At 40.6% G+C, this 144,179-nt stretch overlaps 9 protein-coding genes, 1 long non-coding RNA gene and 2 pseudogenes across 10 annotated transcripts; 4 read left to right on the forward strand and 8 right to left on the reverse strand.

The window, feature by feature from the left end:
• Positions 1-6,179: 6,179 nt before the first annotated feature.
• LOC121634201 (patched domain-containing protein 1-like) lies at positions 6,180-33,288 on the reverse strand. Its single transcript, XM_041976715.1, has 2 exons — positions 33,219-33,288; positions 6,180-7,906 (listed from the first exon to the last, which is right to left on the reverse strand). Exons 1-2 carry the CDS (start codon positions 33,286-33,288, stop codon positions 6,225-6,227), a joined length of 1,752 nt encoding a protein of 583 aa, XP_041832649.1. The 3' UTR covers positions 6,180-6,224.
• A 4,309-nt stretch (positions 33,289-37,597) lies between these two features.
• On the reverse strand, positions 37,598-38,739 carry LOC121634202 (annotated as a pseudogene).
• A 4,831-nt stretch (positions 38,740-43,570) lies between these two features.
• LOC121634203 (trace amine-associated receptor 1-like) lies at positions 43,571-44,467 on the reverse strand. Its single transcript, XM_041976716.1, has one exon. The coding sequence runs from the start codon at positions 44,465-44,467 to the stop codon at positions 43,571-43,573; it is 897 nt and encodes a 298-aa protein (XP_041832650.1).
• A 6,080-nt stretch (positions 44,468-50,547) lies between these two features.
• Positions 50,548-51,444, reverse strand: LOC121634206 (trace amine-associated receptor 1-like). The gene has a single exon (XM_041976718.1). The coding sequence runs from the start codon at positions 51,442-51,444 to the stop codon at positions 50,548-50,550; it is 897 nt and encodes a 298-aa protein (XP_041832652.1).
• A 6,058-nt stretch (positions 51,445-57,502) lies between these two features.
• LOC121634208 (trace amine-associated receptor 1-like) lies at positions 57,503-58,210 on the reverse strand. Its single transcript, XM_041976721.1, has one exon. It carries the CDS (start codon positions 58,208-58,210, stop codon positions 57,503-57,505), a length of 708 nt encoding a protein of 235 aa, XP_041832655.1.
• Positions 58,211-64,425: 6,215 nt separating this feature from the next.
• LOC121634209 (trace amine-associated receptor 1-like) lies at positions 64,426-65,322 on the reverse strand. Its single transcript, XM_041976722.1, has one exon. The coding sequence runs from the start codon at positions 65,320-65,322 to the stop codon at positions 64,426-64,428; it is 897 nt and encodes a 298-aa protein (XP_041832656.1).
• Positions 65,323-71,475: 6,153 nt separating this feature from the next.
• LOC121634210 (trace amine-associated receptor 1-like) lies at positions 71,476-72,372 on the reverse strand. Its single transcript, XM_041976723.1, has one exon. The coding sequence runs from the start codon at positions 72,370-72,372 to the stop codon at positions 71,476-71,478; it is 897 nt and encodes a 298-aa protein (XP_041832657.1).
• Positions 72,373-76,496: 4,124 nt separating this feature from the next.
• Positions 76,497-77,486, reverse strand: LOC121634211 (trace amine-associated receptor 1-like). The gene has a single exon (XM_041976724.1). The coding sequence runs from the start codon at positions 77,484-77,486 to the stop codon at positions 76,497-76,499; it is 990 nt and encodes a 329-aa protein (XP_041832658.1).
• A 14,656-nt stretch (positions 77,487-92,142) lies between these two features.
• LOC121634212 (trace amine-associated receptor 1-like) lies at positions 92,143-93,132 on the forward strand. Its single transcript, XM_041976725.1, has one exon. It carries the CDS (start codon positions 92,143-92,145, stop codon positions 93,130-93,132), a length of 990 nt encoding a protein of 329 aa, XP_041832659.1.
• A 2,184-nt stretch (positions 93,133-95,316) lies between these two features.
• Positions 95,317-97,519, forward strand: LOC121634213 (annotated as a pseudogene).
• Positions 97,520-122,069: 24,550 nt separating this feature from the next.
• LOC121634044 lies at positions 122,070-134,454 on the forward strand. The gene is made up of 3 exons (XR_006009169.1): positions 122,070-122,169; positions 130,187-130,302; positions 134,365-134,454. It is a non-coding gene; the product is annotated as an uncharacterized LOC121634044 (long non-coding RNA).
• A 27-nt stretch (positions 134,455-134,481) lies between these two features.
• On the forward strand, positions 134,482-137,700 carry LOC121634039 (adhesion G-protein coupled receptor F1). The gene is made up of 6 exons (XM_041976438.1): positions 134,482-134,541; positions 134,623-135,993; positions 136,087-136,128; positions 136,513-136,563; positions 136,670-136,733; positions 137,114-137,700. The coding sequence occupies exons 1-5, from the start codon at positions 134,536-134,538 to the stop codon at positions 136,688-136,690; spliced, it is 1,491 nt and encodes a 496-aa protein (XP_041832372.1). The 5' UTR covers positions 134,482-134,535; the 3' UTR covers positions 136,691-136,733; positions 137,114-137,700.
• The last annotated feature ends 6,479 nt before the right edge of the window (positions 137,701-144,179 follow it).

The raw sequence follows: 144,179 nt of genomic DNA on the forward strand, positions 1-144,179 counted from the left end.
AACTGCTGCGCTATTTAACATTTGCTGCGCAGTTTTGCTCTGGTTATGTTTCTACGATTAGCGCCTGATCTATTAAGACTGCTCCTGTTATCATTTGTGGAGCAAACAGCAGTATTTAAATGAGGATTTAGCGGCGCTGTTTGCTCTGTCATGTAAGGTTCTGGAGAGCAAGGAAACCGCAAACGCAAAATTAACTTTTATCCGATAGAAGTTGAGACAAATAAAGGAGACAAATAAAAATATTGCGGAAGTCGAGGAAAAAAATCTAAATGTCACCAGAAATGCTGCAATATAGTTTCATATTCAAGTTCAATTTATTTATAAGGCACACTAACAACAACCTTTAGGAACCAAGGTATTGTACATATAAAACATGCAAGGAACAAATAAGAAATAATAAAGGTTTAAAAGCTATAAAGAAATAATAATAATAATAATAAAAGACAGGCATGATAAAGTCTTTAAACTTATCCAGCAATTCTAATATTGCAACGCTGGATCGTCTCCACAATCCTCTTCTCTGGCATTCTAAATATATTAATATAATAGAAAAAAATGCATTATCTTAGTCGCCTTTCATGGTGTCTGTGCCTCCTCCTTAAAATTATTACTGCAGCCATTGCGCGTATACTGTTGTGCCAATTAGCACCTGCTTTTCAGAAACGCTATTTTTAGAGCAAACATAAACACCGCAAACTATTTGCGGGCTACATGAATCCCACTGCTGCGCAAACCAGATTTATTTGCATAGTCTCCTCCCACTAATGTGCACTTTCTGGCCGGAACGCCCATAATGTATATATATATAATATGGACTCAACAGTTTGTAAAATGCGTACTGGGAATACTGTAGTAACTCAGAAACTGCAGTGATAATTCTGAAGTGTATTCAAACAGTTCAGTTTGGTCAAAAGTGGTCTTTTTCAAACAGGAATTCAGATATTGTGTTTAAGTATGAAACTTTGAATGTAGAAAAGTTTTATTTGGTTTCTTGAACCATTAATGACCATTTAAGGAACCATTTCAGTCTAATAGTCTGTACATCTTTTGTTTTTTTTTACAGGAAATAGTAGTTAGATTATACTTCCTCATACTTTATATGTTGGCTGATACAACCACTGCTGTGGCACAAGTTTCTAGTGATGTGAAGGAAAGGGAACCATATCAAACTTAACATTTGATGTGATCTCTTGGTGTCCGTAGCTGGGCCACCTTTTCTTTCTTTCTTTCTTTCTTTTTTATTTTTTTACAAAGTGAAATTAGATAATTAGAGTTAGACTGAGCTGCATTAAAATTGATTAAAATGAATGAACAGGCTCAGTATCAAACTGAATTGGACAATGTACAGTATGGTAAATACCATTTACCATACTGTATATTTACCATTTACCATATATAGTATGATTTAACTAGTCACAAATATAACATCTCTTAATGTTAGCTTTAGCTTGATGTAGCTGCAAAAATATAATCTAAATAGCTAGCTACTCTTTCTCTTAACTATGAGCAAGGAATGGTGACTATGGTAATAGATTGACTGGACTGTACTATAACAGATACAGTGTACTTTCTTAAACCAAGGGGTATAGCCTTACAGGACACAGAATAAGGCTCAGACTTTAAGAAACACTAACCAGAATCCTTATAAATATTTACTGTATTCATAACAATCAATTAAGTGTACTCATATGGAGTTAAGTAAAAATTATATTTTACTTTGTATAATCCATTTTGTAGGCAAGATAGCAAGCTAGCTAGCTTGTTAGCAGGTGAGATAGATAATAATCCCAATTGCTAGATATCTAAATAGTCTAATAGACTATTTATATAGCTAGATAGCTAAATGGTAGGTAGATAGCATGCTGAATAGTTAGCTAGCTTGTTTAGATAGATAGATAGATAGATAGATAGATAGATAGATAGATAGATAGATAGATAGATAGATAGATAGATAGATATTTTTGTTTAAATATTACTTTTACCTGTCTTAACCCTGACAACACCAAACATTTGTTCTATTCATTCTCTTTTATGTTTATGATGCAGTATCAGTGCTATACTCAAATTCAGTTGTTTACTGGTGAAGAACGCATTGTAAGGCATCCTTACCTCACATCTCCAGTAATCATTTATATTTTAACTGTAATGTTATTGTATTATGGAGATGAAAGGACACAGTAGCGCGTCTTGAAGCATGAACCTATTGAATGGATCTGTTAAAACTTGTGTGTAACATAAGAAACTGTTTACAGACAAGTTAACTGACTGTTTGAAGGTGGTGAAATTGCATGATAGTAATTAGGAAGGACTAATCTTCCTAAATGAATTGTATTTGTGCATCCATATACGTGCATAAAAGACTATAAAGCAGGTGAACTTCAGCCTCAAGTATCTGTGTTTGTGACTCAGGCGGTACACAAACTAACACATTGTTGTGCTGTCCTTTTTGATGGATGTCTTGACAGCATAGAATCAGACAAGTAATCATACTACGTGTCTCTGAAAAAAAAAACGCCAGACTAATGAAACCTATTTTAAATATATCTCAATCTGTTCAGTTCACCTAATAAACATTGTTATAATTGTTTATGTTGTAGCAAATAATAAATCTCTATTATATCCTATTAAGGTAGCAATTAGTTGCACCAGATGGCATTAAAAAAAAAATTTGCAAACTGGTAGAAATGAAAAGTAGTGAATGTGTCTAGGTTACAACTATAGATCTCTTTTTGGGAATTGTAGGTTTGATTCAATGAGAAAACACCAGTTCTTTTAAGGAAGGCTGTTCCAGATGAGCTCAGAAAAATACTGATGCTACCAAGTTTGGTCTGCTGCATTGTAACACACAATAAATGGTTATCACAACATAATTCTATTTATTTTCTGTAAGTTTCTAGCCTACATTTTTGTTTAAATTTTCTTTTGAGTAAGCTGCTGCCTGCTGCATGATTTCCTTAAATGTGGGCCAAGACGTTATCGTAAAAGAGTCAAAATACACAATAAAGACAAACATAATAGTGGCCACGGTGTTCTATATAAACATAAATCATCCACAAACATTGACATTGCAGTGTGCAAGGAATAGGATCTAGTATACGGGTAACATTCCACTTTTATTACTGGCCTACAGTGTTCAACTTTTTTCTCTTTTTTATTATTTTTTAAGAAAATTCTGTCATTAAAAATCCTTCTATATTATATTTTTCTTAGAAAATATAGAAAAAAAGAGTAATTTACAGTTATTTTACATGTGAAATATCCTCTGTCTTTTGTTTTTGGAACAGATATGACCCATTTTGTTCTTTTGTAGCACATGATGTTACAGAATATGCATCAAAACAACCAAAGTAATAAAATAAAAAATAGTTAAACTACATACAGAAAAAATTAAATACATGCACACATACAATACAGTGCCATGCAAACAGTTTGTTTCTGGGAAAGGAGATTATTTAAGATTTGCATTTTGTTACCATTTTTCAAACATTTCATGCCTTCTCACTATACATACATGACATGGCTTTTACATTAAATGACATTCATTGCAGCTACTACAGGAAGTGACTGCAAAATTTCCTAATTTCTCAGTTAGGGCAATGTCTAGGGGGTGAAATGTACAATATGAGTTCAACACATACAACTACTCTCTAACTCAACACAGGCTGTGTTTCTAGTGGATTAAAAAAATTAAAAAACTTTGTGTATAATTTGTTCACTTTAAGTACACATGAAATAGACTCAGTAGTGTTTAAGTGATTAATAACACAAATTAACTCGCTTCTTTTACTTACAACACATATTTCACACTGACATTTGATTCAGTATGAACATTGTAATCAGTTCACCTGTGAGCTATTCATTTACATGAGGCAGAACAAAGAAATAAGACAGCAGTGTCCCCTTCAATGACATCCTGTAAGACCCAGCCAGTCCTTTATGAAGGCATTGACTGCCTATATCTGCTACATCTGCTCACATATGGGGCGTCTATCATATGCCACCAGCCTGCCAGAGGTCAATGACAGATTTGTATCTGTCAGGGCTGCTGACCTGAGTGTGGTTTTTCCTTGACTGCAACAGAGATTCTTATCGGGCCAAGACAGGCAAAGATAACACTGTTTATCCTCTGGGGAGAAGATCGCCTTTTTGGACTTTCACGTCTGAATATTTAAAGAAGGGTATTTGTAGAGGACACCTCCATTTTTGAGAGAATTTTATTTGAAGTGAGACAAGGAAGAAATTTTATGTCAAGAACAGCTCCAGGCCTGCAGGTGGCAATAATGGTCTTCCTAATGATACAGACAAATGTGTTGACTGCACATCTAGGCTAATTTCTGTTTCACATAGCTTCTGTATTCTAATAGAATGACTCAAGTAGGTTTTCTTTAATGAGACTCCCTTTATAAAAAAAAAAATTCTAACTCAGATCCTAATCTTGGGGGAAAAAAAGCTCTTTTTTGTCCATTTTCAGGAGCAACAGAACATGCTAATATGCTTTAAGACGTAATAATGTACCACATTGAGTCATTTATTCATCCAGCAGAAAATGTAATAGATTTGTTTCCAGCACTCAAGCTTTATGTCTTTGTTTTGGTCTCCAGCAGCTTCAGAAGAGACTACTCTGCTTTTTAGTTAAGAAATTCCATGATAGCTAATTGCTAATTTGTCTGCTGTTACCAAAGCAGTAGCATAACAATATGCAGGTAGCATATTGATTTATACCATACATATGGTCAAAATGCTTAAAATGTTGGTACTGTGACTGCCCTCTTTCACTTTACATTTCCACCAAAGAGATATGAATTACCATAGCCTTCAAAGTAATAAAAACACAAACAATATATAAAAACCCACTGAAAAAGCGTAATCTGGACAAAAAGTACAAGAGTCATGAAGACAAATGAGAGAAGAAACCTCCAATGGAATGGGGAAATTTTGTTAATTTGGATTTTCTAGAGGGGAAAAAAGAGTTTTATCAATTTTGACACTACTTAGTTACATCATACTTCACAATAAGCATCTGGCTGTTTAATTAAAAACCTGCATCATAATCTGTTTTACAGACTTGAACAACATTACAGACCACTTCAGTTAATTTGCACAAATCACTTACGATTTATGGTTCATTTATAGGACTGTATGAGCTCATTCAGATTTTTTGTTTCAATTGAAATCTATCAAGCAAAAGTTTCTGTACACTGTTTGGCACCACTGCAGTGAAATGAATCTCACTCAAACCTTTCAATTATTCATGACAGTAAGCTTTTATAAGGGGCATCACAGAGGCGATCATGCATGCACTGAAAATTTCAGTCATCATCCATCTGTTAGAAAGTTCAATAATTTACGCCTCTGAAACACTCACTACTTTTGGTTTTACTTCTCTAGTGCTGAGAAGTTTAGACTTTACTCTAGAAATCAGGCTTAATGTCTTTTAAACAATGCTGCACAACAGTCACTTATCACCTCATCTTCATACCCTGCAGCCCACTGCAGTTTTTCTGCCGTTGCCTAAGAACTTCTACAATATCTGAAAAAAAGCAGAACATTTGCCTCCCGCTGAGATAAACCTTGACATTTCTGTCCACACAAGGCAATGTGCAAGATAATTCTTCATAATGGACACAGTGTATGTCATCTGCCAGGTCAAGTGTTCGGCCATGTTTACTGTTACAGAAAAGCTTGCAGTGTGCTGTTGGCACACTTTCTCTCTTTCTTTACAATTTTTGCTGATATCACTGACATTTTTTTTACTTTAATTCAGTTCACCTACAACTCTGAAATCTTTGACTCTCACTCATTTCTTTTGAGATGATCATTGCGGGATATGATCACAAATTTTCAAACAATCAAAGAGACAAACACATTTTTAGAACTTTTTTAAAGATTTTGCAGGTTTAAAGTTTGGACCTAAATAGTTTTTCTTTCTTTCTTTTCTATTTTTTGCAAGGGGGGGGGGGGGGGGGGGGGGGGGGGGGGGGCTTTAACACAATGAGCATGTTAGAGTTTGTGCAAATGAGATACACTGTCCACACTGACGAACCGAATGACTGACCAGTGGGGCTGCAGTCGACTCTGGGCAGCTTTGCTGCTGTTGTTTGGGAGTAAAGACTCCACTGGGGACATCTCATACTTCCCTGCACCTTGAGAGGTGGCTCAGCATTAGAGAGTATCTCCAATCCACCAGAGAATGAGGGATACAGACTATTAAAACGAATAACTACTCAGACATTAGTCACATGATCAGGATTCTCCCTGACTTCAATGCACTCTATCTCCTCCCTTTCCCTCTCTCTCTCCCTTTCCCGCTCTCTTTCCCTCTCCCGCTCTTTCCGCTTGGCCCGTTTCTTTTTCTTATGCCTCTTTTTGGATGGTGGGAAGAAGGTGAGGAAGACGGGCAGGATGACGAAGCAGTGCAGCACGGTGCAGCCCGCGGTGAGGAGGGAGCACTTGAACAGTGTGTAGGTCAAATTGGAAGGCACAAACAGCAGGGGCATGATGCCGATCACAAAGCAGGATGTGTTCTGTAGGATGGCTGCCCCGTGCTCCTCCAGTGCCAGCTTGATGCACTGTGTCCTGGTGTGCTCGGTGGCCAGCACAAAAGTGTACAGGTGGGGTGCACAGTGATCCATGGCAAAGTTGAGAGTATAAATAAGGCACAGGATTGAGATGCTGTCCATGCCGACGTTCCAGAGGGTCATCAATCCCAAGATGCCCAGCTCCACGGATGTAACCGTGAAAATGAGCCAAAAGTTTCCCAAGGGGTTGATGACCAGGAAGAAAGTGAGGATGAGGATGGTAAGTACGCTGAAGCCTGAGGTCAGGATGGGTGAGACAACAGAGGAGCTGTAGCGGTCCATGAAAACAAACGTTGGGTTGAAGGCAATGAATTTGATGCTGTTGATCAGCATCAAAGGCCGAAGCTTCTCCAAAAGCTCCACCACCTCCTCCCTCTTCTTCTCTGTGGTCCGTGCTACCAAGTACATCCGTGAGGCAATTATGTCATATTCATCAGTCTCGCGGTTCTTGGAGAAAATGATGTCCTCAGTGAAGTGCTGGTACTCTGGGCTGCGCAGGAAGGAACCCTTTAGAATAGTAATGAAGTCACTCTTGGTTGATGCACTCACATTTACTACCCGCAGGTAGTGGAAAAAGTTGTCCATCCAGGAGATCTTGTTGAAGCCATGACTCAGAGTCTTTAGGTGCTCCTGCACAGTGGAATTCCAGTACTCAATGGGCTCATAAATATAAAACCCATTCACAGGACTATAATTACTGAAGTATTTCTGCTGGGTCAGTGCATACGAAACACTTGGAGAGTTACTAGCCAGCAAGTTCACAATATTTGATCCATCACTTATTTGTAAACATCCCATGAATGAGAAAGAAGCATAGATGAGATAAAGAATTACCACAAAGGGTTTGACATAGGTGTTGGTAATCCACTCCGTGTAGTGCTCTCGCAGGAAGTGCTGGATGAAATGATTCTGGTATGGCACACTGTCGTGGTGTGTGGAGAGGTCATGTCCGTCACTCATCATTGTTTTGAACCATGTGGGCTGGCGGTCCAGATACTCCACTGAGGGTATCTTACAACAGAAAACACTGTGGTAGCGGTTCTGCTCAAGTTGTCCGGCAAACACCAGGCAGGAGCCGTAGAAAGAGAAAACATAGAAGTAGTTGACCAGGATGGCAACACACATGCTCTGGCAGAAGATTTTCACCGACTCGATGTTGGTAAAAGGACTGGCGCCCATGCCAAAGGTGATGATGTAGAGCGAGCTGGTCATGGTGTAGCACACCATCACATCAGCAAATGCATCTGCAACACGCTCCTTGAAGGGCAGGTTTTCTCTCGTTCTCCTCCAGCCAGCCAGCAGTTCAAATACCCCTTTGGTTCCATGGCCTGAAAGAACAGAGGGAGAGATGTGTTAAAAAAGTAATGTTTTCAATAAAACTGCTTTGTTAGCTTGATGGATGTTAAAGCGATAATTGACACTTCTTTGAATTTGCTGGCTTAAACTGAACTGTCCGGCCAAAGATACTTAATTTCTTACAGAGCAACTAAAAGTTTAAATACATTTTAATGGACAAAAATTAATTGCAGGGAACCAAAATTTTTTTTAAGAACAATTTTCCAAAATTGTTCCACAACATTTAAATGCAATTTTCCCAGATTGGTAAACATCTGTCCATATTTACATTGGACTCTGAAACACTCCTTTTAGAACAAGTCATGTTGCTGACCTGTTGCCAGTTAACCTAATTAGTTGTCAAAAGCTCTTCCAGTTGGTTTTGATTTGTGCCAAATACATTTCCAGCTTTTAAATACTCCTGTTCCAATTTAGAAATGTGTTGCTGCCATCAGCTAATATTTTTTGTGAAACGGTGAATGTCTCATTCTCAACATCTGATATGTTTTTATGTTCCATTAGGAAAGAAAAAAGAGATTTGCAGATCATTGCATTCTGTTTGTAGGGTTCAAACCACTGCATTAAAGTGGTTTGAATCCTACCTCTTGGACAGATCCTTCTCTGTTCAAATGGAGCTGTTTTCTTCCTCAGTGGCCTCTCTGACCTACGGGGTCCCCTAGAGATCGGTTTTGTTCTGGTTTTGTTCTCTCTTTTTATGCTACCCATATGCAGGTGTATCTGCCACTGAAGGGTCCATCCAAAGATTCCCTTCAGGCTGTGCTAAATTGCATGACTGACATGAAAACATTGATGGACTTAAATTTCTTAAAATTAAATGAGAAAAAAACAGAGGTTGTCTTGTTTGGTTGCCCTGAGCTGGTTCAGGTCCTTGCTAATTTCCTTGGACCACTAGCACCTCACAGAGGATCCCATGCTAGGAATCTTGGTGTAATTATGGGTGGTGCTTTTAAGCTGGACCAACAGATCAGCTCGGTGGTTAAGTCTAGCTTCATTCAGCTAAGGCTTATTATCAAAGTCAAGCCTTATCTAAGCAAAAGAGACCTTGAAAAAGTCATCCTTGTTTTACTCTTTCTCACTTAAACTATTGTAACTCCCTGTGTGTGGGAACTGAAAAGTCGGAGCTTCACCGCCTGCAGCTTGTTCAAAATATAGCTGCCTGTCTCCGTACTGGGACAAGGAGATGTGAGTACATAACTCTAGTGGTCTCTTCACTTCACTGGCTTCCAGTCAAGTACAGGATTGATTTTAAGATTCTTTCATTTGTTTTTAAGTGTCTGAATGGGCTGACCTCATTTTACTGCATCGGCATGCATACTTTGTTCAGCCAGTCAGATGGTCTTGGAGGTTCCCCGATCTAACTTAAAATCTAGAGGAGATCAAGCCTTTGCAGTTGTGGCTCCCACTCTGTGGAACACTGCTTTGCCTTAAACTGCACAGTCTGCAGTCTGTCTGCTTTTAAATCTATGCTTAGGATTCACTTGTTTGCCTTGACCTTCGGCTGAGGACAGGCATCCTGTTGGGAGTTTTTACGTTGTGTTTTAATACTTTTATTCTTTTGTGTGAAGGACTTTGGAGACTTTGGCTGTATAAATGTGCTATAGAAATAAACTTGACATTGACATTCATTTGCATTTCACATAGCGTCCAACTTTTTTGGAATTTGGGTTGTAGTGTATCCTGGAAAAAAAAAAATTAAAAGTGCTGCAGTATATTCTAAAATATAACGTTTTAACTATTTCTGTTGATTTGTATTATGATTTATATTTTGATTTCAATATAAATTTACAAAGAAATAAACTATGTGAACAACAGTTTATTTTATAAGTGAAAAAGGTCCCAGGTTTTACTCTGAATATTATAAGTTTGAGCATTCCTTGAAGCAATCTTCAAATCAAATCAAATCAAATTTTATTTATAAAGCGCTTTTCATGCAAAGGCAACACAAAGTGCTTTACATAGTATAAATGCATATTAAAATGAAAAAAAAAGAAAATCACAGAACAAAAACAATAAGCCCTTTACACACCCAGTTATGTGACAGATTAAACACCTCCCACCCCCCCCTCCCCTCACCCATCCACACACACACACACACACACACACACAAACTCTTAATATCTTCCTATTTTTCTTCATAGATCTCTTAAAGTTTTATAGGTTGTCATCATACGTGTAAAATCTGTGGGATTTGCACTCTTCAAAATTATAGATGTGAAGCCACATTCCACAAACAGTGCAAAACCACCCACACTGCAACACCTGCTCGTTCACAGGCTGCCAACATTTGCCAAATGCTCAAGGCACGCGTTGGTGAGTACATGTGTTACTGAGAAAACTTGAAGACTGAATCAGTATGAAGTTTCTTCATCATGAATATATCTCAGTTCCATAGAATGCTGTATGTGGCCCATCCATGTGTTTTCAGCTTTAAGATATTCCCTACAATTCAAGCAGGTGGACACAGTAGTGAGGGAGATTACTACCATTGACAGAATAATAAATTTCCCCTTGTTTGACACAGGGAAAAGTTAATTAACTATAAAGGATTAAGCCTATGTAATGAGTCAGCTAGATGGCTCTTCCTGCTTTTAGTTTTATTAAGCTGTACTGCAAGTCAATTAGTTAGTGTCAGTTGGTTTAAAGAGAGTGCAGAGAGAGAGGAAATTCACACTCCTGGTTTTTGTAGCATTACACCAGGGGCATCTGCATGCGTTCCCTCTCAACGATTACCAAATAGGATGTAAGGCAGCGTGTCATTTTGTCAACTTTATTGGAAAGGCTCTGGGATTCATTACAGTGATTAATCGATGGCAGGTGGAGAATGATAATAACAATGAGCCCATCTGGTGAAGTGTCTCAGGTTAATATCACTTTTAAACACCACTGAAAAAGATCTTAACAAAGATATTATTGTGGGTGCAGAATCATAATCTTTATCTTCATATACAGGCAAATTCATTGTCACCATAAAGGCAAGGTTTTCACATGTTTGTTTACAGTTATCCTGCAATCCTTCACTTTTGAGGCATTTGAGGAACTGTACCTGTAATGTTTCAACAGTGATTGTGAAATAGAAATGTTTGTTTTCCAGGCGTAGAACATATGAGACAACATTTTGATGTGGAGCTGTTATTTTATTTGGTCTGGTAGAGTCACATCATGTGATGGAAGCCACAACCAATAAGTTTAAAACTGTGACAACATATTGGTTTCTAACTCCAACAAAGTAGTTTTGAACATCTAAACCTATAAGCTTTCCAACCGTCCATCTATTTTCTATACCCACATAGTCTAATTAAGGGTCATGGGGTGGGGCTGGAGTCTATCCTAGCTGCATTTGGGTGAGAAGTAGGACCTTGGACTAGTTAAAAGAGGTAAAACCTAAGTTGACCAATGCCACCCACCAATCCTATCATTTCCCTGATATAGATTAATTTATTCTACTTGAGAGTGGCAACTTTCAACATCAGTAAATCCCAAGCATCAGTGTTGACACATTGCAACATCATCATTAGTCCAACAGGAGCTGTATCACATCTATCTGTCCGTCCATTGGAGTACGGTGACCTCATTGTCATGTTCAACAAACCTGTTGGAGATGATCTGAGCTTTGTGATATGGTGCATTATGGAAGTAGCATCACACTACACTGTGGTCATAAAGGATGGACATGGTCAGCAACAATACTCAGGGCTGCAGCCTTTAAATTATCTTCAGCTGGTGCTAAGGGCCCAAAGTCTCCCAAGAAAATATCTCCCACACCTTTACACCACCAGAAGCCACCAAGTAGGATGTATCCATCCGTTCCTGTTGTTTATGCCAAATTCTGACCCTACCATCTGAATGTGGCAGTAAACAAGGAAACTCATTAGACCGGGTCATCTGCTGGCCTTTTGCTGCTGTAGTGTAGCCCATCTGCTTCAAGGATGGACATGTTGTGTATTCAGAGATTGTATTCTGTATACCTTGGTTGGAAACAATGGTTATTTGACTTTCTGTTGCCTTCCTATCATCTCCAACTATCCTGCCCATTCTCCTCTGGCCTCTGTATTTTTTGTAGTTAGATGATTAGATGTTAAAGTATCTACTCATCCACTGCTTTTGGAAATGTGCCCTTCAATTAAATAAGTGTAAATTTTCACAAATTCCTTTTATTCATATTAAATGTCAATCACATTTTTCATTTAGTCCTTAACCAACATGATTTAAAAATAACCGTCTCTTAGAAATAAATGCCTGTCTAAAAGCATATTATATAAAAAGGTAAAATACATTAATGTAATCCTTCAAAACGACCAAATTTAGAGCCATTAAGCTGGATACTCTGCCACTGCTATGATCAAGTATGCTTTCTAGTAAGAGGACTCATTTTTATCACAGAGAAACCTTCAGAGACTTCATATCTGTCTAGTTCTTTCTGTAAAACTACCTTCAGTCCACACTGAGAGGAATCCCAATTAGAAAGGAAGAGACAGAACTGAAGGAGTATACAAACAAGGATCAGATAATAACACACAATGTTATTCACAGCCATGCTAAACTAAACCAGATGCTCTAGCTGCCTTAAATTTGATCCTAGTGTGTTTATGAGAACAAATTCTAACATAAAAAAGTTTCTAACTTTTAAAGAATTATTCTTAAACATCAAGTGATTGTTAGCCGAGTGAGCCAAGCACAAATAACAAAACCAAACCGATCAAAATGTTTGCTAACTGTTAGAAAAGTCAGAGTCGCAAAGTCTTCAGATTAGAAAATGTCATTGCTGAATTGCCATCATGTTAATTTATTTACATTTTTTGTTAACAGAGCAAGCTGTAAGGTTACAGACATTTTTTTATTACTGTGTCTGGTACTATATGTAACTAACTGCACTCATGTTGTTTGTTGTGTTTCCTTTTCTGCCCCGACTGCTGAATGTAATCACCTTTTGCAATCATATCTCATTATTTATTGGCCCTGTGCATGGTGCATCAGCTGTGTACAGTTCCAATATTTTGAGTTGTTAACAAGCAGGTTTGGTAAAACAATGTATTGTGGGCAGGTTTAAGACCAATATACAAAAGCCAGTGGCCCCACAATCGGCTCTGACCTGCAATGGCCTGATAATAAACAGCAAGACAAAATCATCAGCCCACCACCACCAGTTAGTTTTAAGGGGTTTGTGCTGATTTGCTGTGGTTCACTTTTTGTCAAACATTATATATCATGTGGAAACAACTTAAACATTGGTCTGTACTAGAAATCTGGTAGTTTCAACACAACTTTTAAACTAAAGCTGTGCTGCCAGGGAGAGGAGGATTTTGGTTGTAGGATCATAAAGTTTAACATGCTAACTGAAGCTTTGGTCTGCATCTCACTGGGATGTCCACTCCGTGAAAGGACTGGCAGATGTTTTGAGTGTTTTCCACCTTTGAATAGTCTTTCTCACTGTGGACTGGTAGACTTCAATTTATTTGGAAATTGCGTTATAACCCTTTGGAGAATAACAGGCAGAAACATTTGCTTTTCTGAGATTATTGCTGATGTATTTCCTCCTTGGCATGAACACATACTTGAATGCAGCATATCAACACAATGCTAAAACATCTGCTTTTAAGAAATATTCACATTCACTTGCAAGTACCTACTAATGTTGTCAAAAGAAGCGATTCTGTGATATTTGATTCTAAAATTTTGTATCTAGTTATCTGGTTAACAAAAAAAAAACAGCCATTGTTCTAACATTTCATCCTACCTATCGAGTGCTACAACACGAAACGTCCTTTCAATGTGCAGTAATGACATGCCGATAAATGCATGCTACCCTCAAGGTCCGTCTCTTAACAGCTGTACCTTTGTGTTGTGAGGCTTTCGTCAGCTGTACCTTATAAAAATAAACTAATAACTTTTATTTCATCTATGTATTTTATGTATTTTTAATAGAAATTGTAGGCATATAAAGTATTTGGAGTTTTTCATTATTATAAAAGCCTAATAAAAAAAGTTTGAATTAATATACTGTGCCTTGAAATAGTATTCATAGCCCTTGAACTTTTTTACATTTTACAACCACAAACTTAAATGTTTTATTTTTATTGAGATTTTATGCAATCGACCAACACAAAGTAGCACATAATTGTAAAGTAGAACGGGAATTATAAATAGATTTAAATTTGAAATTTGTATTCAGCACCCCTGCGTCAATACCATGTAGAGCCACCTTTCACTGAAATTACAGCTGCAAGTCTTTGGGGTATTTTTCCACCAGCTTTGCACATCAAGATACTGACACTTTTGCCCATTCTTCTTTGCAAAATAGCTCAAGCTCAGCCAGATTGGATGGAGAGCGTCTGTGAACAACAATTTCTTTCTTTCTTTCTTTCTTTCTTTCAAAAATGGCTTCATCTTGCCACTCTTCCATACAGGCCAGATTTGTGGAGTGCAAAGAGAGAGAGAGAGCTGCAGTCCTGCAGATTTTAGATGTTTCCCTCTTCCAACACACCCTAAACTCCAGCAAGAGACACATTAAACTCCAATCTCAAAAAACAAGCAGTAGTAGTTTTTACAAGGTTAAAAATCAACTTTAGACCAAGAGGTCATAATAAATACTTTTACATGTTCTTTGGGTCTTTGCAGGCTTTTAGAATTATGACCACAGTGTCTACAGCACATACTGTTCCAAGGTCATTCTCCAACAGTAAATATTAGTATGAGATGGGATGACCTTTGATAATTTTTCTCAACTATACCAATAGCCTGCACAGATAAAGCAGCTTCAGAGCACCTAAATGTTCTCTCTGTAACCTTCTGACTCACATTTTCCCCTTCTGTCTAACAGGAAGCTGGTTTCAGCACTAGAACTGTGAGTTGGAAATAAGGGATGTATAAAGAAAGAGAAAACATAAAAAGCTATGATTTATAATTAAAGGATGAGTGGACAGGAGGTGTATCTCAAACCACTCCCTGTTGCAGGTACAACACTCAATGGTTTGTAAGAGGGCAGTTTGTCACCACCTGTCCAGCAGGCCATTTTCTGCTGTGATGGGAGACGGACTGTAAAAAGAGAAAAAAAAAGGGAGGAAAAATTCACAACAAGCCTCCTGTAATGGAGGTCCCAGCTGCATTTGCCCTTTTCTCCTTCCCTGGGCCACAACAAAACACCACCAGGTCATTAAACTAAATTACTGCTCTAAAACTTGTGGGGCAAACACACCCCCTACACACATCCATCACATGGTAAGAGAGCATGTTAGCAGCTTCTGCCCACTGTGGGTGCTCCCATTCAGGACAACAGTTAACAGTGCCGGCATGTCACACAGGTGGGGGGATGACAGATGAGCCAATATCGCAAGGAGGAGGTCTTGCTGCACAAGACCTATTTCAACTCAATAAAAACAGATGAGGGAAAAGAAAGTAAGGATGAGCAGTGGGGAACCCACAGGCATCACATTCAAATCAATATATCGGTGATTTTGCATCATAAAAACTGCAGTGTATTATTCATCTGGCAAGAAATAGCTTTTTTTTTTTTCCTAATTTAAGTTTTTATAACCGAGGTGCTGCCCAAATGTACCTACCTTGTTGTTAGGTGAGCTTTAACTGCTCCTGCTTTGGATAGATTTTGTTATAAGAAACATATCCTGGCTTTCCTGGACTAAATCTCCAGCTCTCTGTCTTTCCAGAGCAGAGAAAATCATAAAGGACAGCTCCCACCCAGGCTCTGGTCTGCTCTCCCTCTCGCCATCAGGCAACAGGTACAGATGCCTGAAGTCATAGTCGAACAGTAACAAGAACAGTTTTTATTCGTAGGCCATCAGGCTTCTGAGCTCTGGGCAGTTGGTTTACAAGTGCAACAGTGCTTCCCCAAGGTTTTTGGTATAGGATTCTTATATTTTATTTCTCTTACATTTGTAATAACTATTTATTTATTTATGATTCAGTTTAATTATTATTTTATTGTAAGTTTTGCTATTTATTGTTGTGTCTAACTATTTACTGCTTTCTTTGCACCACCAAGTTTCCTCCTAAAAGAAAGCCACATTACTTTCAGTGAAAACCTTTGGTTTATCCACTCAATTCATCTAAGAATTAGTGTCATAGGAAGGGTGAATACTTCACTATAATCTCATGCCCCCCTTCATCTCCATGGAAACCAGAACATTCATGATACATTTCACATAAAGGCAGAGTCGTAGGAGAAGACATTAGCACAGTTTTTCAGGGGTGGAAAAAACTTTTTACCACAAATCAGCAAAATGTGTGATATGTTTGTTTGCTGCTCCAGCATTTTTGTCCCACAGTGATGAAACGGGCATCTTTGTAACCAGCAGAGTCTCTGCTGTCATGACACCTTGTTTGTGTGGTTTGCTTGAAGTGGAGCGATTAGCAGAAGCTGTAAAGTGGACAGTGCTGTTCTCATGTTTTTGTTACATTTGCTGTAGTTTAACTGGGTTTCATTAGGAGCGCCAATGCTTGTTTCTCCCCGTCATTCATGCTATGCTTTATGTTGCTGCAACGATCTTTTGTACTCCACATAGCTCTCATCAAGAAGAGGCTAAGGGAGAGGTGGTGCTATGGCATAACTTGTTCATGAAAGATGCATATGGATTGGAAGCATATTAATGAAATGGTGCTGTTTTCTGATTTATTCACTTTGGAACCCCTTTTTGTGCTCCCGATTTGGACAAAACTTCCAACCAATGATAAACCCTTGCAGATACGCCTAACTCTTCTTCATGTGAACTTGAACTACTTGTTGAAAAGTAACAGAATTTAGTCATGACAGTGATAGCAACATGGTGTTAGCCAACACCAAACCCCTGCAAGGGAGGGGTGGGGGTATTTGAAGAATAGTTGAATAATTCTCAAACATTTTTTTCTTTAAAATCCAGTCCAGATAAGGTGTCAGGTCAGACACTAAAACCGGCACCAACTGGCAGACGTTTTTCTGGACATCTTTAACCTGTCCGTGCAGCTTTCCATGGTCCTGTCTCCCTAAAGTCCCCCATCACTGTGCCCAAAAAAGTGATTAATGATTAATGATTACCGCCGTTCTCACCCCAGTCATCATGAAGTGTTTTTAGCAGATCCGCCTAAAGCACGTCAAGGACACCATCCCTGCCGGCCTGGACAGCCTGCAATTCGCCTACAGGGAGAACCGTTCTATGGAGGGTGCTGTCTTGATAGCACTTCACAAAGCCCTGACTCCCCTGCAGCATCCCAACACCTATGTTAAGATGCCGTTTGTGGGCTTCAGCTCAGCCTTTACCACCGTTCTCATGGATGTGCTGGCCCCTTGTGGTTGCTACACAACATGAGTCTGTCAGCATCACTGGATCTGGATTCTTAGCTAACAAGCTGCAGTATATCTCCAAATGGCTTAAACCTAGCAGTCTGGATGAAACATGGTTAGATGTAGAGCAAGCATTGTGTGAGAATGTGTTTATCTCTGACCTGCCATTCATCAGCTCAACCGTCAAAACACATAAGTGTTTTAAAAGCATCAATATCAGTTCCTCCTTAGTGGCTTGGTGGGATTTTCTAAAAATAACCAAATCCTCACTTTTTCCATGTAAGTTTACACCCCTCTGGAACAACCCTGACATCCTGCAAAACAAAAAGCTTATCAATTTTACTCAATGGAAAAATAAAGGAATAAAACAGTTAGAACATATAATAGAAAATGGAAACTTCTTATCATTTAATATTCTCACTTCACAATATGGAATCAGTAGCAAAACATTTTTAGAATATCACCAGCTTAAATCTATTATATGTAAAAAATATACCATTAATCAATTAAACTTACAGCTACCTATTAGGGTGGCAGAATTCATGAATCTCAATGCCCCAAAGCTATTATCAAAAACATATAGACTATTATCTAAACTAGAAGACTCAATCTGTCTTCCTACTTCAAAATGGGAGGGTGACTTATCCAGTAACTTTAATAAAGATAAATGGTCACAAATATGTTTAAACACCTTTAAAATGACTAAAAATTCAAATATGCAACTAATACAATTCAAAATTCTGCATAGAACTCATTATACAGGACAAAGGATGTTCAGGATGGGTCTGTCACAATCAAACATCTGCACACACTGCAATGAAAACACACCAGACAACTACCTCCATGCCTTGTGGTCCTGCACACCTGTCCGCAGGTTCTGGCTTCAGGTATGTGTGGACATGTCAACATGGTTTAAATGTAATATTCCTACAATCCCCGCACTATGTCTACTAGGTGACTTGGGTGACATTAATATGGCAATTAACTCTGCACACATGATACGCACAGCATTATGCATCGCAAAGAAAACTATCCTTGTGAACTGGAAAAACAAAAATAATCTGTGTATTCAGCAGTTTAGGAATCTCTTAGTTGACCACATCAGTAATGAGACAATGTCTGCCTCCTTAAAGAACTATTCGTCTGAATCTCATTCCTTCTGGTCCCCTGTGCTTAGTTCCATCACTTAGTGTAGGTGGAGGACTGTGACCTCGTTGCTATGGGGGTTTGAGAAATGGCCGGGAGTGACTGGTGGTTGCGGGTTTTTTGTGGTTGCCCGTGATGCGGGACTGGGCTGCTCTGTGGTGGGGGTGGCTCTGAGTCTGGCCCCGTCGGGGGCTGAGGGGGCCAGCGGTTGGAGTCGCCTCGTGGCGGGGGGTGAGGCCACTGGTGGTGCCTGGGTTGGTGGGCGTCGGTCCTGAGCCGGGTGGCCGGGCTATTCTGGGGCGGGCTGGGCGGGGGATCTGGGCTCTGGTGCCCGGGGGGTGGTCCTCCTCCCTCCGGGGTGGTGGGCTCCGTATGTGCCTGGGGTCTGGGCCTGCCCGGATGTGCTGCCGTGGTGTGGGTTGGTGCATGCCCTGGTGTCTGGTTGACACCCTGGGACCCAGGGTATGGCCCGGGGGCAGGGGGGGTGTAGGGGTTTGAAGGAGGGCTGAGTGGGATTCCGGGGATTATAGGGGGAGGTGCTGGGGTGTGAGACAGGGATACTTGTGTGTTGTGTGTGTGTGTCTATACTTTGGATGTTTGTGTGAATGGGGGGGTATGTTTGTGTGCGTGCGTATGCATGTGTTAGGATGAGTGGGGGTGTGTCTGGGGAGTGAGAGTGGGAGGGTTGGATGCTGTGCGAGTGTTTACATTTTTTTGGGTGGGGCTGAGAGGGCATATGTGAGTTATGATGAGTGGGAGTGTGCAAGGAAATAGGTGTGTGCATGTGTTTCTGTGTGTGGTTGGGGTGGGGTTAAGTGCACTGGTGGGGGGGGTTGCTGGGCGGGCCTGGGGAGGGGGGGCCATGGGTCTGCCGCTGTCCCCACCCTCTCATTCCCCTTTAGGGATGTGGGAGGGTGGGAACTTTCTGGGGTGGGTGGCGGCTCACTGGCTGCGGTCCCTGAATGGCCCGGTCGTGGGGGGCGGCCTCTCCTGGCCTGTCTTGCCCTGGGGGGGCCTCCTGGGGAGCAGGGGTGCCTAATGCCACTAAAGGCTCATCATCCAGAGGGAAGTTTGCTTCCCTCTGGACGTACATCCCCGGACCCCTCTTACTTCCCACTCTCTCTGTCTCACACACACACACACGTAGGGAGTTGGGAGGCGTGGAGCCATGCGGGGTGGAACGGAGGAGACCATTCAGTGGTCTCCTTGGATGCACCCCGTGGCTGCTCACCTCTCAGTTTTAATTGCACCGAGACACCAAAACACAAGAAACACAACACACAAACAAACACCTGGGGGGCATGGCATGCAGTGCATGGCGGGCGGGGCCACTTAGGTGGCCCGGCTCGCGGCTCATTGCAGTCCCTGCCCCTCAATTTTAATTGCACACAACACACACTACATAAACAGTCAGGAGCGGGGAGGGAGAGGGTATTGGGGACCTCTTACACCCCTGCTCCTCCTGTGTGTGGCTGTGGGCGGGCAGGGGGGGGTGGTTGCCCCGGGGCCGGGTCCCGGGGTGGCTGCGCTGGTGGGCTGCTGGCTCTATGGGGGTTGGGGCTCGCTGTCTGCTGGTCCGCCTGGGGTGTCCCCCACGGGGCATGGTGGGAGGGTTGTGTGTGGCGTGATTGTGTGGTGGTGAGTGATTGTGGGTGCGGCACGGGGGAGGGTGTGAGTGTGGGGTTATATGGGGTGCAGGTTGAAGTAGATGGGGAGTGGGGGGAGGGGGCCGATAGCACCCTGGTTCCTGAGGTGTGCGGCTGGAACATCGGGGTGTGTGCTGGCCTACGCCGGGTGGCTGTCTGGGGGGGCCTGGTCCTCCTAGGCATGTTGCGGGCCCTCTGCCTTTGGGGGGTGGGGCGGCCGCCTCTGGGCTCCTGGGGCCCTGGGCCCTTCGCTTGGGCTGCCCTGGGTGGGCCGGTCCCTGGCGGGGCCAGCGGCTGCTGATCTTGGCCCACTGGGGCCTGTGCCCCGGGACCGTGGGGGGCTCTTGCTGGGGCTCTCCTCTGCCGCCCTTCGGGTGGGGCTGGAGTCGTCTTTGTGGTGGGGTGGCATGGGTTGGTGCTCTGGGTCTGCTGCTGAGGGCCCAGTCCAGGCCCTGGTCTGCCTCTGGCCTCCGTGGAGGCGAGGTCGCATTTGCATGATCTCACTCACCACTCTTCATCACTGATCACTCCTTGTTTCTCATGCTCTGCATGCTGACACAGTCACTGAGTTGTCTAGTGGGTTTTTAATATTAAGCGATAATTATAAAAAATAAAAAAAAATAAAAATTTTTGCATTTTTCCTTTTTGATTTGATTTGGTTATTATTTAAAAACTCTTAATGACTGGCAGCCCTGTTTTTTTTGTTTTTTTTTTTTTTGTTTGTTTTGTTGTTTGTTTGTTTTTTTCTGTGTGTGTGTTTCTGCTTTTGTAAATGTTGTAGGAAATTTTCTGATGTGTTCATGTACAGGTGTAACAGTTTGTTGTCTGGTGATGGTGTGGATTGAAGGGTCGTTTTCCTTCTGTCTGTGATCTTTTTGTCTCCTTTCTTCTTTCCCTTTTGCTCTTTTTTGCTATTTTCCATCTTTTTCTGTCCCCTCCGGTCAGGTCCAGCAAGATTACATAGATTCCGTGATTCAAAGTAAATAAATAAATAAATTAATCACATTATCAAGAGGAGCCTTACCCATAGGCCTCCCCTTGGCAGAGCAAATTTGTTCAGCACGATATAGCAACCAGATTATCATTTTGCTTGCTATGATGCTGGACAGGACAAGTTAAAAAAAAAAAAAAAAAAAAAAGCATCACTGGATCTGGATCAATAACTTCCTCACCAACAGGCCTCGGGTGGTGAGGAAAGGGAAGTCAACATCTTAACCACTGATCATCAATATGGAGCGCTCCAGGGTTAGGGTTGTGTTCTCAGCCCTGCCCTACAGGGTCAATATAAAGTCATAAAGATTTTGCAGCTGTAAAGGAAAGTTTGCAAATAATTTCAGTTTGAACTTGTAAATCAAGTTTGTCAACCTGCAAAATAAATCTGCCTGAAAAATTCAAGTTTGCGAATGTGCAGAAAAATATTTGCATGATTGTAAAAAAGTATTTGTGGAAAATAATAAGTTCTTTTGCAAACATCTAGTCCACAGATGCGAAGCAGAAAACTGCGTACAAGATTCTGAAGTTGCAGTTGCAAATGTTATCCTTGTCTTTTTACGTCGATCTGATTGGATGGTGACTAATCAATCACTGAAGTTCTTGAGCATCTACATTTCCTTCACTTCACACCTGGTGAAGAAGACCCAACAACGGCTCTTCTTTCTCAGGAAGTTGAAGCGATGGGATCAGGGCTGGGTATCGTCACTAATTTCCTTTATCGATTCGATTATCAACAGCCTATTTTGATTCGATTTCAATTAAATCTGATTTAATTCAGTATGGATATTGATATTCATTTACAGCTAATTAAACACCTATTTTTCTTGATTATTAAAGACATTCTCAGATAACTTAAAAAAAACAAAAAAACAAACAAACAAAAAATACTTGAGTACATTTACTTGACAATCAAAACCAGTTATCTGGGAGTAATCAGATTACTGTAATAATGTGATCTGACACATCTACATGTATTTCTGAAGCACCATAACAATATAGTGCTTCCCCAGATTCACAGCCAGAAATGCTGTTATAAAAATAACAAACAAACAAACAAACAAACAAAGTTACTTTAAATGACCATGTTGAATTTATTACATACATCCGTGGTGACATCACTCATCCTGTTGTGGAACGTGAAAGCGCCAATTAGCATTAGCTGCTAATGTGAGCGCCGCTGTCTTAGAATGTCATCCACACTGGTGAATGAAAACATCTGAGTTTGGCATCATCTTGGTAAGAGAAGCTGATTTTGGACAGAGACAACACAGGAAGCCAGTTGTTTGTATATATGCCAAGATTTCGCTGAGACTCGGTAAGTCACGTGAGATGATGGTCACGTTACTGGAAATGATGTAAAAAAATAGTTTTATAAATTGATATTGGATTTATTAATTTAAATCGATTCAAATGAATAAATCGATTTTTTAAACCCAGCCCTAGACAGGTCTCTCTTCTCAGCTGCTGGTGAACTTAACAGAGCCAGCATTGACAGCATCCTGTCTCTCAGTGTGATTGTGTGTGTGGCAGCTACACAGCAAAGGACAAGAGGAACTTAGCCCAGGTGGTGAGGACAGCTCAGGGGATTGTGGGCCGCTGTTTACCACATCTGGACTCTATCTACATCGCCCGAGGGCCAGACGCATTGCAGCCGACCCTACCCACCTGGGCAATGCGCTGTTTGTACCGTTTCCATCAGGAAAGCAGTACAGGACCATTAAAACCACCACAGAAAGACTCAGAGACAGCTTCTTCCCCAGAGCTATGAAAGCAATAGTCCCCCCCTCCAACACGGTACTCGCACACATGCACCCAACCCTCTACAGTCACACACATTGAAGATTCACACCTTCTCAGACACACACACACATACACACACACACACACATGCACTTTATCCACCCTGTAACTATTTCGCTGTCTGGTGTGAATTCTCTCATTTTATGTAAATATAGAGGTGTTTTTATATATTTTATATCTTTATTGTTTGTTTATGTATGCCTGTTATATTTCTTTTTCTTATCTATGTGTGCTTAAGCCGAGAGACTTCTCAAAATTCGATTGTTTGCATAGTGACATTGAAGATCTTGAATCTTTAATCTTGAAGTTGCATTTATAAACTGTGTGTATTTGCTGCCTATTATCAAAACAACAGTTAAATTCCTTACAGTGGAACTTTATTTCTTACATTTTATGTATTTTATTTTATTTGTTTTTATTTGTTATTTATTTCTTTTAAAGTATGTTTTTAATGCACTTGTTATTGCTTCCTGTACCCTGCTGTACTGCTTTTAATGTTTTTAATTGTCTTGTACATGAAATGTGCTATACAAATAAATTTGCCTTGCCTTAAACTAGCCAAAGAGTAGGGATCTCCAAGCCTGGAACTAGAGAATGTCTGTCCTGCAGGTTTTAGATATTTCCTTGCTTTAACATGCTTGACTTAAATTAATGGGACATTGTTTAGAACTCAACAGCAAGCTTTTGGATCCAATTTATTTGAATCAGGTGTGTTTGAGCAGGGAAACATCTACAACCTGCAGAACAGTGGCCCTCAAGGACTTAAGTTTAAGATCCCTGCTGTGAAGTGCCAGTAAAGGATAGAAAATGGGGCCCCAGGTATTCACACTGGTTGAGCAGGTGCCCCCGTATACAGAGAGTAAAGCTCCTAGATGTCCTTCCTTATCCATCCAATAGCTGCTGGCCTTCACCCCTGTAAATCTCAACACAAAGACCATGCTGCATCTTCTACTAAAGCATAACCAGATACCAACCAGTGCACAACTGCACCTGCACCTCTTGTAACATAAAATTAAATACTGAACGCCAGAGTAATTTAACTTGAGACGTAAACATCTGAAACCCACTGGCCTGAAATGGGGTGAAATGAAAATCCTGCCATTATCTTAAAATATTCTAAATGAACCCATTCCATCTTAAATACGATTAATTTTTTAAAGCCAAATGCCTTACGGTTCAAATGGTAAAAAACAATTTGAGATTTCCATATTGTCCACCTGCTCTCTACAACAGAGCGAGAAACTTCCAGCTTCAAGACACGGAATTAACCCTGAAAAAGCTTCAATAATATCACTAAAACCACAGCAAAATTCATTTTTCTTACATTTTACAATTTCTACATTTGTTGCTGTATATTATTTTTAGAGCCTAGCAGACAAAATTCATTTTCTTTTACCCCTTAGGTAAAACAAAGAAAGGTGGGGGTGTAGAGGGGTGCTGGGGGGGTTTAACAGCTACAGTATAGCAGCAACAATATTTCGGGATTTGAGTGGGAGTCTGGCAAGGGTTAAAGCACATTTGCTGGAACTGCCCTGAGGTATGAAACATCAAACATGGCCATATGCATTTTTAAGCCATATTGCATGCAAAGTATGTTGTTGTTGAATTTCTGCTGCAATATGTGCAAATCCGTCTTTTTACTCTTTGATTTTGTTTCTGTGTTTCCAGTAGCCTGGTTGTATTGATAAAGCTCTTTTACTGCCTGCAGCAGAGGTGCTCTGATTAAAACTTTGCTGCCAAATTATATTTTCTTCGCAATACTTTAAAGTGAGACATTTATTTCTGCTTGGGTTTAAATGAAAGAAACAGTTATGTGAAAGAATATTTCAGCAAGCATTTGATTTGGCTTTGTGCCTATCAGTGCAGATGAGATGCAAGAAATATAGACAGACTGGCCACTTTGTTACATCAACCTAACTTCTTGTTTGCATTTAATCAGCCAATCATACTGCAGCAAATCAATACATTTAGTCATGTAGACATGGTGAAGACGATTTGAAGTTCAAAATGAACATTAGAATGAAGAAGAAAGAGGATTTAAGTGACTTTGAACATGGAAAGGTTTTTGGTCCAAGTATATCAGAAACTGCTAATCTACTGAGATTTTCACACACAACCATCTCCAGGGTTTCCAGAAAATGGGCTGAAGAAGAGAAAATATCCAGCGAGCAGCAGTTGTCTGGACCAGAATGTTTTCATATCAGAAGAGAATGGACAGACTGGTTGGAGATGACAGAAAGACAACCAGAAGTCCAGTCAGCACTGGTTCCAACCAAGGTCTGCAGAACAGCATCTCTGAACACAACACGTCCAGCCTTGAAGCAGATGGGCTACAGCAGCAGAAGACACACCGGGTGCCTCCTGTCAGCTAAGAACAGGAAACTGAGGCTACAATTCACACACACTCACCAACACTGGACAATAGAAGATGGAGAAACGTTGCTGGTCTGATGAGTCTCCATTTCAGCTCCACATTCAGATGCTAGACTCAGAATCTGCTGGAAACATCATGAAAACATGGATCTATCCTGCCTTGGATCAACGCTTCAGGCTGCTGCTGGTGTAATGGTGGGGCAAATATTCTCTTGGCCCACTTTGGGCCCCTTAGTACCAACATGTCCTGGTTTAACCACCACAGCCTACCTGAGTATTGTTGCTGACCATGTCCATCCCTTTATGACCACAGTGGAGCATCTTCTGATGCTACTTCCAGCAGGATAATGCACCATGTCACAAAGCTCAGATCATCACCACCTGCTTTCTAGAACATGACGATGAGTTCACTGGACTCCAACGGCCTCCACAGCCACCAGATCTCAGTCCAGTAGAGCAGCTTTGGGATGTGGTGGAACGGGAGATTCTCATCATGGATGCAGCCGACAAACCTGCAGCAACTGTGTGATGCTGTCATGTTAATATGGAGAAAACCTCTGAGGAAGGTTTCCAACATTTTCAATCTATCACACCAATAATTAAGACAGTTCTATAGAAAAAAAGGGTCCACCCACTAGTAGCAAGGTGGAACTGGAAGGAGTCGGTTTATATGTAATTTACATTCATAGCTTTGTTAAAATTTTTTAAATGTCTGATAAAAAAACAGAAAGAAAAAGAAAAAGAAAATGAAAATCAGTTCCATAGTAGATGTGAACACATATTTATCACACTTCCAGATCAGTGGGTTATGATTATGGGTTTCCAGATAAAGTCCGAAGATTAAAACCTTCTTGAGGACAAATGAAGCCCGTCTTATTCAATCCTTCGACACTGATATTCTGATATACTCTGCTAATAAAGTGTGTATTGTCATCTTTCCAAGATTAACAGAGCTCTTTAAAGCTTTTAAGAATCCTGCTTGTGGATACTTTATTAGTCTGGCACAGGATTTATAAAGTACTTCAAAAGACAACTGTACCTCACAGGAATCCATCACTAGAGCACGTCATTGTAATAAATAAATATTAAAAACTTCTAAATTCATTGGAGGACTTGCAGATAACTATATGTAAAAAGAAAAATTCCAACATATGGCAGAGGAAAAGGGCTTAAGAAAAATAAAATAAATACTCAAAAGTCAGTTTTAACTGTACCAATAGAACAATAAATGTGGGAGAGGATTAAATCACAAATGAATTATTTTACCAAGTTTCAGATACCTGTCTAAAAACGGCAATCCAAACAACAATCCCCAAAATCCAAAAAGATCAATAATTAAAGAACAATATTCAAAACCAGTGGTTTTACTTTCACATTCAACATATAATTATTTCAAAATGTACTTGAAATAAATGTTAATATTAGTCTAGGTCAGGGGTCTGCAACCTGCAGCTCCAGAGCTGCAAGTGAGTCTTTTACATATAAATATAATAACAAATGCAGGTTTTTCTCCATTTATTTTGTGATATTAAAAGTAAAGATAATATATATATATATATATATATATATATATATATATATATATATATATATATATATTTTTTTTTCCCCCCAAAAGTCTCCTAACATTTGCGTCTCTAAACAAGTTTAATTTAGCTGGGCTGAAAATGGCCCTTTAGATTCTAACTGTTGCAGACTAGGTGGTAAAATAAAACCTGTCTAAGAAACAGAAGTTTTAGATAATAATGGTAACAATTATTCCCTATCAAGTTATTCATGTATTATTTCTCCACAACTGTATCCACATCTTTAAGTAAGTAGCTCAAGAGGTTTACATGAAATAGGCCAAATGATATACTGTCTTTCTTTTGTTAGAAGGTATAAAGGAAAGGCTAAAAAAAAAAAAAAAAAAATGCTACTGGTTTTTTTTCTTTCACATGGTGTCTTGTCCAAAGGGTGCTTCCATGAGTGTTCTTTGGAAGCTGGGTATCAAACCACGAACCTTCTGACTGACAGATATTTACTCTTCCTCCTTAGCTTCAACTGGCCCTGAGCTACACAACCATTAGCCCATGGAGTCACGTATATAAGGAAGTAACAGAATTTATTCATTAGAAAACTTTACAACATTTCTGGACTTTGTACAGAAGGGGAAATGGTTTTTAGGTCAAGATTCTATCAAATGCCTTTAAAGGCGCTAAAATTTCCCCAGCTGATTAAAGTTTGACACAACTGTCAAAGAGGACCCACATCTGTCAGAACGGCCCTTGAAATAGCATCAGAGAAAACATTGCTGTCACTCTCATCTTTGACGTTAAACAGCTTAAGGTGCAATTTCTGACACACATACTCCAGAAGAGGAAAATAGAGTCGTGGGAAGTCGGATGCACAGTGATGAAAAGTTAAGCTACTTTCTGGATGCATAAAAAATGCAAAACCTCACGTCTCTTTCATGCTAAATTTAGACTTGTTAAGCAGGGAACTTCACATTAAAAATGAATTTACCTCCCTCCCTCCTTACTGCACACACACACACACACACACACACACACACACACACACACAACGATCCCACCTCTCATTGACTCAACAGTAAAAGTGGCATTCAGGTCAATATTCACACACTAATGGAAAGATGAATGCAAAGGGCAATGATAATGTAACCTCCTCTAAAGGTTCTTCTGTATTCTTATATATTTTAATAGAGTCCACAATCAAAAATCCATTGGAAAGGGTTAATAAGTGCTGACACCTGATTTGGACTAATTTATGTCTTATGTTAAACTTATTTAAACTTTCGCGCGCGGACAGGAGTGCGGCGGAGAGTGGTAAGAGGAAAGGCGGGGGACTCGCGGTGTATGTCAACGAGAGATGGTGCAACCCGGCGCACGTCTGTGTAAAGGAACAGCTCTGCACCAGGGACATTGAGTTACTCGCTGTGGGCATGCGGCCGTATTACCTCCCGAGGGAGTTTTCACACGTTATACTGTTTAATGTGTACATCCCTCCCTCGGCCGATGCAGCAGCTGCTTGTGAGCTGCTCCACAGCGCAGTGACTCGGATGCAGACTCGCCACCCGCAGTCCCTCCTGCTGATCAGCGGGGATTTCAATCACACCTTGCTCTCTGCCACTCTCCCTACTTTCGTCCAGTACGTGAAGTGCCACACCAGGGAGAACAAGACGCTGGACCTACTGTATGCTAATGTGAAGGACGCATACACCTCCGCCCCCCTCCCCCCGCTTGGACGCTCTGATCACAACCTCGTACATCTGCTCCCTGAATACACACCCAGGGTGAGAAGACAGCTGGCACAGAAGAAGTCTGTGAAAGTGTGGACCGATGAGGCCAATGAGAGACTGAGAGACTGTTTCCAATCCACAGACTGGGAGACACTCTGCAGCTCTCATGGAGAGGACATTGATGGCCTGACCCACTGCATCACAGACTACATCAGCTTCTGTGTGGAGAACACTGTGCCAACCCGGAGGGTGCGGTGTTTCTCCAACAACAAACCCTGGGTGACCCCTGAGCTTAAAGTCCTGCTGAACCAGAAGAAGAGGGCTTTCATTTCAGGGGACAGAGAGGAGCAGAGGAGAGTTCAGCATGAACTCCAGTACAAGATCAGGCGAGCCAAGGACAGCTACAGGAAGAAGCTGGAGGAGCGGCTGGAGCAGAAGAACACACGGGACGTGTGGAGAGGGCTGAAGGAGATCTCTGGATTTGGACAGAGCGGTGCCAGAGGGACAGCTGATGGAGACCAGCGCTGGGCCAATGATTTAAATCTGTTTTTTAACAGATTTGATTCAAACCCCACTCTCCCTGCCCCCCCTCCCCCCTCTTCACACATCCCCAGTCCAGCGTCTACCATCACCCCCCCCGACCACCTTCATCTTCACCTCCACTTTCACCTACCCCCCATCTCCACTCCACACCAATGGACTCCACCACCAGCCCCCCACTGCCCTCCACCTCCCCCCTCTCCTTTACATCGGCCCAGGTGAGGAGAGAACTGATGCGGCTGAAGAACAGAAAAGCTGCAGGACCCGACGGCATCAGCCCCAGGCTGCTCAGGACCTGTGCAGACCAGCTCTGTGAGGTGCTCAGGTACATCTTTAACCTGAGCCTCAGCCTGGAGAAGGTCCCTGTCCTGTGGAAGACCTCCTGTGTGGTTCCGGTTCCTAAGATATCACACGCGAAGGAACCGAACCATTACAGACCCGTCGCCTTGACCTCCCACCTGATGAAGACCATGGAGAGGCTCATCCTCGGTCACCTCCGCTCCGTGGTGTGCACCGCGATGGACCCGCTGCAGTTTGCCTACAGGCCAAACATCGGGGTGGATGATGCTGTCATCTACCTACTGCACAGGGCGCTGGCTCACCTGGAGACCGCTGGGAGTGTCGTGAGAGTCATGTTTTTTGACTTCTCCAGTGCGTTTAACACCATCCAGCCGGTGCTGCTGCGGGGGAAGCTGGAAGGAGCTGGTGTGGATGGAAAGCTAGCCGCGTGGACCATCGACTACCTCACCAACCGGCCACAGTACGTGCGTCTGCAGAACTGTGTGTCTGAGGTGGTAGTCTGCAGCACGGGGGCCCCTCAGGGAACAGTGCTCTCACCGTTCCTCTTCACCCTCTACACCTCGGACTTCACCTATAACACCAGCAGCTGTCATCTCCAGAAGTTCTCTGACGACTCAGCCATTGTGGGCTGTGTGTCTGAGGGGGACGAGCTGGAGTACCGGTCAGTCATCAGGGACTTTGTGGACTGGTGTGAGCGCAACCACCTGTGCTTAAACACCAGTAAGACCATGGAGATGGTGATTGACTTCCGGAGAAGGACACTACCCCACACACCGGTGAACATCCAGGGGAAGGAGATTGACCGGGTGGACAGTTTCAAGTACCTGGGTGTTCACCTCAACAGTAAACTGGACTGGTCACACCACACAGACGCCTTGTACAAGAAGGGCCAGAGTCGCCTCCACCTCCTGAGGAGACTGAGGTCCTTTGGAGTATGCAGGCCTCTGCTAAGGACATTTTATGACTCTGTGGTAGCCTCTGCTGTCCTCTACGCCGTTGTCTGCTGGGGAGCGAGCAGCACCGACCGGGACAGGAAGAGACTGAACAAGCTGGTCAGGAGGGCCAGCTCTGTCCTGGGCTGCGGGCTGGACTCTGTGGAAGAGGTGGGTGAGAGGAGGATGTTGGCCAAGCTCACATCCATCATGGACAACACCTCTCACCCGCTGCACCAGACTGTGGGGGGGCTGAGCAGCTCCTTCAGCAGCAGACTGAGACACCCTCAGTGTAGGAGGGAGCGCTACCGCAGGTCCTTCATCCCCACTGCTGTCAGACTGTACAACTTGTCTGTATAGTCATAATACTGTGTAATATTTATTTATATTTTACTGTGCAATACCCCCCATTATCAATGTCAATATTCTTCATATCCCACCATCACCATGTAAATATGTATATAGTCTGTGAGGTTGTTGTTATATTTTATTTTATTTTATTTTATGTATGGATGTAGTGTGTGTGTGTGTATGTATGTATGTATGTATGTGTGTATGTATATATGTATATGTGTATTATTATAACGGTACATATTTTTGCTTTTCTTAGACTTGTAAATAATTTCTATTGCACTTTCTTGCTGTGATGCATGTTCACCTTATTTTGCCTCTCTGTACTTTATTCTATAACAAGAGCTGCTGTAACAAGTGAATTTCTCCACTGTGAGATAATAAAGTCTAATCTAATCTAATCTAATCTAAACAATGTTTTGGAAAACATAAAGTACTGATTACTCCAGGTGCCACCAAGAGCATAGGCAATCAGTTTAACCAGACCTCTAACTGGGTAAACTTCAGATGTCCAAATGAATGCATCAGGTAATGTTCTTTTTTATGTCGTTCTATATCACCACTACTCTGTTCTTGATTATAACGCAGGATTATTTTAGCATCATCTCACCAACTAGCTGCTTGGGTGATCATATTTCTGTCCAAACTACACTTAATGCAGGTGATGTAAAAGTCATTAAACAACATCATGCTATCACTGTGCAAAGTCAAATGACTGCATGAAGCTGTGTAAACTTCTATATATTCACTTCAATTCAACTTTATTTGTATAGCACCAATTCACAACAACATCATCTCGGGGAACTTTACCGTACATAAAACCACTTCAAGCCAGATTCATTTTCATCCAGTCAGTATTCATACAAGTCGGTTCATAACAAATACTAGCCTAATTAAGGAATGTGTATCCAGAGTCAGTGAGAAACAAAGAGTGAACAGAAACTGCATTAAAGCACAACAAAATAATTGTCATTAATTAATTAACCTAGCCCAGGGATCTCCAACATTTACGAATAAAAGAGACATTTTTACCACTTGTACCAATAAGTAAACATATTTAAAGAAGCAAAAGCTTTTAACTCTCAATAGTAACAATCAGTAAACAAAGCTGTTACCATTTCATTACTTTTTATGTGTCATGACAAAAGAAAAGCAAACCTACACCATTACGGTTCACACACCAGCGCTGTGATGTCAAGATGGCTTGACTTACCGCAGCGGCCGAGTCTGCTGGAGCTCAATCTGTGTGTGAATCGAGATGCTTGTTGTCATTTTAATGGTCCTGTTGATGATGATCTTTGTAAAAAGAGACATGTTATTATTTTTCTGAACTATTTTACATGTGTTCCCTACCTGCAGATATGCAATATTTCAATAGAGGATTCTTTTGTACATTCTCTGTACCATCTCTTCTGTTGACACAAAACCTGCAGCAGTTGCATTTAGGGACTTGATCTACTTCTTTTAATACACTGCCTAGCTCTTCACAGAAGCTTTAAATCCCTCTTGAGCTTTTTTTTTTCTTTTCTATTTAGAATGGTCCACATCTGCATCACAATTCTCTCTGAGACTTTTCTGAAACCTGAACTAAACAGAGCTGATTCATCATGATACAGACCTGAAGCCTCCAGCTGTGGCCTCAGATCCTCATTAGTGCTCATCACATACATGAATGAGGAACATTGCCTACAGCTGCCCAATTAACGGCATGTAGCATGCTGCTCATAAAGACATCTGTGATAGGAAACAAGTCAGTGTTGACCTGAATTCTGCCTTATTTAAATCCAGGTTGGTAAATATAAGAATAAGCTAAACCATTATCAATAAGCAGGAACAGCGTTAGCTTGGAGAAGGGTTTGTAGAAAGTATAGCCCCGGCTATGTTACATGTAACATGGCAAAATGTCTCTACCGGACAAATAACAGATTGGTGACTATATGTATGTGATTGTGTGCAGGTTAGCTACTAAACTGCAGAGCTCTGACAGTAATGTGAAGATCAATCCTTTCAATATAGAAATGAGGAGCTGCTGCAGGATTGCAAAACATCTCTACATACTCATATGGCATGCTTATAAAGCTGCATATACATATTTTATATACTGTTATTTTAGACACACAGGACCCCTATTTTAGCTAATGTTCTTTTGACATTCAGTATTTCCTTCAACATATCAAACTACTTCCCATAATGATGCTTTTTATGAATATAACTTCCCTTTAAGGATCAATAAAAGATGATTTAGTTTAGGTCTATAAAGATGGCTGTATGGGGGTGTGGTAGTCCAAGTTACTAACAGCCCTCCAGGGATGGAAAACAGCTGACACATGAGACTGTAAATCAAGTCATTCAGGTCTCTCTTTACAGTATTTGAGCAGCAAATAACGAATTACTTCTGATGGCATCTGCAGCGGATCCATATTTCTTTCTTCTTCTTCTTCTTTTTGTTTACAGGAAGCAAGGAGAGCACTACCAAAGAACACTTTTGGAGCTGAGAAAGAAACAGCTGCATTGGAGTTCAATTTGAGGAATAAATTTTTTATTTTTGTAATAATTAAACCACTTGTGACTTGATTGGATGTTCAACATGTCTCATGGTTTAGTATCTCTGGGGTTTGAGGAGCAAGTTTTGAAGGGTAAAGTATAAAAAAAACAAATATCCAGATCTTTTTTTCCCTAAAAGGGACAAACCTTTGCCCGGCTGACTGCACCAATCCAGGTTGTTCACTTGTGTTTCTTCACAGGACACCAGTAAAACCATATTCCCTGTGCGGGGCCTGCTTGCCTTAATGGAGTGGCTCTCAGTAATTTTCTACCATGAACCCCCCCATGGAAGAATAAACATTTCCAGGTTCCTCTGCATTTATATACACAAACACACACACACACACATATATATATATATATATATATATATATATACATACATACATAGAGAGAGAGAGAGAGAGAGAGAGAGAGGATGAGCTCATGGAGATGGAGGCAGTTTTTTTTTTAAATGTGAAAGATGCAAAAAACAAAAACAAACAAACAAAAAAAAAAAACAACATAATCTGAATATAAAGGCTGCAGGTTGATCATAGATGAGAATAGTATTTTTTTTCTTTAAATATAGGTATTAAATAACCTTCTTGTATCTTGGAAAATTAAATAACAGTATTCAGTATTAGATGCCAGAGGTTCTTGGAGCTGGATTTGTGATTCAGGAACAAAGAACACGGTTCAAACTGGGACTGGGAATGTTTTGTTTTTGCAAAGCAGTCTGGTTAAAAAAATGTGTCTGTGAGCGGCAACATGTCAGAGAGATAATATGACTCAGAGCAATATGATGTATGTTCAGTTCAGTACTGTGTTATATATACATCACAGTTCAGGTCGCAGGTCATATTTCAATGGGTTGGGAGAAAACCGTGGGTAATGGGTTGTTTGCTAATTATCATAATGGTATGCATGGCCAGCGTTTGGTTTGAAGAAACTGGATCCATGCAGGACTCAGCTTAAAGTTAGAGATTTATTTAATTCCACTTTCCAACTATGTGACTGAGATGGGCCGGTTTAACTTCATTCATAATCTCCTCTAGTTTAGGGCTAATCTTTTAATTTAGCTGCATTTCCTGCTTGTGGGAACCAGATATCTTTCATCTTAAAGGTTTTATGTGGAAAACTGGAGCATCTTACTGATGCTCCCTGATTTTGTGCCGGTCTTCTTTAGGTTTTTGGTGGTTTGCAAACATGAATTGGCGCATTACTGCCACCAACTGGTCTGGACCAGAATGTGTCTTTGTGCTGCCATGGCAACACTTATTTTTCTTCTCCAATTGAGGGAAGCGGGCTACCCATTCCTACCCATCTTATTTATACCCTCCCCCTCCAATTAAAGTGCCACAGCTGTGAGTTTGACTTTATTGAGAGTGACACTCTGTAGTGAAGGGGTAGTGTGTACGGGGTGGTTTGGGATTGAGCCGCCATCTAGTCAGTTTAAACTGTCTGCAGGGCCTACTTTGTGGGCCTACTTAACATTTAGAAAATAAATGAATAAATTGTCTTTGGGGAGCAGTTTCCTTTCCAAAATTTACAACCTTTTGCCCATTTGCATTTTTGACTTTACATGAGAGACAAAGAAAGAGCCAGACAGAAAGTATCTCTTCATTTAATAAACCCGCTCTCTCTTGTTTACATGACATGCACCTTTGCAGCAGGACCAGACATGGAGGAACAGGCATTGCATTGGACTACAAGCCTCTGCACGTGGTTTCTCTGTGCTCAGAGCCAGTGAAAAAGAACTGTGAACAAAAATAATAATAATAATCTGTATTAATGCACTACAATAAAATATAACAGCGTTGATTAATTAATGTGGTTTTGTCACCCACCATATAATTAGCCCAAGTCTTTGAATCTAAACTGGGTAGTCAAGGTCTTTAGAAAAAAAAACCCCAAAAACTCAACAACCCTTTGTGTGTTAACTATTTTGTCCCATTACAACCTGTAATTCAATAAAGAACATTCTGGATTTCATGGCATGGATCACTAAATTGGTGAAGTGAATTGAAAAGAAAAAAACAATGTTTAAAAACCAAAAAAAGAGGAAAAGGCCAGAACTGGGACACAGCTTATATCTAGCTAGCATCTCAGAACCTTGTGCTCAAGTTCAGGATCTATCCCCACCACAGAGGTGAAAATTAATATTCTTAAAAGCTGTTTTGATAGGATCGAAAGCATCCTAACAAACTGTGTCACAGTCTGGTATGGAACCTGCTCGATCCTTACCTGTCCTTACTGAATTCTTGCTGACCCCGACACACAACTTCACTGCCCACCCCCCATTCGTCCTTGGACCATAAACTGCACTCTGCCACCACTGTACCACTTTACCAATTATCCTGCACTCACGCATATCACTAGGTTTTAGCAATCCTAGGTAGCTACTGCCTATACTATTGCAATATTTCATGTCATTCTACCTGTAGTTTTGTATAGAATAATTTATCATCTGCATATTTCATCCTGTAAATTATGTTCATAGTTTGTTTATAGTTGACTATATTTAAAGCCCATATTAATCTGGATAATATGTTCATAGTCCATTTTATAAATCACTAAGATATTCTCATAACATACCGTCTACATATTTAATTTATTATATCTGCACTTGCTGCTTTTGTACTTCGGGTTAGATGTTAAACTGCATTTCGTTGCCATGTACCTGTACATATGTGATGACAATGGAGTTGAATTTAATCTAATCTAATAATCTAATCTAATCTAATCTAATCTAATCTAACGACAGATCAGCTCTGTTTTCTCCCACTTCATAATGAATAGAAGAAACAGACTCGTAGTAAATCTGAAAGTAGTGTTATTTATTTTTTTTTTAATGCAATTTAATTTTAAACCAATTCAGTAGCAGGTCCACAGTATAATCATATTCGAAGTATTTAAGGGTTTAAATAATCTTTTGCAAAACCCTTTCACATTACATGGAAAAAATGTATATAAAAATCCACCACATGTAAAATAAAAGTGTTGCTGAGTTTTGAACTCAGGAAAAAAAAAAAACATTTATTGGTGAAGCTTGTTTTAATTTCAGCTAATTATTTAGTCCCACAAATTAAATCTAAAATAATCTAAAATGTGATTATTTGAAGTGCCATCATTTTACATTTACTATTATTTTAAATTTTTTTGTGATATATTTTAAAAGTATGTCTATCCAGCCATTATTTAACATTATTATTAAATAATTATTATTTATCAAATCAGTTAAAGGTACAGTATGGGAAATGCTTTCACCCAAAAAGAGGGGGAATAGATAAATAAATGGATAAAAAACAAATAAACCCTTGTAATGATACATATTTTTTACTTTGATTTTTATTTACTTGCTAACAGTGTGAAACCTGGATGTTTTTTATTTCCTTTTGTTAATATACACCCATTGTTCCTTTTCAGGCCTACAATACATTCCAAAGTAAGTCAGAATAGCTTAACAGATATTCAGGGTTACTAAATGGATTTGAGAAACATTTACTTCAGAGATGTGTTGCCTTAAAGACACATTTTCCAAGGATGTTTGTGCAATTTTCAACAACACAATGCATCACAACACTCTGCACACATTACAATGGCATAGCTGAGGAAGAAGAGGGTTGTGAAAACCAGCGATGGGTAAAGCTGGACCTGAAGAACTGCAGTCCGACAGGTTGTGGATGTTTCCTGCTGCACCACATCTTAATTAAATTAATGGGTCTGCATACTTAGAGAGAATCTGACAACAAGCTGTTGAGGAGAGCCATTTAACTTGCATCAGGTCTCCATTGAAACATCTAAAACCTGCTGGAGAACAGCCCTTGCCCATCCCTGCGCTAGACTGTAGCCCTGACCTGTCCTGGTTAGAGAATATGTGCAGGATAAAAGTGAACAACAAGACAACGGCCAAATGAGTTGTTGCAACATGTAAAATGTTTCTTTGAAGGGAATAAATTAAATGAAATAGTTCAGTACCCTCAGTTTCAGAATATGTTTCGAGTGTTGTGAGAAGGAACAACTTAGTGAAACACAGCTTTACTGTCCAAATGTTTTTATGATTAAGTTGCAAGAAGGAAATGCACAAACTAATATAAAGTAACAAATGCACGTTGCACCTTATAGTCATTTTTAAGCCACTGGTGCTCTTTTATATTTAACGTATGTCAAACATAATATCCCACCTTCCGTTTTCTGATTTGGGATTGTAATACAGTATCACAACAAGTATCTGATCATGGTTATCTTCATGCAAACACTCCAGAAAATCATCTCTCAGCTTCTCATTTTTGCACAAAAAACTGTCCCTTTTCTGACAACACGTCAATTGCAATGTGAAAACATTTTTCAGGCTTTATGTTTTCACTGATGCAAGTAACTAACTTATGGTTTTCATGAAATAATATGTTGTGGACCAAAAGCCTGAATCCAGCTGGGAGTATGAGGGATGTTTTATATTTAATATCTTCTCATCAAAAAGAAGAATCATGTGGCTTTCAAGAGCATTATGTTTTATTTAGTTATCTGGAATTTCAACACCTCCATTAGTCCTAAAACAGAGAATGCAGTAAGGAGATTACTGCACTTGTTGCAGTGTGACAAGCTCAGGTTAAATCTCTGCAGGATAAACTGCTCATGTCCATTTTTGTGTCTGTGATGCTGTTGTTATCAGAGTGGAAATAGCCATAGTAATCTACAGAATAATAAATCAGAGAAGTTTGGAGTTAGTAAAATCACCCAAAATGATCTTTCCTGTAATAATCATTCTGAAAGCTAAACCAGCTGTAGAAGAAAGCATAAATGAATGGATTGAGCATTGAATTTGATAATGCAAGCCAGTTAAACATTTCCACCAACAAACCTGGCTCTGAAACATTACTGAAAGAAAAAATGGTGGTGCAGAGAAAGGAAGGCAGCCAACACATGAGAAAAACTCCCATGATGATAGTCAGAGTTTTGGTTGCTTTCCTTTCCATCTTAGTTACAGTTGCTCCAGAATTTTCTTTGCTCTGGATGCTGTGTGCCTGTCTCTGTGCAACTTGGAAAATCTTCAGGTAGATACACAGCAGTATAATCAATGGCACATAACATGTGATTAAAATTAACAAAACTTTTCCTAGAAGACCCGCAAAGAAACACTTTTCCCCACATTTTACTCTGTTGAGTCCTACAAGGCAAACTGCAACCACACCTGGACCTCCCCAGCTCACCAGCTCACCAGGATCATGACCATGATAACACACCTATTTATTTTACTTTTATAAGTCAGTGGCTGACATACTGCATAGTATCTATCAACAGCAATACAGCACAGATTCAGAACCGAGCATGTGCTAAGTGATATATCAAAACCACTACGTACTTTACAAAATAAAACATTGTGATACAGACATGAGCTTATAGAGAACTTCATGGTGAGAGGGAAGACAACAGCCCCTACCAGCAGGTCAACCACAGCCAGAGAGAGGATGAGACCATTGGTAGGAGTGTGGAGCTGTTTGAAGTAAATGATGGAGATTATTACCAGAAGGTTTCCACAAACAGTTACAGCAGATAAAGTAACAAGAAAAATTTCAAATAATTGACATATTATATAAGAAGTTTCTATATGTGTGTATGATACTATTTTATAACAAAGATTTATATTAAAAACCTCAGTCTTGTTAACACCAATCTTCAGTTCCATGTTAATACATATCTGTTGCTCATTAACCCCCCTGATATGGACACAATTCAAATACAAGTTTTCTTTACAATAAAAAATAACCTGTTTTTACTGTCCTATCCACCACATACAGCTGTCACAGACATCTAAGCATTAGCACTGTTACATGCTTTAGCCAGTTTGTCTGTGTGTGTCTAAGCCTTTCTGTGTACAACAGCCTGTCTAATATATGTTAAATTGCCATGGGCTAGGGAGATGCACAGAAGAGATGCTTGCTTTGCTTGGCTGCAAACACGATAACAAAGTACTTTGTCTCTGCCACTGAACTTGTCTTGCTTACATCATCACCAGCTGGCAAAGATGAAAATGTAATCTGCAATCATAAAATCTAAAGATGCTATATAATTTGTTTATGTTTACTTTGTCATCATGCAGTTATTTGACAGTGATCATAATAAGCCATCCATTCATTTTCTATATAAATAAATGAAAGAATTTGTGTTTTATATTTTATTTAATCAAAAAATGGTTTGAGTTTGACATTGGTAGGGACATAAAAGTGGTCTACTGAGGCTTCTGGAGGGAAAGTGGTTTTCTTGAGGTGTATTAGATGTTTATTTGCAATTTCAAGCAACTGAGTGGATGGAGTATTGAGCCTGTGAGGGAACACAAGGCGCAAAAAAAAAAAAAAAAAAGATCAACACTGATTTCTCGTACGTACAAGAAAGTATGTCATGCTCATGAGTAAGTGAATGTCCTATGCTTGAAGCAGATTATTCCATTCATTACTGTCATGCATAGAAATGACAATACATGATTTAACCGAGCTCTATTTTAACCTTGGACTCACCTACAAAGATTTTACAGCTTTGCTTGCCCAGTGTCACCATTACATTATTTCCCAAAGACAATTAAAACAAGTTCTGAAGTTATGTGGTCTGTTTCAGCACAGGGAAAACACCAGCCTTGATCAGGTTACAACTTTCATTCAGGAACAGATGTAAACATCTGGCCAACTCCATGAGCATCGGTGGATGCATACAGTGTCTCAAAAATGGATTACATGTAAAAATACTCATAGCTGGATGAAGGAGGTTTGGCACTGATCTTTGGAATTAAAAAGTCCCACAAAAACCTCAATGTCCAAAACTTTACAGTTGTAACTGACCACAAGCCTCTGATATCCCAGTTCAATGAGACTAAACCTGTTCCTCAGATGGTTTCTTCATGTGTTCAGCGTTGGTCTGTATGACTAAGAGCTTATGAGTACAAGATTGTTTGCAGGCCTGGAAGACAGCATATACATGTGGATGCTCTCAGGAGGTTGCCCCTGACAGAGACATTGCATGCTGGGGAAGAAGAGGATCTGATACTGATGTGGGATGGGACAGATGATGCACCAGTCACCACAGACCAGTTAAGATATTGGAGCACTAAAGATGTCACATTGTCACGTGTGCATGAGTATGTGATGAAAGGATGGCCTGCGTCAGTGGAGTCTGAATTTATGCCTTACTTCCCTCGACACAGAAAGTTAGTGAGGAAGTTAATTAGGCCTATATCCTCTGCTGCAGCCATCCTCTAAACAACTGCCCTTCATCCGTAAACACCAGATACTTTCTCATGCCCCTGGGGAGACACTGAGGTGTTCCTAGACCAGGCCAAGGCCTGGACTAGGCCAAGAGATGTAGTCCGTCCAGCATGTCCTGGGTCTTCCCTAATGTCTCCTCCATGTGGGACATGCCCGGAACATCTGACCAGGCAGGGGTTCAGGAGACATCCTGACCAGATGCCCAAGCCACCTCATTTGGCTCTTCTAGATGTGGAGGAGCAGTGACTCTACTCTACTCTACTCTACTCTACTCTACTCTACTCTACTCTACACTGAGCCCCTCCTAGATCAGAAAGCTTCTCACCCTATCTCTAAGGGAGAACTCAGCCGCCCTGCAGAGAAAACTCAATTCAGCTGCTTGTATTAGAAATCATATTGTTTCAGTCACCACCCAGAGCTTATGACCACAGGTGATGGTAGGAACGTAGATTGAAAGGTAAATCGAGAGCATTGCCTTTTGGCTCAGCTCCTTTTCACCATGACAGACTGGTGCAGAATGCACATCACTGGAGACGCCGCATTAACCCACCTGTTGATCTCCCGCTCCATCCTCCCCTCATTCATGAACAAGACCTCAAAATACTTCAACTCCTCCACTTGGGACACGACTTCATTCCTGATCCAGGGAAAACACTCCACCCTTTTCCTAGCGAGGACCATGATCTTGGATTTGGATGTGCTGATTCTCATCCTGGTCACTTCACACTCAGCTGTGAATTGCTCCAGTGAGAGCTGAAGATCACAGCCTGATGAAATCAACAGAACCACATGATCTGCAAAAAGCAGAGACCCAATCCTGAGGCCACCAAATTAAAAAATTATGAACATTATTCATAATTATTATAAAAATTATGAACAGAATCGGTGACAAAGGACAGCCTTGGTGAAGTCCAACCCTCACTGGAAACTAATCTGATTTATTGCCAGCAATGTGGACCAAGCTCTGGCACCGGTTATATATGGACCGGACAATTCATACGAGGGGGACCGGCACTCTATACTCCCGAAACACCCCCCACGAGAGTCCTTTTGAAGAGAGGAACCACCACCCCGGTCTGCCAGACCCAGGTAAACTCTCCTTGATGTCCATATAATGCTGCAGAGGCATGTCAACTGGTACAAACATAAAGATTATCAAGCTGTTTTTGTCACGATTTTGCCCTTTCCCAACCAAGTACAGCAAACACCAGATTATCTTGAGTCTTATAAGATTTTCTTTTAAAAAGATCATTTCATCTGAAGTGTATTACAAGTGAATTCGTCCAGAGAATTGGCTGAGAAACAGGTCATGGCCGACGATCAGAATTATTGATCATGTTCAATATTTACAACCAAAAAGCTGGACATGTGTGAGGAAAGCCAACGACTACTGAGTTGTGACTGTGGATTGTGACATTGAACAGAATGTAACCAATCAGAGCGTGAGCTGACTGGGGAGCAAGGAAGAATATAAAGTCTGTATTGTGTCCAAGTGGCAACCTCCGCCTGTAAAATGTGAAGCCTATGCGGAAGTGCAAAAAAACTGCAGTTCATCCCTCATCCGCTAGGGGCTGGCTCCAAAACAGAGCAAATCCCCACAGACTCCCATGTTAAAAAGGCCAACTTCACAGAAATAAACATGTTTGTAACCTGGTACAAAAATCCATTTAATCTTGAAATTCAGTATAATTTGGGGTGTATCCTTCTGATAGTGTCAGTCAGGGCTAGGACCCAAGGAAGAGAGCACACGAGAAGCTTCAGTGAGTGATTTATTATGAAATGATGATAGGTCATTGAGTCCGGTGAGGGTCAGGGCGAGGAGCAGGCTGGCAGGCGCGGCGAGGAGCGGGCAGACAGGATCTCGAAGGGGAGGTAAATCTCCAGGACAGGGAGCTTGGAAGAAATGACAACAGGTTAGAATGCTGTTTAGACTACTCATAGTTCAGACGTGTGCACGGCTGGTTACCACAAGAAGTAATACGATCCAGCGAAGACTAGAGAAGATCCTGGAGTCTTTACACCGTCTTCTGATGAGCCTGATGCACCTCAGTGCGGTCCTGATGGGAGAAGCCGCCCTTCTTCCAAATAAGGAAGAAGGCGGAAGCCTCACCGGCAAGTGAAGACCATGACAGATAGACATTATTGTTTTTGTTTACAAGGCACATCACTCATTTGTAAAATACAGCTAAACTTAAGTTTAGCCTACATATGAATTGAGGAAACCTATTTTTTATGTCAACATTTCTTTTAACTAAATCTATGATCATAATACGTCTGTGTTTTGATATATCTATTGCCTTCAGGGGTTAAAAACTAAATCATGTGTCAAACTCAAGGTCTGCGGGGCACATCCGGCTCATGAACTGCCAGCGCATTGGTGTCTCAATCACTGTACCTCTCTCATTCTCTTGTAGCCTGACTGAACTGCTCACCTTTGTCAACAACCCATCTTTCCAAAAAGTGTCTAAATGAAAAGTGGACTTTGAAAGCAAAATGTTTGTGGATGTAAAGCTGTGTGTCTTCTGTGTGGAGACAGTGAGGCTGTAATGGAATATATATATATATATATATATATATATATATGTATATATATATATATATATATATATATATATACATGCCCTATATATTTTAAGGCAATTTTATTTTTAATATTTTTGCATGACTTTTAGACATGAAACAATAAGATGAGAGATTGAATTGAAAAGTAAAACGACAAAAGTGTTTATTATTTACAAAATGTGCAATAATTTATGCAGTTTTTTATTGTGCATTATGTTTTTTATCTAATGGGAGCATTGCTTGTTGTACAATCTACTGCAGGAAGGAAGGATCTGCGATGGCACTCCCTCACACATTTGGAATGAAAGAGTCTGCATTGCTGTCAAAGTGTTCTGCTGGGGGTGGGAGGTGTTTTCCAACTTGGATGACAGCTTATGCATCCTCCTCCTTTCTCCAACCACCTCTACTGGGTCCACAGGGCATCCCAATGCACAGCTGGCCTTCTTGATCAGTTTGTTCAGTTCTTCTCCACAGCAGACATGCTGCTGCACCAAGAGACAGCTCCACAAAAATGGCTGATGCCACCAATTGTCTGCTTCACTATACTGTATCATTAATATATTGACCTAAAACAATTTGTATTTTATGTTATGCATAGCTTGTAATCTTTATTTACAAAGCCCTATAATACATTATTATGTAATAAGTTTTACAACCTGTTCAGTGTACAGGTGGTTTAATCTCTCCATACTAAACATGTCAAAGAAGTTTAGAGTTAGAAAAGTCTCCTTGAAAAATGTTTCCAGAAATGATCATTCTGAAAGCTGACCTGAACCGGCTGTAAAAGAAAGCATAAATGAATGGGTTGAGCATTGAATTAGACAGAGTAAACCAGTTAAGTGTTTCATACACCTGCATTGTCACACGACCTGTTAGCTGCAGCGAAAAGCAAAGAAAAAACGGCAGCCAACAGATGAGAAAAACTCCCATGACAATAGCCAGAGTCCTGGTGGCCTTCCTTTCCCCATTGCTGACAGTGACTCCAGAATTCATTATGTTCTGGATGCTGCGAGCCTGTCTCTGTGCAACAAGGAAAATCCTCAGGTAGATGTACAGCATTATGATGATGGGCAGATAAAAAGAAAAAACAGGTGCCATAATCTTTTCAAGCACATCATCTAAATAACAGTTTTGTTCACATTTTTTCTGATTTAACTCTGTAATAACAAAGCCAACAGCAATAAAAATAGAAACACCCCAGCTCATCAGGATCATGACTGAAACAACTTGAAAGCTTATCTTAGTCCTGTATGTCAGCGGCTGACACACTGCATAGTATCTGTCAACAGAAATACAACATAAAGTAAAAATGGAAGTTGTGCTCAGTACAACATCAAAACTGTCCCGTATTTTGCAGAATAAGTCTCTGTAATACAGACAAGAGCTGAGAGGATATGACATGCTGAACGGAAAGACTACAATTCCCACAAGCAGGTCAACCACAGCCAGTGAGAAAATAAGGTAGTTAGAAGGTGTGTGGAGTTGCCTGAAGTAGATGATGGAGATTATTACAAGAATATTTCCACATGCTGTGACAACAGATAAAGAGCCCAGGAAAATGTACAATAAAACACATATTGTTGAGTGTGTTCTCATCAGTGTTTTAGAGACATTATTTATTTCATAACAAGGATGGATACTATAACTAACAGAAAGAGTAGATTCTGCTTCCATTGCTTGTATAACTTAAAATGAGATTAATATTTGCTTGAGTAAATGTAATGAAAGCATCCATTTGTTAGTAATGATTGCATAATACAAACAATAATGCATTTCCAAAGTCAATAACATTTTACAATTAAGAAGTCAAAGAGATTCTCACCACCCTCAGACTATCAGGTCACTGTTCCACCACACGACTGAGTATCGAAACTTATCATCCCTCATCTCATTACATCATCAGAATCATGTCCAATAAGAAGTGGCGGAACTGGAGATGAAAGATGAATATGTTATGGTGTACCAGTGTTCATTTTGACAGAAATTTTCTTTTTAGTTTTCTCAAACTAATATAGATAATTTGTAATTATTAAGTTATTTGAATCATGTGAGGAGACTATTACAAAATGTATAAGAATAATGCATTAATTTTTAAAGTTTCTGAAATCATTACTCGTGGTAAAGTGACACATCTATTAACTTGTGTTAGGCACACATATTGCTTTTGCATTTTCATGATTTTCAGCATCTAACTCCACCTGCAGCTTCAACTCTACCCCCACAAAAATATATATCAAAATGTGTCTTGATAGTGTGCTCTGACTTACTCTGTCTAAAAAACTTTGACTTTTCAAAAAATGTAAGAGTCTTCAGAATCAGAATACTTTATTAATCCCTGAGGAAACAGTGGGGTATTATAAAGTTCTTGACCTTATTGAATCTCTTAAAAAGACACTTGTCCAGTACTGTAGTCAAGACTCTTTGAGGAAATGTGGAGTGAAACACTCAGTTTATGTGAACAAAGTAACATTGAGGTCAAGGCAAACAACAAAAGTGCTTCAGGATAGTCTCATTCCCTCCACTTTGAGGCAGCATGTAGTTCCAGATAGCAAACACACTTTTTGTGTGTCAGTGTGTTATCCAGTTCTGGATAACATGATTGGAGAAAATTTAAAAAAGAAAGATTTTGTAGCACAAATTGTAACATCATGATAGGTGTACTCAATCCATCAAGTCTAACATTTATAAATGAAGAGACCATTCTTCTTGTGGCTGAAGCTTATGGATGTACATGCAGAGGAACATACTGTTAACTTTCTCTTCAGTTGTCTCACTAAGCGAAATGTTCACACTTACCAGAATGAAAATGCCTTCAGCACACTTTCAACCAGCTTGGGATATCAGAAAAATTTCTATTTGTGCTTCTCATGATGAATATCCACATCATCTGCCTCCTCCTTCTTCCTTCAGACACATGAATTCCTTGATTTTTTTTTTTCCATGTAGGAAAAAAATAAAAAGACAGTCCATTTTAAATTTTTTCCCATCAATTGTGTGCATAGCAGCCGGCTATGCACCAAGTTTCTGTGTGTTGATCAGGGCACTCGCACAAGTGGCCTCCAATGATGGCTATTTTTCCCATCAGCCACCACGGGGCTAGTGTCATTCCCATGTTCCCACGTTCCCACTTTCCCATGCCCTACACGATCCAGCCTTACATCTTAGCCGATAAACTGGTTTACTCTTTTGGTGGACAGTAGCCTTGTGTACAGATTAGTTTAACCTCCTCCCTGAGCCGCCACCTTATCGTGGTAGAGGAGTTTGTGCGTCCTGACAATCCTAGCTGCTATGTTATCGGGGGCTTCATTCCCCTGTTAGGGTCACCCATGGAAAACAGGTGTCTAGGTGAGGGACCAGATGAAATGCGGCTCAAATCACCATCAATGATGATGACAAAGCAAGGACCAGGGTTTCCCTTGCCCGGACGTGGGTAACCGGGGCCCCCCTCTGGAGCCAGGCCTGGAGGTGGGGCATGGAGGCAAGCGCTTGGTGGCCGGGCCTCCCCTCCCATGGGATCACCACCTGGAAGGGCCATAGGGGTTGGTGCAATGTGACCTGGGCGGCTGCCAGAGGCGGGGACCCTGGCGGTCTGATCTTCGGCTGAAAAAGCTAGCTCTAGGGACGTGGAATGTAACCTCTCTGGCAGAGAAGGAGCCTGAGCTGGTGCGTGAGGTTGAATGGTTCCGTCTCGATATAGTTGGACTCACCTCGACGCTTGGGCTCTGGAACCACTGTCCTTGAGAGGGTCTGGACCCTCTTCCACTCTGGAGTTGCTCCCAGTAAGGAAACCGAGCAGGTGTTGGCATGCTCATTTCCCCTTGACTTGGTGCCTGTAAAGGGTAGCCTCCCTCTGCCTTCAGGTGGGGGGACTGGTTCTGACTGTCGTTTTTGCTTATGCACCAAATAGCAGTTCAGAGTACCCACCCTTTTTGGAGTCCTTGGAGGGGGTGTTGGAGAGCACTCTTTCAGGGGACTCCGTCGTTCTGCTGGGGGACTTCAATGCTCACGTGGGCAATGACAGCGAGACTTGGAGGGGCGTGATTGAGAAGAATAACCCCTCTGATCTGAATCCAAGTGGTGTTTTGTTGCTGGACTTCTGTGTTCATCATGGATTGTCCATAACGAACACCTTGTTCAGGCATAAGAGTGCCCACATGTGCACTTGGCACCAGGACACTCTAGGCCGCATTTCGATGATCGACTTTGTAGTCATATCATCGGACTTGCGGCCGCATGTTCTGGACACTCGGGTGAAGAGAGGGGCGGAGCTGTCAAGTGATCACCACCTGGTGGTGAGTTGGCTCAGATGATGGGGGAGGATGCCGGTCAGGCCTGGCAGACACAAGTGTGTTGTGAGGGTCTGCTGGGAACGTCTGGCGGTGTCCCCTGTCAGAAAGAGTTTCAACTCCCATCTCCGGCAGAGCTTCAACCACGTCCTGGGTGAGGCGGGGGACATTGAGTCCAAGTGGGCTGTGTTCTGTGCCTCTATTATCAATACGGCCAGCTGCAGCTGTGGCCGTACTCCCCGAACTCGTTGGTGGACACCAGCAGTTAGGGATGCCCTCAAGCTGAAGGAGGAGTCCTATCGGGCCTTTTTGGCCTGTGGGACTCCAGAGGCAGCTGATGGGTATCGGCGGGCTAAGCGGAGCACAGCTTCAGTGGTCACTAAGGCAAAAACACGGGCATGGCAGGAGTTTGGAGAGGCCATGGAAAATGACTGCCAGACAGCTTTAAAGAAGATCCTAGTCCACCATCCGGCGGCGCAGGAGGGGAAAGCAGTGCTCCATCAACACTGTGTACAGTGGGGATGGGGGGCTTCTGGTCTTGACTCGGGACGTTGTGACGCGGTGGAGGGAATACTTCAAAGATCTTCTCAATCCACCAACACGTCTTCCGATGAGGAAGCAGAGTCTGGGGTATGGCCCTCCAATCTCTGGGGCTGAGGTCACTGAGGTGGTTAAAAAGCTCCTCGGTGGCAGGGCCCCGGGGGTGGATGATGTCTGCCTAGAGTTCCTTAAGGCTCTAGATGCTGTAGGGCTGTCTTGGCTGACACGCCTATGCAACATCGCGTGGACATTGGGGACAGTTCCCCTAGACTGGCAGACTGGGGTGGTGGTCCCCCTCTTCAGAAAGGGGAACCAGAGGGTGTGCTCTAGCTACAGGAGGATCATATTCCTCAGCCTCCCTGGTAAGGTCTATTCAGGGGTGCTGGAGAGGAGGGTCCATCAGATAGTCGAACCTCGGATTGAAGAAAAGCAGTGTGGTTTTCTTCCCAGTCATGGAACAGTGGACCAGCTCTACACCCTCTTCAGGGTCTTTGAGGGGGCATGGGAGTTTGCTCAACTAATCTACATGTGCTTTGTGGACTTGGGGAAGGTATTCAACTGTGTCCCCCAGGGACTCCTGTGGGTGGTACTCCGGGAGTATGGAGTGCCGGACCCACTTGTACGAGAATCGTTTCCAGTGTGTGTTGGACTCTGCCAAGGCTGCCCTTTGTCACTGACTGTTCGTAACTTTTATGGACAGAATATCTAGGTGCAGCCGAGGTGTTGAGGAGATCCGTTGTGGTGGCCTCGGGACTGGGTCTCTGCTCTTTGCGGATGATGTGATTCTGTTGGCTTCATTGGGCCGTGATCTTCAGCTCTCATTGGAGCGATTCACAGCCGAGTGTGAAGCGGCTGTGATGAGAATCAGTGCCTCCAAATCCGAGTCCATGGTCCTCAGCCAAAAAAGGTTGGAGTGCTCTCTCCAGGTCTGCAATAGGGTCCTGCCCCAAGTGGAGGAGTTCACATATCTCAGGGTCTTGTGCACAAGTGAGGGGAGGATGGAGCAGGAGATCTACAGGCAGATCGGTACGGACACTGCATCGGTCTGTCGTGGTGAAGAGGGAGCTGAGCCAAAAGGCAAAGCTCTCCATTTACCAGTCGATCTACGTTCCCACCCTCACCTATGATCACAAGCTGTCAGTAGAGACCGAAAGAACAAGATCGCGAATACAAGTAGCTGAAATGAGTTTTCTCCGCAGGGTGGCGGGGCTCTCCCTTAGAGATAAGGTGAGAAGCTTGGTGATCCCGGAGGGGCTCAGAGTAGAGTCGCTGTTCCTCCGCATCGAGAAGAACCAAATGAGGTGACTCGGGCAGGATGCCTCCTGGATGCCTCCCTGGTGAGGTGTTCCAGGCACGTCCCACCGGAGAGAGGCCCGGGGAAGACCCAGGACACACTGGACAGACTACATCTCTCGGTTGGCCTGGGAACGCCTCGGGATCCCTCCGGATGAGCTGGTGAATGTGGCCGGGTAGAGGGAAGTCTGGGTTTCCCTGCTTAGGCAGCTGCCCCCGCAACCCAACTCTGGATAAGCGGCAGAAAATGGATGGATGGATATCTTTTTTTCAAGTTTAGGTGATTGTTTCAGCACCATCTGACAAACTGACTGACCAGTTCCCTGTACTCAGCTTGGTCCATCACTAGTACAACAACTGCAGCGTAATCAGAGTATTTCTGCAGATGACAGGACAGAGTTGTATTAGAAGTCTGAGTTGTACAGTGTGAAGACAAATTGTGAGAGTACATTCCCTTGTGGTGCTCCTGTGCTGCTTGCCACCATCTCACATTCAACATTTCATTCTAACAAACTGTGTTCTGCTTGTTGAGTAGTCATAAATCCAAGGGGGTCTTGGGGGTGTCCACCTGAATTTTCCAAAGCTTCTCAAACAACAGTGTAAGCTTAATTGTTTAAAGCACTTGAGAAATCAAAGAGCATGATCCTCAAAGTGCTGCCTGATTTGTCCAGATGAGAAGCAGACAGATGATGGCATCTTCAAGTCCAAGACGATTACAAAAAACAAACTGTTCTGGGTCCCAGCAGGTACTGGAACAATGCAGGATGTCTTCCATAGCACAGACACAGCAAAGCATTTTTACTAGTTTCCTTCATCAGTTCATATTCACAAAAAATTACCTGACATATTTTACTAAGAAAAAATTAAAATTTTGTAGAAGATTAAGATTAATTTTCTAATATAAAACATGCTTGACGAAATTTATTTTCCTTTGCTAAAATAAATTACTTGTTTCCTTGAAACAAGGGTCGTTTCACTTGCTTGAAATGATTTTTCTGTTGTGTATATACAAAAACATGTGACGATATAGCTAATGACAACCTGTCATTTAGGGCCCCAATGTAATACAGAAGGGGAAAAAAATCCCGGGATCATCCTTAACAGAACTAGACAGTTTAGACCCTCGGTCTTAGAAGTATAATTATTGCCCTGGTTTCAAAGGGTTTCAAAATATATGTTTCTTCAGAACAACCCTACTTACTGTACTGAAGTTGGTGCACATGTTTTTTTTTTTTTTTTTTTTTTTTTTTGTTGCAATATGCTTCACTGTTTGAAGGACATTACCTACATGTAATATGGAAACATCATATTATATGTCAGTAAGTATAATAAGAACATGAGACTGACGCTTCTGTTCTCAGTAACACAACTTTATTGAACATTTTCATAATTATCTTTACTTCACCATACTGTAACATTAATATATTAACTTATTAACAATGAATCCATATTCAAAGACTGCAAACTTTATTTATTAAGCTCTGTATTACATTTTCTATATAAGCTTTACAGCCTGTTAAGTGTGCAAACTGTTTAGTTTCTTTATCCGGAAAAATGTCAAAGAAGTTTAGAGTTAGAAAAGTCTCCTTGAAAAATGTTTCCAGAAATGATCATTCTGAAAGCTGACCTGAACCGGCTGTAAAAGAAAGCATAAATGAATGGGTTGAGCATTGAATTAGACAGAGTAAACCAATTAAGTGTTTCATACACCTGTATTGTCACACGACCTGTTAGCTGCAGCGAAAAGCAAAGAAAAAACGGCAGCCAACAGATGAGAAAAACTCCCATGACAATAGCCAGAGTCCTAGTGGCCTTCTTTTCCCCATTGCTGACAGTGACTCCAGAATTCATTATGTTCTGGATGCTGCGAGCCTGTCTCTGTGCTACAGAATATATTCTTAGGTAGAAATATAACATTATGATGACAGGCAGGTAAAATGCCATAATAGGTAAACACGTTTTTTCAAGCACATCATCTAAATAACAGTTTGGTTCACATTTTTTTTGTTGTACTTCTGTAATAACAAAGACAATGGCAATAAATATAGAAACACCCCAGCTCATCAGGATCATGACTGAAACAACACAGATGTTTATCTTAGTCCTGTATGTCAGCGGCTGACACACTGCATAGTATCTGTCAACAGAAATACAACATAAATTTAAAATGGAGGTGTTGCTCAGTACAACATCAAAACTGTCCCGTATTTTGCAGAATAACTCTCTGTAATACAGACAAGAGCTGAGAGGATATGACATGCTGAACGGAAAGACTACAATTCCCACAAGCAGGTCAACCACAGCCAGTGAGAAAATAAGGCAGTTAGAAGGTGTGTGGAGTTGCTTGAAGTAGATGATGGAGATTATTACAAGGAGATTTCCACATGCTGTGACAACAGATAAAGAGCCCAGGAAAATGTACAATAAAACACATATTGTTGAGTGTGTTCTCATCAGTGTTTTAGAGACATTATTTATTTCATAACAAGGATGGATACTATAACTAAGAGAAGGAGTGGATGCTGCTTCCATTGCTTCTAAAATTACTTCAATTGAAACTGATATTAATTGGGTTTAATGTATTAAAAACATGTTTTAAGATATTTAGTAATTATACAAACAATAATGCATTTCTCAAGATAAAAACATTTTCATTTTACAAGTCAAAACCAGTTCTCACCATCCACCAAGCATCGGTCATTGTGCTTCCACATCACTTCCTCTATGATACTTATCATCCCCCATCTCATTACATCATCAAAACATGTCCAATAAGGAGTGGGGAGAAACAAACATTAATACATTTTATTATCCTCTGGTGTGTACAAGCAAAGATGTCACTTAAACCAAACCATGGTTTTATTGAGGCTGGTCACTCTGTTCACTTTGTGTAAAAGGAAATAGTGACTTTAACTGCAGTAATTCTATTAAGCTGCATTATGAACTTGAGTAACTAGTTTCCTGTGTAAGGACAGCAAAGTTAAAAAGTAAATTATGCATTAAATGAGATGCACTGTAAATCACTGATTTTAACATCATCTTTTTGACCCTCGGGTCGGGAAAACAACACCCCAGACAAACAATAGATTGGTTTTATTACCATGATAGTTCAGAGAAAACCTTATTTCTCTCAAAAACTGGGTTTTGTGTCCCTAAAACTGTTTAATGTGTTGATTTACCCTTAACAGCTTGTTAAGTTTTTTTCTATTCCTTCGAAAATAAAAATAGGAGTTTAATTCACGATTTATGACAGAGTTGCAAAGAGAGTAAATTCTGACATGGAGTCAGAGTGCCTTCAAGTGGATAAGTCCTCCAGATGCTTTGGTTTTATAAAAATACTTCACACTTGCAGCAGAAATAATTGTACATTTTTCAGTCATCACGAAATATCCTAACCATGGAGTAAAGTATTTTGGTTTAAGTTTGTGGTTCTTTTCAGGTCCCTCGATGACAGAACACTTCTACATGTACATAAGCATTAAAAAACTTTATAATGAATTGATCTTTAGCTTTCACTGTTTGCTGTTAACCATGTTCTTTTACAGCTTAAGTCAAGAACTGTTAATCCAGTACATGTGTGGTATATTATATTCTTAAAAGTTGAAAGAATGAGAAAAGTTTGAAATCAGACTTAGGGGCGACATCTTATAATCCTCTGTGGCAAAATACGCTCTAAACACAACTAAACTAAGAAACTTGAAGTAAGAACAAGGAGAGAACAAAGAAAACCATGATGAAGTAAGATTGTAAAAGTTCAAACCAAAGAAAACCATGTTTTTGTCTTTATCCGTTGGCGCCTTGTGTTTGTTAATCATGTTAATCATTTTTTGTCTTAGTCTTTGTGATTTTTTTTTATTTTTGCTCATTTCCTAAACAAGGAAATCCTGTAGCCAAGGGATGAGTGTAAACTTTTCCAGTCAGAGATACATTTTGACTTTTTATTCTCTTTCTTGTTTTTGGGTTAACTTTGGAAGCCCGTTCAAGTTTATGTCTTCCCAGAGCCAGTAAAAGTTTAGAAGCGCCCGACAACAAACACCAGAATTGTACGTGACTTACCCATCTTTTATACCGCATGTATGACACATTATGGCTGTGCCTTGGTTTTGTTCCGACCTGTGTGGCGCGACATTTTATACCGGGAGCATTTCAGGTGTGGAGCGCCCATAAGGTACACCTGGTACACCTGGATTCAAGGTACCCCTGGTACCTTGAATTCATGAGATCACAAAATCACAGGAGAGGTGGAGAATCACAAGATACTCCACTTCCAGGATAAACGTCTCGTCGTCTATGATGACGACAACAAACAAAAAAAAGCACTTTGACCCCTTGACCGGTTAAACACATTATGTTTTCATGGTTCAGCAGTGCAAATCTGCGCCGGTGCTTTCATTTTGAAAAATACCGGAAGCTTTTACACTGCTCTCATGTCTGATTTCCTGTCTGCCCCTATCTGAACTATGGAACTGACGCATTCTGGGTGAGTGAACTGTCAAAAACAGGCTTGGCGCGTAAATTTAGCAATGCTCCGTGACAACATGCTTCAGCGCATCCAGTATAAAACAAACTACTGACTAAAATGGCTGCGAATAGCAGCGGAGGCCGCGGTGCAGCTGTAACGTGCCACGCACACACCCGTATAAAACAGGGTAAGTCAACCAGCATACAAGGTGCTCCGGATAGAATTACCAGCTGCATTTGAAGCCCTTCTTTGCCAGTAAAAGGAAGAGAGAAAGGGACGTTCCGCTCGTCACACTCATGTTCCTCTCCCAGAATAGCTGATGTCGTCCCATAATCCAGTAAAACCTTTTTCATTTAGAATACAATCATATCTAAACTAGTGTCCAATTCTTTAACTACTAATTGGTTTAATCTAAATTTGTAGGATAAATTTTGTTTTGTGTCAAATTAGTTAGTTAATTCGTAATGAACTTTACAAAAGTTAGTCAAACTTTTCTCATCTTTTCAACCTTATTGGCTTAATGGTAACCATTTGCAAACAATCCTTTATTTGTTGTCTCATGATCTTCTTGTTACACCCACAACAGGTTCTGCGATGGATCACTAATCATCTACACTATTTCCAGCCAGTCATCATCAGCATACTAATCATCCACACCTGTATCCAATCTCCTCACCCGGCTCCATATACCCCAGCACCACACTCATTCCCTGTCGGACCTAGTTTAAAGATTCTTGGACTTCTGCTCATTCCCTTCCCTGCTTCGTGGCTCCAGGAAGATCTGTCTACTCCTCCATGTCTACCAGTAGTAAGACCATCCTCCTGTCATGCTTTCTTCAATAAAGCTTGTTAATCCTTCTCCTATCTCCAAATGGTCCTAAGAGTAACACAAGGTCCAACCCTAATACAGAATGCACCCAACACATAAGGACCTGAAAGACTGGCAACACTTTGGAGTGTCTACACCTGGCTAAGAAATCCTATCTGGATAGTTCTGTGGGGCCTTATCCACTCTTTGTGCGTGTAGCAACCGCCATCAGTTTGGTGAATCTGTGGACTGAGAGGTTTGAGTACCCTGACTTTCTCGGGGCAACCGATTAACGGTTAGAGGTGGCAGTCTGGAAGGCTATGACTGAAATCCGTCAATCAGCTCCACGGCCCACATCTTCAGTGTTGCTTCCCTCTCCATGGCCAATGCCTCCAGTGTGGCCTCCAGCTCTGCAGCATCCCACAGTGGTGCAGTGTCCCATGCCGGTGCCCAGGTCCTGCCCAGCTCTGCAGCATTTCATGCCAGTACCCGGGCAGCCTTTGGTCTCCTGAAGAGGTCGGTCCTCCTCCACCGCCTGTGATTCCTAATGCTGAGGGGGTCGCTCCTCCTCTGCCACTGATGCCAGGGCTCGTCATAATTTGGATGCTACTGAGTCCCCCAGAGATCCTACACCTGTCTGTGTGGCCTCCCGGCTACTCTTCAGAGATCTAGTTCCTGTATGCGCAGCCTCTCAGCCACCCTACGAACATCCAGTTCTTGTTTGCGCAGCCTCCTGGCCTCTCTTCAGGGCTCCATCTCCTGCCAGCACGGCCTCCCAACTGCCCTCCAAAGATCCAGCTCCTGTCTGTGCGGCCTCCCAGCCACTCCCCAGATATCCAGCTCTGGTCTGTGCAGCCTCCTGGCCGCCCTCCAGAAAATTAGACTCCTGTCTCTGCGGCATTTTGGCTGTCCACCCGAGATCAAGATCTTGCCGTTGCGGCATTCTGGCTGAACCCCAAAGGCCAGTCCGTTTTCATCTTGACCTTTCGGCCGGCCAACAGAGATCTATCTCCTGCATTCTGTTACACTCGTACTAGGTTCTGCCATGGATTACTAATCGTCTACACTGTTTCCAGCCAGTCATCACCAGCATATTAATCATCCACACCTGTATCGAATCTCCTCACCCAGCTACATATACCCCAGCACCACACTCATTCCCTGTCGAACCTTATTTACAGATGCTTGGACTTGTCCTTTTTCTCTTCCCTGGTCCTTGGCTCCAGAAAGATCTGTTTACTGCTCCATGTCTACAAGTAGTAACACCATCCTCCTGTCATGCCTTCTTCAATAAAGCTTGTAAATCCTTCTCCTATCTCCAAGGGGTCCTAAGCTTAACACATCCCTTTTCTGCCTGAATTCTGCTCTGCTTTTTAAATGATCTCCTTTCAGCCTATTTTTGCTGGTTACCATAAAGTTCTGCTTGACTGTTGCTATATTTCTTTGGTTGATTTCTTGCTGTATTGATCACAACAACTTAATAAATCATGTGCAAATTTCAGTTCATCGTCATTTGCGTGGTGACTTTGAAAGAGACATTTCCATCCATATCAATGGTAGCACAGAAGTCATCTCAGTTTTAAAAATCACTTAACATGAGGATTAGAGAAAACTTCTAGGGCACACTGCTTGTCTACAATGAAAGACAAACTCACTTTTGTTGTCTGCTTTTAATTAGACTTTAAGCTTAGTAACAAGGTCTCTTTGTTTTAACTTGTTTTTTTTATCAGTTGAACTGAATTTATTTATATATTGTTTCATTCTCATTTAAAGCGAACTTTAAACTTTTTTCTAAGTTGGCTAGAGAAATAAATTAATATACACATTAATGCTTCAAAAGGGTTATTAAGATATCTGATTTAATATGAACCTTTTAAAATCTACAGCATATAAAACTTTTGGAATGAATCCCAGTGGAGGAATAACCTTATCTCTTTCATATTAAGAATAAAATCATGCATTCAACCTCTAAATTCAACATAGAAACAATATTTATTTTCAGGCTATCTGTTGTACACTGCTTTTGACAGAAATGTGGTTCATTTAATTTACAACATTATACAACTGACCATGTGGGTCCAAATCAGAGATTGAGATGAAAATAAATTGACTCTTGACCTAAATTCATCACAGTGTAGCATTGTTTGTGCCTTGAATAAGAGGAGCAACATAATCATGTCTGACAAACTCCTGACATATCTGCAGTTTTAGCTTCCTTTCAGATCTAAGTTAATTTGATATATGAAAGTTAATTATTATAAACAACTAATAAACAATACTCACACATTACATCACACAGTTTTCCAATAAGAAGCAAAGGTCTGAACCTCTTCTCTTTTACAATTTATCAGATGAATTTCTCACAATTTTAACAATAGGGCATCCCGCTATGTTCAAATGTTCAGTAATTATTTAATTATGAAATAAGTAAATGCTACAATAAATAACAGCATGAGTTCAGCTTGAAGCAAAATATGTGTCCCTGAGATCACCCCATATCCATTCACCATGCCCCGATAGAGTCAGGGAAGGCTGACTACATGTTAAAGTGTACTTGGGCAAGACACTGAACCCAACATTGCCTCCCGATGTGCTTATTGAGGTATAAATATGTGTGTGAATGTAAAATGTCCTGTAAAGCGTTTTGAGTGTTCAACATGACTGGGAAAAGTGCTACATTATTACAGCCCATTTCCCATATATTTTCCTTTCCCCTTCACGTCAGATATTTTAAAGGTTGATTTTCCAAAACATTAAGTTTCATACAAAGTATCATTGAAACCAGACTGAATTTTGGTACCAGATCCCAAAAAAGATCTGTTGGTTTGCATATCACTAAAACTACTTGTAAAGGAAGCATGTTTTTTTCTAAACTCAGTCTTATTTAACTTTATCTTATTATTTATAAATATTTCAGTCACCATACTGCATCATGTATATGTTATTTTAAATCAGTAATTATATATCTACAAAGCCAAATGACACATTTTTCAAAAAAGCCTTACAACCTGTTCTGAGTACAGATGCATTAATGTTTTCATGATCATAAACTATCAAAGAAGTTTAGCGTTAGAAAAGCCTCTTCGAAAAATGTTTCCAGAAATGATCATTCTGAAAGCTGACCTGAACCGGCTGTAAAAGAAAGCATAAATGAATGGGTTGAGCATTGAATTAGACAGAGCAAACCAGTTAAGTGTTTCAAACACCTGCATTGTCACACGACCTGTTAGCTGCAGCGAAAATCAAAGAAAAAACGGCAGCCAACAGATGAGAAAAACTCCCATGACAATAGCCAGAGTCCTGGTGGCCTTCCTTTCCCCATTGCTGACAGTAACTCCAGACTTTGTTGTGATCTGGATGCTGCGAGCCTGTCTCTGTGCAACAAGATAAATCCTCAGATAGATGTACAGCATTATGATGATGGGCAGATAAAAAGAAAAAACAGGTGCTAAAATCGTTTCAAGCACATCATCTAAATAACAGTTTTGTTCACATTTTTTCTGATTTAACTCTGTAATAACAAAGCCAACAGCAATAAAAATAGAAACACCCCAGCTCATCAGGATCATGACTGAAACAACTTGAAAGCTTATCTTAGTCCTGTATGTCAGCGGCTGACACACTGCATAGTATCTGTCAACAGAAATACAACATAAAGTAAAAATGGAAGTTGTGCTCAGTACAACATCAAAACTGTCCCGTATTTTGCATAATAACTCTCTGTAATACAGACAAGAGCTGAGAGGATATGACATGCTGAACGGAAAGACTACAATTCCCACAAGCAGGTCAACCACAGCCAGTGAGAAAATAAGGTAGTTAGAAGGTGTGTGGAGTTGCTTGAAGTAGATGATGGAGATTATTACAAGAATATTTCCACATGCTGTGACAACAGATAAAGAGCCCAGGAAAATGTATAATAAAACACATATTGTTGAGTGTGTTCTCATCAGTGTTTTAGAGACATTATTTATTTCATAACAAGGATGGATACTATAACTAACAGAAAGAGTAGATTCTGCTTCCATTGCTTGTATAACTTAAAATGAGATTAATATTTGCTTGAGTAAATGTAATGAAAGCATCCATTTGTTAGTAATGATTGCATAATACAAACAATAATGCATTTCCAAAGTCAATAACATTTTACAATTATGAAGTCAAAGAGATTCTCACCACCCTCAGACTATCAGGTCACTGTTCCACCACATGACTGAGTATCGAAACTCATCATCCCTCATCTCATTACATCATCAGAATCATGTCCAATAAGAAGTGGCGAAACTGGAGATGAAAGATGAATATGTGGTGGTTCACCAGTGTTCATTTTGACAAAAACATTCTATTTAGTTTTTCTCAAACTAATACAGATAATTTGTAATTATTAACTTATTTGAATCATGTGAGGAGACTATTACAAAATGTATAAGAATAATGCATTAATTTTTAAAGTTTCTGAAATCATTACTCGTGGTAAAGTGACACATCTATTAACTTGTGTTAGGCACACATATTGCTTTTGCATTTTCATGATTTTCAGCATCTAACTCCACCTGCAGCTTCAACTCTACCCCCACAAAAATATATATTAAAATATGTCTTGATAGTGTGCTCTGACTTATTCTGTCTACAAAACTTTGACTTTTCATCCCATAACTGCCATTCTTGTAAGCAAACAGCAGCAAAATGCAAGAGTCTTCAGAATCAGAATACTTTATTAATCCCTGAGGAAACAGTGGACTATTCTAAAGTTGTTGACCTTACTGAATCTCTTAAAGAGACACTGGTCCAGTACTGTAGTCAAGACTCTTTTGAGGAAATGTGGAGTGAAACACTCAGTTTATGTGAACAAAGTAACATTGAGGTGAAGGCAAACAACAAAAGTGCTTCAGGATAGTGTCATTCTCTCCACTTTAAGGCAACATGTAGTCCCAGATAGCAAACACACTTTTTGTGTGTCAGTGTGTTATCCAGTTCTGGATAACATGATTGGAGAAAATTTAAAAAAGAAATATTTTGTAGCACAAATTGTAACATCATGATAGGTGTACTCAATCCATCAAGTCTAACATTTATAAATGAAGAGACCATTCTTCTTGTGGCTGAAGCTTATGGATGTACATGCAGAGGAACATATGTTAATTTTCTCTTTAGTCGTCTGACTAAGCAAAATGTTCACACTTACCAGCATAAAAATGCCTTCAGCACACTTTCAACCAGCTTGGGTTATCAGAAAAATTTCTATCTGTGCTTCTCATGACGAATATCCACACCATCTGCCTCCTCCTTCTTACTTGGGAGACAAGAATTCCTTGATTTATTTTCCATGTAGGAAAAAAATAAAAGTCCATCTGCAATTTTTTCCCATCCTTTGTGTGCATAGCAGCCGGCTGCACCAAGTTTTCTGTGTGTCGATCACGGCACTCGCACGAGTGGCCTCCAACGATAGCTTTTTTTCCCATCAGCCACCATGGGGCTAGTGTCGTTCCCATGTTCCCACGTTTCCACTTTTCCACGTTCCCACGTTCCCATGCCCTACACGATCTAGCCTTACATCTTAGCCTTACATAAACTGGTTTACTCTTTTGGTGGACAGTAGCCTTGTGTAAAGATTAGTTTAACCTCCTCACTGAGCCGCCACCTTATCGTGGTGGAGGAATTTGTGCATCCTGACAATCCTAGTGGCTATGTTATTGGGGGCTTCATTCCCCTGGTAGGGTCACCCATGGAAAACAGGTGTCTAGGTGAGGGACCAAACGAAGTGCGGCTCAAATCACCCCTATGATGATGACAAAGCAAGGACCAGGGTTTCCCTTGCCCGGACGTGGGTAACCGAGGCCCCCCTCTGGAGCCAGGCCTGGAGGTGGGGCACGGAGGCGAGCGCTTGGTGGCCGGACCTTTGCCCATGGTTCCGGCTAGATATAGTTATACTCACCTCAACGCTTGGGCTCTGGAACCACTGTCCTTGAGAGGGTCTGGACCCTCTTCCACTCTGGAGTTGCTCCCGGTGAGAGGCACCTAGCAGGAGTGGGCATGCTCATTGCCCCCCCGACTTGGCGCCTGTATGTTGGGGTTTACCCCGGTGGACGAAAGGGTAGCCTCCCTCCGCCTTCAGGTGGGGGGACTGGTCCTGACTGTCGTTTTTGCTTATGCACCAAATAGCAGTTCAGAGGACCCACCCTTGGAGTCCTTGGACAGGATGTTGGACAGCACTCCTTCCGGGGACTCCCTCGTTCTGCTGGGGGACTTCAATGCTCATGTGGGCAATGACAGCGACACTTTGAGGGGCATGATTGAGAGGAATAGCCCCCCCTGATCTGAATTGAAGTGGTGTTTTGTTGCTGGACTTCTTTGTTCATCATGGATTGCCCATAACGAACACCTTGTTCAGGCATAAGAGTGCCCACATGTGCACTTGGCACCAGGAGACTCTAGGCCACAGTTTGATGATCGACTTTGTAGTCGTATCATCGGACTTGCAGCCGCACGTTCTGGACACTCGGGTGAAGAGAGTGGCGGAGCTGTCAAGTGATCACCACCTGGTGGTGAGTTGACTCAGATGGTAGAGGAGGATGCCGGCCAGGCCTGGCCGACCCAAGTGTGTTGTGAGAGTCTGCTGGGAATGTCTGGTGGAGCCCCCTGTCAGAAAGAGTTTCAACTCCCATCTCCGACAGAGCCTTAACCATGTCCAGGGTGAGGCGGAGGACATTGAGTCCGAGTGGGCTGTGTTCCGTGCCTCTATTGTCGAGGCGGCCAGCCGCAGCTGTGGCCATAAGATTGTCGGTGCCTGTCGTGGCGGTAACCCCTGAACTCATTGGTGGACACCACCAGTAAGGGATGCTGTCAAGCTGAAGAAGGAGTTCTATCTAGCCTTCTTGGCCTGTGGGACTCCAGAGGCAGCTGATGGGTATCGGTGGGCTAAGCGGAGCACAGCTTCGGCGGTCACTAAGGCAAAAACTTGGGCATGGGAGGAGTTTGGAGAGGCTGTGGAGAATGACTTCCGGACAGCTTCGAGGAGATTCTGGTCCACCATCCGGTGGCTCAGGAGGGGAAAGCAGTGCTCCGTCAACACTGTGTACAGTGGGAATGGGGGCCTGCTGACCTCGACTGGGCGGTGGGTTGTGAGGCGGTGGAAAAATACTTCAAAGACCTTCTCAATCCCACCAACATGTCTTCCAATGATGAAGCAGAGTCTGGGGTATGGCTCTCCCATATCTGGGCCTGAGGTCACTGAGGTGGTTAAAAAGCTCCTCGGTGGCAGGGCCCCGGGGTTGGATGAGGTACACCCAGAGTTTCTTAAGGCTCTGCATGCTGTAGGGTTGTCTTGGCTGACACGCCTCTGCAGCATCACGTGGCCATCGGGAACAGTTCCCCTGGACTGGCAGACTGGGGTGGTGGTCCCCCTCTTCAAAAAGGGGGACCGGAGGGTGTGTTCCAACTACAACAGGTCGAACCTCGGATTGAGGAGGAGCAGGGTGGTTTTCGTCCCGGTCATGGAACGGTGGACCAGCTCTACACTCTCTTTAGGGTCTTTGAGGGGACATGGGAGTTTGCTCAACCAATCTACATGTGCTTTGTGGACTTGGAGAAGGCATTCGACAGTGTCCCCCAGGGACGCAAGTGGTGGGGTACTCTGGGAGTATGGAGTGCTAGACCCGCTTGTATGAGCTGTCCTGTCCCTGTATGACCGGTGTCTTGCAGGGACCGGCCGGCAGTAAATCAGAATCGTTTCCAGTGCAGGTTGGACTCCGCCAAGGCTGCCCTTTTTCTTCGACTCTGTTCATAACTTTTATGGACAGAATTTCTAGGTGAAGCCGAGGTGTTGAGGAGATCCGATTTGGTGGCCTCAGGACTGGGTCTCTGCTCTTTGCGGCTGATGTGGTTCTGTTGGCTTCTTCAGGCCATGATCTTCAGCTCTCACTGGAGCGATTCGCAGCAGAGTGTGAAGTGGCTGGGATGAGAATCAGCACATCCAAATCCTAGTCCATGGTCCTCAGCCAGAAAAGGGTAGATTGCTCTCTCCGGGTCTGCAATAGGCTCCTGGCCCAAGTGAAGGAGTTCACGTATTTCAGGGTCTTGTTCACGAGAGAGGGAAGGATGGAGTGGGAGATCAACAGGCAGATCGGTGCCACGTCTGCAGTCATGCGGACGCTGTATCGGTCTGTCGTGGTGAAGAAGGAGCTGAGCCAAAAGGCAAAGCTCTCCATTTACCGGTTGATCTACGTTCCCACACTCACCTATGGTCACGAGGTGTGGGTAGTGACCAACAGAACAAGATCGTGAATACAAGCGGCTGAAATGAGTTTTCTCCGCAGGGTGGCAGGGCTCTCCCTTAGAGATAGGGTAAGAAGCTCGGTGATCAGGGAGGGTCTCAGAGTAGAGTCGCTGCTCCTCCGCATCGAGAAGAGCCAAATGAGGTGACTCAGGCATTTGGTTAGGATGCCTCCACGACACCTCCCTGGTGAGATGTTCCGGGCATGTCTCACCGGAAAGAGGCCCCGGGGAAGACCCAGGACACACTGGACAGACTACATCTCTCTGCTGGCCTGGGAACGTCTCAGGATCCCTCCGGATGAGCTGGTGAATGTGGCCGGGGGGGAGGTCAGTCTGGGTTTCTCTGCTTAGGCAGCTGCCCCATGACCCGACTCCGGATAAGCGGCAGAAAATGGAAGGATGGATGGATATCTTTTTTTCAAGTTTAGGTGATTGTTTCAGCACCATCTGAAAAACTGACTGACCAGTTCCCTGTACTCAGCTTCTGGTTCATCACCAGTAGAACAACTGCAGAGTAATCAGAGTATTTCTGCAGATGACAGGACAGAGTTTGTATTGGATGTCTGAGTTGTACAGTGTGAAGAGAAATTGTGAGAGTGCATTCCCTTGTGGTGCTCCTGTGCTGCTTGCTACCATCTCACACTCAACATTTCAGTCTACCAAACTGTGTTCTGTTTGTTGAGAAGTCATAAATCCAAGGGGTCTTGGGGGTGTCCACCTGAATTTTCTGAAGCTTCCTAAACAACAGTGTAATCTTAATTGTGTTAAAAGTACTTGAGAAATCAAAGAGGATGATCCTGCCTGATTTGTCCAGATGAGGAGCAGACAGATGATGGCATCTCCAAGTCCAAGCCGATTACGCTTATCAAACTGTAATGGGTCCCAACAGGTACTGGAACAATGCAGGATGTCTTCCATAGCACAGGCAAATGTTGACTCAGGCAAATGTTGAAGAGGTGCTGGAGAATTAAGATATTGTGTTTATAGCCTAGTAATACCTGGGCTGATGACATCACAGGCTGCATCTGTAGCAGTACCAGTTATAAAACAATTGCTACCAGAATATTATCTTATATATTTTACAATATTTTAATTAAATTAATCTTGTTCCTCCAATGGTGGTTTGTTGCAATGCATTTTTATTGGTTCACTTCATCAGTTCATTCACAAAAAATTAACTGGCATATTTCACTAAGGAAAAAATAAAATTTAGTAGATTAAGAAACATGCTTGATGAACTTTATTTTCCTTTGCTAAAAGAAATTACTTGTTTCCTTGAAACAAGAGTCTTTTTACTTGCTTGAAATGATTTTTTTTGCTGTGTATACACAAAAACATGTGAAGATGTAGCTAATGACAACCTGTCATTTAGGGCCGTAATGTAATACAAAAGGGGAAAAAAAATCCTGTGCAAATATTTTGAAGGAAAAACAACATTAACATTTCTTTAACAGAACTAGACGGTTTAGACACTCAGTCTAATTCCTGCCTTGTCAAGGGTTTGAACATATATGTTTCATGAGATCAACCCTACACACTGAAGTTGGTGCATATGTTTTTTTTGCAATATACTTTACTTTTTGAAGGACATACTTACTGACATAATATGCAAGCATCATATTATATGTCAGTAACTATAATAAGAACATGAGACTAATGTTTCTGTTTTTGTAAAAACAATTTTATTGAACATTTTCATAATTTTCTAATCATTACTTCACCATACTGTAAGATTAATATATTGCCTTATTAACAATTAATCTATATCCAAAGGCTGCAAACTTTATTTTTATATATTTATTTTATTTTAAGCTCTGTATTACATTTTCTATATAAGCTTTTACAGCCTGTTAAGTGTGCAAACTGTTTAGTTTCTTTATCCGGAAAAATGTCAAAGAAGTTTAGAGTTAGAAAAGTCTCCTTGAAAAATGTTTCCAGAAATGATCATTCTGAAAGCTGACCTGAACCGGCTGTAAAAGAAAGCATAAATGAATGGGTTGAGCATTGAATTAGACAGAGTAAACCAATTAAGTGTTTCATACACCTGTATTGTCACACGACCTGTTAGCTGCAGCGAAAAGCAAAGAAAAAACGGCAGCCAACAGATGAGAAAAACTCCCATGACAATAGCCAGAGTCCTGGTGGCCTTCCTTTCCCCACTGCTGACAGTAACTCCAGAATTTGTTACATTGTGGATGCTGCGAGCCTGTCTCTGTGCTACAGCATATATTCTTAGGTAAATATAGAGCATTATGATGACGGGCAGGTAAAAGGAGAAAACAGGGGCACAAATCTTTTCAATTACAACATTTGTGAAGCAGTTTTGTTGACATTTTGCCTCTTTTATTTCTGTAATAACAAAGCCAACAGCAATAAATATAGAAACACCCCAGCTCATCAGGATCATGACTGAAACAACACAGATGTTTATCTTAGTCCGGTATGTCAGCGGCTGACACACTGCATAGTATCTGTCAACAGAAATACAACATAAATTTAAAATGGAGGTGTTGCTCAGTACAACATCAAAACTGTCCCGTATTTTGCAGAATAAGTCTCTGTAATACAGACAAGAGCTGAGAGGATATGACATGCTGAACGGAAAGACTACAATTCCCACAAGCAGGTCAACCACAGCCAGTGAGAAAATAAGGCAGTTAGAAGGTGTGTGGAGTTGCTTGAAGTAGATGATGGAGATTATTACAAGGAGATTTCCACATGCTGTGACAACAGATAGAGAGCCCAGGAAAATGTACAATAAAACACATATTGTTGAGTGTGTTCTCATCAGTGTTTTAGAGACATTATTTATCTCATAACAAGGATGGATACTATAACTAAGAGAAAGAGTAGATTCTGCTTCCATTGCTTCTAAAATTACTTCAATTGAAACTGATATTAATTGGGCACAATGTATTAAAAACATGTTTTAAGATATTTAGTAATTATACAAACAATAATGCATTTCTCAAGATAAAAACATTTTCATTTTACAAGTCAAAAGCAGTTCTCACCATCCACCAAGCATCAATCATTGTGCTTCCACATCACTTCCTCTATGATACTTATCATCCCTCATCTCATTACATCATCGAAACATGTCCAATAAGGAGTGGGGAGAAACAAACATGAATATTATCCTCTGGTGTGTACAAGCAAAGATGCCACTTTAACCAAATCATGCTTTTATTGAGGCTCTTCACTCTGTTCACTTTGTGTAAAAGGAAATAATGACTTTAACTGCAATAATTCTGTTGAGCTGCATTATGAACTTGAGTAACTAGTTTCCTGTGTAAGGACAGCAAAGTTAAAAAGTAAATTATGCATTAAATGAGATGCAGTGTACTTTATCATCAAACTTGACAGATTTTCAAAACCTAACCAATAACCTTTATTGTCTAACCAAGTTTGTATAACTCAGTCCTGTGACTCCAGGTTGGCTCCACTTTCTTTTAAACAACTTAACTATGTTTTTAAATTCATTAATTTTTCTTCTATCTGATTAAAATCAGTTTGATCAGAGATTCCAACTGGGATGTTTACATGGACGCTAGAGAAGCGATCTGATCAGTTGTGTGTTAGGAAAAAGACTTTGTGGTGGCAGGGCACCAGGGGTGTGTGAGGTCTGCCCGAAGTGTCCAACCAGTCTAAATGTGTTTTGTGGACTTAGGAAAAGGCGTTCAACCATGTCCCTTGGGGACTCTGTGGGGGCTACTATGGAAGTATGGAGTACCAGACTCCTTTGGACAAGCAGTCCGGTCTCTGACTGGTGTCAGAGCTTGGTCCGGATTTCCGGCAGTAAGTCAGTTTAAGAATCAGCACCTTCAAATCCAATGTGACTCTGAGTGATTCAGACTCTGCATCTGTCTGTCGTGGTGAAGAAGAGACCACGTTCCGTAGTGGAGTTCCTCCTAGCCAGATCCTGCAGAGAGACAAGTAATCTATGTTTAAACAAATTTCCTTCCCACCCCCAACAGAAATTTTAAGGTTTTTATCAGTAAGAGACTTTCTTCTCTGCCTGGTAAGACCAGCTTCGGCGAACCTTGGGATTTTATCACCTTTCTCTGTCTGCTGTCCTCCAAACAGGATTAAGCCTGGAGTGCAAGGTGACATTTATCAAAAGGAAATATACAAGTCTTTCAATAGATTCAATAGACCTCTGTCTCAGACCTCTGTGGGGTGTGAAGTTTGTAGGAGCCGAAGACGAGAGAGTGGATCGGAACAGTCCAGGAGGTTGGCAAGGCAGACAGGACTGACAGGATCCAAGGCACCAGGAGTCTAGACACAAGACAGAAGTTATAAAACATGAACTGAATCAAGCTGAGAACTAGAGAGGCCACGATATACCAGATGGGTAATTGGACGATCCGGCGAGGAATGTAGAAAGGTCCGATGTTTAAGTACTGTGGTGGTTTGATTGGTGGATGAGGTCCTGGTGTGGAGATCAGCCCAGGTGAGGCAATTGCTGCCTTGGTAACGCTCCTGGCCAGGAACAGACATGACACACAAAACAGACAGAGGGAGCCAGACGCACACACTAGGGTAATCCAGGAAAACACACACACAGGGGAGACAGACAGGAACCCTAACAGAGATACACCCTAAACAACAACTAAACTAGGAAACTTGAAGTAGGAACAAGGAGAGAACAAAGAAAACCATGAACAAGTGACATTGTCAAAGTTCAAACCAAAGAAAAGCAAGCTTTTGTCTTTATTTGTTGGCGCCTTTTGTTTGTTAATCATTTTTTGTCTTAGTCTTTGTGATTTTTTTTTATTTTTTTTATTTTTGCTCATTTCCTAAACAAGGAAATCCCGTAGCCAAGGGATGAGTGTAAACTTTTCCAGTCAGAGATACATTTTGACTTTTTATTCTCTTTCTTGTTTTTGGGTTAACTTTGGAAGCCGGTTTGAGTTTATGTCTTCCCAGAGCCAGTAAAAGTTTAGAAGCGCTAGACAACAAACACCAAAATTGTACATGACTTACCCATCTTTTATACCGGGTGCATGTATGACACTTTATGGCTGTGCCATGGTTTTGTTCCGACCTGTGTGGCGCAACATTTTATACTGGGAGCATTTCAGGTGTGGACACAAGTGCAGTACACCTGGTACCTTGAATCCATGAGATCACAAAATCACAGGAGAAGTGGAGAATCACAAGATACTCCACTTCCAGGATAAACGTCTCGTCGTCTATGATGACAACAAACAAAAAAAAAAGCACTGAGACCCCTTGACCGGTTAAACACATAATGTTTTCATGGTTCAGTAGCAGAAATCTGCACCGGGGCTTTCATTTTGAAAAATACCGGAAGCTTTTACACTGCTCGTGTGTCTGATTTCCTTTCTGCCTCTATCTGAACTATTGAACTGACGCATTCCGGATGAGTAACCTGTCAAAAATAGACTTGGCGCGTAAATTTAGCAATGCGCCGTGACAACACGCTTCTGGGATGCTTCTGATACGTGCTGCAGCGCATCCAGTATAAAACAAACTACTGACTAAAATGGCTGCGAATAGCAGCGGAGGCCGCGGTGCAGCTGTAACGTGCCACACACACACACCCGTATAAAACAGGGCAAGTCAACCAGCGTACAAGCTGCTCTGGATAGAACCACCAGCTGCATTTGTCTTGGATGCTAACTGAGAAGACCTTCTTTGCCAGGAAAAGTAAGAGAGAAAGGGACGTTCCGCTGGTCAAACTCATGTTCCTCTCAGAATAGATTATGTCTTCCCATAATCCAGTAAAACCTTTTTCATTTAGAATACAATCATATCTAAACTAGTGTCCAATTGTTTAACTACCAGTTAGTTAAATCTAAATTTGTAGGATAAATTTTGTTTTGTGTCAAATTAGTCTTAGTCAATTCGTAATTAAAACTAAACAAGGAAATCCCCTAGCCAAGGGATGAGTGTAAACTTTTCCAGTCAGAGATACATTTTGACTTTTTATTCTCTTTCTTGTTTTTGGGTTAACTTTGGAAGCCGGTTCGAGTTTATGTCTTCCCAGAGCCGTAATTAAAACTTTACAAAAGTTGGTCAAACTTTTCTCATCTTTTCAAACTTATTGGCTTAATGGTAACCATTTGCAAACAATCCTTTATTTGTTGTTTCATGATCTTCTTGTTACACCCACAACAGGTTCTGCGATGGATTACTAATCGTCTACACTGTTTCCAGCCAGTCATCACCAGCATACTAATCATCCACACCTGTATCCAATCTCCTCACCTGGCGTCATATACCCCAGCACCACACTCATTCCCTGTCGGACCTCATTTACAGATGCTTGGACTTGTCCTTTTTCTCTTCCCTGGTCCGTGGCTCCAGAAAGATCTGTTTACTGCTCCATGTCTACGAGTAGTAAGACCGTTCTCCTGTCATGCCTTCTTCAATAAAGCTTGTTAATCCTTCTCCTATCTCCGAGGGGTCCTAAGCTTAACAGATCCCTTTTCTGCCTGAATTCTGCTCTGCTTTTTAAATTATCTCCTTTCAGCCTACTTACAGAAGTTCTGCTGGTTATCATAAATTTCTCCTTGACTGTTGTTATATTCTTTTGGTTGATTTCTTGCTGTATTGATCACAACAACTTAATAAATCATGTGCAAATTTTAATTCATCTTCATTTGCGTGGTGACTTTAGAAGAGACATATTTCTGGTACTGATTATGCCTGCAACATAACTGTTCATATCAATGGTAGCACAGAGGTAATCTCAGTCTTAAAAATCACTTACAAATCAATCGTTTCCGGTGAGGGTTGGACTCCGCCAAGGCTACCCTTTGTCAGCGATTCTGTTCATAACTTTTACGAGCTGTCCCGTCGTACAGGGACCGGCCGGCAGTAAATCAGAATCGTTTCCAGTGCGGGTTGGGCTCCGCCAAGGCTGCCCTTTATCTCCGACTCTGTTCATAACTTTTATGGACAGAATTTCTAGGCACAGCTGAGGTGTTGAGGAGATCTGGTTTGGTGGCCTCAGGGCTAGGTCTCTGCTCTTTGCGGATGATGTGGTTCTGTTGGCTTCATCGGGCCGTGATCTTCAGCTCTCACTGGAGCGATTTTCAGCCGAGTGTGAAGCGGCTGGGATGAGAATCAGCACCTCAAAATCCGAGACCATGGTCCTCAGCCGGAAAAGGGTGGAGTGCTTTCTCTCAGCAATGAGGTCCTGGCCCAAGTGGAGGAGTTCACGTATCTCGGGGTCTTGTTCACGAGTGAGGGAAGGATGGAGCAGGAGATGGACAGGCGGATCGGTGCGGCGTCTGCAGTGATGCGGAAGCTGCATCGGTCTGTCGTGGTAAAGAAGGAGCTGAGCCAAAAGGCAAAGCTCTTAATTTACCAGTTGATCTACACTACCATTCAAAAGTTTGGGGTCACTTTGCCATGGGATTCAATAGGGAAGTGACCCCAAACTTTTGAACGCTAGTGTATGTTCCTACCATCACCTATGGTCATGAGCTGTGGGTAGTGACCGAAAGAACAAGATCGTGAATACAAGCGGCCGAAATGAGTTTTCTCTGCAGGATGGCTGGCCTCTCCCTTAGAGATAGGGTGAGAAGTGCGGTGATCCAGGAGGGGCTCAGAGTAGAGTCGCTGTTCCTCCGCATCGAGAGGAGCCAGGTGAAGTGGCTCAGACATCTGGTCGGGATGCCTCCTGAACGCATCCCTGGTGAGGTGTTCCAGGCACGTCAGCAGAAAGAGGCCACGCTGGATGGACTACATCTCATGGCTGGCCTGGAAATGCCTCGGGATCCCCCCAGATGAGCTGTGAATTTGGCCGGGGAGAGGTCAGTCTAGGTTTCCCTACTTAGGCAGCTGCACCGGATAAGCGGCAGAAGATGGATGGATGGACTTAACATGAGGATTAGAGAGAACTTCTGGGGCACACTGCTTGTCTACAATGAAAGTCAAACTCACTTTTGTTCTCTGCTTTTCATTAGAGTTTAAGCTTAGTAACAAGGTCTCTTTGTTTTAACTTGTTTTTTTTATCAGTTGAACTGAATTTATTTTTATATTGTTTCATTCTCATTTAAAGCGAACTTTAAACTTTTTTCTAAGTTGGCTAGAGAAATAAATTAATATGCACATTAATGCTTCAAAAGGGTTATTAAGATATCTGATTTAATATGAACCTTTTAAAATCTACAGCATATAAAACTTTTGGAATGAATCCCAGTGGAGGAAAAACCTTACATCGTTCATATTAAGAATAAAATCATGCATACAACCTCTAAATTCAACATAGAAACAATATTTATTTTCAGGCTATCTACTGTACACAGTTATTGACATAAATGTGGTTAATTTAATTTACAACATTATACAACTGACCATGTGGGTCCAAATCAGAGATTGAGATGAAAATAAATTGACTCTTGACCTAAATTCATCACAGTGTAGCATTGTTTGTGCCTTGAATAAGAGGAGCAACATAATCATGTATGACAAACTCCTGACATATCTGCAGTTTTAGCTTCCTTTCAGATCTAAGTTAATTTGATAAATGACAGTTAATTATCATAAACAACTAATAAACAATACTCACACATTACATCACACAGTTTTCCAATAAGAAGCAAAGGTCTGAACCTCTTCACTTTTACAATTTATAAGATGAATTTCTCACAATTTTAACAATAGGGCATCCCGCTATGTTCAATTGTTCAGTAATTATTTAATTATAAAATAAGTAAATGCTACAATAAATAACAGCATGAGTTCAGCTTGAAGCAAAATATGTGTCCCTGAGATCACCTCATATCCATTCACCATGCCCAGATAAAGTCAGGGAAGGCTGACTACATGTCACCATACTGTATATTCTATATGTTATCGTAAAGCAGTAATTATATATCTACAAAGCCAAATGACACATTTTTCAAATAAGCCTTACAACCTCTTCTGAGTACAGATGCATTAATGTTTTCATGATCATAAACTATCAAAGAAGTTTAGCGTTAGAAAAGCCTCTTTGAAAAATGTTTCCAGAAATGATCATTCTGAAAGCTGACCTGAACCGGCTGTAAAAGAAAGCATAAATGAATGGGTTGAGCATTGAATTAGACAGAGCAAACCAGTTAAGTGTTTCATACACCTGCATTGTCACACGACCTGTTAGCTGCAGCGAAAAGCAAAGAAAAAATGGCAGCCAACAGATGAGAAAAACTCCCATGACAATAGCCAGAGTCCTGGTGGCCTTCCTTTCCCCATTGCTGACAGTGACTCCAGAATTCATTATGTTCTGGATGCTGCGAGCCTGTCTCTGTGCAACAAGATAAATCCTCAGGTAGATGTACAGCATTATGATTACAGGCAGATAAAAAGAGAAAACAGGGGCACAAACCTTTTCAATTACAACATCTGAAAAACAATTTTGTTGACATTTTGCCTCTTTTATTTCTGTAATAACAAAGCCAACAGCAATAAATATAGAAACACCCCAGCTCATCAGGATCATGACTGAAACAACACAGATGTTTATCTTAGTCCTGTATGTCAGCGGCTGACACACTGCATAGTATCTGTCAACAGAAATACAACATAAATTTAAAATGGAGGTGTTGCTCAGTACAACATCAAAACTGTCCCGTATTTTGCAGAATAAGTCTCTGTAATACAGACAAGAGCTGAGAGGATATGACATGCTGAACGGAAAGACTACAATTCCCACAAGCAGGTCAACCACAGCCAGTGAGAAAATAAGGCAGTTAGAAGGTGTGTGGAGTTGCTTGAAGTAGATGATGGAGATTATCACAAGGAGATTTCCACATGCTGTGACAACAGATAAAGAGCCCAGGAAAATATACAATAAAACACATATTGTTGAGTGTGTTCTCATCAGTGTTTTAGAGACATTATTTATTTCATAACAAGGATGGATACTATAACTAACAGAAAGAGTAGATTCTGCTTCCATTGCTTGTCTAAATTCTTAAAATGAGATTAGTATATATTCAAATAAATATAGTAGAAAAATGTTTAATATGTTAAGTATTTCATAATACAAACAGTAATGCATATCTTAAGACAAACATTTTCAATTTAATAATCAACACAGATTCTCACCATACTCCGAGCATCAGTGTTCTCATCAGGTCACTGTGCTTCCACATCACTTTGTCTTGATATTTATCATCCTTCTCCTCATTACATCATCCAAGCATGTCCAATGGAGATGGAGAATGGAGATGAAAAATGTTTTTCCTTCCTGTGTGTACGAGGCAAGATACAACTTTCTTCAACCACTTCCTACTTTCATTAAGACCAGTCTCTTTGTTTGGAAATAAACACATTACCTGCTTATGAATTTGGGTAATTTCCCAAATTAGCTTCCTGTGTAAGGAGTGAGCAGCAAGTACAATCCTGTGGGCCAGCTCCAAGTGAGATGCATAGTCTACTTGATCTAACTTCAAGGATAAAAGCCATACCTGTTCAACTTATATAAGCTCCCTTTTGGTCAAATATTACTGAACTTTAGCATTATTTATCAGTTATGCCGGCGATACACAACTTTATGTTCTTCTGTCACCAGACGACTGCAGCCAATAAACACCTGGATAAGAGATAATCTTCTATAATGAAATGAAAACCAAGCTGATATTTTCCTGTTTGGTAGCAAAGAAAAGAGGGTCAGCACTGGTAAACACCTGGAGACTCAACCAATTCCGTAAGCTCGGAGTGTTGATACTCAGACCTGACATTCAGCAGCCACATCAAAGCTTCACTATGAAGCTTTTTACCAGCTCAGAAACATCAACAGAATTAAAGGTTTAGTCTCCCAGAAAGACCAAGAGAAACTCATCCAAGCATTCATCTTTTTTTTGTTTTTTAACTTCGTCTTTTCCAGCATCATAGCAAGCCAAATGATAGTCTGGTTGCTGTGTTGTGCTGAACAAATTTGCTTTGCTTGATAATGTGATGCATTTATTTATTTACTGTCATTTATTTACTTTGAATTATGGAATCTATGTAATCTGGGACAGACCAGCAGGGACAGAAAAAGGAGAAGGACAGTGAAAAGAAGCAAAAAGGAAAGCAGAAAGAAGAAAGAGGAGACAAAGAGACAAACAGACAGAAGGCAACGACCCTACAGTCCAAACTATCACCAGGCAACAGTTACACTTGTACAAAAACACAACAGAGAATTCCCTACAGCTTTTACAGAAAAGCTGACAATCATCAAGAGTTTCTAAATAATATATAAATCAACAAAAAAAGAAAAGAAAAACAAAACAAACAAACGACCCCCCCCCCCAAAAAATAAAAAACAAAAAACAAACATGTCTCAGAAACAACAACCAAAGTACCAGATACTACGGTGGGCAACAGGTGCAAACGCGCTGCAAATACAAAAACAACTGCAAGAAGAAAACGCTGCAAATTCACTGACACAACAGAAGTGCTCCAGGGTTTCTAGGGTCCCCGGTCCGTTTTCACCTGAGAGACAGACAGTGGTGATGCAAGGCTTCAGGCACTGAACCAGTGCATGACATTTATCACACATTGTCGGCAGAAGACAACAAATACGTGGATACGAAGCAGAAAGACACTCAGTATATCAAAGAAAAAATAAGAACTTTAGAGAAAAAAACTATGACAAAGAAAAAAAACTATTTTAAAAAACTTACCATCTTCAAATCTTTAGTGCAACTGTAAAATCTTTGTCTTTTCTTTGTTTGACAGAATATATTTTGTCATCAGTTTCCTGTTTTGTTCGCACTGATCAGAGTTTGTACTTAGACACTTTGAGTTTCAATGTAATTAAAAAAAAGCTACATTTGACTATAAATATAATAGTTTTTACCTGATTACATTAGCTAACTTATCTGTAGCTAAATTAACCTACAGGGACTATTTGGTATTAACATTCTGGTGGAAAGACCGTCTGTATTATTTCCACTTATGTGTGCCCACCTAATGTGTAATATGTTTATTTTTGAAGGTGGTATGAACTTTGTAGAAAAGGTGATTTTATTTCATGCAAAATGGGTTTTCTTTATCACTGACACTGCAGTAACAAATTTTCAGCAGTAGGCTGCAAAACATTTTGAAAACTTTTAAAACTACTTTTTTTTCTCTCCAATTTTTAATTTTTGATATTTTGAGCATATTTCCCGATCTTTTTGGCACAAATCTAATCCCACAGATACAACCCTGATATAAAGATGAGAAGTCACAGCATGCTGACAATGCTAAAATGAGTCAGACATGATAAACTGACTACATCACATGCATCTGACACCATTCTTTGGGAACTAGGATAATATTCCAGTATTCCAGCTCACCCATGAGGGATGTCACACTGCTCAGGTCCAAAGTTTGGTTTCCAGACATTTATCGCAAAGCAGCCCCTCAACAAAGCACTGACATTTCACAATTTTTACAGTCTTTTAAATCCCATCTGAAAACTCACTTTTTTCTTTGGCTTTTAATCAGAGTTCAACTTGAGTCTTTGTTTTAACTTTTTATTTTTATTTAATTTTACTGAACTTTTTGAATTTCATATTTCATTTTACTAATTCTTATTTTTAAGTGAATTTGTAAAGAACTATTGTTAAACTTGTTTTTTCAAAGCGCAAGAGAAATAATTTAACATTCATATGAATGCAACAGAAGGGTTCACAAGACATCTGAGCTAAATTTGAGCTAATATGAATCTTTAACGGGCTACAGTATAAAACAGTTTTGGAATAAATCCCAGTAGAGGAATAGTCTTATTGTCTTTATATTAAGAATAAAACCACTTGCTCTGCTTTACACTTTTATTGACATAAATTTAACAAAACATACAGCATTATAAAACTATGTGGGACAAATGTTAAGAGATATAGATGAGAACAAATTAACAATGTGCTTTAAACAGGAGGAGATACATAATCATGTTTAAGAAGTATAATTAAGTAAGTAATTAACGTTTATTTACATAGCACATTTCACAGATAAAATCATAAAGTGCCGTGGGGGGCACTTCAAACACTTAAAACAAGTCTTCAAACAGGTAAGAAGGACAGAGAGCAGGTTTAGATTGTTGGACTTATATGAATGTGTCGTGGTATGTGTGCAAATGAGATCAGTTGGTGCTTGTTGTAGGGTTCTGTATGTGATGATAAGCATGTTAATAGCTTTTCAGTTACATCAACATAAAACACTCAGAACTGGTTTTAAGAAGGTCTCCAGCTGTCCGAATAAGCTACTGCTGTCACATCTTACCAATTATTTTGGGTAAATTATCAATTTGACAGCGTATTATAAATGAAAAATGCTTCTGTTGTAACTCTACTTTTTTTTTTTTTATTTAACATAAATTAAATTTATCTCGTTCTTTAAGAGCACAAATTCTGCCAGAGTCACATCAGGTAAATTTTTATTTGCCACTAGAGGTTAAGACAACAGCCCCTCCTCTTGTTGTTCAGCATCTTTTGTTTTGTTAGTCCACTGCAGGCGGATATTATGCAACATGCCTTTAAGTGATTTTTTTATGTATGATATCAAATCAAATCAATTTTATTTATAATGCACTTTTCTATCCAAAGTCAACACAAAAGTGTTTTACATGGTAAAAACAATTTATGCATAATAATAATAATAATAATAATAAAAAACAAGCCACACACACACAAAACCTCACACGCAGTCACACAGTCATCCACACACACGCACAAACAGAGCATTCTACACAAACATGAACTCCCTAAAATTAAATGTGTAACAGACACAAATTCGCACAGTATAATAAAATATTTTCAAAGTATGTTATTGATGTACTGGGAACATATGAATTCATTCGAGAAGGAGACTGCAAACACTACTGTCTTTCTTTACCCTTAAATAAGAAAGAAATCTTTTATTAATAATAAATGTGTAGGTCACAGCTTAAATTATAGAAGTTTCTACCTAAATACATCAATTTTACAGTCATTTCCTGATAAATGTTTTAATCTTTATCCAGCTAATTTCTTTAACTTAATGCAATATTAAGTTAGCAAAATTACCCTGGAATATTTTTCCAGAAATAATAATTTTAAAGGCTGATCTGAATCTGCTGTAAAAGAAAGCATAAATAAATGGATTCAACATTGAATTTGATAATGCAAGCCAGTTAAGTGTTTCTATTACAGGAACTGGCACAGGCTCATTGCTAATTGGCAGAAACGTGATGCAGAGAAAGAAGGGAGTCCAACAAAAAAGAAAAGCTCCCAAAACAATAGCCAGTGTCTTTGTGGCTTTCCTCTCCATCTTCCTGACAGCTTCTCCAGATTTTCCCATGCTGTGAATGCTGTGTGCCTGTTTCCGAGCAGCAAGGAAAATCTTCAGGTATATACTCAGCATTATGACCACTGGAAAGTAAAAAGATAATATAGGTCCAACTGTGTTTGCCATGAGAACATCAATTAAACACTCATCCTTACATTTTTCCTCGTTTAATTTTGGAATTATTACACCAATTCCAATAAGAGTAGAGATTCCCCAGCTTGCCACGATCATGCCAAGGACAACTTTGTGGTTGATTTTAGATTTATATGTTAATGGCTGACACACTGCATAATATCTGTCAAGAGAAATGCAACACAAGTTCATAATAGAGCAAGTGCTCAGAGATACATCAAAGCTGCCTCGTATCTTGCAATATAATCCCTCATGATACAAACAGGAGCTGACAGAGAACGCCATGCTGAAAGGAAACACCAGAATCCCAACTAGTACGTCAGCCACAGCCAGAGAGAGGACGAGGTAGTTGGTTGGCGTGAGGAGCTGTTTGAAGTAAATGATGGAGATAATTACAAGGAGGTTTCCACATACAGTAATGAGAGACATTAGTGTGAGGAAAACATATAATGTCACACATATAGCAGAAGGGGTTGTGGTAAATTTGTAACTCAAATGATCAATTTCATAGCAGGGATGTAAGTCAGTCACAACATCACTCCTGTTGACAGTAACTTCTGATTCCATGATGTCTTACAATTCAATGAAATTCATGTTACAAACTAACAAAGTTGCAGAGAAAATACATTTAACAAACTGTTGAAGAAAGAAACAAAATACAGTTTTAACAATAATAGTTTTTGCTAAATTTCTTTAAACACTTACAGTCAGTCAGTGCATCAACGCTGCTGGGTGCACTAGACAAAGTTTGTCTCTGTGCACAACCTTAATAACTTACTCTCTCACCTCATCCCCTCCCTCAACATCAGAAATATTGTTCAATAAGAAAGAAGAGATTGAATGCAACCAATAATGCAGTGTGTATGTGTGTCCATGTACCCCATCATGAGCATTAAATCACACTGACAGGGATGGAGGTAAAGGGGTGGCCAGGCTGGCACTGGCCAACTCTACAGTCTGATGGACACCCAAGTTGCCACTTCAGATGATTGAAAGGTCACTGGAGGAGGAAGACGGAATAGTCTTTTCAGACCCGCATGGACAACCAGGGTCATAACACCTGTTTGAGGTCAATTTTAGTTTCCTAGTGATTTTTTTAAAATATTTACATTTGGCTGCACATTTCTAGAAGAAATTTTGTCCCTGTGCAAGTACAACTACTAATGTTATGCAAGGCCAAATGTGACGGTTTAGCTCAAGTGGTTTGTGTTTTTTTTGTGTTTTTTACTCTGGGTGCCAGCCAGGTCTCTCTCCTGATAAATAAGATATAATGCTCTTATAACCATCCATCCATCCATTCATCCATCTTCTGCCGCCTATCTGGAGTCAGGTCGCGGGGGCAGCTGCCTAAGCAGGGAAACCCAGACTTCCCTCTCCCCGGCCACATTCACCAGCTCATCTGGGGGGATCCCGAGACGTTCCCAGGCCAGCCACGAGATGTAGTCTGTCCAGCGTGTCCTGGGTCTTCCCCAGGGCCTCTTTCCGGTGGGACGTGCCCGGAACACCTCACCAGGGAGGTGTCCTGGAGGCATCCTGACCAGATGCCCCAGCCACCTCATCTGGCTCCTCTCGATGCAGAGCAGCGGCTCTACTCTGAGCCCCTCCCGGATCTCCAAGCTTCTCACCCTATCTCTAAGGGAGAGCCCGGCCACCGTGCAGAGAAAACTCATTTCAGCCGCTTGTATTCGAAAAACTTGGAGTGTTGATAGACTCTGATCTGACTTTCAACAGTAACATCAAAGCTACCAAGGCAGTTTTTACCAACTCAGAAACATCAACAGAATTAAAAGTTCAGTCTCTGTGAAAAACCATGAAAAACTCATTCATGCATACAAATAAACTTGCCTTGGCTTGCCTAAAGTCAGCAACCCTCACAGCTCCCAACATAAAGTCAAATGTGGTCAGACATCAAGGATCTAGTCTACCACCCCCACCAGACATTAAGCCAGAATTATGCCATTGATCCCCCCACTACCACATCAAGCTCCACACACTACACCTCAAAACAACTGACTTACATTTCTATGGACCTTTTCAGATTGTAAATATTTCCACTTTGTGATCCAGATTATTCATGTAAAGATGTTTTATTTCTCATGTCTATCTAATGTGTCACAGCAGTGAATGCAAGTGTGTTAGAGATAGAAATGTAGAGCATGAATATGCACTTAAATTCAAAATAACCAATAAATTGTGTTTTAAAAAGCTATTACTTCAGTGCAACAATGATCTTCTTTGTCCCTTAGAGGTTATGTGTCTGAAATGAACGCAATCCTTTAGTCTAATCAAAATTTTAACTTTGTCATAAAAATTAGAACTTGTATCGCTTGGGTCTTGAAGATGTTTTACGTCTCATCCAAACGGCTTCCTTGGTTAAACCAGTCGATGACAAAATCTGTGCTAGATAGTTGACCATCTCGAAACAGAAGAGGTAGCCTCAGATATGACCTTCCCACACCTACAGTGCAACCTTGACTCTCCTTCATGGGAGGTTTCATACTTTTGGGCCCCACACAATTTTTGTCACTAATAGTTTTGGCCAAATATTATCACAGTTTTCATTTGTGAGTCTTAATCTCATATTATGCAAAAGTGTAGAATTCATAATGCTGTGTATGTGTGTATACAGTCCAATCCCCTTCTTATAACATGGTAAAAGGGCCAAAATAACAACTATGGAGGCCTAGCAGAGGCTATACTTGTAGTAGGAGGTGATGACCTTGTCCTATCACACTAGTATCAATGAATCCCAATACTAGCCTTGGTATCGACAATTCTGATATTTGGATTAATCCACCCACCCCTACTATTTATACCTGCTTGACTTTCCAGTCATCGCCAGATTTTTGGGTTACCCAGTGGGAACAGCACATGGCCATTTCTGATTCAGTTTGTCAATATCTACCATCACCTTGTGAAAGAGCTGGTAACAAGAAACATTGAGAACTTCCCAAAAACCACCAATTGACGTGCGTTATTGTTACTGTAACCAGACATTTCACGGTATACTTGGCATCTATACAAAAACAACTGCAAGTTTTAAATAGTAATATCAAAATAAATGTTTAACTCAACAACCACAAAATGATCTGAACAAATTGTTAAATATTTTGAAGGACTCCAAGGCTTACTGTCAGCATTGACATACTAGATAGCTGCTAGCCAGTTATCACATCATTCTGGTCTTTTGTTTCTTTTCAGTAGTTCAAAGAATGAGCTCTTCTTGTCTGTTGAACAATATGTTAAGGGCAGCCAACACAAGAGAACTTTTTCAGCATATTTAAAGTAAACTACGAAAATCAAAGAAAATCTATAAGGATGGATGCAGAAAATCTAATAATGTTACTCTTTAGCAACCTTTTGTTTTTACCAGCGAAAGACTCGGATGTGACAAAGTTCACTGATGTTTCCCGATGTCTGTGTCTTTAAAGAATCCTTTAAAAAAATTCCTTTGATCCCGGCAATGATCCAGATTACCCCTAATGTAAAAACTTGTTCCTTATGGGCAATGGGGTCCTCTCACACCCCTGTTTAATGGGTTACACCGGGAGCGGGCAAATGGAGGTGTTTGCCCCATGGGCCAAGGTCTTGGCTGTGCTGATTGGTGTGTGTGTGTGTGTGTGTGTGCGTGTGTGTGTGTGTGTGTGTGTGTGTGTGTGTGTGAGCTGTCGGGCTTGGATCCCATAAGCAGCTTATTTTCATGTTCTGCATAAACATGTTAAACTATTAATCTGAGTCAGGTATTTTGAACCAGAAAACGTCTTAAACCTGCAGGACAATGAATGTCAGCGAACAGAATTGGACATTGGTGATGTTAGATAATTAGCAAACATTTTTTTTTTTTTTACCTCACATTAGTTGGATTTTTTGTTTTCAATGTTTAATGACTTGATATCAGAATATGGCAACCAGCGCCATTCTCCCAACTCCAGCCTCCAGGCTGATTGTTTTTCAGCTTTCCTCAGATAACCAGCACAGGTGGTGGGTTAGAGTCCATATTCAATTCCAGTTTTTAGTATCAGCAAATATCAAAAGTAAAAAAAAAACAGATTTTATGCAAGAGTTTCCAGACTGCATTGGGAGATTTACACTGAAAGAAAATGGAAAACAGATCATCTTAAAGTTCAGTTCTCAGACATTTTCAGAAGTATGTAGAGTCTGTTACTAAAGCATCTTCATGAATAAACTGTTTGAAGAATGGTCAAATCATTTTCACCTATTTTTTAATAATATTTTTGCTTGTGTGTGTGAAAGGAGTATGTCTTTTATGTCTTTAGTATATGAATGTATCTTTGCATTGCATCTTTCTTTGTGAACATAATCCTTTTCCAGAAAAACTCCAGTATTAATTCATACAATACAGTTGAAATCTGCAATTTTAGTAAGATAAAATGTAAATAATTATCTTTTTATTTTACAACATTATTATTATTGTCATTGAAAGAAGGTGATGCCAAGCGGAAAAAAGGGCAGAATCTGTTTCTTTTCTACTAAAGATTAAGTATGTCAGAGAGAATATAATTGATAGGATTTTATTACAGATTCCTCACATTGTTATCAGTAGCAGTAATATTTAAATTAAACTATCATATTATTAAAAAGAGTTTATACAGTACGTCCACAGCCGTGTCTCAGCTTAGAAGAAATGATGCAACGACCTTCATTAGAGGTGTGAATGTTTGGTGTTGCTGCTGCTGGTCCCTGAGCTACCTTTGTTACCAAACACCTACACGCCACATACACACACATTTACACACTGAACTGTCCAGGTCGTCACCTATTCAACCTGGGGCCATGTTGTTTCATAGACATCACAAAACTAATGAAACAAAACAAATACAAGGTCACTTAATGATGGAAATAATAAGACAGCATACCCACAGAGTCCAAGTTAATGACCAACCAGGAGGAAACAAGAAGCTGAAAAACATCCTTCAAGTTCATGAAGGGAATATGTTCTGTTTATTTACTGAGTAACAAACCTAAAAAAAAAATGCATGATGTAATGAGACTGTATAAGCCAGAAATAAACAAGGAATTAACTTCCAGATGAACTTTTCCCTGGTTCAACTGTAGAGCCTCTGAAATAATAAATCTATACCCACATTCAATGAAACAGAAATGTGTTGGTTCATCTAAGTTGGTCCAGAAAATCAACATTTCTTTTACAATTTTGTTCAAATTATAAACACAGCACCCAGAAATATATTATCGTCAGAAGATTCATTACACATAGGCTAGGCTACATATAAAACATTGCACAAGGTGCAAATAAAGCATTAAAAAGTAAGAAAAGGCAGCATAAATCTCAATAAAATCTTAATAAAATCACAAAATAAATTGAAATGATTAAAAGTGAGATAAGTTAAAAGGTTATCATGCAGCTTTTATGCAGAGGCAAATGAGAAAAGAAATGTTTTTAAACTGGCTTTAAAAGTATTTACGTATGATGAAAGTTTAATCTCCACTGGCAGTTTGTTCAACTTATTTGCAGCATAACAGCTAAATGCATGTGCATTCAGTAAATATTCTTATGAGACACTGGACAAGTCTTAAAAGAAGATGGTCAAGTTCCCACATTGATCGCTTTCATTAGAAAACTCAGTGTTAATCTTTTTCATCAATAACCAGTTCACATCATTTTACATTATAATTATTTACCAGCTGAGTAAATCATCTAAGTTGGTCCAGAAAATCAATATTTTTTCCACAGTTGCTGAAACAATTTTTTTTAAAAATTTGATTCAAACCCAAAATTCAAACTACAGTCAAACAACCCCAAACCTTTCCATTAAAATCAAACAATCTCAGAATAATTTTACTTTCTTTAAAACCTAACAGTGTGTTCAGATATAAACATCACAGTTTGCTTGCTTAACTTATATTTATTAACAGTTGTTCTTAGCCATAGACATTAAAAAGAGTAAACGCTGCATTGACTGCATCCGCCATCTTGGACCGGTCTACAGCGCTGTTCAATCACCTGTTTAAAAGGAATAAAAATGATCATAACTCATCGAGTTATCAATCTATTTTCTGTTTTTTTCTTTATTGCAAACGTCTGACATGTTGCTGCTGTGATACGGGATGCTTAGTTACAATAAAAACACTTTTTTATCTTAGTTTGCCGGCAGATAACAGGCTTAACAGTAATAAAATATGTTGTGTCTGTGTCCAGGTACATGGTCACAAAACACACATGCATAGAGAGACAGTAATAGTCAGTTTTACTTATTTAAAAGGTAAATATTGATTAAATAAATATAATCAATAGACATATATACACAGAGATATTTGAAATATTTCAATACATCTGTAAAAATATATTCACACACAATATAAACACATTTTGTCACCTACTAAAATTATTAGTAAAACATTAAAACAAACATATTAAATTGTAACAATGTAACAAAATTTATTCTATCTACACCTTTTTATCTTATCTCATCTATCTAACCTTCTTCTATAAGCTTTCATGAAAAGCTTTGTGAGCTAAAACCTCTGGAAGAAAACAGTTTTGCAGAACTTCTTCCTTCTACTGCCACTCTGCAAGTAAAGAGAGGCGAGTTTGGTGAAGCCCTATTTTAAGTAACACTGACACAACCAATGACAATAAGTTTGAATCAATACCAAAACATCCTCAGAGCCGATCTCTTCCTGGACCACATGTTTGAATGCACAGAAAGTGCAGTCAGCTGTGCAGCATCTGCTGGAACATATCAAATATAGCTTTTTAGCTTTAGCAGATTTTTACTTGACCACCACATTCAAACCATGGCAGCATAGCAGCACAAAAAAACTCTTCTTAGTAGACAGGGAATGAAATGCAATCTAGCTATCAGAGGCAGCTGTCTGTTGCTAAAACTGAGGAGGATGAACTTCTAGCCTCAGAGATGAAGCATGTTTAGAGGATAACGTGGTTTTGGTGGATTTTGTTCACCACTGTGACAAGTAGGGGTGTTGAATTTAATAGTTTCTACAATCCATTGCGATACAGGTGTGGCCGATTCTGCACGAATGCAGCAAGAAAACATAACTGATTATATGTAATGTATATATTGTCACTATGACCTCACTATGACCAAGAAAGTAGATCATATAACTCCACTCCTTAGATCTTTACACTGGCTTCCTGTCTGTCAAAGAATTGACTTCAAAATCCTGCTGTTTTTAAAGCTCTGAATGTTTTAGGACCAAAATAAATTCAGGATCTTCTGGTTTGATAAGAACCAACCAAATCCCTCAGATCATCAGGGTCAGGTCTACTTTCTGTTCCCAGACTCAGAACTAAACGTGGAGAGGCAGCGTTCAGCTTTTATGCTCCTTATGTGGAAAAACCCCCACAAACACTCAGCAGTTTTAAATCAGGGTTAAAAAATTTGATATTTGTGGCCTTTTATCAAAACAACTGTTAATTCCTCACACTGGAACTTTATTTCTTGTATTTTATTTTATTTTAGCAGTTTTCTTTCTGTTTAATTTGATCATTTAATTTCTTCCTGTCTTTAATGCATTTAATGTTTTATGTAAAGCACTTTTAATTGGCTTGTACATGGAATATGATATTCAAATAAACCTGCCTAGCCTTGTCTAATGGTCTCTGAACAGGACTTCCAAAAGAAGAAGTGCTGCAAATAAGTTGAACAAACTGCCAGTGGAGATTAAACTTTCATCATATGTAAATACTTTTAAAGCCAGTTTAAAAACATTTCTTTTCTCATTCGCCTCTGCATAAAAGCTGCATGATAACCTTTTAACTTATCTCACTTTTAATCATTTCAATTTATTTTGTGATTTTATTAAGATTTTATTGAGATTTATGCTGCCTTTTCTTACTTTTTAATGCTTTATTTGCACCTTGTGCAATGTTTTTAATGTTTTATGTAGCCTAGCCTATGTGTAATGAATCTTCTGACGATAATATATTTCTGGGTGCTGTGTTTATAATTTGAACAAAATTGTAAAAGAAATGTTGATTTTCTGGACCAACTTAGATGAACCAACACATTTCTGTTTCATTGAATGTGGGTATAGATTTATTATTTCAGAGGCTCTACAGTTGAACCAGGGAAAAGTTCATCTGGAAGTTAATTCCTTGTTTATTTCTGGCTTATACAGTCTCATTACATCATCATGCATTTTTTTAGGTTTGTTACTCAGTAAATAAACAGAACATTTTCCCTTCATGAACTTGAAGGATGTTTTTCAGCTTCTTGTTTCCTCCTGGTTGGTCATTAACTTGGACTCTGTGGGTATGCTGTCTTATTATTTCCTTCATTAAGTGACTTTGTATTTGTTTTGTTTCATTAGTTTTGTGATGTCTATGAAACAACATGGCCCCAGGTTGAATAGGTGACAACCTGGACAGTTCAGTGTGTAAATGTGTGTGTATGTGGCATGTAGGTGTTTGGTAACAAAGGTAGCTCAGGGACCAGCAGCAGCAACACCAAACATTCACACCTCTAATGAAGGTGGTTGCATCATTTCTTCTAAGCTGAGACACAGCTGTGGACGTACTGTATAAACTCTTTTTAATAATATGATAGTTTAATTTAAATATTACTGCTACTGATAACAATGTGAGGAATCTGTAATAAAATCCTATCAAACATAAACACTACTAAGTATTATATTTTTATCTTTTTCATAGACAATTTCAACATTGATGATCTCCTTAATAATATTTATAATTGTTGCCGTACTATGAACAATTTTACATTTCAGTGCGGAACTAATATTTACTGCTGGCAGCTCCATCTGTTTTCTTTTGTGTATTTAGATAGTATAACTCATAACCAGGTATCTGAACTAGGGATTCATCCACATCTTCATTTTTTTAACCAAGTTTCTGATATCACAACTGCACTTTATTTAATTGTAAACTGTACCACATACTCTTCTCTGTTATGTATCCACTTAGTTCAAAACCTTTTCCATTTCCCAGGTTTGCTCCCACCATATATTAAATCTCTGGTCATTTATTCCTTTTCAACTTTTCTAGATCTTTGAGATCTCTTTTAGTCCTAGCTTGTGAAACTTCTTGCACTCTGATCCACACATTTACATTTCTGGCCCAAGTTGCTGTGATTATTTTATGTTTTCTTAGCATTTTAGCTTCTCTGGCAAAGCAACTATTCATTTTAGTTAAATGTTAATTTTTGTAAACATTAGTTTCGCTTAGGTTTGATTGAAATAATAATTCACTCCTGTTATCCTCTTTTTGAATCCTTATGTTCTTGTTGTACAAAAAATCCACCACTTGTTGCTCTAATATCTGCAGGTCTTCATGTGGCACACCTTCTGATTTGTCCTGATTTGCTACAGCTCTAGCATAAGATTGTGGTTGAGTTTGGAACCTAAATATCACCAAATCTTATCTCCTGTTGTATTTTTGCAGTCCATCTACTCTCTGCTCCAGCACCTTTACGTTTTGTCCTTCTCTGTTAACATGGCTTTCAGTGATTTAGTCTCTTCCATAAGACCCCTCGTTAGTTCCTGCTGTGTTGTTAACTTTGACAATTCTCTTGACACAAAATTCAGGGATCTTAATTTCTTCTAGGTCCTCTGGTGTAGACATGGCTTTGCATTTTGGATTATTCTTACATATGTGGCCTGCTGTTCCTTTCACTGCTGTTGCCTAGTATTAGCAGGGTGCATTTTGCCCAAATTGCTTGCAAACTGGTATGTTTTGTCCCCCCCTTTGGTCCAACGGAGTAGCTAATATTCCAGCTTCTGGTTAAAGCGGTTGAAGCAAGCTATACAATACTCCCAACAGTAATGGCGCAAGTTGATAAACAATAGGCTACTGGGTCCATCTACAAGGGCTGGTTTATCCAAAGAAAATGAGACAGTCCTTACAGTAGCTCTGAAACATCAAAGTATTTCATCATTCCTTTCTGCTAAAAAAAAATCAACAGGAAAAAGTCAATAGTAATTAGTTTGCCATATAGCCATGGAAACATTGCAAGGCCATGCATAATTTTTATGAATAAAATGTTTTTTAACAAATAAAAATAGACTCAACCTTCTTCTTTCTGAAAATGTCCGAGGAAACTTTATGATGCATTTTCCATTTTGGTTCAGTGCATCTAAAAGCACATAAAAGTGCATAAATAGCATCATGGAGACATGACTTGATGAACATCCTACCCTAACCACCAAGCCCAAAAAGTCAGTACAAGTTGACAGAAGCCCAGCTTCTGTCAACTGGCAAACCAGGCAAATGTTTGGGGTCCCGAGCCAGAAAGGGGTCCCCATGGGTCAACTGACTTTGAATCAAAACAGAGGAGTGACAATGTGAAGAGTTTGCATTGACAGTGGTACTCCCTAAAGGGGCCTTATCCCTAGTTCTGCTGTATTAGTAATGGTCTTATGTAAACAAACAGGAGAGAGCAGGTTTATATATATATATATATCTATATATATATAGATATATATATATACCGCATATATATATTAAAAAAATAGTGGGAATAAAGAAGAAACCCTGACAGTGGTAAGTAGTGCAGATAATTCAGAAGCTAATTTAGCTCAGAGCAGCTCAGTCTGTCCACCTAATGACTGCTTTGGTGTCACAAGGCTGAAAATAACAGCAGATAACTTGGATAATATCAAATTAAAGCTGTCGAGTTTTATTAACTGTTATACCTCCTCATAATATACACTCCCCTTGTTTTCTGTTACTCTTCGTCATATAATCCGTTGTGTTTTCCGTTTTGTCTGTGCAAGTGCTCATCATTAAACGTTGTTCCTGTACCCTGCTGCTCTTCGTCCTGCACCTGGATCCTCACATCCAACTCACCGTGACAAACAACTGAAGAAATTGCACAAGCTTTTAAAGAAAGGTTATGTGAGTGTTGGTCATTGGAAAGAACACAACCGGTGTCTGAAACTGACGTTGGATTGTGGGAGTGAACTCATTGCCCACTAGTGGAGGAATAGATTGAACAACAAGGATTTTTAGCTGGTCGAAAGATCTGAGGGTGGAGAGGGGAGACAGTTCAGCATCCCAACCGCCTGGTGGATGAGCTATTGCTGAGTCTGGTGGTATGGTAATGGAGGCTCCGATACCTCCTACCAGAGGGCAGGAGGCTGAATAGGTTGTGTGCAGGGTGCATCGCTCATAATTGTGATCGCTTTGCAGGTGAGGCGGGTGGTGTATATGTCCTTCAGAGAGGGAAGTGGTGCACAAATGATCCTTCCAGCTGTGTTGTCTATGCGCTGACTTTACCAGCCGTTGAAAGCACTTCATAATAATGGGCATCATTGAATGAGGATGGGGGAGAATCTTCGGCACAGGTATGATGAACAACATGATGGAACAACAGCTTGCCTCAGAGAAGTGTTAAAGATGTCCGTGAAGACCTCCCTAAGCTCCTCTGCGCAGTCCTTCAGCACATGGCCAGGGATGTTGTCTGGATCTGCTGACTTCTAGGTTTTTTTTTTTTTGTTTTTTTTTTTCACCCTGTCCTGTCCAGCATCCTAACATACAGAACGGTGGTCTGTGTGCCATATTTTGCTTGACAGATTTGCTTTACCAAGGAAGACATGTTATATCACTTCCGGCTCTCAACCGAGGCAGACGCTTTTTCTTCTCCCTCCCTCTCCCACTCTGCCCTGCTGCTCCTGTCCTGTCATCTATCTGAGCCTCTCTCTGCATTTCCTTCCAAAACTTAAATCTTGAGATATGGATATGATCAGTTGGTCCCTAAATGCAATCGACCAAATTTATTCGAACCGGAAAACAGGCGTAGGGGAGCCTGCTTGCCCTGGCGGAACGTTTTCGGCTGGATATGTGATGGATTCCTGGGGAGTGTGGAAAGTCATGTGTCTGTCGATTCTTTCTGTCGAGGACGCTGAGGACATCTATACATTCAGATTCATGATAACTGGGTTTCTGCTGTTTGGAGCGGGCGGTTTCCTGGCATTTCGCAAAATTCGGACACTGTCGGCAGTCACTGGCAAGCTGCCGGATTTCTGTGCGGGTGTGTGCCGAGCTACGAACAATCAGGCTGTGGCGGTACAGGAGCTGAATCGTAAACTGGAGGCTATTCCAGTTCTGGATGGCAAACTGGTTGCGATTTCTGGGCTTGTACGTGAGGTGGTCACCAACTTGGAGAAGTTGTCAGCTCGGCTGGATGGAAATTGACCCAAAATTCGGATGATTGGAGTCGCCAGTGGGACCACTGTAGAGACTCAAGGCAGACGAAACAGCTCTGGCCTGAACCAAAACAAATGCTGTTATCAAATTTGGCTCCCTGTGCTGGCCTTGAATGGCTGGTTGAAAGCTCCTTGGAATGTTTTGTTGATGGACGCTCAGTCCCCCACCCTCCCCTCACCCTCTTCACGGGCGATGGACTTCAACCTGGATCAGCCCTCAAGGATGCCCCACTATCATCAGGTGGCAGAGACTGTGAGGGAGAACTGGGACAAAGTTCATATGCCCACTTCTACGCACACACATACATGCACCACACTCAAGTACACAACTACAGATACATCCCCCCATGATTCACTGCCTGGGCTGCTCCTTAACACGCTCCTTCCACTCCCTGGTGGCGGGTCGACTGGACTGCGCTCGTGTCAGCTGCATCCGGACTTGCTGTGATGGGAGACCCCCCCCCCCCACGTGTTTCTGATGTTGTGATTGTATGAGTTTTGTTCTTTATGTACTGAGGAGTGTTTTTGTATCTCAATAATGGGCCCTTAGGCCCAGTGTGGAGATGCCTTTTTTATCCTCTCCAGCTACATCCTACTCCCCTAATGTTACCTTTAACCTATATCTAAGATAAGGAGCGCTGTAGAAACCGCTGCTCCGTCAGTCTGCCTGTTCCTGTTGTGTCATATGTTGTTTTGTCTAGTCTTGGATGGGTTGTACTGAAAACATGAATTTCCCTGCAAGGGATTAATAAAGTATTTCTGATTCTGATTCTGATACATGGCTGCCCTTGATATTTTTATTATTTTTAATGTAATCTTATTTTCTTTAGTTTTTATATGTCAGTGCCGAACCTGACAGGGAGATAGAGGAAGAGAGAGAGAAAAAAAGGGAGAAAAGGACAGGTTTAAAATGTGGAAATTACAGTTGTCTATGCTGCCCAGAACATATCACACAAAAACAACAACAATATAAACTACCACAGTACTACATGATACCAAAAGAAAAATAGGATGATGATGATATAAAAAATTACAATAGTCATCAAACGTACCTGCAGATAAACGTACCAACACACAAACATCAGCTACATCTAGTGAGAAGCGGATGGAGAGACGAGCACGTTTGTGAGCATGCACGTGTTAACATGCATGTGTGGCCATGCAACCAGGAGGAAATGTGTACCTGCAAGGGGGCCGCGATCACGCCGCACCCCGAAGCATCAGCGGGGGACGGGGGGAGCCCGAGGCCCCAAAGGCCAAGCAGGTCCACAGAGTACCAAGCCCAGGACAGCCAAAGTAGACAGAGCAGCGGCCCACCTGGACCAGAGCAGAGGGGGCCCCCAGACCGGAACCCCCGGCGCGACGGGGCAGGGGCACCGGGCAGCCCAGGGCGATGGCGAGCAGGCCCAGTGGGCGCCGGGCGCTGCGGTGCGGGCCGCACGGAGGGCAGACGCCCCACAGGCCCAAGGGCCACCCTTTCCCCCCAGCAGAGCCCCACCCAGGAACCCGACGGGGCCCGACCGCCCGAGGCAAAGCCTCCGTGGGCCACGCCAACCCAACACCAAGGCACCCCAGGGACAAGAACATGTCCGCAAGTCCCCCCCCCCCCCCCCCCCCCAAAAAAAAAAACCCTCTTTACCCCAACCCTTACCCATTCATCCCCCCTCCCCACCCCCACCAGGGGCAGCCCAGGGAGTCTAGGGCCTGGTGGGCCCCAGACCCAACCCTCTCCACATACACACACCCACACAACCACATACATGACTTCTAGGTTTTGATGGCGGAGAGTGTCCTCTTCACACAGGTGACAGACAGGCATAGAGTCTGGTCGTGCGGAAGGGATGGGGTTTTGTGTTGCCGTGTATTGTTTTGTGCTTCAAAGCGTGCAAAGAAACTGTTCAAGTTGTTGAGCCGAGAGGTGTTGCTCTCACAGCTCTGTGGGGCAGGTTTGTAGTCTGTGATGGCCTGGATGCCTTGCCATAGGGTCTGTGCGTCTCTGCTGTCTTTAAAGTGGGAGGTTATCTTGTGTGTGTACAGCTGTTTTGCTTTCCTGATGCCCCAGGACAGGTTGTCTCTGTCTGTTCTCAGGCCAGATTCATCCCCGGCTCTGAAGGCGTTGTCTCTGACTGTCAGCAGCCTGTGGACATCCCATGTCAGCCATGGCTTCCGGTTAGCCCGTGTGATGATGCTCTTTGTGTAGGTTACATCATCAATGCATTTGGTGATGTAGGAGATCACAGTGTCTGGGTACTCCTTAACGTCTATATGGTTGTTCTGAGTGGCTGCCTACTTAAACATTTCCCAGTCTGTTGTGTCAAAGCAGTCTTGAACAGCAGGGGAGGCCTCCTCTAGCCACACTCTTACCTGCTTCTGAACAGGTTTGGTGACTTTCACTCTCTCTCTGTATGCAGCCATTAGCACAACAGTGAGGTGATCACATTTTCAGCTCCAGTGTGAAAATCTCGATTTTCTGAGTTGACCTGTAGTCCCTTAAAATACTCAGTGAAACCGAAATATGACATTGTTTCCCCACATTAACTTAAAGCTAATGTAGTGCTACCATTTGACTAGATTAGCACTGCTACGTAGTTTCATGCTAACATTAGCCTCACATAACATTAGTAGCACAGTGACAAAATACTTTAAAAAAAATTACTAGGAAACTAAAATGGACTTCAAACTGGTGTAATGACACTGGTGATTCATGCATGTCTGAAAAAACTGTTCCGTCTTCCTCTTCCAATGACCTGTCAGTAAACACACATACACACTGCATTACTGGTTGAATTCAGTCTCTTGTTTCTTATTGGACAATAAGCCCAATGTTGAGGGAGGGGATGAGGTGAGAGAGTAAGTTATTAAGGTTGTGCACAGAGACAAACTTTGTCTAGTGCACCCAGCAGCGTTGATGCACTGACTGACTGTAAGTGTTTAAAGAGATTTAGCAAAAACTATTATTGTTAAAACTGTATTTTGTTTCTTTCTTCAACAGTTTGTTAAATGTATTTTCTCTGCAACTTTGTTAGTTTGTAACATGAATTTCATTGAAGTGTAGGACATCATGGAATCAGAAGTTACTGTCAACAGGAGTGATGTTGTGACTGACTTACATCCCTGCTATGAAATTGATCATTTGAGTTACAAATTTACCACAACCCCTTCTGCTATATGTGTGACATTATATGTTTTCCTCACACTAATGTCTCTCATTACTGTATGTGGAAACCTCCTTGTAATATTCTCCATCATTTACTTCAAACAGCTCCTCACGCCAACCAACTACCTCGTCCTCTCTCTGGCTGTGGCTGACGTACTAGTTGGGATTCTGGTGTTTCCTTTCAGCATGGCGTTCTCTGTCAGCTCCTGTTTGTATCATGAGGGATTATATTGCAAGATACGAGGCAGCTTTGATGTATCCCTAAGCACTTGCTCAATTATGAACTTGTGTTGCATTTCTCTTGACAGATATTATGCAGTGTGTCAGCCATTAACATATAAATCTAAAATCAACCACAAAGTTGTCCTTGGCATGATCGTGGCAAGCTGGGGAATCTCTACTCTTATTGGAATTGGTGTAATAATTCCAAAATTAAATGAAGAAAAATGTAAGGATGAGTGTTTAATTGATGTTCTCATGGCAAACACAGTTGGACCTATATTATCTTTTTACTTTCCAGTGGTCATAATGCTGAGTATATACCTGAAGATTTTCCTTGCTGCTCGGAAACAGGCACACAGCATTCACAGCATGGGAAAATCTGGAGAAGCTGTCAGTAGGATGGAGAGGAAAGCCACAAAGACACTGGCTATTGTTTTGGGAGCTTTTCTTTTTTGTTGGACTCCCTTCTTTCTCTGCATCACGTTTCTGCCAATTAGCAATGAGCCTGTGCCAGTTCCCGTGATAGAAACACTTAACTGGCTTACATTATCAAATTCAATGTTGAATCCATTTATTTATGCTTTCTTTTACAGCAGATTCAGATCAGCCTTTAAAATTATTATTTCTGGAAAAATATTCCAGGGTAATTTTGCTAATTCAATATTGCATTAAGTTAAAGAAATTAGCTGGATAAAGATTAAAACATTTATCAGGAAATTACTGTAAAATTGATGTATTTAGGTAGAAACTTCCAAAGCGGAATGAATTTAAGCTGACAAGTACAAACTTATTAAAACCGAAAGATTCCTTCCTTACTTAAGGATAAAGAAACACAGAAGTTTTTCCTTCTCTGTTAAAAACATGTTCCGATTACATCAATTTTACACTTTGAAATGATCTTATTGCATTGTTTGACTTTTTATCTATCACACAAATATGATTCATAAAAAAATAATCATGAAACCACTTAAAACCATGAAAATCAAACCAAATTTCATACATGAGTAGCACAAAGTTCTCCACAAAATACAATGCACATAAAAACAATTGCAAATTTAAAAAAAAATACATTTTTTTTCGCTCTTTCTTTCTCTCTCTCTCTCTCTCTCTCTCTCTCTCTCTCTCTCTCTCTCTCTCTCTCTCACACACACACACACACACACACACACAAAGCAACTACTATTATATATACTATTATTTGAAAGAAGGAATGAGGGTGATTCAGAGCTTCACTTGAAATTCACGATGTCATTTAAGGAAACTGTACATACAATCAATTTGAATTAATCAGTGAATTAACTGTCATGCAATCTGTATTCATACAAGCCATTTCATAATAAAGAATAGCCTAGTTAAGAAAAAACCAACAAATTGCATTGAATCTTGACTTCAACTTATGGGTCGTGGGGCAACGGTGGAAAAGGAAAAACTTCCTTTTAACAGGACGGAAAAATCTCTGGCAGAACCCGACTTATATATATATATATATATATATATGTTAGGGGTGGGACTTTAATACATTCATTACAATTAATTACAAAAAAATTATGCATTTATTCTCAGTTTGCATTCCAAACAACGTGGAACGTTTGTCAGCGCACGGATTCCGGTACACCAATTAAATCGAGACACACGTCAGAGCTCGGCTAAATAATTGATGCTAATTTAACTACTTTGGTGTTATATTCAGCAAGTTTTCAGACCCATCTATTGACTCTATTTCAAAGAAGCAACTAGCGACAAATCTAGGGACTTTTTAGGTTTTATTCTGAGACTTTTGGAAACTGATGTGAAAGCATGTTTACTTCTTCTAAATGAGCAGGGCTTTGGCAGGCCCCTCCCCCATCCAAAAGCACTCACAGCTGCAGTCGGAGACGTTCACCTCTGTTTCATGACCAGACTGAAAGTGAAACGTGTAAAGCTGCTGTTGGCGGATCCTTCTCTGGCTTACTGTCACATATTAATGCCTATTAATGAAGAGTGTGGACAAAAACATATTAAAAGTTGACAGTACTGTAACATGTTGTAGACTCTTAGAGAACAGCTGGAAGTGTTAGTTAAAGTACTTAAAATGACATTTTAACTTTAGATCTGTTAAGTTTTGGCCAGGCATATTTTCTAGTTCTTTTAATAGTGTTTTGAATTGAAATGCAATTAAATGCATTTTTCCAGACATTACTAAAGTCTGGGTTTACAATATTAACATCTATGTCTATTATTTGATTCAGTTGTCCACTAAAATGTATTCAAATAAAAAAAATGTTGCTTTTTGGAGCAAATTTTGTTAAGCAATTAAAATGTGATGAATCAAGATTAATTACAAAACCTTTAATTAATTAGATGATTTTTTTTTTAATCTAGGTCCACCTCTAATAAACATATATTGTAAATACACCCCCTACTTTTTGAGTAACTCCACACACTGCCGAGTTTCAAGATAGAAAACGAGATCCACAGAGCAGCTACGCCACAGAGCGTCTTTGAGATGGAAGACTTTTCCCTCCTGAATCTCCTCAGCTACACATGAACCAGGTGGTCGTGAACCGTATCAGTTAGCGCTGTCAGCAGCCTGTCAGCAGCTCCAGCAGCTCTGGAAAGCCGTGGAGACTCGCGACAGGTTGTGGCAGCTGCAGGAAGAGCTGCTGAAAGTTGCTGCTGCTACGATTTGAGCTGCTGTCTGTAGCCAGATGAGGATCAGAAGGTAAAGAATAAAGTCTGGTGTTACTTTTACACCCCATTAAAAGCACAAATCACCACACAAAAGCAGGAATATTTAATCAGAAACTCTGTGAAAGAATAGAAGTGTGAAACTAGCAAATCTACACCAGATAAGTTCACATCCCTTCATATGCCTTGATGGGCGTGGTTTCTATGTCTGCAAGGCGAGGACCTGTTTGCATCATAGGTGTGAGGTTTTTAAAATTTTCTTGTGATGTAGAGAAGCAGCAAGTACGGCTTTACATTATAAAAAACAAAAACTAGTTTTACCCTGTAGACGGCGTTTTTTTTTTACCCACAAAACACAGTTTTTTAAATAAATAAAAAAAATACTAAACTTTATCAACAGTATAAGTGGTTTTCATCACAATTAAGTGATACTGTGGCCTTTACAGCTCAAAAAACACATTTTTGGGTGCACTATCCCTTTAAACTTACAGTTTTGGAACCTGTGAGATTTGTCCATGTTCATGCCATCAGGTGGGCACGAGGAGCCATAATTTGTGTTTACATGTTCTTTTTTTTTGGGGGGATTTTGTGTACCTGGTCTTTTAACTGCTTATTGTCTTAGCTGTGTTTGATGATTTTACCGATCTGGTAGCTGAGATTCTTTGGATACCACACATGCCTGTAACTACATTACAGACCTGCGATAAAACTGGGTGTTAACCCCTTAACCCTCGGTAGCGGAGGGTGCAGGCGCAAGAGGTTAAACGCTCAAGCTTAAAATGCAAAGTTTATCTGGATAATGAAACACTGAAGGTGCATGGATGGAAGTTATTGTGCATATTGTGAATATTTTTCCTCACCATCTAGAAGCTGTGAGATTGTAATCCTGCTTCCTCTCTGTTAACTGATGACTGACATTTTTTAGATATTGTTCCTTCTGTGTTTAGACGGAAGCTTCAAAGCTGTAAATTCATCATGCTGACTTTTTACCTTTCTGTTAGTAAATCCTGAACATTCCATCCTTCTTTGTCATAAATATTTGATTTCATTAAATTAATATATAATAAATATATTATATATAACACATTTTGTGATCAATTGTAAACATTCTCACACACATCTTCAATCTTGAATCTTATTGGACGGTCGGATGATGTAATGAGATGAAGGATGATAAGTATCGAGTCAAAGTGATGTGGAAGCACAGTGACCTGATGAGAACACTGATGCTCGGAGTATGGTGAGAATCTGTGTTGATTATTAAAAATAATTTGTCTTAAGAAATGCATTACTGTTTGTTTTATGGATTAACTTAGGATCTTAACATATTTAAATAATAATACTGGACATATTAAAACATCCTGTTGTTGTATTTATTTAATATATGCTAAAATAATTTTAAAAATTTACATGAATAATGGAAGCAGCATCTACTCTTTCTCTTAGTTATAGTATCCATCCTTGTTATGAAATAAATAATGTCTCTAAAACACTGATGAGAACACACTCAACAATATGTGTTTTATTGTACATTTTCCTGGGCTCTTTATCTGTTGTCACAGCATGTGGAAATCTCCTTGTAATAATCTCCATCATCTACTTCAAGCAACTCCACACACCTTCTAACTGCCTTATTTTCTCACTGGCTGTGGTTGACCTGCTTGTGGGAATTGTAGTCTTTCCGTTCAGCATGTCATATACTCTCAGCTCTTGTCTGTATTACAGAGAGTTATTCTGCAAAATACGGGACAGTTTTGATGTTGTACTGAGCAACACCTCCATTTTAAATTTATGTTGTATTTCTGTTGACAGATACTATGCAGTGTGTCAGCCGCTGACATACAGGACTAAGATAAACATCTGTGTTGTTTCAGTCATGATCCTGATGAGCTGGGGTGTTTCTATTTTTATTGCCATTGTCTTTGTTATTACAGAGTTACACCAAAAGAAATGTGAACCAAACTGTTATTTAGATGATGTGCTTGAAAAAATTTGTTTACCTTTTATGGCATTTTATCTGCCTGTAATCATAATGCTGTACATCTATCTGAGAATTTATCTTGTTGCACAGAGACAGGCTCGCAGCATCCAGATCACAACAAAGTCTGGAGTCACTGTCAGCAATGGGGAAAGGAAGGCCACCAGGACTCTCGCTATTGTCATGGGAGTTTTTCTCATCTGTTGGCTGCCGTTTTTTCTTTGCTTTTCGCTGCAGCTAACAGGTCGTGTGACAATGCAGGTGTATGAAACACTTAACTGGTTTGCTCTGTCTAATTCAATGCTCAACCCATTCATTTATGCTTTCTTTTACAGCCGGTTCAGGTCAGCTTTCAGAATGATCATTTCTGGAAACATTTTTCGAAGAGGCTTTTCTAACTCTGAACTTATTTGATAGTTTATGATCATGAAAACATTAATGCATCTGTACTCAGAACAGGTTGTAATGTTTGTTCAATAGAAAATGTGTCCTTAAGCTTTGTAAAGAACGATTGCAGCCTATACCCAACATGAGATATATAATGTCTGCTTTAAGACAACATATACATAATGCAGTTTGGTGAATAAAATATTTAGAAATAATAAACATTTAAATAAAACTGAGTTTAGAAAAACATGTGTGGTCTTTTTACGGATGCAATTCTCTTTCGGATCTCATACCAAGTAAATTTCAGTCTGATATTACTGACACTCTGCATCAAACTTAAACATCCTACATGAAAGGAAAGGAAATTATAGTTTACACACACTTGCTTTTTCATGCAGAGTCCCAAGCAAATCAATGTGAAAATCCCAATCAAATACATGAAATATAAAAGCCACAATAATTACAATCCCTTTGTTGATACCTAGGTCTACCTAGGTTTTTCTCTCTCTCCAAGATTATGAGATAAAGAAAAAGAAAAAGATCAAGATAAAGAACAAGGAATAAAATATTAAGTAGATTTGTATCTGTTATGAAAAAAGTAATACATTATATATACACACACTCACACATATATATAGCTATACACACACACATATATATATGTATATATATATATATATATATATATATATATATATATATATATATATATATATTAGTATATATTAGACAATTAGTCATGATGTCATCAACAATAAAATAAAATATACTAAATGTTATTTGTATATTCTGTGTGTTCCATAAACAAGTGTGTTTTACATTGTTATATATTCTAACAGTGCATGGGCTCTTTTTTCCTTTATTGTTCAGCAGGTAGACAGGGACGTTCAGCAACAACAAAATAATAATAATAATCCTTTATGAGTCCCACAGTGGGAAACTGTTTCTCTACATTTAGCCCATCCTAGTTGCTTGGAGCAGTGTGCTGCTAGATTCCAGGGTCGGGGAGCAGTTGGGGGTTAAGGGCCTTGCTCAGGGACACACAGAGGTTTTCACCTTGGTTGCCAGCCCGGGGATTTTAACCGAGGTTTTACAGACCCAAGCCCACCTCTGTAATCACTAGGTTACCACTCCCAGATGTTTTCCTCGTCTTTACAACTGGACTTTTTGCTCCTAAAGTAACTTTTATTACGCTTTAGTAATATAAAACACTTCAACTGAAAGTACACATTTCACAGATTCCACAACTGTATGTTTCATCTCGCTATGACCAAGATTTAATGAAACAGAGGTAAAAGAAGGCCAATTTAAGCTTCATGATTTTAAACATGGTCATAAAATGTTTTACCTTTGCTGTCTTGCCTCTAAAACCTATATCCACCAGGATGAAACTGTGTTTATTTAAAAAATAAACAAAAAGATCTGTGTTTCTCATTGTCTTCCCCATGACCCTTCATTGGACAAAGCAGTATAGATGATGGATGGTTGGATGGATGGATGGATGGATGGATGAATACATCAAACATTTAATTCTTTTCTGTATTTGTTACTCTTGCCTTTGATATTACAAAGGCAAGAGTAAGAAATACAGAAAATAATGAAATGTGTTTTCCATACAATAAAGTCTGTTGAACTAAAATTGAGAAAGAAAGAAAGAAAGAAAGAAAGAAAGAAAGAAAGAAAGAAAGAAAGAAAGAAAGAAAGAAAATACATATTATTTGGCGCCCTCTTGTGGTGAGACACTGACAGTGTTTGTGCCCAGAAAGAATGAATTTGGCCTTGATCTTGAGGCCCAATTCTTTTACTGAAAATTCATCTAATCACTACCCAGCAGAGCGCATGAAGAAGAAATAAAGAAAATTTTACTCTATAACTGAATTGAACAAAAAAGTATAGGTTATTTCTAGATTAGTACATTTTGTTGCATAATAATAATAATAATAATAATAATAATAATAATAATAATAAGAAGAAGAAGAAGAAGAAGAAGAAGAAGAATCATTATTATTATTTGGACTTTTTGGTCTTTGGACTTGTGATTGCTTTGTATGATGTGTTTCTCTTGCCGCTTCTGAACAGTATATTTAACTGTGGGTGGTATAAGGACATCAAAAGCAGTGTGCAGATCTCTTTTGAACTTCAGGCTTGCTGGAGATGTCTTTATGGTTAATGTGGACTCGCGGTATTTAAGCGGAAAACGGTGAAGTCTCTGCTGTAGCTTTCCTTCTCATTGCAATGGTTTAAGTGCATGTTTCATTGTTTGAACAAACCCTTTTGCAAAGCCTTTGATTGCAGGATGATACGGATGTTACACTCCATTAGCTTGCAGAAATGCAACCACATTTTATGAAACAAGCTGAGGTCTGTTGTCGGAGACTAGCTGTACAGGAGATCCAAAACAGCTGAATATTTCTCTTAACATCTCTATTTTCTTCTCGGTAGCAGTTGATTTCATGACAGCCACTTCAGGCCATTTACTGTGTGCGTCAACCACAACAACATCCTGTCCTCAAATGGACCAGCAAAGCAAAGTCAATATGCACATGATGCCATGGCTCCTGTGGAAACTCCCACGGATGGAGAGGTGCTGATGGTGGATTGTTTTGAACTTGGTGACAAGATGAACAGCTTTTGGCCAGCTCTTCATTCTGTTTGTGTTTGGCCACCAAAAGTAGCTTCTTGCCATCTCTTTCATTCTCACTATGCCACTGTGCCCAGCATTCAGTTGCTGGAACATTTTTGTTCTGTGGAATAATCACCCCACAGCAAACATCCTGACTGAATCGACAGTTCTGATTGGCTACCAAGGAAAGACTTCAAGTTGACCGCATCTCCAGCAGGCCGAGAAATCACTGCTCCAACTCCATAAGGAGAGGCGCTGCAGACCAGTTGAATCGGCAGTGATGGACTGAAATGTGTCAGAACCTCTGTTGTTAACACATCTTTTTTTCTTTTTGAAAATCATCTTAACAGTCAGTTGTCCACCTCCACACTTTCTCCTTGTGTAGCAGGTCATGCAGCGGTTTCAGAAGCGATGCCAGGTTGGGAAGAAAATGATAATAATAGTTCAACAGCCCCAAGAAGGACTTCAGTTGACCGACATTTTGTGGCGGTGGTGACCTGCAGCAACACACCTGATCCAAATGACAGCTTGTTGTCAAGTTCTGCACAAGCCTCTAAATAATCCATTAATAATTTGACTCAAGTGTATCACAGCAGGTAAATATGTCAGATCTGAAGGACTGTGACTATCGAGGTTCACAGTTGGTGATCCCAGCACTAGTGCATCAGAAAAATCTTAATATAAAAAGGGCTTGAAATAACTGTGTCAGATGAGTAAAAAAAAATTTTAACTTTTAAAAACTCAGTATTTTAATTAATTATGATCCTGTACATGCAGGTCCAGTAAATATTCCTTACATTTCTATATCATCAACAGCTGTAATTTTCTAATAAACAGACCCAGTAAAACCGTGTTGTTTACACTGACTCTGATCCCAGTTCAACGTGATCATGGCAGAGTTACACCCATATGGAAAAGAAATATAAAAAACTCATAAAAAATTTGTGTCACATGTAGTTGGCTTCATGTATTGTGGATCATGTAAGTCTTATATTATTTACTTCTGAAAGTGGCCACTTTTGCATTTCTTTCATACATGATAATAAAAAGGATCACATAAGGATCATGCTCAAACTATGTATGTGGTATATAAGGGAAGTATATGTCAAAGTATGTATTCCATAGTTGTTCCATATAATTTCTGCAATTTTTTAATATATGTCTGTCATAAAGACAAATGCTTTACATATATCAACAAATGTTTTTAAATATAGTTTTTTGTATAGATTGTGAATGTAGTTTGCAGGGCCATTATCCCTTTTTATATGCTTTTTATATGTCATCTGATAAAAATGTATCGGAATATGTACCATTACATATGTTTTTATCTGCATGTGAAGGCAAAACAATATCATATTAAACTATGTTTTTTTATATTTGTCCTGTAAGAATTCCTAAATCTCAGATTATAATAAACCATACATTTAATTAAGGATTTTTATACAGACTCAAGTTAATATCTTAAAAAAGCAAATTAATGAATGTGACTAAATGTAAATTTGTCCCTGTACTACTATAAATGCTCTTTCCAAATCTGTAATACTGATAAAAAGACACAAATGCTGGGCAATTAATTTTATTTAGAATGAACTAATATTAACTTGAAACACTGATATTAGATCAAAATATTTAACCTTACCCCAGCTCTTTTATTACAAGAGCAAACTAAACATGGATAGTTATTGCCTAAACACATGCCATATTAGGTTAAAAACTTACTGTAGATGGCATCCAGTTTATTCTTGCCCTGAAGCATCCTGAGGTTAAGAAACTGCACTTTACTACTTTCTCTTCCATCCTGGTGCATTGCTTGTGACCTGTGCTAGCATGTGACATCACTATGTCGCACTGCGCAAGGGGATATCAAAACAGTTTTGAACGCGCACCATGGATAATTCAGCTAAGACACCCAAGAGGACATTATCAGAAAAAGAGAAAGAAGGGGAAAAAGATAATACAAGTCAACATCAAATTGATGTATACTGGCTGGATTGATCTCAGAAAAGAGCCAGGGTGAAGATGATGCTGGATAAGCCAACATTTGGGGGGGTTGTAATAACATCTGTCAATGTTCAGTAGTTGGGCTTCAATGCATAGAAACAAATTAGATCTGCCACATTAATAAGTACAGAACCAGTCAAAAGTTTAGACACATTTTCTCATTAAATCAAATGGGAAAATGTGTCCAAACCTTTGACTGGTACTGTATTAGAATTTGTCCTGATAAACAGTAAATCCAATGTATGCAGTTCATTTTTATTTATTCTTTAAAAATTCTTTGCCTTGGACGACCGGGACTCCTTTGATGATGCAATGACAGACTCTGATGTGGAGAAGGATGGAGTAGCTTTGAGAAGGGGCAGCACTTTGTGTTGCCTGTGGCATGAAATCTCCTTATCTACTAAGGAGAGCTTTCGCTGTATACTCTGTCCTCTGCACCCCACACATGCTCCTTAGCTTCAGATTTGTGTGTGTGTGTGTGAGTATGTGAATAAGGAAACATATGCATTCAAATTTGTGTGTCTGTGCACGCGCATGTGTCAACAGCGTGCACGATGCATTGCAGTGTGACTAAATACATATAGCGCAGGTAGCTTTCATGTGGCACCTTTTCCATATTCTCCATTTCTTGTGTAATTTTTATCCAAAAGTTCAAAGTACCACCACATTTTATATTTTAAAATACGTAAAACACAAATCTACATGCATTCACCAGCACTGCTTTGAAATAAAAAAACAGAGGACCCTTTGCAGCACATCAAAGTAATGGGTCTAAGTGAAAATCAAAATAAACCCCGTCTTTGTTTACACAGCTGCATCTGCTGCAGTTTATAAAAGCAAGTTGGAGCAAAGCTCTTTATTTCTTACCTGACACGAGGAAAAAGTGTTAACGGTAGCAGAGGTGCAGGACATCATAATGCAGTCTAAAACAGAGGAACTGGATCACGGCGGTGGAATCTCAGACATGACCACCGATAGCGACACTGACTCCGTCAATGAAGTTGAGGTCTACCTCCCAAGGTAGGAGGAAGAAGTTGAAGAAGCCACAGAAAACCTGTCTTGGAGGTCTAAACGTCGCGAAATCCAGTGGTTACCCACAGATTGTGAAATATACAAACCTGCATAGAAGGAGGACAGTCACCGACTGGAGGGACATTGATGGCACTACCATGCATGCCTATTTTGGTCTCCTGCTGTTGGCGGGTGTTTACCGCTCCCGCGGTGAGGCAGTCCGCGGTTTGTGGGATGACCAGACGGGCCGACAGATTTTTCGGGCTACCAAGTCGGTCAAAATGTTTACTATGCTCTCCAGTGTCATTCGTTTCGACAACCGACTTTACAGAATGAGGCACCAGAGAGAAGACAAACTGGCTAGCATCCGTGGGATGTGGGATCACTGGACTGACCGGCTCCAGATGATCTTCAACCCTGATGAGGACATCTGTGTGGATGAACAGCTGGTTCCATATAAAGGGCGCTGCAGTTTTAGGCAGTACATGCCAATTAAGCCGTCAGTCTACAAAAGTCTCCAATACTGAAAGTCGATAGATCTGTCGCTAGTCACTTAAAAAAAAAAAAAAAAAAAAAAAAAAAAAAAAGTCGCTAATTTGACATCTCACACCGTGTTGGTGTGTGAGTGCGCCCCCTTGAGGTGAGGCAGAGTACGGTTTGCCTCACCTGCTGACTTTTCTCTGCACTTTATTGTATGATCAACGGGAATATTTGTCTCACAAATACATTAAATATATTACACAGACTGTAGAGAGTCATGGTGTATAACAAATATTTCTGTAAAGTCGAATGAACACTAGAGAATTGTAAATGACAGTATGAGGCAGGTTAGAATCAGCAATGACTTTGAATGCTCACATTCTTATTAGCAGCTGAAGCAGTACATTTTAGAAAAGTTGACAGAAGGGCAGGTAGGTGACGCTGGTGGCAGGTAAGTGACGCTAATGCTGTAGGTGACGTAGTTCTGGGGAGACGGCAGATTCAAACTAGGCACTCCCAAACATTTATACTTTCATTCAATTGTATTTTGTGCCAGCCTAATCAAAATATTCTTTAAAGTAGGAAAACAGTGTTTTTAAAAGGTACACTCTGGAGCACAGCGGGGAGGATTTGGCCAGCCTGACAGATTTTATAGATCGTTGTTACGACAGAATCGTCATGGGGAAACCAAACAACACGTCCACCCCCTCCACCTCATCTAAATCCAAGAGACAGCGAAATGAGGATTCACATGGAACTATTTTACCACCGGGGAACGACTGAACAGATGTTCTGATCTCTATAGATAAGAAACTCAGTAGTTTTGATGCACGTTTGAGCCTGGTAGAAATTCTCCACAAGGAGTTCCAGGCGCTACGTGAATCACTAGAATTCATCCAGAAGCAGGTGGAAACTCTGGCTGTAGAAAATGCTGGTCTCAGAGAGTCGGTAAAATCCCTCACCGAGGGCTTGACCTGTCTCTCAGAGGAAAATAAGAAGATGAAGGAAACGGTGATCGATCTGCAGGCGCGGAGCATGAGAGAGAACCTGGTATTTGCAGGGATTCCAGAGCAGACGGAGGAGGACCCCGAGACCACAGTGAAAAACTTCATCAAAACCCACCTGAAGCTCCCGGAGGAAACGGTGAAAAACATCTTTCACAGAGTCCATCGTCTCGGCGGGAGGAAACCCGGGTCCAGCAGACCAAGACCTATTGTAGCGAAGTTCGTCAGCTTCAAACAGAAGGAGCAGGTGAAGAACCAGGGCCGCGAACTGAAGGGAACCAACTTTGGAGTAAACGACCAATATCCCAGAGAGATTCTGGACCGACGGAGAGTCCTGTTTCCCATCAGGAGGAAATCCATCACGGAAGGTGCTCGCGCTGTTATCGCAGTGGATAAATTATTTATTAATGGACAGCTGTACCGCGACCCGGACATCACTCCGTGGCTCTACGGACTTGGTATGTGCTTTAGTTTTCCTGTTTTCTCAGTAGATCATGTTATATCCTTAAAACTGCCATAAAAGATAATTTAGTTAACAGTAAATCCACTGCCCGTCTCCACTACACTGTTCTCAGCACAGATGCGTTTTTTAAATTACTTTTTTCATTTGGCACTGTCGCTCTTTTCACTCTTTACACTTCTTCTCTCCGAAACCTTTAACGGTTAACGGTAACACTTGTCATTATATTATATACACATCAGCACTTTTCATGATTCACAGGAACACACACAGAACAGCACAAGCGCACATACATCTCTGTCACAACCAGCGGGCACATATACATGCACGCAAAGAAGCAGTGGGATGCACACACACAAGCTTTAGTAATATGCATATAGCCCTCATTTCTGTGGTTTGTTGAATGAACTCACATTTGTCACTTGGAATGTGCGTGGAGCTGGCACAAGGGAAAAGAGGTTAAAAAATTTTAATCGTTTGCAAGAAATGAAAGCAGATATAATATTACTCCAAGAGACTCATTTATCAAACTCAACAATAGATCTTCTCTCAACAACCCAGTTTCCACATGTGTATTCAGCTTGTTATAATTCTAGGCAGAGAGAAGTAGCAACTCTTATTAATAGAAGGTTAAATTTTGATATAGATAATATAATCATAGATCCAGAAGGCAGATTTATAATAGTTACATTATCTATTAAAAATGTTAAGTTATGTATCGCAAATATATATGGTCCAAATGTTGATGATCCGTCCTTCTTTCACTCCCTCTTCGCCTCACTCTATGGTCACTCAGATAACACACTAATTGTAGGAGGTGATTTTAACATTATACTGGAGAAAAAAAGTACCACAGGAGCTCATCGAGTCTGGAAATCCTCATAAACTGTAAAACAGTACATGAAGGATTTTGGTCTCTGTAATGTTTGGAGCTCTCACCATCCCACACTAAGAGAATACACCTTCTTCTCTTCAGTTCACCATTCCTATTCTAGATTAGATTATTTCTTAACTAGCAGCTTGTTGATGAATGACAAGTCAGAAATCAAAATCCATCCTATCAGCATTAGTGATCACGCACCAGTATCATTCACTCTGAGAAGTAAGAGCAATAAACCAGCAACTAGAAACTGGAGATTTAATACGTCACTACTTAAAGATCCTGAGTTTATCGGCTACTTCAAAAGAGAATGGTCCTTATATCTAGAAAATAACGACTTGCCAGAAACTTCAGCAAGTGTTCTTTGGGAAGCAGGAAAAGCAGTAATGAGAGGGAAAATAATTTCCTTTTCTTCTCATAAGAAAAAGAAGGAAACTTTGAGAATTTCAGAGTTAGAACTCAGAATCAAATCCTTAGAGGACGCTTACCATGTCTCCCCAGAAGAACACACACTAAATGCTATAAGGAAAGCTAAACTTGAATTTAATGAAATAATAGATAAAAAGACACAGTTCTTGGTGCAAAGACTTCGCTTGGAGAATTTTGAGCATGGCAACAAATCTGGAAGGTTCCTGGCTAATCAGTTAAAAACAAACAAGGAGAAAACAACCATCTCCTCTGTCAGAGATCCAGAAGGAAACATCAGCCACGACCCTGACAAGATAAATAACACTTTCAAAGAATTCTATAAAACATTATATACATCACAACTAACTACAACAGATGACAATATTGATAAATTTCTTAGTAACATCAATCTTCCACAATTAAAACATGAAGATAAAATGGTCTTGGATTCCCCCTTTTCAGTCGGCGAACTCCAAGAAGCTCTCCAGCATATGCCCAACAATAAAGCTCCAGGTCCAGATGGTTACCCAGCATGCTGGCACCCACTTTCTACAATATGATATTAGAAATAAAGGAAAAACAAAAAATACCTTCAAATATGAACCTAGCCAATATTACTCTACTATTAAAACCAGGTAAAGGCCCGACACTTCCATCCAGTTACCGTCCAATTTCATTAATAAATGTAGATCTCAAAATAATTAGCAAAGCTTTGGCCAGAAGAATAGAAAAAATAACCCCTCTAATAATACATCCTGACCAAACAGGCTTTATTAAAGGTAGACATTCCTCTACTAACATGCGTAGATTAATTAACATCATAGATTATTCTACTCTACATAATCTGGAATCCAGAGTAATTTCTTTAGACACTTTCTCCATCACTCTTTGCTATTTTTATTGAACCCCTAGCTGCTGCCATAAGACTAAAAAAAGAGATTAAAGGAATCCATGCCAAAAATATAGAACACAAGATAAGTCTTTATGCTGATGACGTATTACTTTTTCTCCAGAACTCACCGACGTCTCTCCCCCAGACAATCACACTTATTAACACATTCTCATCAATATCTGACTACTCTATTAACTGGTCTAAGACTATTGTTATGCCCATTAACTGTGACCTACAAAACATACCCAATACTACAATACAGTCTGGAAACATTAGATATCTAGGCATAAACATTTCCCCCAGGTTATCAGAACTAACAAAGCTAAATTATGTCCAGCTACTTAAAGCAATAGAGGATGATCTCTCATCCTGAGGGGCTGAGAGGGCATATGTGAGTTAGGATGAGTGGGAGTGTGCAAGGAAATAGGTGTGTGCATGTGTTTCTGTGTGTGGTTGGGGCGGGGTTAAGTGCACTTGTGGGGGGGGGGCTGGGCGGGCCTGGGGGTTGGGGGCCGTGGGTCTGCCGCTGTCCCCATCCTCTCATTCCCCGTTAGGGGTGTGGGAGGGTGGGTATTTTCTGGGGTAGGGGGCAGCCTCTCCTGGCCTCTCTTGCCCTGGGGGGCCTCCTGGGGAGCAGGGGTGGCTGCGCTGGTGGGCTGCTGGCTCTGTATATATATATTTCTGTAAAGTTCATGTTGGCAATATGCTGAGGAACAGAAAATTGATCCTGTCATGTAAAACAGTTTGTTTTGGATGGCACAGCTCGCCCGTGCCTCCACCGGGGTTTCTGCACTGGATTTGATCGGGAAATACTCAAATTTGGCAATTTTTACTTAAAAAACTGTCAAAATAAACTGAAAATGCATTTTTAACACAGATCAGTGGAGAATATTAATATTTATTGTACATTTTTTTCTTTTATCATGACAGGCTCTGCTTCCCCTGATCGCACGTCACTGGACTCAAGCAAAGGAGGAAGTCCAGAGAGAATAAATGGGCTCTCTCATACATGAACATTAACATGCCTCCAGCAGCGCCATAAATGATGACATCCTGATAAGAGCCTGTTTGGAAGCCAGCAGACAAAGTGAGGTAAATTTACCTATTTTACTTTTATAAGACTGGTTTTAACTCAGTATTCTCTCAGGTCAAGTTTAAAATGTGCTGTCCAAGAAATGATGATCTTTGTACTTCTCCTCCTCTTCTTTATATTTGCCTCTATTTCATGAATTGGTGGAAAAAAGGTAAATATCAATTGTTTAATTCTTTTTTTTATAATATATGTGCAAATGAAGACATGCTTAGTGAGGAGATTTTTCCTGAGGAGCTCAAGCAATAAAGATTTTTCTAATTAAAGAACAAATAACCGTAAAGAATCATGGATTGTATTAATTTGTAAATTACTTTTTAAATAGATAATATTGAAGAGGAATATTTAGATTTTCATGAACAGATCATTAGTGGAAATAAGTTGCATGAAATTACTTTTTCTTTCTGCTCTGTTGACTGTCAAATGCAAACAAATATGAACTTACGTCTGAGTCTCTGAGTCCTGAGAACCAAGCCAACAAAGAGTTAATCTTTGAAAAGGGGTTTACTCAAACACCTTTTAACATACAATATCTGCACACTATTTGCATTTAAAACTTTTTACAAACTTCTGTGAAGCATTTTTGGCCCAAATCCTGCTACTTTTAACCAGGTTGTAATTAACTAGAAGGGTGAATTACTGGGTTTGTGTTCCATTACATAAATAAATTCCATCGGTATTTAACACGGAAACCGAAATAACAATCTATATTAATCTGTTCAAAAGCTGGTTTCGCAACAAAAAAATCAGAGACTATCCCCAGATGAACTTAGAAAAGCTTCCAACTTGGTAATAACGTTGATGTTTTGTCTTTATTTGTTAAGTAAATAACCTGCAAAACAGAACACACAAGGGGAAAAACACAAATGTAAACAGGAAAGACAAAACTCAAATTGACCAGGCGAAAAAAAAACCCAGACCACAACCCAGAGATCATCACACGAAATGTGTTACAAGCAGCTTCTGTGCAGGAGTTTATGGTTAATATACAAAAACAAAAACACTACAAGATTGTTTATTTATTTACATTTTTGTTCACATGTTAATGCTGATGCAGCTATTTGTTTCTGTATCAGAGAACCCAGTCATTCTACACCTGAAAAAATTATTTTGTAAAAAAAACTTGGTTGAGGTGACATCTCTGGAAGAGAAGAGCAGGCAGCAGGCACAGAGACACTGTTTCTGTACAGTTTTCATCTGATCCATCACTTCTCTTAAGGGAACTCAAAGATTTGTGGTGTTCATGATCATATATGGGCAAGTATGGGCCAAAAAGGGTAAATTTTCTTGTCCCAGTCCATCCAGACTGAATATTATTGTGTGTGCGTGTGTGATTTGCAAACTTTAAAATAATTTGTGCGTAACTTTGGGTATTTGCAAATGTATGTTCAAATGTACACACAAATAAATTAGACACAAAAACAATGTACACATGCACAAATGACAAAAATGCACAAACATTAATATTTTGCACAATTTGTTTTACCTTCATCCTCATAAATGTAATAGTTTTGTGTTCAAAAAGGCTTCTTTGCAGACAAATGGTGTGCAGGGATTGCCTGGTACACACAGACAAAACTAGATTTATACACAGACCGGTTCACATGTGCTGAAGGGTTTTGGGTTAGTTTTGAAACTCACAGCTTTGTGTGTAGATGGTACGTTTAAGTGCTGGTGGAGAGCTGGATTGTTGCAATCTTATTATCTTTCCTTTATTCTCAAGAATTGTTAAACATCGGAAGAACGCATGTTTAAAGTTCCAGCACAAACAGCCAGTAGTGGAGGAAATTGCTTAAAACAGAGTAAGATTATTCTTTTTGTTTTCACACTAGGAGATGTGCAGCTTGAACTGTTGGAACAGAACCGTACTGAAATCTGTGTTCCTCTAAACTGTGCTCCACAAATTGGTGCTATCAGTTCTAAGGAATGCAATCACTGTTTTGTGCAGACTTTTTCCTGAAAGGCTTTTTGTTGCAACACTCTGTGGCTCTCTAACATAATTTTTTGTAACATCTGACATAAGAGTTGGGTTTCACATGAAAAAAAAAACAAAACAAAAAAAAACAAAAGCATATTTTTACGTCCAGGACTTCACACCCTGGCAGAGGAAATTCAAACTCATAGACTGGCTGGAGCATGATTCATTGATTTTTTACTTTTTTGTTTCACTCATTTGAACAGATTTATTTTATATTCCCAGGTTTAAAAAAAAAAACACCTTTAATATTCTACAATACTCTACCAAATCATTTAATGTTGCTAAAATAAACCTTTTTATGACTAAAATAAATAAAGCCTGATGAACTAGCATTATATGATGCCAATAACGTGACAACAGGTTTGTCTGCGTATGAGAAGTAGAAATAAAAAAGGAAAAAAAAAACATGAGTAGAAAAATATAAACAGAGATTTCCAATGTGAGTTCCATGTGTCCCGCGACCCTGAATTGTAATAAGTGGTTTGGAATTACATAATCTAAATAAAATGAGCAAATCTCTGCAACGATTAAATGTATGTGAATAGTTTTGTTGTCAAATTAAAGGGAATACTTGTAAAATTGATAAAGATGTGTAAATCACAGTATTTGTGATACTGGTAAAGAATTAATTAAGATGGCACACAGCAAAACTTGCCTAAAAAAAAAAAAAAGAAAAAACACTTTTAGGATTAGCATCTCTTTGGGATGATGCATCAGGTGCTCTAATGTCTATCAAAATGTTCATTTTGGCACAGTTGGCACCATCTGTGCCATCTGCAGTTTTTCATGTGCCTATACTCCTATACCTATATATTTCATTATTTGATCACTAATGATGTTCAATACAGTCAAATACATTGATAAGTGCTGATTAACAGCCCCAGATCTGCGGCCAGCAGGGTGCAAAAGGTGGCCATTGTTGTATCTAACTTCAACCATATCTGTGACCAGTGATGGCTGTCTCAAGCTCACCAACATCTCTAAATAATCTAAATGAAAATCTCATTGAGGACCACTTGGAATGTAGATGTAGCATCACAGCTATCAGTGACTAAACCCTGGTAAGCTTTCACAGTTTGAAAGTCCAAAGCCAGAGGTATGCCAATATAATGATTTCAAATAGGAATGGCAAGGAAAAATCACCATACCACTAACCAGGAAGTTACAATTTCTTTCATCTTTAACTTCCTGCTTTTTCAACATAAACATTGAACAAACACAGTTTTACATAACCCCTTCAGTATCAGCACAGTTTTTTAATTGTACTCCTCCCTGAACCGCCACCTTATCGTGGTGGAGGAATTTGATCATCCTGTGGATCCTAGTGGCTATGTTGTCGGGGGCTCATGCCCCTGGTAGGGTCACCCATGGCAAACAGGTGTCTAGGGGAGGGACCAGACAAAGTGCGGCTCAGATCACCCTTATGATGATGAAAAAACAATGACCGAGATTTCCCTTGCCCGGACGTGGGTCACCGGGGCACCCCTCTGGAGCCAGGCCTGGAGGTGGGGCACGGAGGCGAGCGCCTGGTGGCCGGGTCTTTGCCCATGAGGCCTGGTCAGGCTCAGCCCTAAAGGGAGACATGGGCCTCTCCTCTCGTGGGCTCACCACCTGCAGGAGGGGCCATAGGGGTCGGGTGCATTGTGAGCTGGGTGGCTGCCAGAGGAGGGGACCCTGGCGGTCTGATCCTCGACTGCAAAAGCTAGCTCTAAGGATGTGGAATGTCATCTTTCTGGCGAGGAAGGAGCCTGAGGTGGTGCGCGAGGTGGAACGGTTCCGGCTAGATATAGTTGGACTCACCTCAAAGCATGGCTTGGGCTCTGGAACCACTGCCCTTGAGAGGGGCTGGACCCTCTTCCATTCTGGAGTTGCTCCCAGTGAGAGGCGTCGAGCAGGTGTGGGCATGCTCATTGCCCCCCAGCTTGGCGCCTGTACGTTGGGGTTTACCCTGGTGGATGAAAGGGTAGCCTCCCTCCACCTTCGGGTGGGGGGACGGGTCGTGACTGTTGTTTGTGCTCATGCACCAAATAGCAGTTCAGAGTACCCACCCTTTTTGGAGTCCTTGGAGGGCGTGTTGGAGAGCACTCCTTCCGGGTACTCCCTCGTTCTGCTGGGGGACTTCAATGCTCATGTGGGCAATGACAGCGAGACCTGGAGGGGCGTGATTGGGAGGAATGGCTCCCCTAATCTAAATCTGAGTGGTGCTTTGTTGTTGGATTTCTGTGCTCGTCATGGATTGTCCATAACGAACACCTTGTTCAGACATAAGAGTGTCCACATGTGCACTTGGCACCAGGACACCCTAGGCCGCAGTTCGATGATCGACTTTGTAGTTTTGTCCTTGGACTTGCGGCCACATGTCCTTTACACTCGGGTGAAGAGAGGGGCGGAGCTGTCAACTGATCACCACCTGGTGGTGAGTTGGCTCAGGTGGTGGGGGAGGATGCTGGTCAGGCCTGGTAGACCCAAGCATGTTGTGAGGGTCTGCTGGGAACGTCTGGCAGAGTCCCCTGTCAGAAAGAGTTTCAACTCCCATCTCCGGCAGAGCTTCAACCATGTCCCGGGTGAAGCAGGGGACATTGAGTCCGAATGGGCTGTGTTCCGTGCCTCTATTGTCGAGGTGGCAAGCCGCAGCTGTAGCCATAAGGTCGTCGGTGCCTGTCGTGGCGGTAACCCCCGAACTCATTGGTGGACACTGGCAGTAAGGGATGCCGTCAAGATGAAGAAGGAGTCCTATCGGGCCTTTTTGTCCTGTGGGACTCCAGAGGCAGCTGATGGGTATCACTGAGCTAAGCGGAGCGCAGCTTCGGTGGTCGCTAAGGCAAAACCTCGGGCATGGGAGGAGTTTGGAGAGGCCATGGAGAATGACTTCCCGATGGCTTCGAGGTCCACCATCCGGCAGCTCCGGAGGGGGAAGAGGTGCTCTGTCAACACTGTTTACAGTGGGGATGGGGGGCTGCTGACCTCGACTCGGGACGTTGTGTAGCTGTGGATGGAATACTTCGAAGACCTTCTCAATCCCACAAACATGTCTTCTGTTGAGGAAGCAGAGTCTGGGGTAGCTGGTGCTGGCTCTCCTATCTCTAGGGCTGAGGTCCCTGAGGTGGTTAAAGAGCTCCTCGGTGGCAAGGCCCCAGGGGTGGATGAGGTCCACCCAGAGTTCCTTAAGGCTCTGGATGCTGTAGGGCTGTCTTGGTTGACACGCCTCTGCAACATCACGTGGACATCGGAGACAGTCCCCCTGGACTGGCAGACTTGGGTGGTGGTCCCCCTCTTCAAAAAGGAGGATGTGCTCCAACTACAGGGGGATCACACTCCTCAGCCTCTCCGGTAAGTTCTATTCGGAGGTGCTTGAGAGCACAGTCCGTCGGATAGTCAAACCTCAGACTGAGGAGGAGCAGTGTGGTTTTTGTCCCGGTCGTGGTACAGTGGACCAGCTCTACACCCTCTTCGGGGTCTTTGAGGGGGCATGGGAGTTTGCCCAACCAATCTACATGTGTTTTGTGGATTTCATCCACATTCGACCGTGTTCCCCCGGGACTCCTGTGGGGGGTACTCCAGGAGTATGGAGTGCCGGACTTGCTTGTACAAGCAGTCCTGTCCCTGTACGTCAGAGCTTGGTCCGCATTGCCGGCAGTAAATCAGAATCGTTTCCAGTGCAGGTTGGACTCCGCCAAGTCTGCCCTTTGTCACCGATTCTGTTCATAACTTTTATGGACAGAATTTCTAGGCGCAGCCGAGGTGTCGAGGGGATCCGTTGTGGTGGCCTCAGGATTGAGTCTCTGCTCTTTGCGGTTGACGTAGTTCTGTTGGCTTCATCAGGCCGTGATCTTCAGCTCTCATTGGAGCGATTCACAGCCAAGTGTGAAACGGCTGGGATGAGAATCAGCACCTCCAAGTCTGAGACCATGGTCCTCAGCCGGAAAAGGGTGGAGTGCTCTCTCCAGGTCTGCGATAGGGTCCTGCCCCAAGTGGAGGAGTTCACGTATCCCGGAGTCTTGTTAACGAGTGGGGGAAGGATGGAGCGGGAGATCGACAGGCCGATCGGTGCGGCGTCCACAGAGATGCAGACTCTGCATCAGTCTATCGTGGTGTAGAGGGAGCTGATCCATAAGGCAAAGCTCTCGATTTACCGGTCGATCTACGTTCCTACCCTCACCTATGGTCGTGAGCTGGGGGTAGTGACCGAAAGAACGAGATTGCGAACACAAGCGGCCGAAATGAGTTTTCTCCGCAGGGTGGCCGGGCTCTCCCTTAGAGATAGGGTGAGAAGTTCGGTGATCCGGGAGGGGCTCAGAGTAGAGCCACTGCTCCTCCACATGAAGAGCAGCCAGATGAGGTGACTCAGGCATCTGGTTAGGATGCCTCCTGGACGCCTCCCTGGTGAGGTGTTCAGGGCACGTCCCACTGGAAAGAGGCCCCAGGGAATACCTAGGACACGCTGGACGGACTACATCTCTCGGCTGGCCTGGGAATGCCTCGGGATCCTCCCGGATGAGCTGGTGAATGTGGCTGGGGAGAGGGATGGGTTTCCCCGCTGAGGCAGCTGCCCCCACGACCCGACTCCGGATAAGCGGCAGATAATGGATGGATGGATGGATGTACACAGTGTACATCGTACACCTACAATAGTAAATGTGTCATCTAATGTGTTTTATGCTGTTTACTCTATTCTCTCTGTAGTCCAGATGGCATTACCAAAGGCAATGCAGTTTGCTGTTATTATCCTGGTTGTTTGCTACAGTCTGGAGAAGCAGGGATGCAGACAGTCTCTGACGGCCTTCTTTGAGGTAAAAATGAGAATTTAAATTTCATGACATGATTTTGACATTTTATGGCTATGTTTTATAAACCAGAAAATCATTCCCGATGATCTATATAAGAGTTACAAGCGCACCTGCATAAAATAGTTATAATCACAAAACCACGGCCATTCGGGCAAATTTGACCAGACTGTGGGGGTCAGACTTTTTTCAGCCTCTCCTACCTGCATCACCTCCATTCAGGAGTCTGCAGCTTTGGATAATGCTGTAGTCCTCGTTGTTGCACCTGCCTTGCTGGCTGTTTCCCTTCATAAACTCCACTAGATGTTCCTCTGCCAGCTTCTAAAGAAAGCCCTGTGAACTGTTTGGGTTTCAGTGCACTTCTTGATGATGATGTGGACATTTATTCCTACAAGGTCCAGTATGATGTAAAACACAGCATGGATCCATCTCTGCATATACCCTTTACAGAAAACGTCCACATGATTTGAAGGTCGGGAATCTGAAAATAGAACAGTGCAAAATCTTGTGTGATTTTGGCTGAGACAGGTAGAAATGATCTTATTTCCTCTGTTCTTTAAATATTAATATTTAAACTAGTTTTAATGAAAAGCCATGTAGTGTTAGGAAAAGTCAGGGACCAGCAAGGCTTTATGATTTTATTTGACAAAGTTATTAAATATGCAAATTTCAAAAAGGTGCAAATGTCCACCTTGCTCGTTCTAGTGTTAAAAATTCTGATCAGATTATTTAATGAGTTCATTTAATGTTTATATTATAATATTTCGGCTACAGTAATCTCTAATTTCATTATTTACATTGTATATCTTTGTCACAGTCTCTGGATAAATATTTCAATTTTATTATAAAAACACTGATATGACTCAATTTGAAAATCAGGTTTAAATAAATTACATTTACAAACAAATAATTAGTTTTTAATGTATGTAACACAGACGTAGACCAGTCTGTGTTTCCCTGCCATCTGTTTGCTGCTGCAGCTCCGATTCAGAGTCGGACTCGTTGGGCCTAAATTCTGCTTGGTTTGGTCTGGTCCTTCACCATATTCAGTTGAATACATATCTACGTTTTAAACAGCTTATCACGCGTGTAGAACGATCAGCCAGCCGCAAGCTGTTCTTCTGCTGATGTCACAACCTGGCGGGGGCGTTTTTCCAGCCACTGGTGCAGTGTTCTTGTCTATGTTGGATATTCACATGAAAACAAGCCTGTTTGCTTTTTAACTGCACAGAAACAACCATTTCATCATAATAATAATAATAATGGATTAGATTTATATAGCGCTTTTCAAGGCACCCAAAGCGCTTTACATTGTGTGAATCCATTATTCATCCACTCCTCACTCATACCTGGTGATGGTAAGCTACGTGTGTAGCCACAGCTGCCCTGGGGCAAGCTGATGGAAACGTGGCTGCCAGTCTGCGCCTACGGCCTCTCCGACCATCACCGAACATTCATCCACACATTCATACACCAGCGATGCCAACACTGGCATGTTGTATTATCGTATTGCAAAATTACATAAAGTCTAAACACCAGAAGTTGTACCACATGATTGTAAAGGTACTGGTGTTTGATGTACATAACTGTCTACTTTTTGGTGGTTACAGTCAGTCTTGTTTAAATAACCTGCACAAATGCACTGATACTACTGTGTTCTGCATTTTCCAGGAACTGATGGGTCTAAAAACATCCAGTCACCATATAGGAAAGAGAGCAGGTGAGTCACTGCAAAGAACTTTAACTATTCTATACTAAATCTGTCCCTTTATTGTCACTGAAGGAGGAATTTATAGTTTAACAGTGATGCATTATCTAATAATCTTTGTTTCAATGTGACATGTGACAATCATGTGACACCTTTCTTTCTTCAGCAGCTTTGTTCCACTTTCTGTAATCCATTGTGCAAAGAGATCGGCTATACCAGTGTTTCTCAATCCAGGTCCTCAGGACCGACTACCGACTGTTAGATTTGTTCTTAACCCAACACACCTGATTCAGATTAATGAACTTCCTCATTATTCTTTACAAGCCTGTTAATGAGCCACTCGTTTCATTCAAGTGTTTTAAAGTAGAGTTAGCTCTAAACATGTAGGGCAGCGGGTCCTGAGGACCAGGATTGAGAAACACTGATCTATACTAGTAGTTAACTGAAGCTAGCTAATAACTAAGTCGCACATATTGTGATAACTCAAAGAACATGAACACAAACTCCCAACTTGCTAATACTGTATGTTGTGAGGCAAGTTTTCTAAAAGCTCACAAAGGAACTTATTCTGATTATGATCATTTAATACCTGTGTAGAAATATTTTAAAATAATTCCAAACTAAATAAATATTTTACAATATGTAAAATAGAATCAAAAGGCTAGTTACTCTAAGGGAGGTTCTTGTGAATGAGCAGGCCGTACCTCCTGGGTAAGTCTGTAACTTTCGGTCTGGTTCAGGATGTGAAAGCAACTATTTATTTTGCTTGTATATGGTGGATGGTTCTTACTCTTTAAAAGAGAGCAGAAAAAAGATCTAGTTAATTCAGAAAAACCAAAAAGAAAATCTTTTTTTTTTTTATTTGTTTTTGGGTTTTTTTTGTAAAATGATCTTAAGTCAGAAAAGCAGCTTCTCTTTTCTTGATGTCGTCTTATTTTTTTATTTGCCAATGATTCTGATCACTATCTGATAAGTTGGAAACTGTAATGGCAAAATTATCTCTATCTACCCAACATAAAGAATCCTTTAAAAAATTCCTGGATCCAGACGTTGATCCGGATCAGTCCCAAAATGTAATCACTTGTAACTTATTCTATTTCTCATGTTTGCAAATGTAATTAAATTCTGTCTATAACTTTTTGAGTTATGTTGCCAACAGACAGAAACACAAACTAACGCCACAGAAAACCCAGTAAGTTTAGGCTGTGCTCCAACAAATAAATGAGGAAGACTCTGATGGGGGAGAAATAATCAGCTCCTCTTACTATAACAGGACCAAGTTTACACATCCTTGACAAGATGCCGAGGCAGTCTTCATTTTTAGCTGCAACTAGAAGATGGTCTGTTGGACATGGCTGCACTGAACGCAGGGTCCTCTACTGGAGCTGCATTGATGCCAGAATGATGCAGCGTTCGTTCATTACTGAGCTGTCCACATGCGATACAATAAATCAAAATCAGCTGACATCCAGCGCTCTCGTTCCTTGCTTGCACTATAAGAAGCTTTTTTTCTAATTGTTCCCAGAATAAATATCAGAACAAAACATCATCAGCACCAGAAGCAACAGCATCATTAGGACATCTGATAGGCTACCATAGTCATGTGACAAAAAAAGGAAATACACTGTTGCAGGGCTTCACACACAGTTTTATTGCCTTAAACTCTCAGAAGTGAAAACCAGTGTCATGTTTTGTATCAGCAGAGTGGAATCTCAATACTCAGTAACGTACTGAACTTGAGTTTTTGAACTTGAGTATGGACTCCAGAGTATTGATCCGCTCATCCCTACCATCATTCTCTCATCTTGCATGTCCTCTTCCATGCTGGATGTTGTGTTTTCTGGTTTCTGCTTCTTCGTTTTGTTCACATGTCTGATCACATTTAAGTATGCAAGATTTCTGGCTCGGAGGATTAGTTTAGTTTAGTTTAAGCATTTGTGGGACGATAAGCGGTCCTGGGTGGGAGAAATGGCATGCTGTCAGACGTGAAAGAATTCGGGAGATGTTCTGGTGGAAATCTGATCAACCCAAGATCACTAGGATCTGATGCAGCTTCATGTTTAGCTGTTATGTGGTTGAAACCATCATCCTGCATTAACCGATAGATGAACGGTAGTTTTCTTCTTTGTTGTTTGTCTCATCTTCTTCATTAATTCTTTATGCAGCACCGCCTCTGGCAGAGAGTGAAACACGTAAGTTACAAAGTCTGATTTGTTTGAGTTGTGCAGCATGAACATAGTCTCGGTCCAGAAGATAGTTCCACCCCTCAGCTGAACAGAGTCCTCAAGTCTAGTGGACTTAAAGACTGTGAGCGGACTATAAGCGGAAAAAAATGGATGGATGGATTTTAAAATCTTGTGATAAATCATTTCATTCTGTTCCATTCAATTCTACAGTCATTTAGTTGACACTTTTCTACAAAGCAACGTAATCTGAGGTTTAAAATTATAAGAAAAACAAACTATAGATTAACTTGATTATTTGAATATATTAAATGGACAATGTGATAAATATAAGATATAATGTGGAAAAATCCGTAATAATCTGGAAAATATCAGAACAAAACATCATCAGCACCAGAAGCAACAGTATCATTAGGACATCTGATAGGCTACCATAGTCACTGTTGCAGGGTTTCACACACAGTTTTATTGCCTTAAACTCTCAGAAGTGAAAACCAGTGTCATGTTTTGTATCAGCAGAGTGGAATCTCAATACTCAGTAACGTACTGAACTTGAGTTTTTGAACTTGAGTATGGACTCCAGAGTATTGATCCGCTCATCCCTACCATCATTCTCTCATCTTGCATGCCCTCTTCCATGCTGGATGTTGTGTTTTCTGGTTTCTGCTTCTTCGTTTTGTTCACATGTCTGATCACATTTAAGTATGCAAGATTTCTGGCTCGGAGGATTAGTTTAGTTTAGTTTAGTCGTTATGTGTGTGGTGTTCTGTGTTGATACTGTCGGTACACACCACACACAGTACATCAAAAAAGTTCAATGCCTGACTTTTTATCTTCATGTGTGGGGTCTCTAACAGATAAAAACTGTCTTCAGATTTAGAAAACCCTTATGTGTGTTCCCTGCTGTAGATGAGCGTGCCAGTTTTTAACACAAATTGAAGTTACAAGATTTCAGGATCCATTTCTGGTTGCAGCATTATACTACAAATTACTTTTCTAAAGTACTCTGAAGCCCATGTGGCTATACTGATTGTGATGGCATGACAGGTCCTCATTCTGCCTGAGGACAAAAAGATCACAGACATTCAGTAATGACTTCCATCCTTGACATTTGCACACCTTTACACCTTTAATCTTGTATATGGCCTGTTTCTTTTCACTTCCTTGCACTATAAGACGTTTTTTCTAATTGTTCCCCTCAAATAACTGATGAAAATATAAGAACATTTAAAATTTTATTATTTTTTAATGTTAGCTGATTAAAGCAATTTTGTAAGGTATTAAGTATTTCACATTTTCTAATCAATCCGACATGCAAATCAATTTTTTATTTATTTACTGAAGCTTTTTCTACTTCAAAATGATAAAAAAGATTCAAAGGGGAAAACATCCTCTACATAAAATGTAAATGTAAAAAAACTTTTTCATTTCATTCTGAGTCGACGGGGTGTCAACATGACCCTCTCTCGTGGTTGTAAACATGTTAAAACAGAGATTTTTTTTATACAAAATGGAATACGGGGTAGGATTAAATAAGACCATGCTTCTTTTTAATTCTTTTTGAATGTGTTGGTTAACAATATTCTATGTAATATGAATTTCCCTGCAAGGGATTAATAAAGTATTTCTGATTTCTGATTTCTGATAACACATCTAATAAAACACATAATGTCATAATATGTTTGAAATGAACATTCATTCATTCACAATCCATCCATTAATTTTTGAGTTATGTTGCAGATAGACAGACAGATAACATTGAAAACACAACCTCTGCCTTGGTGGAGGTAATTAAATCTTTCCTGGTAACCTCCACAGACCCAGTTGAGACTGATTTAATCCTGGACTTGGACATCCCAGTTACCAGTGTGCCACCAAACTTTTGTGAAATGTTCAGAAACATTTTGAGAAGTGTCCAGTTCCCCCTAAATTTTTCATCATCTTTAACAGTTATAGACGTAAACTTCACCACAGGTAAGAGCTTTAGTTTAAATGTTAACTTTTTTTTTCTTTTTTTTTCAACACCAGACTCAACAACCATAGCAAACACAACAACACCAGAAATTATAAGTACTGCTACAACAACTACACCAACCACAACAACCACAGCAACAGTCATTTCTCAAAGTGCACAATTTACCATGGACATGGATTACCAAGATTCATACAACGACCCAGCTAATGAAGTTTACAAAGATGTGTATACTGCTGTAAGTATTGATGCATAATAAATGCAGTTTAATCATAATACTGATGTGCTTAATATACCATAATATTCATTTCATCTCAATGTCTCAAACAGATTACAACAACATGTAAGAACAGCATCTCCGGTTGTTCAGTAAGCACACTTTCCTTCAAGTGAGTCAAGTTTTAACTTGTTGAATATTCTCTCCTATTTAAGTCTGTTTTGGGGATTTTATCCTTTTAATCTTTTTTTGGGTCATTTAAACTTTTCATTCGTATCTAGTATTTCCAGCAGCATTAGATGTAGGTAACTGATCCATCTGCCCTGAAAATGATTGTGGCTCAGCTGCTGCTTTATGCTCTTCAGGTAGTTTAATAAGGACAACTGTTGGACCTCACAGTGTTTGAATGAGCAGTATAGTTGAATGTCACCAGCATACAGATGATAGGAGACGGCACTACCATGTCTATTGCTCCTGGTGGTAAGATTTCATGAAGTCTAAATTTGTATTGCAAGAGTGGAAGCACCATCGCTGTGTATACTGTCAGTGCTCCTTCTCTTAGTGACCCAGACATGACCCAAGTAAAAAATGGGGTATTTAGTCAGCTGGCAACAAAATACCCAATGGTGATTGACAGTAAGTCAGCCCTTTAAATTTTTGTTTGATTTAAATTATCATATTTGTATTGTTACATTTAGAGATACTTAATTATGTGTAGAGATGACTTAAAAATAACTTTCTGACCTTTGTGTAATCCTGTGAAGGTAACACAACTTTGGTGTTTGCGCCACAAACAATATTTTATGGGTATATTGTGAATGTGAAATGTGGCCCCCCACCACTGAGCATCGTGATTTGTAGCAACTGGAAAGCAGTGTGGACTGTTAATGACACAATCATTACAGCAGACGCACAACACATCTTTACCAAAACTTCGGATGGAGCATCGCAACTAACCGTGTCAAAATTTTCTGAAAAAGATAATGGTAAGAAACACCTCCAATGCCCCACCTTGCATGAAAATTCAAATACTTCTTTGTGTTCTGACTGGTTTAAATGCAAAATCTTGATGGGACTGATGAGATATTTAACTTAACATGCAAACCTAAAAATCTTATAGAAATAATGGTTTTATTTTTAAGTCTAAATGAAAAATTCTGCACATTCTCTACATCTTGCCTAAAAACAAAGGTCTTGGTTTTCATGTAATGAACCAAATACTAGAAGCAGACTATAAAACAACTGCATGTTCAGTGCACAGCATTATGGGTAAACATCCAAAACTTAAGCATTTGTGGGACGATAAGCGGTCCTGGGTGGGAGAAATGGCATGCTGTCAGACGTGAAAGAATTCGGGAGATGTTCTGGTGGAAATCTGATCAACCCAAGATCACTAGGATCTGATGCAGCTTCATGTTTAGCTGTTATGTGGTTGAAACCATCGTCCTGCATTAACCGATAGATGAACGGTAGTTTTCTTCTTTGTTGTTTGTCTCATCTTCTTCATTAATTCTTTATGCAGCACCGCCTGTCAATTTGGCCGACGATCCCAACAATCTTTTAAAAAAAAGGCGTGAGACTTGGGTCCATTTAAGCCTGGGATTGGCAAAATTTATTGGTATCTAAACCACAACCATCAACAACCTTCTAAAGAGCAACTAAGGGCTTTTATACCCTCCTGCTGCAGGTAATTAGCCGGAACCACCTGTTGAAGTGGGACTAGACTATACAAGTTAACATATCCACATCATATCTTACTTAAAATAACACCTGTAAAGCAAACATCATAAATCAATATTTACATATATACAAACTTAAACATAATCCACTTAATAATTTTACAGCATGCTTCAAATACACATTTAATTTATATAAACTACTTCCCACCCCTCTTTGTTAACATGGTTTGTTCCGAAACCTCTTAAACAGGAAATTAGGCCTACTTCCCCCTTTTACCTCTCCTGCCCTGCAATAAAGACAAGAGGTGAGTATTGCCATTTCCTTCTTGAGCTTATAGCTTTACACAATTAGACACAGATCAAAGTAAAAATGAGTATCAAATGTTGTTAAACGTTAAAATACTAATTTAAGTTCTCTTTTCCCTGGGCAGGATGGCCAGTCCCCCTCTGCAAACAAATAAACACTTTTCTCTGTTTTAACATTCAATAAAACAATTAATTAATCTGTGTGGTCCTATCTGCCAAACATTCCAATAATATGTGCCAGACTTGTGGTGGTGATGGAACCACCGGTCTCCGTCACATTTCCTCCCTCCTCCCCTAAGACTCCAGTCCATCAGTCCTCATACATACGGGAAAGAGAGTCAGCCACAACGTTAGACTTTCCTGCCCGATACTGCACTGTAAAGTTGTAGGGTTGCAGACTAATATACCATCTCGTAATCCGCATATTGGAGTCTTTCATCTGATGCAGCCACTGAAGCGCTCGATGATCCGTTTCCAGAATAAAATGTCGACCCAATAGATAATACCGCAGTGACTCTACAGCCCACTTCACCGCAAGACACTCTTTCTCCACTGTAGAGTATCTTGTCTCCCGGTCTCGAAGTTTCCGACTGAGGAAGACCACTGGACGTTGTCCTCCATCCAACTCTTGCAACAGCACTGCCCCCAAACCCACTCCAGAGGCATCGGTCTGTAGCGTGAATGATTGTGTGAAGTCAGGGCTATGCAGAACAGAGTCACTTGCAATGGCTGACTTGAGATCCTTGAAGGCTCTATCACAGTTCTCAGTCCACTTGACCTTGTTTGGTGCAGAGGCTTTTGTAAGGTCAGTGAGAACTGCTGCCCTCTCAGCAAAATGGGGAATAAACTTACTATACCATCCCACCAGTCCAACAAATGCACGCACTTTCCTCTTCGTTGTGGGCACTGGATATGAGTGAATTGCCTCCACCTTTCCCACCTGAGGCTTAACCTGTCCTTGCCCCACCACATAGCCCAGATACTCCACTTGGCTCTGTGCCACTTTACACTTGTGGGGATTAATGGTAAGACCAGCAGATTCAATGAGGCTGAGAACATGGTGCAGGTGAGCCACGTGCTCCTCCCAGGTCTGGCTGAAGATAACCACATCATCCAGGTATGCGGCAGCAAACTCCGACACTCCCATCAGCAGCTGGTCCATGAGCCGCTGAAATGTTGCAGGCGCCCCCTGTAAACCAAATGGCATCACCTTAAACTGAAACAAGCCAAAAGGTGTTTTGAAGGCTGTTAGTTCTCTTGCTTCCAGTGCAAGGGGCAGTTGCCAGTAACCCTTACACAGATCAAGAGTGGTGATGAACTTGCCCCTCCCAACTCTTTCCAACAGTTCATCAATACGAGGCATTGGATAAGGGTCAAACCTGGAGATTGCATTTATATATCTGAAGTCAATGCAAAACCTCAAAGATCCATCCTTTTTTGGAACCAGCACAACTGGACTGCACCATTCACTCACTGAAACTTCAATAATTCCAAGCTCCAACATTAGTTCAATCTCCTTCTTGAGTTGTGGCACTAGCCGTTCAGGAATCCTATAGAACTTCCTGTGAGGAATGGCATCATCTTTCAAATGAATTTTATGTTGAACCAAAGTAGTGAAACCTGGTTTTTCCTGAAACAAATTCGGGTCCAGAAGAGGCCTTATATCCTCTTGCTGAGAAGGCTGGAGATGTGAGAGTGTGACTGAACTTGCCTCTGCGTTGCCTGTAGGAAAAAACTGCTCACCCTCCTCTCCATCCTCAACCACACGAGCCAGGAGCTGTTGTCTGACAGGCTGTGGATGTTTCGGCGCCTGGGCTGGACTATCCTGAGGCCACTGTGAAGTCGATGAGGGGTTTGACGATAGAGATGGCTGTGGCTGCACCAGGAACTCCTTCAACAAATTCACATGAAAGATTTGATATTTCTTTTTCTTTTCAGGCATGTACAGTTCATAGGTTACTTTACCCAAACATCTTGTCACTCTGTAAGGTCCCTGCCACTTGGCTAGCAATTTACTGTCACAAGTGGGAAGCAGCAACATCACCTGTTGTCCTGGTTGAAAAATCCTCTCCCTGGCCTTTTTATCATACCAGGTCTTCTGTTTGATCTGAGCCAACCTCATGTTCTGCTGGGCCAGTTCAGTCATCCGTTCCAGCTTCTCCCTCATTCGCACCACATATGCCACCACGTTTTCTCCAGCTGCCTTTGGGTTCTCCCAATGTTCCTTCAGCAAGTCCAGTGGTCCTCTAACTTGACGACCATACAGCAACTCAAATGGTGAAAATCCAGTGGAGGCCTGTGGCACCTCACGATATGCAAACAATAAGTAAGGCAGCCACTGGTCCCAATCCGATCCAGTCTCTGAAACAAACTTGCGTAGCATGGTTTTTAAAGTTTGGTTAAACCGCTCAACCAGTCCATCTGACTGGGGGTGGTATGGGGTGGTTTTAATACCCTTAATACCAAGCAACTGATAAACCTGCTTTAATAGCTTAGACAGGAAATTTGTTCCACAATCTGTGAGAATCTCCCTAGGTATACCCACTCTAGAAAAGAACTGTAAAAGGCAATTAGCAACCTGACGAGCTTTGACTGATCTAAGCGGGAAAGCCTCGGGGTAGCGAGTAGCATAGTCACATATTACCAATATGAACCGGCTACCACAGGAGCTTCTCTCAAGGGGGCCCACAATGTCCATTCCTATTCTGTCAAAGGGTGTATCTATGATGGGCAATGGCTGTAGCCTAGCACGAGCCACACCTTTGTTCGAGGATAGCTGACATATCTTACATGAGGAACAAAACTGCTGCACATGAGTGAACATGCCAGGCCATACAAAGCGAGAAGAGATCCTATAGAGAGACTTTTGAAAAGCAAGGTGGCCTGCCCATGGTATTGAATGACCCAGCTCCATTACCTTCTGCCTAAGAGACTGTGGTAGAGCTATGGCCTCAGTTTTTCCTTTACACTGGTAAAGAACGCCATCTCTCACGACATACGTGGCATCTGCCAGAACATCCACTTTGCCAAGCTTGTTCCCATTAACCTCAGAGACTCTGTCAAACCATGGTTTTAATGTTGGATCAGCCCTCTGAAGCCCTGATATATCTGAAGGAACATCAAAATCTAGACTTTGACTCGGTCTTCCTGGCTGCACATTTTCTAACTTAGCTGAACCCAGAAACTTATCCCTTCTCCTCTCAGCTCTAGACTTAACTGGTCTACAAGGACCTGACTCCAGTTCATCATTATAAAATGGTAGCTCTTTAAGAGGATTAATAACTTTCTGTGCTCTTGTGGTCACATAACTGCAACTGGGTCCCGTAAACCCTGGGTCTAAAGTCAGGTCCAAGCCATAATTATTTGACTGGACCTCTTGATCATTAGCAATATCTTGAGTTTCAGCTTTTGCATTGTGTACCAAATCTAGCAAAGTGGGAACATCAAGCCCAAGAATGACTGCATAGGGCAACTTTGGTGCTAAAGCTACAGGCAAAAGAAATGTTTGGCCACCAACAGTCAAATAAACTTCAGCAACCGGATAATCTCTCTCATCACCATGAACACAGCTTATCTTAGTCTTAGCATCGCTCCATAGCTCTCTAGGTACTAAACTGGACAGAACTACAGACTGTGAGCTTCCTGTATCTAAGAGGGCTATTTCACGATGGCCATTTACAAGTACTGGTGCTGTTTGTGACAATTCATGAGCCGAAACTGGATGAGGGGGCCTAGGAACTGAACACAAAAGGGATGGCTTGCTGTGTGTAGTAGCTGGACAAGTATACTGAGTGTGACCAATCTGATTACATTGATAACATCTCACATCTGGCTTTGCACCTGCAGAAAATTTCTTGGAAGGATTGGGTTTACTAGGAGTGAAATGTCTGTTACCAGAATAATTCCTACTCTGACCTGTACCACCACCCCTTTCACCCCCATCAGACTTACTTCGAGCAGTGGAGAAGGTGTCCCGACCAAAGGTGATCCTCCTGGTTCCCGTTCTTGCTGACATGAAGGTCTCAGCTAGTTGTGCAGCCTCCTCTGCTGTCTTAGGGGCACGTTCCCTGATCCACACTTCCAAGTCGGGATTTACCATCCTGAGAAACTGCTCCATGATCATCACTTCAGAAAGGTTTTTCACAGTGGATTTCTCAGGTTTCACCCATTTATAAAACATGTCCTTCAGACGAACATAGAGTTCTCTTGGGGTTTCACCATGATGAACATCCAGGGACCTAAACCGTCGTCGATAGGTGTCCGCAGTTATCTCATATTTGGCAAGAATGGCATCCTTCACTTTGTCATAAGCTTCAGAATCTTTAATGTCCATGTGAACATAAGCACTTCGTGCTTTACCGGTGAGCAATGGAACTAGTCGGACAGCCCACTCTTCTCTAGGCCAACGGCAGACTTGAGCCATCCTCTCAAATGTAGTCAGAAAGTGCTCAATATCATCCTCTGCAGTGAGTGGAAGTAATTTAGGGTCTCTGTGGGTGGAAGGTTCCCGTCTCAGCACCATTTTTTGACTTGGGCCCTCATCTGGATCCTCTTCATCCTCCCCATACGTCTCATTTTCCATCTCATGTTCAGTCTGGTCCAGCTCCTGTTCCTCTCTCATTTCTCTTACTTGGATTTGGATCTGCTGAAATTGATGTTGCATACTCTTCCATCTTTGTTCTTGGCGAGCTGATTCTTTATCCATTCTCTGGTCTCTTGCCGCTTGAGACTGAATTAGCGACTTAACCATGTCAGCTAATTCCTCCAGTCTGTCACCTGGACCAGCTGTGGCAGCAGCTTCATTGTCTTCCTCCAGTTCCTTGGAATCAGTCTTTTTTCCACCTCTGGTCATCATATCTTCTCTCTCTTTTTTTTTTTTTTTTTTTTTTTTTTTTTTTTTTTTAAGCCCACACTTCTGACACCACTTGTCAATTTGGCCGACGATCCCAACAATCTTTTAAAAAAAAGGCGTGAGACTTGGGTCCATTTAAGCCTGGGATTGGCAAAATTTATTGGTATCTAAACCACAACCATCAACAACCTTCTAAAGAGCAACTAAGGGCTTTTATACCCTCCTGCTGCAGGTAATTAGCCGGAACCACCTGTTGACGTGGGACTAGACTATACAAGTTAACATATCCACATCATATCTTACTTAAAATAACACCTGTAAAGCAAACATCATAAATCAATATTTACATATATACAAACTTAAACATAATCCACTTAATAATTTTACAGCATGCTTCAAATACACATTTAATTTATATAAACTACTTCCCACCCCTCTTTGTTAACATGGTTTGTTCCGAAACCTCTTAAACAGGAAATTAGGCCTACTTCCCCCTTTTACCTCTCCTGCCCTGCAATAAAGACAAGAGGTGAGTATTGCCATTTCCTTCTTGAGCTTATAGCTTTACACAATTAGACACAGATCAAAGTAAAAATGAGTATCAAATGTTGTTAAACGTTAAAATACTAATTTAAGTTCTCTTTTCCCTGGGCAGGATGGCCAGTCCCCCTCTGCAAACAAATAAACACTTTTCTCTGTTTTAACATTCAATAAAACAATTAATTAATCTGTGTGGTCCTATCTGCCAAACATTCCAATAATATGTGCCAGACTTGTGGTGGTGATGGAACCACCGGTCTCCGTCACACCGCCTCTGGCAGAGAGTGAAACACGTAAGTTACAAAGTCTGATTTGTTTGAGTTGTGCAGCATGAACATAGTCTCGGTCCAGAAGATAGTTCCACCCCTCAGCTGAACAGAGTCCTCAAGTCTAGTGGACTTAAAGACTGTGAGCGGACTATAAGCGGAAAAAAATGGATGGATGGATGGATTTTAAAATCTTGTGATAAATCATTTCATTCTGTTCCATTCAATTCTACAGTCATTTAGTTGACACTTTTCTACAAAGCAACGTAATCTGAGGTTTAAAATTATAAGAAAAACAAACTATAGATTAACTTGATTATTTGAATATATTAAATGGACAATGTGATAAATATAAGATATAATGTGGAAAAATCCGTAATAATCTGGAAAATATCAGAACAAAACATCATCAGCACCAGAAGCAACAGCATCATAAGGACATCTGATAGGCTACCATAGTCACTGTTGCAGGGTTTCACACACAGTTTTATTGCCTTAAACTCTCAGAAGTGAAAACCAGTGTCATGTTTTGTATCAGCAGAGAGGAATCTCAATACTCAGTAACGTACTGAACTTGAGTCTTTTGCTGGCTGATTGAAGTATAGACTCCAGAGTATTGATCCGCTCATCCCTACCATCATTCTCTCATCTTGCATGCCCTCTTCCATGCTGGATGTTGTGTTTTCTGGTTTCTGCTTCTTTGTTTTTGTTAGATCTCATTTAAATGTGTGAGATTTCTGGCTCGGAGGACTAGTTTCTACATCGGCTGTGGGACAGAGTCGTTATGTGTGTGGTGTTCTGTGTTGATACTGTCGGTACACACCACACACAGTACATCAAAAAAGTTCAATGTCTGACTTTTTATCTTCATGTGTGGGGTCTCTAACAGATAAAAACTGTCTTCAGATTGAGAAAAACCTTATGTGTGTACACATAAGGGTTTATTTTGTTTTTAACACAAATTGAAGTTACAAGATTTCAGGATCCATTTCTGGTTGCAGCATTATACTACAAATTACAAATTAGTATAGCCCATGTGGCTATACTGATTGTGATGGCATGACAGGTCCTCATCCTGCCTGAGGACAAAAAGATCACAGACATTCAGTAATGACTTCCATCCTTGACATTTACACACCTTTACTCCTTTAATCTTGTTACTATATGGCCTGTTTGTTTTAAGTCATATGAATGTCTGTAAATAGAGTTTAACTTGCATTCAAAATTAAATCTTCCATCTTCATGGAGGGAAAACTGACATTATTTTAATAAGCAGATCCGATGCTCTCCTCCTGTCACAACTTATTCTTTATTTATTCTTTTATATCTGTTAAATAACACTGGTTACCTTTCATTTCAGGGAATTATACATGTAAGCTGAAGCAGACAAATGGTTTAATTTTCCGACAGAAAGGATCCTTGTATGTCCAAGACTCCATCCAACAAGCCTTCCAGAACCTGCTTGATGAGTCTGAGGTGACCTTGTTCTACTGTTTCTAACATTTCAGTGGTGCATTTAATCAGTGTGTTTTTTTATTTAAAATTACATATTGTATATATTGTCATATTGTATAAGTGTAAATTACAAGGAGGGGTAGATACAGGTAAACACAGAAGAACATCAGCACATTAACACTGCACGCAGTGTCATCATTTATCTAACAAAAGTCGAGATGCTGAGGCAGTGTCTGGAAAATCACCAAAAACTCAATGATGATTCACCAGTTTGTAGAACCATCATTAGTGGCAATATTTTAGAAGTTATCTTTTTCTGTGTCATGTTATTTAGTCTCACATTCTTGTAAAGAAATGTCTGACTTCTTTATCATGTGGTTTTAGGTCATTCAGCTATTTTGGGCCTTTCTTACACACAGCTTGCTTAAAGAATTCACTACAGCATTACAGCTGGGCTGAGGCCTGGACTTTGATTGGGCTATCAGGCTTCTAGAGTCGCACATGCAACCAAATAATTTGTTGAGTGCGACTAACTTTTGTTCTTGGTTGCCCAGGTGTGCCTAATATTTCTAAGCTCCAGGTGAAGGAGATGAATTATCTCTCTGAATGTCTGTTTGTGTATTCTGTGTTCATTCCCTCTCTAGCCGAGCTCAGAGAAGAATAACACTATTGAAAAAAAGTAAAAATAAAGCCGCTAAGAGAAGGTGTGGGTCATCACCAGTGTTGGTGTGGTTACTCTAAAAAAGTAATTAGTTACTAGTTACTCATTAGGTCAAGTTCAAGAAATCTTTATTTTCCTGTGAATGTAATTATATGTACAGCCAGCAATATAAACAATCGGTCACAAACACACAAACAACAATAAATATTTAGAAGGACTATGATAAAAATATTAATAAAAAAAAAAAAAAAAATCTTGTTCAACTACTACTGCAACAGGGCAAAATGACAAATAAGCTCTGCATCTTCTAATGACTGAGATGCCACTTTCCATTTTATTAACAATTTTATTTATATGTGTTTTCCATGAAAGTTTGTAATCTATGATGGCTCCCAGCAGCTTGGTCTCTGATAAATACCTTATCCATTTTCAGCTTTAACTGAGGGTTTTTCTGATGTTGTGATGATTTGGTTTTAGATACATTCAAAATATGTTGGTTGTGTTTTACCCAGTGTACAACTCTTTTTAATTTTCTATTAAAACTGAATTTAACTCAATAGTCAGTGCAGCTATATATAAGGCTGAGTCATCAGCATAAATCCCTATTTTTGTCTTTCTTAGAACAAGTGGTAGGTCATTAGTAAAAATAGTAAACAATAAAGGACCCAAACAACTCCCCTGTGGTTCTCCACAAGGCACAGCCCTCTCATCAGAAAAACAACCATTAAAGAAAACTATTGCATTCTATCTATAGCTGCTAAGAAAGGACAATGCCGACACCTTAAACCCATAACATTGAAGTTTTTCAAACAATAAATTGGGGTCAATTAAATCAAATGCTGCAGAAAAATCCAACATTACAGCACCAACTACTTTCTTTTTATCTATCTTCCTGAGCCAATCATCTGAGTCAGAGCTGATGTTGTGGTGTGACTCTTGCGATATGTGTGTTGAAAGTCTGTTATTAAATCATTCGGAGAAAAGTAGTTACATGTTGATGAGAGGTCTTCCTCCTTGGTCTTTGGTGTATTAAGAATAAAATCATTGACCCTGTTCCAGGTGTTGAATCTAGCAATGAGTTCCTTGTACTCGCCCTCATCTCCACCCTGCACACATACAATAGCAGTGTTGTCAGAGTACTTCTGAACTTGGCACGCTGCAGATCAATATGCAAAATCAGCAATGTGTAGAGAAAAGGCAATAGAACAGCACCCTGTGGTGCAGAGCAGAGTAGAGTAGGAGGAGGTCACAATAACAGAGGTGGAACAGCCACTGGATGGATCAGAGTAAGAAGTCATAGCAGCAGGAGTGAAACAGCTGCCGGATGGTGCGGAGCAGGAGGTGATAGCAACAAAGGTGGAAGAGCTGCCGGGCGGAGCTGAGCAGGAGGAGGTGGGACAGGTGGATATGTGTGGGCAGATGCAGTCAAACCTGTTATACAAACAGCTGAACTCATCTTCCATATCCTAGAGGACTAGAGGACTTAGTAATTCCATTGCACTTTTTGTTGCAATGACAATAAAGTTCTATTCTATTCTATATTATTCTTCTATTTTATATACTTTGTACAAACTATAAATGTTGCACTTTCTCCTGTTGTACTTCTGGTTAGATGCCAAACGACATTTCGTTACCTTGTACTTGTATACGTGTAATGACAATAAATCTAATCTAATCTAATCTAAAATAATATAATATAATATAATATAATATAATATAATATAATATAATATAATATAATAATGAATCACTAAATGGATGGAAGTTATTGTGCATTATGTGAATATTTAGCTCTCCTCAGAATGTAGATATGTTGCTGATATTCCTCAGATATTGTTCCTTCTGTGTTAAGAAGGAAGCCGCTTCATAGCTTTAAATTCATCCTGCTGACTTTTTACCCTGTAGTTATATAAATCTTGAAAACTTCACCCTTCTTTGTCATAAAATATTTATTTCATTATATTAAGATATAATAAATATCAAATAAATAACTATTTTTGCAATAAAAAATTGTTCCATAAACAAGTGCTTGGACACAGTATGTGGGCTCTAGTGTCCTTTGTTGTTCAGCAGGTAGATGTTTAACAGGGCAATGGCTGCAGGGACAAAAGAGTATTTGTGTCTGTTAGTCCTGCATTTTGGTAGAACGTGCCGGCGCCACGATGGAAGCAGCAAAATTTCACGAGCCAATGGGTTGCTTTGATGTGCAAGGATTAAACCAGCTTTGTTTAGGATTACTTCTGTAAATTGTAATGAAATTACTTTACTCATTACGCCGCTACTTATTACTTTACCATTTCTTAATTTTCCATGTGGACATAGACAAACATCATAGCCGAATCATCACCGCCAGTCTGCATAGTGTTCACTGTATATTGTAAACAAAGTGGCTTTAAAACCATAAGAACAACATCCCTTTCTGTAGGAGGAAATGGACACACTCGTCTCATAATAATTTTATTCAGTATTTTTCTAAACCTGGGCGATTCAATAGTCGACAGGGGGAGCATGTCTCCTACAATGAACCTGCAACTAGCTTGTTCATTTCTGTCTTACCAGCTGCTGCACTCCAGGAAGTGTTGAAAAAAGCTTAGCTTCCTTCCACTCACCAGCGAACAAAATCTTCCACCACAAGTTTGAACTGAAACTGGATCCGATCAGGACTTCACACATAGGCCAACACGGCTCGAGTAACGCAGAAAAACACGTTACTGTAGTGCAGTAGAGTAATTTCGTTGTAGCATAACAAATAATATTTTAAGTGTAGGAATCGTTTTCTGGATGCATAGATGCCATTTTATGTCTGTCAGTCTTAAACATTCTTGTACATTCAACTAAAGAAATAAGAACAATTTATGTCTTTTGAAACAAGCTGCGTTAAATAATCTGTTATGTTTGTTGGGATACTGGAGCAGGCTCCAGCTTCCCCTTGAGCCTAAATTAGTGGTGCAGAAAATGAAAAAAATTAAATGAATGATTTATATGCAAGGAAACAAAATTAAGAAAGAAAATATTGCAGTGAGCTTCAGTAAGGCTGAAGAATTATTGCTGAAGACCACTTGAGCAGATTATAAGAAAAAGTGGACTTTCTGGAAGCAAAATTAAAGTAATGAGGGATGACTTGAGGCATTTAAGAGATAGAGGCGCGTTAATCTGTTTATCTTCTTAGAGCTTTTGGGCTAATGACATTAAGGTGGGGTTTACACCACTGTCCCCATTTTTACTTACAGACATGAGACTAGACAATGAAAAAGTTTTTTATTCTCTGAAGCAAATGTGAATGTGTTTTTTTTCCTAAATACAAACCTATGAAGACCATTTAAAAATATTGAAAATGTGTTAAATGCAAATGATTCCTGCTTAAATTTAGTTTGATACTGGAGATAACGCCTAACTAAACTTTTCTCTCTTTATTTTTACAGAACCTGAATGAACAAACTCTTCCGGTATTCTTAGCGCAGCTCAGTAATGTTACTGTGAACAACAGTAATGAAATAACTGGATCTCCTGCCACCATTAAAGCTGTTGTTGATATACTTACAAATGTAGCCAATACATCTTTATTATTGTCTATCTCAATAAATAGAGATGTAATGACGGTGAGTGAATTAGTCTTGTGAGGTTTACTTATTCTAATCAATATGTTATCTTAGATCTAATTTATTTTTTTCCTCATTCAGGATGTCCTGAGAACTGCAGATGTCCTCACCAGTAATGATGCAATTGATTCATGGAGTACTTTGAACAAAAATGATATTAAAAACATCACGTCATCAAGAAGCAACAACCCTGATGCAAAAAGTTCCAGCTCATCATTTTTACAGTCTCTTGAGATTATAACATCCCGTCTTACCAGTGACTCTTTCAACATCAGCACACCTCTTATTCTCTTGAACAAAACCACATTCACAGATACTTTTAGCAGTGACTTTAATTCCTCGGTGGCGGTAGACATACCAAAGTCTGATGGAAGAAACAAGTCAATAACTGTGATAACATTTGCCTCCATGAACAACGTCCTTCCTCCAAGAGATAAAGTCAATTCATCAGTTAATGTTATCAATGGAAAGGTTGCACTTATCCAGTCCAATGGTACAAAAAACATTTCTATAACATTTGATACTCTAAATGACACTCTGGGGAATCCGCAGTGTGTTTTTTGGAACTTCAGCCTCTACGATGGTCTGGGAGGATGGGACACTGAGGGCTGCTTCTTGGTGTTCAATGTAAACGAAACTGTCAGCTGTAACTGCAACCATCTCACCTCGTTCTCTATCCTAATGTCACCCAACATCCGCAATGACCCTGCCTTGGACTACATAACCTACATTGGAGTTGGCATATCCATGGGTTCCTTGGTGATATGTCTCATCATAGAAGGTGTCATATGGAAAAAAATAAGAATGAACACTACGTCTTACTTGCGCCACGTTTCCATTGTGAACATCGCCGTTTCTCTCCTGATTGCAGACATTTGGTTTATTATTGGAGCGGCTATTTCTGATCAGAACAACACATCAGCATGCTCTGCAGCAGTTTTTTTTATCCACTTTTTCTACCTTGCTATGTTCTTCTGGATGCTAGCCTCAGCTCTGCTGTTGCTCTACCGCACCATCAGTGTCTTTGATGGAGGCTTATCTAAGATGTCAATGCTGGCTATTGGATTTTCTCTGGGATATGGTGCACCTCTCATCATTGCAGTCATAACAGTAGCTGTAACAGCACCTAAAGATACATATATCCGAGAAAATGCAATCTTCTGGCTTAACTGGGACGAGTCCAAAGCTCTGCTGGCATTTGTGATCCCTGCACTGTTGATAGTGGTGATAAACCTCATAATCCTGTTTGTGGTAATATACAAGATGTTAAGGAGGAGGGTGTCCACGACTGCTTCACAAGCAGGTGAGAAGCATGTTCTGCTGGTAATTGTCAGAAGTTTGGCTGTGCTCACCCCAATTTTTGGACTAACTTGGGGTCTGGGAGTTGGAACCATGCTCAACCCAGATAATGACGAAATCCATATTGCATTTGCATTTTTCAATTCACTGCAGGTAAAAATTCAGTTGCTATCGATATTGTTTATTATATCATTGAATTACTTTTTATTACAGAATCCTTCATAGCATTTTCTTTTTTTTTTTAAGGGTTTCTTCATTTTGGTGTTTGGAACACTGTTGGACAAAAAGGTTTGTTTGTCTGTCTCAGTATTCAAAATCTTAATGTGATGATAGGAAAGACATCCCCTGCTTTTACCTTTTATAATCTTCAGCTTATATTTAATGCTTAATTCCAGTAGAGTTATCTTCTAGGTATCCAGATGTTGGATTAACCAGTAATTGATTATGTGTATCAACCTGTTCTACTAAAGTTCTGCAACTCAAATCATACTTTAATTTTTAAATTCAGTTCATAGAAGTGTTGACCTAATTATTGATAACTATCTGGGAAACAGTGAAGGGAGGTGAATGACATAAGAACATAAAAAGTTCTTCAGACAGCTGGAACTGGTGAAGTAAGTTCTTGTATGAGTTATTAAAGCAGTGCACTAATTATTGAGAATTAACTTTCAGGTGCGATCTGAAATAGCAGCAATGTCACAATCTTCCCAGAGCGGGACGAGGGTAAGAACAGATCTCCTAGTCATTTCTGTGTTTGTTGTTTTTGTCAGTTCATTTCCTGCTTCTGTGGCGGCCACTCATTCTCTCTTTTGCTCTTGCTATGATTTAGAGCACCAATGCTGGAAAATAATTCAGTAAACTGGGATTCTTATGGCTATGGAGATGAGGAAAAGGTATATAAAAATTTATTTCAGAATGAGCTAATACCAACTTTATAATATTTGGACTTTTGCTGCAATCCAAAACTTTATTGAGATACAGAAATTAATCGTTACATTACATTACATCTGCCATCCAAACTGCTCCCAGGATGGATTCTTGGGCTAAATCTTCAAGTGTAACTCTTGATATTGTCTTGAATTGTCCCCAATATGTTTGGTACAGATGTCAATAATTCAGATAAAATGGCACATAATTTATTAACATTTGAATTTTGAGTTATTTAGTCTTTAACCCAGAACTAATAAATAACAGCTGTTCGTTATCTAATAAGGATTACCAAATTCTAGCATGCTAACAAGCTAAACAAGCTTTTTTCTCTTTTTCCTTGCAGATTCTTCAGGTGGCTACAATGTGTCATCAAATTTATCCAGCGACTCATTCAACAACACCTAATAATACACTGCTCAGTTTAAAAAGACAAATCAGACTTTTTGTTCTTAACAGCTTCATAATACATTGGTCTGAACTTTTATATACCATCCAAAACAAGATTTAATTAGATCTTTCTGGATTTGGTTTGTCAATAATGAAGGAAGCAATAATCACGTCTTCTTGTAAAACTATTACAACTTTATAAAATATTTAATATTGTAGTCCTAACTGCTTTTTTTTTTCTTTAGTATTTTTCATGAGATTTACTTCCTCATATCTTTTTTAAGTTTTCATCTTTTGCAAGAGTTAAGTGATTTTTGTATATTATTAGACTAGATTTTAATACTCTGGTCAGACTTTTGCTGATTCTAAATCTAAGGGCTCATTCACACCAACATTTTTTATTTGAATTCTAGTCTGTTTGCTCAGATAGTTTGCTTCATTTGGGGTATTGTGAAGGTGCAAATGAACTCTGATTTGGATCTTAAAGGTGGACTCGGTCTGCCTATGAATGTGGTTCTCAGTCAGTAAAATGTCTGATTTGTTTGATTGGTACAGTGTGAGCACCAACTGCATCTGGAAGAACCTTGCACCCCCCAACTGAACCAAGTCCCCAATCGTACTGAGCCTAGCGGACTATCCTGGAGTCTTTTCATCTAAAAATGTTTTTGACATCTACAAGTAATCATCACATCCACCCATCTATCCATGTTTTACCTGCTCATTCCAATCTAGTTGGGGTTAGTCATTATATAGTTTGCTAATTAAAAAACTTTTACAGTAGCTGCGTCATCACTCTTCCTTTACAGATCAAATCTGATCTATGAAGCAAAGCCGTCCAACACAGAACAGCATGTTTGTTTACACTAAAGGAACAATGCTAAAAATTTCACCTTAATGTTCCATTTATTATTCCAACTACTATTTTTAATGTTTTTTATGTAATTAATAAATTGGAAACATCTCTGGTATAACAGTGATGCAGTGGTTAGTACTCTCATCTAACAGTTTGGCAGCAGCTTGTAGAGCCGGGATGGACACCTCCGGTCCTCCTTCAGGTTTTAGATGTTTACCTGTTGCAGCACATGTGATTTGATTTTTAGTTATCCAACATCCTTCTGTAAAGTTCACCAGAGCTCTGTTAATTATCCTTCATTTGAATCAGGTGCGTTGGAGTAGGGAAACATTTAAAACCTGCAGGACGCCCTCAAGGACCAAAATTGCTGATTAATGTGTGATGTTCAGGTGCTGCTGTTCTCTTTTTTAATTTTCGATATCTCTACATTGCACAACCTTGAGCAGACCTCCATTAAAACCAAATGTTACTTAATTTTTATGTATTTTGTATAATAGTTTTGTGTTGCTTAAAACGACAGAAGTGAAAACGCAAGTGGACTTTAAAACAGTTTGAAACTCCAGTTTTTATTTATAAATTTACTAAATCTGTGTAAAAAAATGATATTTTATAATTGTTTATGTCTCCTTTATGTCTGAAAAATGAAAGAATATTACTTAAATAATTTTTTGTTTTTTTTGTACACAGATGAAAACATCATGACAGAAATCAGTCTGTGCATAAATATACCACTGCATGGATTCAGCAGCTCCTTGACTACAACTGTACAAGGTTTCATGAGAACAGAACAAAGCTCATAGCTTTTATGCAGGTTTTAGTGTGGATAGTACCAGGCGGACTTTCTATTTGGTCACTTGGATATGCAAACTGTGCCAAATTGTGCTGTGTTTGTATTTCCTCCAGAACTTCCAACACGGTGTATTTGGTTCTTTGTAATTTTTTGGACATGTTCATGGCTTTTATCCTTCGTTCTAAATGGATAAAAAGTCAAAATGAAGCAAAGAAATTAACGCTATTCGATATTCGCTCTTTCCGGTGCGCCCACGTGCGTAACTGCAGCAAAATGGCAATGATGCTCCTTTGTTTACGCGCAAGCATTTATACCTGACAGATAAAGTGTCGTTCAAGTGTAAGATATCGTCGGAAAGCTTGTAAGATGTAGAATTCGACCAAACTTTATTTACACATCCCACATACACATGAATTAAAACAAGCGATCAGGTTGCCAGACCCTCAACAGCCAAGCGTACAGATTCACGGTTCTGTGTAGAAGCTTCTTGGTTGGGTCCTCATTCGGGTGTAGTACCATTCACCACATCTGTATAACATGTGGAAATTTTTCTTAAAATGTCACAAAAGATTGTGGATAAGTGGAAGGATTGGACAGCCGACACATTGGGGTCAATATATAAAAGAAAAAGGTTCCAAAAGAAGAAGAGATAAAAGGATAAAAAGGATTTGTTTATTGGGTTAAAGAAATGCAAAACAAGGACATGTTTGAAAGATATGAGAGCTCTCCACCTAAAATGGATATATTCAACATGTTTAAAAACAATTTCAGAATCAATTACAACCATCTTTAGATATTATACCAAATATATAAGGAAAGCAAAATATCCTCTCCCTCCCCGCTCCTGACTGTTAATGTAGTGTGTGTTGTGTGCAATTAAAATTGAGGAGCAGTGACCGCAATGAGCCGGGAGCCGCCGCCCAACATGCACCGCATGACATGCCCCCTAGGTGTTGTTTGTGTGTTGTGTTTCTTGTGTTTTGGTGTCTCGGTGCAATTAAAACTGAGAGGCGAGTCGCCATGGGGTGCATCCAAGGAGACCACTGAATGGCCCCCTCCGCTCCACCCCCCATGGCTCCACGCCTCCCAATTCCCTACGTGTGTGTGTGTGTGTGTGAGACAGAGAGAGCGGGAAGTAAGAGGGGTCCGGGGACGTAACAAACTTCCCTCTGGATGTTGAGCCTCTAGTGGCTTTAGGCACCCACGCTCCCCAGGAGGACCCCCAGGGCAGGACAGGCCAGGAGAGACCGCCCCTCACAACCGGGCCATTCAGGGACCACAGCCAGTGAGCCGTCACCGACCCCAGAAGGTACCCACCCCCCACATCCCTAACGGGGAATGAGAGGATGGGGACAGGGGCAGATCCATGGCACACCACCCCCAGGCCCGCCTAACACATACATGCCTCCTCAGCCCCACCCACACAATATAAACACTCGCAGAGCATACAACCCTCCCACTCTCACTCCCCAGACACACTCCCACTCATCCTAGCACATGCATACGCACGCACACAAACATACCCCCACACCCTGTCTCACACCCCAGCACCTCCCCCTATAATCCCCCGAATCCCACTCAGCCCTCCTTCAAACCCCTACACCCCTTCTGCCCCCGGGCCATACCCTGGGTCCCAGGGCGACAACCAGACACTAGGGCATGCACCAACCCACACCACAGCAGCACATCCGGGCAGGCCCAGACCCCCGGCACAGACGGACCCCACCACCTCAGAGGGAGGAGGACCACCCCCAGGCACCAGAGTGCAGAACCCCCGCCCTACCCACCCCGGAATAGCCCCGCCCAGGTCTGACGCCCACCGACCCAGGCGTCACCAGTGGCCTCACCCCCCGCCACGAGGCAACTCCAACCGCTGGCCCCCACAGCCCCCGACAGGGCCAGACCCAGAGCCACACTGAGTCAATGTCAAAGTCAATGAAAAATTTATTATGTGATAAACAGTGAATTACGGTGAGTTCACTTGGAGGACGGGCTGGAGCGGGCAGACATTCCCGTAAACACAGGCGAGGTCCAGGTCGGGTTCTTGAGGAGAGAGAACACAGAAGAGTCAACAAAGGTTTCACAAGACAGGGACAAAACTTAGGGCACGCTGCGTTGGTCAGCACCCCGGCGGTTCCTGTCAGCAGCCCCAACCAGGGCCGCCTTTGTAGCCCTCCACAGATGCCGCTTGACAGAGGGGACAGCGATCTCCGCTTCCTGTTCGGGAAAGAGCGGAGGCTGGAAGCCCAGGGATGCCTCGATGGCGGAGAGACCTGTGGCTGAGGAGACATGAGAGTTATGAGCATATTCTACCCAGCACAGGTGGCTGCTCGAGGCTGAGGGGTTGTTAGCAGCCACACAGCACAGGACAGATTCCAATTCTTGATTCAGTCGTTCTGCTTGTCCGGTGGTCTAAGGATGGAAACCAGAACTTAGGCTGACAGAGGCACCCAGCTCCGTACAGAATGCCTTCCAGACTCGAGACACGAACTGAGGTCCCCGGTCAGAGACAATGTCAGCCAGAATGCCATGGAGACGGAATACATAGTTGGAAACGATATCAGCGGTTTCCAAAGCCGAGGGCAGTCTGGGTAAGGCCATGAAATGAGCGGCTCTGGAGAATCTGGCCACTATAGTGAGAATGGTTGTGTTACCTTGAGATGGTGGAAGTCCGGTAACAAAGTCCCGTGCGATGTGTGACCAAGGCCTCCCGGGGATGGGGAGCTGACGTAGAAGCCCCGCGGGAGCCTGAGAGGAGGTTTTTCCTTACTCACAGACTGGACAAGCGGCCACGAATTCCCGGACGTCTCTTTCCAAGGTGGGCCACCAGAAGCGCCACCTGATGAGGGTTGCGGTGCGTGCTCGGCCGGAGTGACAGGCTACCCGGGATGAATGCCCCCACTGAATTACCTGGGAGCAGACATTATCACATTAAACCTTTATTTTAAAAAAGAGGATAGACAGACTTTCTTTTAAAGGATGTAGATATCTGTGGAAAATCATGTAAAGTAGAAAAAAAAAGTCCCTGTTATCCAACCTAATGACAAGAAAGATAAATTTAAAAAAATATTTTAGCACATATTTAGAGGCATTGTGGAAGGTCGAGAGAGCTACTTGCGGCTCCAGAGTCGCAGGTTGGAGACCCCTGATGTTTGTAAACCAAAATTTACTGTGTATTCTTTATATAGCTGTAGGCCTTCTTTTAAAGGAAAGAGACATTTTGCGTGTAATCACGATTCATCGCAGCATGTCATGCAATTAATCGCGATTAAAACTTTTAATCGTTGCCCAGCACTAATTAATATATAATATAAAATCAAACCACTAAAACAGGTTCAGGTCCTTGGACTTGAAATAAAAGTCAGCCACTCTGGAACCCTGAGCATGGCCCTTAACCCCCAACTGCTCCCCCTTGTGTCATAATAAGCCAGCCCACCACTGCTAGAACCCATTTCCGGGTTGCTGCTCATGTGTGTTAAGAAGGACCTTACAGAGACAGATTGGATTAACAACAATTTTTATTACAGAAGCTAATCTCAAATAACAGTCTCACTAAATAAGGCAAAGGAGGTTGAAATACTGGAGTCCAGATGAAAACCAGGTGAGTTGGAGCCAGGAGGGGAAGAGAAGGAAAGTCCATCTCTGCTGGAACGAGGTCTGACGAGTAGTGAGTGTGGAGCTGTAGTATAAACAAGTACTATCACTAAGTAAATAAAACATAATAAATAGATAAGGTTAATTACAGTCAGTGCAATATATGTTTATGGTTATAAAGCAAAAATGCAGAGGGTTTTAAGGGTGAAGCGAAAGGTGTAGATGTTTTGCAGGGAGGGGATAGAGATCATCTTAGCTGCTCTCACAATGCATTGGAGGGTCCTCCTGCAGAATGTGGAGCAGGCACTGAACCACACGATAATGATGCTGGTCAGGACGCTCTAGATGGTGCCTCTGTAGAAGGTGCACATGATGGGTGCCGAGACTCAGTTTGGGGAGGAAAGAGAGGTGCTGGTTGGCTTTCTTGACCAGTCATGTGGTGTTGATGGTCGAGGAGAGGTCCTCTGTCATGTGCACATCCAGAAACCCAGGAACACACTCTCGCCACCGATAAGCTAACACAATCTAATTTTTGCACTATAACCATAAACTGACTGTAATTTGCCTTGTCCATCAAATATCGTGCTTTATTTACTTAGTGATAGAACTTTTTTTTTTGTTTGTTTTTTTTGTATTGGCTTATATTCTTGTATTTCATGCACCAAGGTTTGAGAGAACCATAATTCCCTCTGTCCTGTACATGCTGCATAATAAAGCTGACTTTAAATTTAAAGTCTATGAATAGCATTTGACTTGAGTTAGTCAATATTTAGTCTAATAACTCAAAGATGTTGGAGGCCGCCGCTCTCTGGTGGGATATCAGCGGTCAGCAGTAACATCAGTCTTTTTGTCATTTGGTTCATTTCGAGCTCTGATGTAAAAGATGCTGTCTCAGGTTCATTTTCAGTCACATCCACAAGTGGATCTTTAGTTTCTGATGTTGCTGAGTTCTTCATTTGTACAGGTAAGTAAACTGCTAGGTCCATCTGAAAAATGTCTTGGAGAATCAAAGGCACTAGTGGTGTCTGTAAGAACTGACCTAAGAGTGTTCTTCAAATGCTGTCAGCAGTGTGAACTGTAAAGGATACAGTTGCAGGAACCCATTTAGGCTCACCTTTGTAGTTCCTGGCCAACACATATTCTCCTGAGGCGAAGACTGTCTTTGGACTCATGATTGCTTTGTATGATCTGTTTCTCTTTGTTACGACCCGATTCAGGGGCATGATTGGGCGTAACAAAAGATGACGCTGGGGACAGATGGTAAAAGTAAAATAAGCACATTTTATTAAAACCCCGTGAACGATGAGTGAAAACCTGTAACAAAAAAGCCCTACACAAAAAAAGTACACAAAATAAACAAGTGCTGGGGTTTGTGGACCTGCTGAAAGAAACATACCAAAACCTATACCAAAAACCACCGAGTGAAAACCAAAAGACTGTACGGAACTCGGTGAAGCTAAAACCAAACAAAAGAGCAGCAGACCCATAAACTAATGTGACCGTAGTCACAAACAAAACAAACACTAATCTAGCCCAACACCAAATCAAAAATAAACACTATAGCAGAAACACACTAAAGTGTATCAGAGCCTGAACTGAACTGAGTGCATAAACTAAGGTGAATCCAAACTAAAAACAGAACCATCCGAAGTCCCCACATGGGACGCACCACAGCCAGGAATCCTCCTGCTGTGTCCAAACAATGGTCTGCCCCTCACATGATTCACCCACACAAAGCACAGCGAGTACTCAGTAAGCTTTGCTACTTAAAAATCCACCACAACT

The sequence above is a fragment of the Melanotaenia boesemani genome, chromosome 22, assembly GCF_017639745.1.
Source record: "Melanotaenia boesemani isolate fMelBoe1 chromosome 22, fMelBoe1.pri, whole genome shotgun sequence".
In the NCBI taxonomy this organism is placed as follows: Eukaryota; Metazoa; Chordata; class Actinopteri; order Atheriniformes; family Melanotaeniidae; genus Melanotaenia; species Melanotaenia boesemani.

Coding starts and splice junctions, on each gene's coding strand:
- LOC121634201 (XM_041976715.1), bottom strand. CDS start 33,288: ATGGTTTTACTGGTGTCCTGTGAAGAAACACAAGTGAACAACCTGGAT. Junction 7,907..33,218: donor GTGCAGTCAGCCGGGCAAAG/GTTTGTCCCTTT, acceptor CTGTTCTTTCAG/GCCATGGAACCAAAGGGGTA.
- LOC121634203 (XM_041976716.1), bottom strand. CDS start 44,467: ATGAGAACACACTCAACAATATGTGTTTTATTGTACATTTTCCTGGGC.
- LOC121634206 (XM_041976718.1), bottom strand. CDS start 51,444: ATGAGAACACACTCAACAATATGTGTTTTATTGTACATTTTCCTGGGC.
- LOC121634208 (XM_041976721.1), bottom strand. CDS start 58,210: ATGAGAACACACTCAACAATATGTGTTTTATTATACATTTTCCTGGGC.
- LOC121634209 (XM_041976722.1), bottom strand. CDS start 65,322: ATGAGAACACACTCAACAATATGTGTTTTATTGTACATTTTCCTGGGC.
- LOC121634210 (XM_041976723.1), bottom strand. CDS start 72,372: ATGAGAACACACTCAACAATATGTGTTTTATTGTATATTTTCCTGGGC.
- LOC121634211 (XM_041976724.1), bottom strand. CDS start 77,486: ATGGAATCAGAAGTTACTGTCAACAGGAGTGATGTTGTGACTGACTTA.
- LOC121634212 (XM_041976725.1), top strand. CDS start 92,143: ATGGAATCAGAAGTTACTGTCAACAGGAGTGATGTTGTGACTGACTTA.
- LOC121634039 (XM_041976438.1), top strand. Junction 136,129..136,512: donor GAACACTGTTGGACAAAAAG/GTTTGTTTGTCT, acceptor ATTAACTTTCAG/GTGCGATCTGAAATAGCAGC. Junction 136,564..136,669: donor CTTCCCAGAGCGGGACGAGG/GTAAGAACAGAT, acceptor GCTATGATTTAG/AGCACCAATGCTGGAAAATA.